This window comes from Staurois parvus, unplaced genomic scaffold (genome assembly GCF_062004578.1).
Source record: "Staurois parvus isolate SC_StPar_1 unplaced genomic scaffold, SC_StPar_1.0 ptg000287l, whole genome shotgun sequence".
NCBI lineage: Eukaryota > Metazoa > Chordata > Amphibia > Anura > Ranidae > Staurois > Staurois parvus.
Genome location: NW_028318083.1, coordinates 9088391 through 9195583, shown reverse-complemented (window position 1 = coordinate 9195583; position 107193 = coordinate 9088391). Strand labels below are relative to the sequence as shown.

The following is a 107193-nucleotide window of genomic DNA, read 5'->3' as shown; positions in this document are numbered from 1 at the left end:
AAGGCATGTTGTGGCTTCATAAATTAGTGCTCTATTCATTTTCAATTTTATGACCACCATGGCTCCAAGATAGAGTATATGATCTTACCATGGCTTAGGCCTCCCCACTGTGAGAATGATAAGATTCAAGTCTTGTCTGATGTTGGCACCATTTTCAGGTATGACCATATTCAATACATGACATAATTTCACACCCTGACCTCAAAACCATTTTGGAGTCATGAGGCCATTACCACTACCTTTTGGGAAGGGTTATTAGGATGCATAAAGGTTGAATTAGGCAAAAGATCCATTCCTACTACCCTGGATCATTTGATTGCTCTTTGCATCCAGATTGTCGTTCACTTCCAGGGAAAAGCTCCTGAAAGATCTACTTTATATCATCCTCCTGCTGGCTGATTATCCCCATTTCCAAAAAGATCTTGAACCTCCTTTATCTTGATCCACCAAAGCATCGGTAGAACCTATGTAACTAGGGCAAACTTGGTTTATTCCAGAGTTATGCACTTGTTGCCTCAATAAAGGTTTATTTCTGTATTGTGGGGTCAAGGACCACCTGTTGAAGACTTGCCCAGTCTGCAAGGGAGACTTCTGGGTCTAATCCACCCGGAGGGAGATGATCAGTTTCTCTTGTTCACCTTCTATCTTCTAGGCTCTGAATGCTTATCAACTTTCTGCATACAGTATGTGGACTCCAGTGCAGCCCAAATTCCATCTAGCAATCCCTGGTTTCCAATTTGGGCATCTCATTTGTCTTTCTGCCAATTCCCCTTTTAGTGCCCACAGTTGATGGCTTCACCTTGCCTATAGGTCCTTTACGGTTCCAAACCTCCTCTATAGCTTTGCACATCACAGTTTCGTATCTAGAGGAAATCTCTTTTCTTGTTCTTCCTAAATCCACCAGCCCATCATTCTAATTGCAAACATTTTTACTCAACTGCAACTCTGATGCTTTCCCCACATTATCAGTCTTTCTGTGATGTTTATTTTTGCAAAGAAGTCTTAGACTGCCTTTCTCCTAAATGTGCCTCTGACTGCCCCATTACCCTCCTGTCAGAAGCTACTCCACCTTACAACCATGTCTACTCACTTTCCATCTCCAAAACACAGGCCATGTTGAAGTATATCCAGAAAAACCTGTATAAATCCAATTCATCCACTGAGGCTGGGTTTTTCTTGAAAAGAAGGCTGGATTGCTACAACACTGCATTGACTAGAGAAGCCTTAATGTATCTTCTCTAAATTAGATCTCTGAGGGGCTTACAAGTTTATCAGGATTTGAGAAGGCAACGAGTGGAAAATAGTATTAAATATCAAGCACTCATCCCACCAGACTTGTGTACCCATTGTCCTTATGTGAAAATTGTTTTACTGTGGCTTCAGAACTGCCTGTACAAGTTGGAGAAGTTCCTGTTTGCGCATACTCAGGTTCCATTCCTTGGCTACATTGTCACATATAAGGGTTTAATCATGAATTTGGCCAGACTTTCAGGTTATTTTTAAATGAAATGGCTTAAGCCCTGAGGATAAAGAGCGACTCAACACTTTTTGGAGTTCACTGTTTGATGCCAGTCTATCCATGATTTTCCCACCCTCATTGTCCCTATTGTCTCTTATCTGAAAGGGCACTAACATGGGAATATGCCCCCCCCCCCAAAGTCACCAATGCCTTGGAGCTGCCGGCAAGAATCAATTGATTCTGTCTGTCAGCCACCCCTGCCCGCTGCTGTGAGGCCATGTGAAAGTAATTTGTAAAGTTCTTCAGTAAAGCTTAACTCCAGACAAACAGCTATACCTGTACAACTAGCTATATCTAGTTGAAAAAACACATATGGGAATTGTATTATCTGTAAAAGGAGTTATGTTTCTGTATATCCAGTCTGAATATTTACAAAGACCTGACTTTTTGCTGCTGCAGTTAAGAATCATACACTATATTGCCAAATATATTGGGAAACCCCTTCAAATCATTGGATTCGGGTGTTCCAACCACCTCTATGGCCACAGACATATAAAATCAAGCACCTAGGCATGCAGACTGCTTCTACAAACATTTATAAAAGAATGGGTCGCTCTCAGGAGCTCAGTGATCTCAAGCATGGTACCGTGATAGGTTGCCACCTGTGCAATAAGTCCATCCATGAAAATTCCTTGCTACTAAATATTCCACAGTCAATTGTTAGTGGTATTTTAAAAAAGTGGAAGCAATTTGGAATGACAGAGTGGGGTCAGTGCATGCTGAAGCGCACAGTGCACAAAAGGCACCTACTGTTTGCAGAGTCAATAGCTAAAGACCTCCAAACTTCATGTGGCCTTCAGATTAGCACAACAACTGTGCGTAGAGAGCTGGAATGGGTTTCTATGGCTGAGCAGCTGCATCCAAGCCTTACACCACCAAGTGCAATGCAAAACATCGGATGCAGTGGTGTAAAGCACACTGCCCCTGTACTCTAGAGCAGTGGTGATGTGTTCTCTGGAGTGTCAAATCACGCTTCTCTGTCTGGCAATCCGATGGACGTGTCTGGGTTTGGTGGTTGCCAGAAGAACGGTACTTTCCTGACTGCACTGTGCCAAGTGTAAAGTTTGGTGGAGGAAGGATTATGGTGTGGGGTTGTTTTTCAGGGGTTGGGCTTGGCCCTTTAGTTCCAGTGAAGGGAACTCTTAAGGTGTCAGCATACCAAGACATTTTGGACAATTTCATGCTCCCAACATTGTGGGAACAGTTTGGGGATGGCTCCTTCCTGTTCCAACATGACTGTGCACCAGTGCCCAAAGCAAGATCCATAAAGACATAGATGAGCAAGTTTGAGGAGTCCTGACCTCAACCCAATAGAACACCTTTGGGATGAATTAGAGCGGATACTGCGAACCAGGCCTTCTCGTCTGACATCAGTGCCTGACCTCACAAATGCGCTACTGGAAGAATAGTCAAACATTCCCATAGACACACTCCTAAACCTTGTGGACAGCCTTCCCAGAAGAGTTAAAGCTGGTATAGCTGCAAAGGGTGGGCCAACTCAATATTGTACTCTACGGACTAAGACTGGGATACCATTAAAGTGTGTGTAAAGTTAGGGTCCCAATACTTTTGGCAATATAGTGCTTCATCAACACCAAGTAATTCTTCTTCTCATGGTCGCTGATGCCAAGGCATTCTTTCATCCACGGACACCAATGGCAGGGCATTCTTTCTCCCCTGGATAATAATACCAGGATATACTTTTACCCTTGAAGCACAAATACAGGGATTTATTCTTCTCATGAACACTGATATCAGGACATTCTTCCTTCTAAATACATGAGCTTTTGGGCAATCTTTATCTCACAGACCATAGACAGTGGGACATTTTTTCTCCCATAGACAGTAGCTCCAGAGCATTCTTCCTCTTATGGTTATGAATTGTGGGGCATTCTTTATCACATGGAGTGATCAAAAATAGAGCATTCTTCCTTAGACAAACAACACCATTAGAGCATTTTTCCTCCCACCAACACTGACATTGGGGCATTCTTCCCACATTGTTGCCAGAGTATTTTTTTTATGCCATGCACACCAAAGCGTGGACATTTTTTCTTCCGCTGATCATCAATACCAAAGCATGCTATCTTCCACAAACATCTATTGACATAAAGGTTAGGCATTCTTCCTACCTTGGACAAAATGCTTGGGCATTCTTTATCCCACTGAAGATGGAGTATTTGTCCTCTAACAGTCACTGGCACTGGAACATTTTTCCCTCCCACTGACTTAGACATTGGGGCATTCTTCCTGTTATTGACACCAATGTCAGGGAATTCTTCCTCCAGCTAACAGCTGACTCTGGAGCATTCTTCTGCCTGCTGACTACTGACACCAGGGGATTCTTCCTCCTGCTGACCACTGATGCCTTGGCATTCATCCTTCTACTGACCACTAATGCCAGTGTATTCTTTCTCCCCTGACAATGACAATCAAGAATTTTTCCTCCTAATCATCACCAATGTCAGGCCATTTTTCTCCCACTGACCACTGATGCAAGGATATTTAGGAAGAGGTTGAATGTAGGAAAGTGATCATTCATCTAGCATTTCATGCTTGTTTGTGAGACATTTGCTTGTGGTGCTGTAATTGTTGGGTTCAAAAGCCTATGGTAGATGTGTGAAGTGTATACTGTAAGTAGGCTCAGTCTCTAACTAAACCTTTCTAAACCACGCCTGGAAACATGGATACTGAGGAGTAAGCTGTATGTTCTGGAGCAGAGATCTCACTGGTAGCACAGATGCCTAAACTTGAGCAGTGTGTCCTTAGGAGCAGATCTCACTGGTGATTTGCATACTAGAAAATTAGATGCGTGTGGATCTTACTGCTGACATGGATGATGGGAAGTGTGTTTTGTGAGTGCAGATGTCATTGGTAACATGAGAGTTCAGATATCATTGGGGAGAGATCAAAGTGTGTGGTGTACTGAAGACAAACGGTGTGTGTACTGGAGAGGATGCCTTACTGGTGGAGCATGTCCTTTTTGGCTAAATTCTTTACCGAAGGCAGATTCCTGAATCTCTTTTAATGCAGGATGTACATTTTTTTTTTACTCAAAAAAATTTGCCAGCTACTTTTGACTTTTAGTAAAAAACCTGTGGTGTCTGCTCTGAAGCAGACCTTTTATTGAGGGTAACTTTGTTACTAGGTGACTGACTTCCCTGATTTTGCTGTGCACCATCAACTCCTATTTCCTTGTCCATTGAGAGTGCACTAATTTGTCACTGAGGTGCTCTGATTGGACAAGAAAATTGCAGTAATTGGGGCTTATTCCAGAAGTCATTTAAGTCAGACCCCAGTGACAAAAAATAACTTAATTTAAAAGTAGCACAAAAAAGAGGGTATACCCGCTAACAAAAAAAGGAGCAGGCATATTGCTGAGATCTGCTATTAGGTAGTATTTGTCAGGGATCCCAGGTATGACCAGAGGTGTGTGACTGAAGCAGGGAAACGCAGACCTCAGATATGTTATAAACAATATAATTTATTAACACTAACAGTACAAACATAAACGCAGTGCAATACTAAAACATAATACAGTGCAAACAAACCAAACCAAACCACCCACAGATAACAGTATATACAAGCAAGCGTCGTCAGGCAGGCCAGGTCAATATCAATTGGGCAGGTAGGTACAGGGGGAGCAAGCGGAGAATGGTCGGGGTCACAGGCCAGGTTCAGCAGGTAGCAAGCAGCATAGTACAGAGGGTCAGACAGAGGGATGGTCCGGGTCACAAGCCAGGGATCAGAACAGGTAGCAAGCAGCGTAGTACAGAGGGTCAGACAGAGGAATGGTCAGGGTCACAAGCCAGGATCAGAGCAGGAGAAGTCAGCAAAGGAACAGAAACAGGATGCAGGACAGATACAGGGCCCAGGACAAACACAACACCAAGGCCAAGTCTGCAAGTCTGGCCATCCCTTAAATACCCCAGCATCATCAGTTCCAGGTGTTAGCTGGCTGAAAGGTTGAGTCTCTGATTGCTGGGAGCACCCGCTGGCCAGCCCTGGTACTGCAGATCAAAAGGCAGGTGAGTCCCACCATTGCTGGCCAGTCCATTCCTAACAGTACCCCCCCCTCAAGGAGCGGCCTCAGGACGCTCCAAACAGTCCTAGCTGGGCAAAATGTTCCACCGCCCGGGTCTGGCAACTGGCGGGATATCAAAGACTGGCACACCGGGCAGGACTCCGGGCAGCGGCACACCGGGCTGGACTCCGGGCAGCGGCACATCGAGCAGAGGCACATCGAGCAGAGGCACACCGGGCAGAGGCACATCGGGCAGGACTCCGGGCAGAGGCACATCGGGCAGGACTCCGGGCAGAGGCACATCGGGCAGGACTCCGGGCAGAGGCACATCGGGCAGGACTCCGGGCAGAGGCACATCGGGCAGGACTCCGGGCAGAGGCACATCGGGCAGGACTCCGGGCAGAGGCACATTGGATTACCAGGCGAAGCAGCAGGCAGCGGGCCACCAGGCGGAGCGGCAGGCACCGGGCCCCCGGGCGGGGCGGCAGGCACCGGGCCCCCGGGCGGGGCGGCAGGCACCGGGCCCCCGGGCGGGGCGGCCGGCACCGGGCCCCCGGGCGGGGCGGCCGGCACCGGGCCCCCGGGCGGGGAGGCAGGCACCGGGCCCCCGGGCGGGGCGGCAGGCACCGGGCCCCCCGGCGGGGCGACAGGCACCGGGCCCCCAGGCGGGGCGACAGGCACCGGGCCCCCAGGCGGGGCGACAGGCCTCGGGCCCCCAGGCGGGGCGACAGGCCTCGGGCCCCCAGGCGGGGCGACAGGCATCGGGCCCCCAGGCGGGGCGACAGGCATCGGGCCCCCAGGCGGAGCGGCGGGCGCCGGACCCCCAGGCGGAGCGACAGGTCTCGGGCCCTCAGGCGGAGCGGCGGGTGCCGGACCTCCAGATGGAGCGATAGGTCTCGGGCCCTCAGGCGGAGCGGCGGGCGCCGGACCCCCAGCTGGAGCGACAGGTCTCGGGCCCTCAGGCGGAGCGGCGGGCGCCGGACCCCCAGGTGGAGCGACAGGTCTCGGGCCCTCAGGCGGAGCGGCAGGCGCCGGACCCCCAGGAGGAGCGACAGGTCTCGGGCCCTCAGGCGGAGCGGCGGGCGCCGGACCCCCAGATGGAGCGACAGGTCTCGGGCCCTCAGGCGGAGCGGCGGGCGCCGGACCCCCAGATGGAGCGACAGGTCTCGGGCCCTCAGACGGAGCGGCGGGCGCCGGACCCCCAGATGGAGCGACAGGTCTCGGGCCCTTAGGCGGAACGACAGGTCTCGGGCCCCCAGGCGGGGCGGCGGGCACCGAGTCACCAGGCACAACAGTGGGCTCCGAGTCAACTGGGATGACCGCTGGCACTGGGTCAGACATTGTATGGTCTGGCTGGACAGCGGGCATCGGGTCACCAGGCATCAGGTCATTTGGCTCGACAGCGGGCACCGCGTCATCTGGCAAGGCAGTGGGCTCCGAGTCAACTGGTATGACCGCGGGCACTGGGTCAGACATTGGATCGTCTGACCGGACAGCGGGCATCGGGTCACCAGGCATCAGGTCATTTGGCTCGACCGCGGGCACCGCGTCATCTGGCAAGGCAGTGGGCTCCGAGTCAACTGGTATGACCGCAGGCACTGGGTCAGACATTGTATGGTCTGGCTGGACAGTGGGCATCGGGTCACCAGGCATCAGGTCATTTGGCTCGACAGCGGGCACCGCGTCATCTGGCAAGGCAGTGGGCTCCAAGTCAACTGGTATGACCGCGGGCACTGGGTCAGACATTGGATCGTCTGACTGGACAGCGGGCACTGGGTCACCAGGCATCAGGTCATTTGGCTCGACAGCGGGCACCGCGTCATCTGGCAAGGCAGTGGGCTCCGAGTCAACAGGCACGACAGTGAGCACCGGGGCATCAGGTACCGGATTGTCTGGCTCGACAGCGGGCATCGGGTCACCAGGTATGACAGCGGGCACTGGGTCACCAGGCATCAGGTCATTTGGCTCGACAGCGGGCACCGGATCAGGTACCGGATCATCTGGATCAACAGCGGGCATCGAGTCAACTGGCCTAATAGGATCGTCAGGCTGGATCAGTTCATCATGCTGGGTAGAGGCATCAGGCCAAGTAGAGGCTTCAGGCCGAGTAGAGGCTTCAGGCCGAGTAGAGGCATCAGGCCGAGTAGAGGCATCAGGCCGAGTAGAGGCATCAGGCCGAGTAGAGGCTTCAGGCCGAGTAGAGGCTTCAGGCCGAGTAGAGGCTTCAGGCCGAGTAGAGGCTTCAGGCCGAGTAGAGGCATCAGGCCGAGTAGAGGCTTCAGGCCGAGTAGAGGCATCAGGCCGAGTAGAGGCATCAGGCCGAGTAGAGGCTTCAGGCCGAGTAGAGGCTTCAGGCCGAGTAGAGGCTTCAGGCTGAAGAGAGGCATCAGGCTGCGTACCGGCATCAGGCTGAAGAGAGGCTTCAGGCTGAACCACGGAAGGCAGGCTCACCGGTTTGGATACTGGCAGGATGGTATTGGTTGGAAAGAATTTTCGCTTTTTTCTGGTTTTAACTACTGGAGCACTGCAAGTAAACGCAGGTCTGCAAACGAATGGAGCAGCTGGAGACAGAGAAGAACTGGAGAATGGAACAGGAGAGGGAGCGGTTGCTACAGAGGGCTCTTTTACAGGGTTAAAGGCAGGATAGGTGCAGCGAGTGGGAACAGGGTACTGACATGCGGTAGATAGCAGGGCAGGAGGAGGTGTTGGGAATGCAGGAGTAGAGTTTTGAGGAAATAGATTAGAAGCAGGACTGGGTCTTTGTAAGCTGACTGAGGCTGGGTGCAACAAATCTGTCCATGTCTGCAGTATGGGTTGAACAAAGCTGAGCTTACACAAAGCCTGTCTGGTCAATGACTGTACTGCGTTTATACAATCTCTCAGTGTCTGTGGTGAACATGTGGAATAACGCTCCAGAAAGTAACCCACATCATCCTCTAATAACCACACCAGGGACTCTACCTGGTCTGCACTAAATGGTGGCAAAAATTCATCCCTGCATTCGGGGGAACCAGTTGAAACCAACTCTGCACAAACCTCAATCAATGGCTGCACCTCAGAGAACACTGTGCCCTGATCTACTAGAACATGAGCGAGCCGTATACATTCTAGCAATTCATCCCGGGTATACTCCTTCAGAGTTTGATAAGCATACTCCCTGTCATCAAACACTAGCAGATATAAATACTCAACCTCATCAAGATCCATCCTTCCCATCAACAAGCCAAGATGGCTTCCCTGTGCAGCCACTTCTGGTCAGGATTGGCCTTGGTGTAATGTCAGGGATCCCAGGTATGACCAGAGGTGTGTGACTGAAGCAGGGAAACGCAGACCTCAGATATGTTATAAACAATATAATTTATTAACACTAACAGTACAAACATAAACGCAGTGCAATACTAAAACATAATACAGTGCAAACAAACCAAACCAAACCACCCACAGATAACAGTATATACAAGCAAGCGTCGTCAGGCAGGCCAGGTCAATATCAATTGGGCAGGTAGGTACAGGGGGAGCAAGCGGAGAATGGTCGGGGTCACAGGCCAGGTTCAGCAGGTAGCAAGCAGCATAGTACAGAGGGTCAGACAGAGGGATGGTCCGGGTCACAAGCCAGGGATCAGAACAGGTAGCAAGCAGCGTAGTACAGAGGGTCAGACAGAGGAATGGTCAGGGTCACAAGCCAGGATCAGAGCAGGAGAAGTCAGCAAAGGAACAGAAACAGGATGCAGGACAGATACAGGGCCCAGGACAAACACAACACCAAGGCCAAGTCTGCAAGTCTGGCCATCCCTTAAATACCCCAGCATCATCAGTTCCAGGTGTTAGCTGGCTGAAAGGTTGAGTCTCTGATTGCTGGGAGCACCCGCTGGCCAGCCCTGGTACTGCAGATCAAAAGGCAGGTGAGTCCCACCATTGCTGGCCAGTCCATTCCTAACAGTATTTGTACTTGTAAAAATGTAAAATGAATGACATTTATGTAGCTTTACTTTACTTGTCTGATAATCACTTTTGGAGCTAATTGCTAGAAGTGAGAGGCCTCCTTAGGTATGACTGTTGCTGTTCATAAAACTACTTGAATCAGTGACCTCAAATAACCAAAGAAAAATCCAACACAGAATTCTGTAGGTATTCACATTTCTGTTAATATATGTGATACTATCACACAAACATATGGGATTCAGAAATTATGGCAAATAGCAATCTAAATAGCTAAGTAAATTGAGCTTACCATGTGTTATTAGCAGGAGGTTGGGCAGTTTGGACAGCAGCAACTTTCAGATGTCAAATGACCTCTATTCTGTAACGTATTGTGAATGACAGTAACAGGACCGTGGCACTCTAGTGATCTTGTTGCTGGTGGGAACTCACCAGCAACAGGATTGCTAAGAGAGCACTCACCCACCCATACCTTCTTCAGCGCTGTGTATATAAAGGAGCATGGGGGAGCTCTTGTCCATAATGGGCATGATATTGACACAGCCCCAGATTATCCACATTGGCTCACAACTGATATGATCCAGAAATATATAGAAAGAATAAAGGTGAATAAAGCACCTGGACCGGATGGCATACACTCACAGATCCTTAAAGACTTGAGCTCTGTCATTTCAAAGCCATTGTTTCTAATTTTAAGTACTCTTTAATGACTAGCATAGTACTACTGGATTGGCATAAGGCCAATGTGGTGCCTATATTTAAAAAGGTGTCAAAATCTTTACCAAGTAATGATAGACCTGTTAGTTTAACATCTATAGTTGGAAGATAATAAAAGGCCACATAGATGAGTTCTTGCTGAAAAAAAATATTTTAACAGACAGCATGGATTCATGAAAGACAGGAGTAGTCAAACAAATTTTATTTCTTTTTATGAGGAGGTGAGCAAAACTTTGGGCAGAGGGGTGGCGGTGGACGTGGTATACTTGGATTTTGCAAAAGTGTTTGACACAGTTCCCCACATGTGGCTAATGTGAAAGGTAAAGTTTACAGGCTTGTAAAAATCCGTATGTAAATGGGAGAAAAACTGTCTAAAAGATCGTATTCAGAGAGTAGTGGTTAATGATTCATACTCTGATTGGTCTAGGGTTGTTAGTCGTATACCCCAAGGTTCAGTGTTCGGACCCTTACTTTTTAATATAGTTATAAATGATATAGGGTCTGGGATTACAAATACTGTTTCAGTCTTTGCAGATGACACCAAGCTTCGTAGTGGAATAACGTCCTTACAGGATGTCTCCAATTTACAAGCCGACCTCAATGCACTGTTTAATTGGGCAACTATTTGGCAAATGAGGTTTAATGTTGATACATGTAAGGTTATGCACTTGGTGGCTAAGAATATGCATGCATCATACATACTAGGGGGGGTACAGCTGGGGGAATCAATGGTGGAGAAGGATCTGGGAGTTCTGGTAGATCATAAGATGAATGATAGCATGTCAAGCTGCAGTTTCCAAAGCGAGCAAAATCCTTTCTTGTATTGGCTACCATGCACACCTGCACCAGATTTTCAGTGCACCAGTTTTAGCAAATATCTCCTACTGCATTTTGCAGCACACCAAACCACATGGTGCTGCAGCACCATGTTCTTTGGTGCAGTATATTTTAAGAAAAGAGCCTGGGACTTCTTTTCTGAATTTTTTAGGCGTAGGTCAGCCCATTGAAAAAAAATGGGTTGCTTTACTCCCGACGCACGGGAGTGCACCAAGCCTAAAAACCAGTAATCATTTGCAAGTGTGCACCAGCATGTTCAATATTCAGTAAATGTTTGAATGTTTTTTAGATCTGAACTGCACTGGTGGAATGTGTATTGATCGACTTGTGCACAACCAGTCTGTTGAAAAATGTTCTCCTAATCTGCACTTTCGGCTATAGCCAGTGGTACTGATTAGTATATTCTCAGGGTGGAGAAGTATCCCTGCTGTAAGAATACAATAGCTCAGTGGGAGAGGATTCCCCCATCCACATCGAGCATGTGGATGGGGAATCAAGTCATTTTCTTTCGTTTAACCTACTGGTTGAACAAAAAAAAAAGACTCATGCATGGTCAGCCTTACTCCTCTCTTCTCATGCTTCCTCCACACTATGCAACCGATATTTTGAAGCCTCTTTTCTAAGGCACTCTGGCCAGCCGTTGCATGGTGATAATGTCACATACACTGCAAGGGTAATAGCCCTGCACTGTACGTGAAACGGGTGAGGACCCATCCATAGCTTGGAGCTTCAGAGAGATAGGTGAGTGCCTAAACCTTACTGGAGCAAGGAATAAGGTAAGTATTACAGTGTATTCCTCTACCCCTAAAGTAATTCCCAACGTTCAGATTTTTAAACAATAAGTAAATTTAGTTCATTTTAACTGTGGTTAAAATAAGGTTGTGTACGGGCAGAGCGATGCACTGTTACAGCATTCTTTTTTTTTTACTTTATTGAAGTGTCACAAAATTAAATTGAAGTTCACTAAAGCTTATGCACCATAGCACGTGGTAATTAAAAATTCATATATGCAGTGCACCACACATCACCTCAGAGCTGTAGTGTGAACAGAGCACATAGAAAACAATTGTTCTCTATGCACGCCCTGGCACTGAGCCTGTGTTGATTGGTACAAATCAATGCAGTTTAACTAAGTAGGTGTAAACTAACCCTAAAAGTTTGTTTTTGCATTTTTATTTTTTTATGTTTTCATGCAATACAGGCAGGAAACTGAATTTGCTATAGTACATTGCGCTTGTAGGAGTAGTCCTTTGGATGTATGCTACAAGCATGTACAGACCTTACAGACTGATACCAACTATCACTTCCATATCTGAAACATCAATGTGAAGTTTAGAAGCTTAGGGACTCGTAATTACATACCTGCTACATTTAAACTTGCAATGCTAGTATTAAAATGGGGTTAATTTTCCAGAGAGCCTGCAAATGGAAACAGCTACAGCAGTAGTCACATGACAGTTTGGCTGAGTAGGCAGAATGCCAGAGAACAGCGTCCATTTGCTGCTCTGCTTATGTAAGGCTGGGGGAGGGGAGAAGCCTCTGTTCAGCAGACCAGTCAGGAAGATGATGAATTATTGTCCTTACTCAGTATGGATGAGTTGAAAGGTGGGGACAATAAAAAGTGGGAGAAAAATTGTGTTCACTATTAAATGCATGAGCTTGGTAAAATAAAAAAAAATGACCTTGGATTGACTAGGGATAATGACCCCAGGGAACTTCACAAAAATAGAACAGTGAAGAAAGACAACCCTGAATCTTGCACTACCAGCTAGCAATGGCTGCTTCCATATTTGTATCCTTGTAGATTTGCTTTAAAGTGAAAGACAAGTTTAGGGATTTTTCATCAAGTAAAGTATGTTCCCTAGGTACTCCAGGCCATATGGGACTCAACATTGGAGCCTAAGAACAGAGGTCCATCTGATGAAGTATATTTATCTGCATTATAATGGCTTGGTGCTGTCCTGGGTCTCCAGATGTTTTCATCAGCCAGTAAATATTCTGCTTACATAAGTAATGCTGTAGTGTATTATTTTTGTCTCAATGCTTTTTTAAGTAGAAAGTGCTTAATTTAATTATTGTAATTATTGTTTATCATCAGCCTGCCTTACCTCTTTCTGTGTTTTGTGGTCAACTGCCACTCCTCTCATCTCCCCTCCTTGTCTTCAGCATCTTACACAATGGCCCACTGGACTACAACCAGTAGTCATTCTTGCCCCTTTACCATCTCCCCCTTTACCCTTTCAAGTCTATGTTCAGCTACCATTCAGTCTTCTCTTTCTTCACTTGTGGTGCATCATCAGCTACCACACTCCATCTGCTGTTATGATCTATGGGAAGGCAAAACAAAAAAGCCTTCGCACAATTTTACCACTCATAAGAAGAAAAAATTCCACAAGGGTAATCAAATTAATTCCCTGGATTAAAATATTCATACACTTCTCAAAAAAGGAATACTTTTTAATCAGAGTATAGCATCAAGTCAATTAAACTCCTGGGATATTGATCTGGTCAGTTAAGTAGCAGAGGGGGTTGTTAATCAGTTTCAGCTGCTTTGGTGTTAATGAAATTAACAACAGGTGCAATAGATGGACCACAATGAGACAACCCCCAAAACATGAATGGTTTTACAGGTGGAGGCCACTGACATATTTTTCCCTACTGTTTTTCACTAGTTTTGCATTTGGCTAGGGTCACTGTCACTACTGGTAGCATGAGGCGATACCTGCATCCTACAGAGGTTGCACAGGCAGTCCAACTCCTCCAGGATGGCACAAATGTGCTATTGCCAGAAGGTTTGCTGTATCTCCCAGCACAGTCTCAAGAGAATGGAGGAGATTTCAGGGGACAGGCAGTTACTCTAGGAGAGCTGGACAGGGCCGTAGAAGGTCCTTAACCTATCAGCAGGATTGGTATCTGCTCCTTTGTGCAAAGAGGAACAGGATGAGCACTGTCAGAGCACTACACAATGACCTCCAGCAGGCCACTGGTGTGAATGTCTTTGACCAAACAATCAGAAATAGACTTCATGAGGGTGGCCTAAGAGCCCGATGTCCTCCAGTGGGCCCTGTGCTCACTTCCTGGCACCATAGAGCTCGATTGGCATTTGTCATTGAACAGCAGAATTGGCAGGTCCACCACTGGTGCCCTGTGTTTTTCACAGATAAGAGCAGGTTCACCCTGGGCACATGGCAGACGTGAAAGGTTTTGGAGAAGCCATGGAGAACCTTATGCTGCCTGTAACATCGTTCAGCATGACTGTTTTGGTGGCGGGTCAGTGATGATCTAGGGAGGCATATCCATGGAGGGACACACAGACCTCTACAGGATAGACAATGGTACCCCGGCTGCCATTAGATATCAGGATGAAATCCTTGGACCCATTGTCAGACCCTATGCTGGTGCAGTGGGTCGTGAATTCCACCTGGTGCATGACAATGCCCGGGCCTCATGTGGCGAGAGTATGCAGGCAGTTCCTGGACATGAAGGAATTGATACCATTGAATGTCCCCTTGCTCGCCTGACCTAAATACAGTAGAACACCTCTAGGATATTATGTTTCGACCCATCCAATGCCGTCAGGTTGCACCTCAGACTGTCCAGGAGCTCAGTGATGCCCTGGTCCAGATCTGGGAGAAAATACCCCAGGACACTATTCGTTGTCTCATTAGGAGCATGCCCCGATGTTGTCAGGTATGCATACAAGCACACGGGGGTCATACAAACAACTGAGTACTATTCTGAGTTGCTGCAATTAAATTTCAGCAAAATAGACTAGCCTGCTGCATAATTTTTTCACTGATTTTTGGGATATCTTTGAATTCATTCCTCTGTAGGTTGATCATTTAATTTCCATCCAAAGATGGGGCATCCTTATGTTCCTAACACATTTCCCAGTCCATATCAGTATAGATATCCAGCATGAGATTTTCCCCATTGAGATCTGATGTGTTTTCAAAGTGTTCCTTTAATTTTTTTTGAGCAATGAAAATTAGTAGTTGATTTGTAGCTGTAAGAAAACCATTTGAATACTCTTTTATTGATTTTATCACAACTACCTCATGTAGTAAAGCAACTGCCTTCTGGGAAAGAAATACTGGCAAACAAGAGCAGTAGGGACATCCCAGTATATCCCTTACTGCTCCCAGCATGCCTCAGTTTTTTACCAAGCAATGATAAGAGTGGATCATGTGAAACAGAGGGGAGGTGCACGTGTCCTGTAATGTACTCCAAGAAGAAATTCCAGTAATTAAAAAATGATATTTTCTTAATTGTACATCATTGCAGAAGCAGCCAGGTACATAGGTACTTCCAACAGCAGTCCAACTGAGGTGTGGGCAACAAAGCAAATGAAGGCTAACAGGCCCACAAAAACATACAGATTAGCTTGGCATTAGCGGAGGCCTGGATATCCACTTGTTAAATGTTAACAAACATGTGAACAAAAGAACAGGTAGCAGCCTTGCAAATCCATGAAACAGACACCTGATGCTGAAAAGCCCAATAGGCACTAACCAACCTATTGGAGTTTACACTATTGGGAAAAGGAAGAACATTGTCTCAAAAAGAATAGGCTTGAATGATATGTTGTCAAATCCACCTAGCAATTGTGAAATGAGAAGCAGATTGCCCCTTATGGAAAAAAAAAACCATTGCTGTAAGGAAACTAGCTGAGAGATAAATTTGAACAGTGAGTTCCACATCCAGACACTGGAGAACATCTCCTTGGTTGTTTCGGAGAAGGTGGGAGGGAGAGATCATCTTGAAAAGAAAATGCCACAGAGAAGTGAGCATTAGGGAATGAAACTTGCAGACATTTTCATTACACTCGTCAGGATTTTGTCCCTCAGATTTCTTTAGGAGTCCAAAAATACAGATATTATTCCATCTCAGACTGTTTTAAAGAGCTTTAGCCTTTTGGCGCAAAAAAAATATACTTTCTTTTCAATTGCCTACGATCTTAAGGAATTAGGGAAGAAGGGTTTTCCAGGGGGGGAAATAGCATTTTTGTAATAACTGTAATATCCATTTTTTAAGGTCATTGAAGGGCACAGCTGAGTTCTTTATTTCTGACCACTGGGTTATAGTGTCACCATCAGGAGTTGGATACTAGACAAAAAACAAAAGTATAGCCTAGGAGTGGTCCCTGGCAGTGGCCAACACTGCCATCTGTTAAAGGCAGCTCCATTAGTCACAAAGCAGTACATCAAGAACTTGCTGTCCATGTGCAATGGTAGACCCCATGGGAAGTAGACTAGCTAATGTTCTTCACCTAGGGACCACTGATTCTGAAAAACCCCTGTCTCCCAGGACTGGGGCTCTGACGAAGTGTTTAAAAAATGTTTTTATTAAAAAAATAGAATAAAGTTAATTTTAGGGCACACAAATGCTATATATTACTATTTTTTTCTGGGTAAATAATAAAAGATGAGGTTGCACGAATTAAAAAGATATTATTTATTTATTTCAGGTACTTATATAGCACCGTCAATTTACACAGCGCTTTACATATATATTGTACATTCACATCTGTCCCTAATCCTCAAGGGGCGTACAATCTAAGGTCCCTAACTCATGTGCATACATACACATACTAGGGCCAATTTAGACAGGAGCCAATTAACCTACCAGCATGTCTTTGGAGTGTGGGAGGAAACCAGAGTACCCGGAGGAATCCCACGCAGGCACAGGGAGAACATGCAAACTCCAGGCAGGTGGTGCTGTGGTTGGGATTCGAACCAACGAACCTAGTACTGCCAGGTGGGAGTGCTAACCATTTAGCCACTGTGCTGCCCTACATGTTAAGGTTTAAAACTACACACACTCACAAAATTACAACAAACTTTGGTACCCTACATTTTTTATAGACAACTCTTTAAATGCCCCTACAGGTCATCACTTTAGAGATAACTGTGAATATTGGCCCTAGAGTTATTGCTCTCACTACAGAGTGCACAGTGATATAGAACATTTGTAAGCAACTTTTTCATACGTAGCATAGAAGTTGGAGCGTATCTGATAACAGAAATGCCTCAAGAAAGGGTACTGTCAAGCCCTGGTTTCCCTGCACAGAATAAGCTGCTCCTCAACTTCAGAGGAACCCTGACTTGGACAAGTTTCAGATACTCAAAGCGATGAGTCTGGTCCAGCGTTGATATCACTGTTCAACAGGTAAAAAGTTTTGGGCATAAAATTAGCTAATCTTACATAATTTTGGGGTGCTGAAAACGAAAATGACCCTAAAAAATGTTGATTGGCTCTAGTTTCCATGATATATTCACCCATCTAATGACGTAAGCCATTCAAAATTATGATGCAACTTCAGCTGCATATTGCGCAATTGATACTGGTGACCAATAGAAAATTGCATGTATACTGAGATGATGCAATATTAGCCTTTAATTGCATCACTTCACTGCATAAAAGCTGCAGTATCTGTAGCTGATTGTAGTTCGACAGCGTCTTTACATTTCGTTTTATGCTTATATAGGCTACTCAGTAATGCCTCGAACTTGTGTGAATAAAGCAGATAATTTCTGCTATATCTGCGGTAAAATACCTTTTATCTCACAAAAAAGGAGGATAACAGGAATGATTAAGAAAGCCTACAACTTGTATTTTGGCTGCAAGATAGGAGACCAGGACAAGAGCTGGGCACCACATATATGCTGCAATTCTTGTGGGACGGCACTGGAGCAATGGTTGAATGGAAAAAAGGCATCTATGTCTTTCGCTGTGCCAATGATTTGGAGAGAGCCAACAGATCATGTTAGTAATTGTTACTTTTGTATGGTGCCTCCAATTGTAAAAGGGCTAAATAAGAAGAAAAAGTTATCTGTGCACTATCCAAATATTCCATCGGCAATACGTCCAGTTCCTCATGGAGAGGGGCTACCAATTCCTAAAGCACCAGAATCCTTCGTGGTTGAGTCAAGTGAGGAAGAACCTGAAGCGTGTAGTCATCAACCGTCAACCTCACATGACCCAGACTTTCTTCCATCCACACCCACTGAACCACACCTCATTACACAAGTGGAATTGAGCGATCTTATCAGAGACCTGGATCTTCCGAAGAACAAGGCAGAGCTTTTGGGGTCAAGACTACAACAGTGGAATCTCCTGTAGTCAATATCACTTGCTTTATATTTGTGGAAAGACATCTATCTATATAATTATTGTGCATTATGTAGTCATTACGCCTATAGTAGAAAACTTTCCGTTTACAGAAAAACTAGAGCCAATTGACAAATTTCATTGTTATATTTGAACTCAGAATGTGAAATTCATTAAGAAATGGATCCTTTTGTTTCCAAAACTGTCAAAAAATAAAAGTTTGTTGAACAGTGTATCAGAAGGTTCAGTATTTAGCTACCCTTTTCAAAGTCTATACTGTTTGCACTGTGTGGATCAGAACCTGACCAGACTTTTCCTCTACAGAAAGTCGTCCAGATATCCCCATGTAATGTAATGAGAATCCAGCTAGGCTATTATAGAAATCAGTACTCTGGACAATAAGAGGGGTGCAGAAGATAAGAAAAAAGACAGGTCCCCATAGTGCTGGATGCCCATAATGGGTGAAGGAAGAGATGATGTCTTGGTAACTGGGGACCAGAACATATGTGTCCCTGAAATCCACAAGAGTCAAGAAACTGTCCCCTGAGGATGGAGGGGGCTGCAACAGACCTGGCAAAGTATTTGAGTTCAAATGAAGACATTTAGGGCCATCTGCTCCAAGCTATGGCTGACAAACCCTTTGGTGTGAGGATGGAAAAACATTCTGGAAAAAACCACAGAAGAAATTCTAATGTAAAGACGGGCAGAATCCCTAAAGCCAAGGCTCTGTAATAGCTCTATGGGGATCAGTTTGTTCATGCAAAGACACAGAGAGATTAAAGGACAAAATTCAGGGCGGGCATAAGAAGAACAGCAAGCAACCCCCCAGTAACCACATCCTGTTTCCTGACATCTGAGATGCATCCCTACCTTAGCTGGATGTGAGACGTCCCTGCACGTCAAAGAAGACTTTTCCACAGGCTTGGGTTGTGTTGAAGTGTACCCTTGGCTTGGGCTGGCATTAAGAGTATAATTTGTGGGAATAATGAAGGGATCGTGAATTGGCTGCAAATATGAGATAGGAGGTCTTCACAGCTATAGACCCAGGCTTTGTTTTGCTGGGGTAGAGAGATACTCTTACCCCAGATACATACTAAATGATGGTATCCAAGGCAGCTATGAAGAGACACTGTCCCTTGAAGAACATACTCAGCAATGTTTTTATATGCCTGCTCTGCTGTCCAATCCCTAACTAAGCAGTACTCCACAGAGCAATGGATAAAAGAACTGTGCAAGAAATGACAAGAAATTTCCACCAAAGAGGCATTGAAAACAGAGGCGGGATCCTCTCAAGTCTAGTCCATTCTCACACATTAGAAAAACCTGCAAAACAAACATAGCAGGTTGGAAGACAGGGCCTGCAAAAGATAACAAGGTCCTGGTAGAAATCCCCCACAATGAACATTGGATCCTTACAGTTGTATTAAACACAAAAGCAAACATTATATTGCAGCTTATTGTTTCTTAGATGTGATGGCTATTTCTTGTTCTCTGTTTTTTTTCAAAAGAACATGCTCTCCAGCAGAATGTATCAGCTATACAGATGAGACAAACCATTTAACACTAGCAAAGGGTGATTACAATGATCAGCTTTTATGTAAAACGTTTATCTCAAAAGAAAAAAAATCTGTTTGCGGTAACTGCGTTTAAAGCATTAGCTGGAGTTTGGCTTCAATTTGTTAGTGCATTTAAATCTGCTTGTCCGTCTAACACTCGCCTCCCCCCAGACTGACAGACAATGCTGTGTGTTACTGACCAGAACAGCGGGAGAAAACAGAGAGAAAATAAGCCAAAGACAGGAAAAACTGATGCAGCCACCACATCTAATGATCAGTAAGCTGCAATACATTGCATGTTTGGTTTGGAGTTTAATATTACTTGAAACACTGTTGCATCCTCACAGGAATCATCAACGTTGTTGTTTTAAGACAAGACAGCTGGCAAAAACTGTAGGAATAGTCCAATTGTGAAAGAGGACTTGTCAATGGGTATAGAACTTCAAAACATTCAGACAGAAAAGTTAGGACAGAGTCTCCCAGATCCCATACAGGATGGCTGGGAGAAGCATGGCAAACTGAAAGGTTATAGCAGTCTTAAGGCAGTCTTAGGGCTCGTTCACACTTGGCTGTTTTACCAACGCTTGCCAAACGCCCCTATAGCGTTTGGCAAGCGTTGGTCCGGCGTTTGCGGAGTGTTTTTTAACGCTCGGCAAACGCTCCGCAAACGCCGCATGCGCGGTTTAGTGGCGGTTGCTAGGCGTTTGCCGAGCGTTAATAACGCCCCACAAACGCCTATAATACAGTTTGAGTGGTGTTACAGCTCTGCAAACGCCCCGCAACCGCGTCACAACCGCACCGCAAACGCCGGCCGGGCGTTTGCGGAGCAGCACCATAGACGAGAATAGGAGGCTTCAAAGCCTCCTGACTCGACCAGAGGCGTCCGTTTTGCCGCGATGCAACGCGACGCAAACGCTCCCGTTAGAACAGCACCATGTGCTGTAATGTGCAGAATTGGCAGAGGCGTTTGGGAAGCGGTAAAAACGCTTCCCAAACGCCTCTCTGCCGCCTGCACACAAGGCTAGTGTGAACGTAGCCTTTGACAGGTAGCAGTACTAGCAGAAGCTAATGGTTGCTCAGTCAATACAAAATGGTATGCACCGCAAGAAATAAGACAAGAAAATTCCACCAACCTGTTACTCCTTCTAAGCCTGAGAGCTATTGCAGCTGTGAGTCTCCACAGCCATAGGCACCGAGGCAACTAGGGCATTAGTAGGCAGAGAATCCGTCTGAAGCTCTGATGTGCCTGTAATGTCTGCTACACATTGGTCACCAGTACAGAGTATTCCTTCAAGAGAAGGTCATCCTGATATCCAGTAATGTGGAGGTACTGAGGTAACAGCAGTACCAGCATCAGGGCAGGCACCTTGGTGAAGATCCAAGGGGCCATGGACAGACCAAAGGGAGGATCGGCAAACTGTAAATGTTACTCACCTACCACAAGTTCTCAGGAACCATTGATGTGGGAGAAAAAAAATAGGAATATGTAAACAGCGCATCCTTAATGTCTATCAATACTAGAAAATCCCCTTGTTGCAGAGATGTAGTCACAGACCAGTCCAAACCATTCTGGAACTTTTTAACTCGCAAGAAGGTGTTGAGGACCTTCAAGTCTAGGATGGGGTGAACACCACGGACAGGCTTTGGAACGAAGTTTGAATAAAAGCCCAGAAACCATTCCTCAGAGGCAACTGGAACAATTACTTCAGTACAGTAAAGTTGGTGCAAGGCGATCTCATTGAAGAGGTGGGCAAAATTGAGGGTATAAAGAGGGGAGGCAGTAGAGAGCAGTACTCCAACCCCTGGACACCACTTCCCAGACCCATAGATCCAGACAGCTGAAACGGCCAATAATTGTCCCCCACCTGCAAAACCGGAGGTGTACCTTCATTGTTGGGAGGAGTTGGCAGTAGATTTGGCTGGCTTGGATGTCCAAGACCTAAAATGGAACTGAATGGGAGACTTGGCTTTTGAAGCAGAGGTATTGAAGGGATGGAGGGAACTTTCGTAAACCCAGAAGCGGGAGATTTTTCCATGGGCACCTTAGCTTTCTTTGTACCAGATAATAGTGAGCTTTATGCCCGTGACTAGGGATGCACTGATATACCAGTGGCCAACTTGATGCGGTTTTAGAATTGGTTTTTTTTTTTGGCCAACTTGTTCCTGGGCAGATTAAAAATGCATCAAAAACACAATTTTTATGCATTTTCAATGCATTTCAGGCCAGGTTCACACCAATGAAATTTGCGTTTTGTCAGTTTTGCAATAAGAAACCATGTTAAATTCTGCAATAAGCCCTAATAAAAACATTGGTGTGAACAAAGCCTGTGAAGGTGCGTTTTTGGTGCATTGTTTTTTTTGTTAACTTGCCTAATATGCACCAAAAATGTGGAAAACAGAATTTTTTTTTTTTTTTAACACCACAAGGGACGCACAATGGACCAATGTAAATACATAGATTGAATTTTAAAGGGATGCATTTTTCTTGAGCTTTTCTTGTGCCTTTTTTTTCTAACACAAAAGCTGCTCAGTGTGAAAGCAGCCTATTGGCCGAAAGAATGCTGAAAATAAATGCATATTCATTTAAATTCATAATATTAATTAAAAAGTCTAAAATAATACAATTATGTATTAAAAAATATATTTTTTTTAACCATTTGACTACTGGGTACTTTTACCCCCTTCCTGCCCAGGCCAATTTTCAGCACTGTCACACTTTGAATGACAAAAATTTATCCAAACAACATTTTTATAATTTTTTTGAGACAGAGCTTTTTTTGGTGGTTTTTAATCACCACTGAGGTTTTTTATTTTTTGCTAAACAAACTAAAAAAAAGACTGAAAAATTTGAAAAAAAAAGTATTTTCCTAGTTTGTTATACAATTTTGTAAATAGGTAATATTTTATTTTTACTTCCCTCCACCTAAAAGACTTCAGTTTGTTGTTCAACTGAGTTGTACAGTTTATAGGTTACATTAAAAGGTGGAAAAAGTTCTGAAATTATTTATCTTTGTCTCATTTGTTTACATCACAGAAACCTGAAATTTTAACAGGGGTGTGTAGACTTTTTATGTCTACTGTATATGGCACTGATTGGAATGGTTAGGTGGCACTGATAGGTGGTACTGACTGGCACTGATAGTTGGCACTGAAAGGCAGCTCTGGTGGGCACTGATATGTGACATTGATGTGCACTGGTGCACACTGACAGGTGGCACTGATGGGGCTACACTGATCATCAGTGTAGATGTCCCCTCTGAGGAATGCTGCTTACCAGCTGGACACAGCTGATCACGACAGAGCCTGTGTCATGGGCTCTTTACTGTGATCGGTGATCCTCTATGTCCCAGGGACACAGCGCACCTGGGGGCTCGCATGTGTAGTTAGAGTGGGAGGACGTCATATGACATCATCCCAGAACGTCATATGACTGCCTCCTGCCTGCCATATAAAGGAAATGGAAGGGTGGCGGTTAAAAAAACTATCAATTTCGGTTTTCAGCCAAATGTATACTGAATTTTCATTTTCGGTCCAAGAATTTTCTTTTTGGTGCACCACTACTAGTGACTTCCTCAATTTTGGTGTTTTTGTAAGAAATGTTTAGAAAGCATTCCTTTTCAAAGACTTTCTGATGGAGCCTATACCTTGTGCGTCCCACAGTCTATTAGAGCAGAGACTTTCCCCATCAGGTCTGTCAGAGACAGAAAATTCCTCTCCAGTTAAAAAAGCAGTAATGAGAGGTACCCATAGAGATCAGGGGAGACTCCAATCGAAAGACCCAGATGTTAAGTTTTGAGAAGAAATCCAAACAACCTCATTATGACCCTGTGCTGAGTGTTTGCTGGCCTGCCCCCTTGTCTAATTTTTTTTTTTCATCTGACATCCACTATAAAGGTGAGGGGATCCCTTAAGGGGTTCTCACAACATTAATCAGTGCACACACTGCTTCCAGAATAAGGTACTCTGCCACCCACCCCTCAATGCCCAAATAAGGGGGCTGTGTCAAGGGATTACCCCACAGGCTGGGTTGGAGGGTTGCGTTGTGAGCCGTTGGGGAGAGACCCTTCTTGGAAAGACACAACACATCAAAGTACTGGCTGCTCTGCGGGGTAGAACCCACCAGATGGGGACTCCCTGTTTCGCCCATTTCAGGAAGGCATGCCCTCTCCTCTATGGTGAGGGTCTTCAGGAACTGGAACTAACAGAATTGGGATTGCCATAGCAATGGGCCTGTAGAGCACTCTGCAGCTAACTGCACCACTGATGTTTGAGAGAGAGAGTACCAGACACAGAGGTCAGTGATAAAGGCAAGTATACAGTTTAGTTACACGTCCTCCAATATAAATCGGAATTACAGGCCAGAAAGCTACTCTCAGTAGAGAAGGGTCTGCCATCCCCTTGTCAGTATCCATGGTCAGTTCTTAAAAGTAGCCTATGTCCTGTACAGAATGCGATGAATAAGAAATCCTTTTTTTTTCTGTCTTTTTATTTAGCTTAGCAGTCTGTCTCTTCACTTCCCTCCTTAACTCCTCGCCTCAGGCCACAATCCCAGACAATCAATTCCAATACTATGACCTTGCTACCTATCAGTGTCATGGTAGAAAAAGGTAAGATGAGCAAGTTTACAAAAGAACCAAGGAGTGCTTCATAAATGTTAAAAAGCCAGCATGCATCTTTCTGGGGTTTTCCTAGATAACATAACATGTAGTACCAGGTGATCTTAAAATTACCTTTATCACAGTTTACATATATCACAAACCGTCAAAGAGAAATCCCCATATACAAACCAACTTTATTACAACATTTTAATTAGCAAGCCTTAACATTAAAATTTATAGACTTTTCATGCCATATTGAAAGATTTGCAAAAATACAAATAATTAAAGAAAACAATTCCAATGCAGCAGTTTCTAAGTTATAATGATGGTTAAAAAAATGGGTTTCCTCTTGGCAGATAAAGCCACTATTAAATGCTTATTTTTGAGAGACATCACTATTTGGTTTCTCTTCTTCATGACACTCCACTAATTCTTCACTTAGTTCAAAGTCCATTTCCTCTTGTTCCTCAGAGTCCATAGCACTGAGCAACTGATAATCCTGTGGGCTGAGGTCATTAGAAGCCCTCTTCTGCTTTTTCATTTTTTTCTTTTGTAAATTCTGTTTCCTAATCTCCGCAAGTTGTTCTTGCTGTCGCTGAGAATGTTCATTGCTGTCAGTTTCAATCACCTTGGTTTTCATTTTTTTCTTGTAAGCAAAAATTTGTTGGTTAATTTTTGCATGGTCAATACCAAAGATACTGGGTAGCTGAATCGTAGAAGTTTCTTTGGGGGATTCTGTATCCAGTTCCCTTAAACAAAACAGATATTCATTAAACATAATATAAATGCATACAATTTAAAATTCAGCTCCCAAAAAGTCATTTAATTTTTGCATGGTTTCTAGCAGGTTAGATCACGTGCTGTTCTTTGTCTTTCCATAAAAAAATTCCAGTTACCCCTAGCTGCTGTGGCCATTAAAAAGCAAAATATTGGTTTAATGTAATGGAAAAAAAGTAAATCCAGCAGTGCAGGAGTAACAGTGTCCTGATGATCTAGAATCTCCATTATATACACAAGTATCCAAAAGGTGATTCAACCCACTTTTACTAAATCATTTTAGAAATAGTTCACGCAAATTAGATTTTGTGGAAGATCAACTTACTGCAAATCATGTGTGCTTATATTTGAGGGCTCATTCACATGGACACGCAGCCCCAGAGAGTATGAAAAGGCATTTGTTTACTTTTTGTACTAGCAGCGAGCTGCTTGCAGGCGGCCCATATAAAATTAATGGATATGCATTGGCTGTAAAAACTCACCCAAACAGCTGGGTTTGATGCACGGGTTTTGCGTTTGTGCGCCCTTTTGTTCGTACCTTTAATACTCAGCTGTGTGGACATACATATTCATTCCTTTTAAATAAGCTGCCTACATGCAGCTGAGTGCTATTAAAAAATTAAAACAAACATCTCTTCATGCTTTACAGGGTTGTGTGAGCAAAGGATCCGCTCCAGGTGAGTGCCGAATCTGCATAACCCCTCCACAGACACGTAGGTGCTGGCCCGAGCCGTGATCACAGATGCACTGGAAAAACAGAATGGTTGGCCACACAAACAGCAATGTGCTGGATGAAATCCTTTATTGGAATCCTTTACATGCAATATAATAACATGACAGCGCCAAGACAGGACAGAGGAGCATTAGATGCGTTTCACATGAACACGTGTTTAGTCATTACTATAATTCTGTTTTTCCAATACAGGGCTGTGTGCTCACGTCACAACAGAATCTTGCTTGGCAAAAACTGCTAGCAAAATCCTGCATATATATGTGCTTTATACACATGTAACATTTGAGCAATGTTGACATGCGTACACTCTTACAGCATAAATGGCTTTTTTTGAACACCACAGCTTCTGCCACCCGTATCCTAGCAACCAAGGATGCCATTCCTGCCGCCAACTACAATACACAGGCAGTCCGATCCCCATCAGGTCTGCTCTGAAAGCTAGTGGGAGGAGCAGTTTTTGCCTATTAAGAATTTGGTTGGCTTGGCCCTTCATCAAAGGGGAGCTGATGGAGAACTACAACACTCTAAGGTGTCCGTTTATGAAACTGAGATCAGCTGATCTCAGTACATTAGTGGTTTATGAAACAGATGATCAGTGGAGAACATGTTCTCCGCTGATCATCTCAGCACACAGAGAATTTGTCATTGAGAGAAACAGAAACGGACAGTTTATGAAGGCGTGTGATGTCAGCCCTTCACTGGTGATCTGTGTGAATATTCTCCCTCCCAGGTTCTCCATCCCAGAGATGAAGAAACGGGGAGAGAAGAGTGAATCCCAGGAGAATGGAGGAGGAAGGAAGAAGATTATGGACTTCCTTCTTCCTCAATCACAGCGCCAAAGACAGTGGATAAGCCCCCTGCCATTCACAACCCCCGATCGGGTAGAGTAGTGTTTCTCAACCTTTTTTCAGTCAAAGCACCTTTTAAAATTATGGACAGTCCCGAGGCACCCTTTAAAATTAAGGACAGTCTTGAGTCACCCCATTGTGAAATAGGGTGCCTCAAGACTGTCCATAATTTTAAAAGGGCACCCCATTCTAAATTATGGAAAACTATTCTAACAGTTTTATATAACGCAGCAACATCCACACATGTAGGACACCCAACATTGGAGGTGATTTATTCTTCCAAAGCATATACACTTTATCACACTGGTACAGAGTAGTATCCCAGGGTTTCTCTTCTCCCTCAGTTTTTCTCCATCACTGAGCTAATGTGACCCCAGCACTGATAAAGAGGGGCAGGGGAGGGTCAAACTAGGATGAAGTGCAGACAGCTGACATCCTCCTTATCAACTGATGACGTCATTGGTTGTCAGGATGCCAGCAGATAAAAGGTTGTAATGGTTCACAATGAAAACCTGCTGTGGCTTTGTGTAACTAAAAGGCAGGCTTGTTCCACCCGCTGGCTTGTAAACAACTTTTGGGAAATTTTGCCAAGGCACCCCTGACGAAACCTCAAGGCACCCTGGTTGAGAAAGGCTGGTGCGTGTGTGTGGCCAACTAAGCAGCAGTAACTTACTGCTGCCTAATAAACTGTGTGTTTGACTGATCTCTTAACAGCAGCCGTTTTCTAGCATTCAAAGCATTTGTAGGTCACTTCATTACTCTTTGGGACCGCTTGATAAACAGGAATTCAGAGGAGAGCTGTGTCCTCTGAGAATGCCATAGAACTGAGCAGCGGTAATTTACCACTGCGTGATAAATGGACACCTTAATCCATTCTGTCTCATCAGGTGTGCTGGCCAGTGGGAGAAGTCTTTTCTGAGTGTATAAAATATGACTGGCTGAGTTGCCGCCATGAACCTGAAGAACAGAGGCCCATATGTCATACACAGGAGAACTAGTTCTTCTCCCAGCATGACCAATGACTCTCCAATTCGGCCGCCATGTAAAATCAACAGTGTGTAATCAGCTTCAACACAATGTTCATGTTTACACTTCGGCCAATAGAGCCATTGTATGCCGGTATGAATGTACACAGTGCCACAATTACATGCATACGTTATAACTTAAGGTAAAATAAAGGGGTCCGGAAGCAGCTGTGTCATATTTTTTGAACACTGCTAAATGCAGTGTAAATATATGCTACCAGCCATAGACCAGTGTATGGGCCCAAAGACTTCCTTGATGCTACGTAAAGATGTGCACAAAACTATACGCTGTACACATCTGAATGCAACGTTTTCTAATGTCCATGTGAATGACACCTACAAAAAAAAAATAATAAAGCCCGACACCCTCAGAGGAAGTTGTGTGACAAAACGCGTAAGGGCGTGATCAGCAGTGACGTCACCACGTACGCCGCGACCACGTGGCTGGACCATGTGACCGCTATTGCGAGATTTGTAATCTACAGAGCGGGTGGTGAGACACACATTGAAATAGCTAGCGGTTTCACTGCAGCTACACCTATCATTGAATGCTTTTTGTACTTTTATACAATGTGAGTTTTAGTCTAAGGGGGGTATTTGTTGGCAATAAACTTCTAAACGGTATTATGCAATGGTGAGTGTTCTTTATTTACCTACATATGGAATTTGAATAATACTTACCTTGATGGAGTTTGAGCTGGATTAACCATCTGATGAGTGACCATTATTAAATCTGAGCCAATCTGGTTTAATGAATCTCCACATCTATTGATATCTGATTTAATGCTGATTAAATCACCAGCATCTGGTGAGTTTGCACTTTGATGGGGTGTTGAGCACATCAGAGATCACGATTGTGGTGGATACTTTTTGAAAGAAAGATTTGGACTTTACTTATATTATGAACTGATATTTTTTCACTTTTGCACTGTTTGGTGGAAGTGTTGTTTATTATTTATTTTTATTGTTTATGTATTATTTATATTTATTAATTTTCTATTGTTTTACATTTCACACAATTTTGGGGATTGAATTGCATCTCATTAGTGAGCGCTGTTTATGGTGGTCTTCACTTATTTATGTTCCTTTAACCTCCTTAGCGGTTTACCGGAGTGTAGCTCGGGGTAAAATTTGAGTACAAAGAGCGGTAACCCCGAGCTACACTCGGGCTTACCATGCGGCATTGCTCAGGGGGTCCCTGCAGCACTTACCTTGTCCTTCGCCCCCACAGTGTGTCCCCTGCAGCGTCCCCGGCCATCTCCTCTGGCCGATGCCGGCATCCGGCTTCTGTGTTCCGTCGGGACGTACGGGAGCCGGATCCGGCGGCAAATTTGGAATTTTTAAAAAATGTCATTTTTGCTGTCATTGCTGTTTTCAATGCATTTCACATATATTTTGTCCCTACTGCTTTGTCCTGTGCCCTGCCTGCATTTTGACTGTTCTTTCTGCCTGGAAACTTAGAAAAGTCCATGGCATCCAAAAAGCGTCCCTTTACGTCAAAAGCGGTTTTAGAACAGCGATAGTAAATCAGAACCACTTGCAGAATTGAGTGATAATGATTCGTGGGGAAATTCGTCATCAGACACTGAAACCGTTTTTGCGACTTTGCTCAGCGATGTGTGAATTTGCCTCTGTATTTCAAATTTCAGTGTTTTTGGTTTGATTATATTATTGAATTAAATTTATTATTATATTATGATTTTTTATGATTATTTATTAAATTATAATTTATGATTTCGTGTTTCCCGGAATGTTTAATAGACTCTTGTTCGTACAGATTTCAGTGAGTTATTCCTAAAAATTAAAGCCTACAATAAAAAACTACATATTTTCATGCAAAAAAATGGTACCGCTTTCAGCACAAAAAAATCGGAAAGAATCATACCACCAAGGAGGTTAATAACAGTAACAGTTGTATTTATTTATATTTTCTTATAGTATTACAAATATTACAGCTAGTGGGTGTGATCCTCAATGAGGTACGCATTGCAGAGGCTGTGTAGTATCATAATGCTCTCAATGGTGAATGGGCATTGGTCAGCGCTGGCACGTGACCAGGGGTGGACTGACAACTCATGGGGCCCCCGGGCAATAGGGGATCATAGGGCCCCTTGTGTCCTTGCCCAAACTCAAAAAAGCCTATGAAAAAGGTACCAGGGGCATCTCATGGGGCCCCCTACTGACCCCGGGCCCTCGGGCAGTGCCCGAGTTTCCAAATGGTCAGTCCGCCCCTGCACGTGACCTTGCTGCTAACCAATGAAAGCATCTATGAGCCCTCTATCTTCCAGGAAGGTGTCCCGAAAGAGAGGAAAGTGCAAAAGAGCATGGATTTCAAATGCCTGGACCACTACACTGGCAGGCATGGGCAGCAAAAGATAATCATCCAAGGAGATAACTGCAGTGGGGTCCGGGGGTGTGGGGAAGGTGTTGTGAATTATGTTTTGTGAAAAGGTTAAACATTTAAAAATAATTTTTAAAAAATACCCAACAAATCTACTTATGAAAGGACACAAAAGAAATGCATAAGCACATTATCATTGTTATTATTATTATTCAGGATTTATATAGCACCAAGGGTTTCTGAGCAGTCAATTTAGAGAGGGGCTCCAGCCTTTTCATCCATTTGATTTTCACCACTTGACCTGCAGAAGATTTACTTCCTTTCATGGCCAGGCCATTTTTTTGCTATTCGGCACAGTGCTACCTTAACCAGTTGCAGACTCTGGGTTTGTTAGACATGCCCAAAAACATGACATCATTGTACACAGGGCGTGTGCAACACATTCAGTCCCTGCCCTGCTTCCAGGACCTTCCCTGCCCCAGTGCTCGGTAACTCAGCTCCAATTATTCAAAGAGGCATTGCCGAGTACAGGAAGAAAGTTCTGAGAGCTGGAGTTGTCAAAAAGAAAAAAATAAATCTGGCAATGTTTATCAGCAACATTGCTCAACTTTGAGTACAGAAAAATACAAAGAAACAATGTTTCCTTTGTGTATCTGTTTATTCATCTACAGTTCAAAGGGAAGAACTTTGATCTGCTGATGAAGACAGTTAAAGCAACCCAAGTAAAAAAAGGAATTAAATGTTCCTCTGTTTAACCCCTTATTAACCCTTAGTTTATGCCAATCAGCCCTAATTAACCCCTTATTCTCCTTCTCCATTCAATTATTTTCCTGCTGATTTTTTTGGTTCATTTCTATTTTATTAACTACTAATATTTTAACTTTTTATGTTTGGTTTGTTCGTTAATATTTTTACACCTTTAAAACATATTTACAAAATTTCACATTTAAAAAAGCGCAAAATTGAAAAATACCCACTTTAACTCATTTGTAAATAACTTTGTAATGCTTTGCACCAGAATCATAATTTTAGTGTCATTTTGAACAGGACAAATTACAGAATAAAAATCTGCACTTTTTATGTGCAGTAACACTATTTTTAAACTAACACTGCTCAAAAAAAAGAATGAGCGTTTTCTTTTATTTACTTGTTTAAGAAATGCAGAAAAAAAAAAAAAATCTTTGTTGCAAGACAATATTCACGAAACGAAAGCCTTGTTTGTTCTTAAGATAAAAACGTAATACATATATTGTTTTTATCTTAAGTAATGACAAAGTTATCACTGAATAAACAGGTCCATAGCAGAAATGTAAAAGTTGCTCTGGTCCATAGGGGGTGAACAGGTGGTTAACTGACAATTGCAGTGTCACGCACCATTCTACCCAAATGCAATTTATATAATTTTTTCACACAAATTGAGCTTTCTTTTGGTGGTATTTGATCACATCTGGGGGTTTTATTTTCTATGATATAAAAAGAAAAAGACCTCAAATTTTGAAAAAAATAAATAAATTTTACTTTCTGCTACAAAACATAGCCAGCAAAATATTCTAAAAATCAAAATATCTTCATACATTTACAGTGCCTTGAAAAAGCATTCATACCTCTTGAAATTTTCCACATTTTGTCATGTTACAACCAAAAACAAATGTATTTTATTGGGATTTTATGTGATAGACCAACACAAAGTGGCACATCATTGTGAAGTGGAAGGAAAATTATAAATGGTTTTAAAATTTTTTTTACAAATAAATATCTGAAAAGCATGGCAAGCATTTGCATTCAGCCCCTGTACTCTTATACCCCTAACTAAAATCTAGTGGAACCAATTACTTTCAGAAGTCACATAATTAGTAAATAGAGTCCACCTGTGTGTGAGGTAATCTCAGTATAAAGACAGCTGTTCTGTGAAGCCCTCAGAGGTTTGTTAGAGAACATTAGTGAACAAACAGCATCATGAAGGCCAAGGAGCACACCAGACAGGTCAGGGATAAAGTTGTGGAGAAGTTTAAAGCACGATTAGATTATAAAAAAATATCCCATAGCTTTAAACATCTCACAGAGTACTGTCCAATCCATCATCCAAAAATGGAAAGAGTATGGCACAACTGCAAATCTACCAAGACATGGCCGTCCACCTAAACTGATAGGCCGGGCAACCATGATAACTCTGGAAGAGCTGCAGAGATCCACAGCTCAAGTGGGAGAATATGTCCGCAGGAAAATTATTAGTCGTGCACTCCACAAACCTTTATGGAAGAGTGGCAAGAAGAAAGCCATTGTTGAAAAAGTCATAAGAAGTCCCATTTGCAGTTTGTGAGAAGCCATGTGGGGGACACCGCAAAGGAGGTGCTCTGGTCAGATGAGTCCAAAATTAAACTTTTTAGCCTAAAAGCAAAATGCTATGTGTGGCAGAAAACGAACACTGCATATTACCCTGAACACACCATCCCCACTGTGAAACATGATGGTGGCAGCATTGTGTTGTGGGGATGCTTTTCTTCAGCAGGGATAGGGAAGCTGGTCAGAATTGATTGGAAAATAGATGGAGCCAAATACAGGGTAATCTTAGAAGAAACCTGTTAGAGTCTGCAAAAGACTTAAGACTGGAGCGGAGGTTCACCTTCCAGCAGGACAACGACCCTAAACATACAGCCAGAGCTACAATGGAATGGTTTAGATCAAAGTATATTCAGGTGTTAGAATGGCTCAGTCAAAGTCCAAACCTAAATCCAATTGAGAATCTGTGGCAAGCCTTGCCAATTCCTGTTCACAAACACTCTACATCCAATCTGACAGAGCTTGAGCTATTTTGCAAAGAATCGGCAAAAATGTCACTCTTTAGATGTGCAAAGCTGGTAAAGACATCCCCAAAAAGACTTGCAGCTGTAATTGTAGAACCACCTTTCGCTGCAAAGTATTGACTCAGGGGGGCTGCATACAAATGCACACCACACTTTTCAATTTTTTTTTACAAATGTCTGAAAACTATATCATTTTCCTTCCACTTCACAATTATTGCCACTTTGTGTTGGTCTATCACATAAAATCCCAATAAAATATAATACATTTATGTTTTTGGTTGTAACATAGCAAAATGTGGAAAATGTCAAGGGGTATGAATACTTTTTCAGGGTACTATAGGTCAAAATATATTCCGCTACATGTCTTAGGTGAAAAAAAACAAATCCCAATAAGCCTATATTAATTGGTTTGTGTGAACGTTGTAGCATATATAAGCGATAGTGTATACACACTGTAATTTTTATTTATTTTTTTATACTAGTAATGACAGCAACTTTTATTGGTACTGTGATAGTGCAGCAGAAAAACTGACACTGATACTGGGTGGGGGTGTACTCTAACGGACACTGACATCAGCAGAGACACTAATACAGTGGTCAGTGCTAATACTTTATTCTGTCACTGTACTGACACTGGCTGGGAAGGGGTTAAAATCTAAGGGCGATCAAGGGATTAACTGTGTGCCTAACAAGTGTTAATGTGTGTAATATGTGGTGATTTTACTAAGGGATCTTGTGGAGTTTTTTCCCTGCTTAGCAGGGAATTAAAAACAAAAAAAAAAAAACAGTAAAATTGCTTGTCACGGTACAGAGCTGTGTGTTTACAATCACTTAGCTGTGCTCTGTCAGTCACTGTGCCGATCAGCAGGTCCCAGCGATCAGTCATTGGCTGGAACCCGCTGATCGGCTTGTGCTGTAATGAATCATAGCACAGTCGGGTCGACAGACGCACATGCGAAATCGCTGATTGTGCATCAGATACGTGATCCAGCACAGCTGTCCTGCAACAGTATATCTGCGTGGGGCAGTCAGGAAATGATTAAAATTGGTCCCCACTTCAGCAAAGCATTTTGTTCATATAACATCCTCTCTCTTTCATCTACTATCATGTAAGGTAGGAAAAGAGAAAATCTTTCAACAAGCCCATGGTATAACAGACAAAAGCACAGTAACATATGCAATATTTACCTGGATATATCAGTTTCCACCGATGAGACTTCATCCTTTTCAGACTGTAAAATTGCGAATAGGTCCTCAACCTGTAAAGTATTTTTATATATATTAATGTCCATTAAAAACACATTGTACAGTAGCACAGGCTGTAGACACGTGCATGGAAAGTACTGAATATATTTTATTTTACTTTTTTTTCTCTGTAAAGTGTATGCATAGCCAACTATTTTTTTCATTTATTCTTAGATGGTGTGGGGAAGGTTAAAACCCATCAGTCCTGCTGTCTGTGTCCCAGTGGGGAGCTATCCCTTCTCCTCCCATCTTTGAGACACATCAGGAAATGAGAAAATCACCTAAAAAGGGGATTTCTATCTTAGCTGTCAACACATTTGTCCTTATTGGATGATTTACCCTCACCTTTCACTCTGGAGTAACTTGCATCACTTACATTTAAAAAAAAAAATGCAGTATTGTTTTTCAAAGGGCAGAATTTCCCTTAATGGGTCCGCATCCAATATCACACCAAAACAAGAGCATCCAAACACCAAAAAGGTAGACATCATTAAATTAACTTCTTGAAGTTTTAACAAAGCACTGCACTAAGTTTGTACTTTTATATCTGCTTATACTTCATCTTTAAAGTGACTGTAAAGCTTAGTTTAATTAAAATAACAAACATCTTATACTTACCTGCTCTGTTCAATGGTTTTGCACAAAGCAACTCCGATTCTCTTCTTCTCTAGTGCCCTGCTGGCCCTCCTGGCTCCTCCTCTTTAGCCACTATCCCCATAGAAAGCAGCTTCCTATGGGGGCACTCGTATGGGCTCGCTCCTGAGCCCTACTGCCTGTGTCCATAGACACAGTGGGGCACAGCCCCACCCCGTCACAGGGTTTGATTGACTGAAGTGGGAGCCAATGGCCCTGTGAGGAGGGACAGAGCAGAAATAGCCGCTGCTCACATGCACAGCACTGGATCATGATGGGGCTCAGGTAAGTATAAGAGGAGGGGGGGCTGAGAGAAATCCCAGGCACAGGTGTTTTTTTTAATGCAATCTACCTTAAAGTGTTAATAAACCCACTACAGTAAAATCAGTCTGTATATGCATTAAAGCATGCTTGATATAGTCACTGTGGAACCTAAAGGGTTAATCCTCTGCATTGTGTAAAAATGCTGTTTGATCCTGACTTTTCTGAGCCTCCCCTTTTTCCAGTGCCTCCTCTTATCTTCTGATAAGATATATCGCGTGGAGACACTCTGCACTCCGTATGGTGTGTATTGATGGAGAAGGGTTTTTTTCTTGGGAGAGTGCATGTGATCAGCACAAGGCCAATCAGCACTGTCCAGACAGAGGGTCAGGGTTCCCTGCATCCTCCTAGAGCAGAAAGAAAACTCCTCCTACAAGCTTTAACATGTCCTCTGCTGAACACTGATAAAAGTCACAAGACTGCTATAACTGCTGATGAGAAAGGGTATTTAGCAGTTTATATTTACTAAAATAATTGTTCTTCCATGTTCTGTGTACTGTGGGAGACCAGATATAGTGAATAAAGTGTCCTGGATTTAGTAACACTTTAAGGCTTTAGAACCATTTCAAAGTGGAACTTGAACGTTTGTGAACAGGCAAGCTTTTTTAATACAGAAGAGACATATAATGTCTCCTCTACATTAAAATATTCATATCTGCGTTTACATTGTGCACTGAGCTATGTATGTGCAATTCAATGTACAACGTTGGAAACTGCAGGAGTGACGTCATCTCAGCTGGAGTAGAGTCGAGTATATAGTGGGGAAAATAATTGTTTGATCCACTGAAGATTTTGTAAATTTGTCCACTTACAAAGAAATACTGCTACAGGGTGGTACAGGTGCGAACAATCACATATATATAAGTGATTTTTCAGTTCTAGGTAGAGGGCGTGTGAGCAGCGCGCTCCCTACCATGCCGCCATGGCTGTCAATCACCGGGTTCCAGGACGGCGATTACTCCCTGGCACTCGGTGATAGAACTGTATGTAAACAATACAGTTCTCTCCCGTCCGCTCCTGCACACTGCATTGTATGGCTCTGTATAGCAGAGCCATACAAAGCAGTGTGCTTACAGTTTAAAGCACACACACAGCACATGTGAGACAGCACAGAGTTAACCCTTTGATCACCCACATGTTAACCCCTTCCTGCCCAGTGCCAATAATATAGTGTCAGTGCTTTTTATTAGCACTGATCACTGTATTGGTGTCACTGGGGATGTTAGTGACACCAATACAGTTCCGCCCAGTGTCAGAATGCCCGCCGCAGTCCCGCTAGAAGTCGCAGTCCCTTACTAGTAAAAAAGAAAAAAAAATAATAATTCCAGTATATATACCGCCATTTGTAAACACTATAAAACTTTCACGTAAACCAATTAATTTACACGTAGTAACATTTTTTTTTAGCAAAGACGTAGCAGAATACATTTAAATTTGACAAAATTTGATTTTTAAAATTTTTTTATTGGACATGTTTAATAGCAAAAAGTCAAAAATATTGTTTATTTCTCAAAATTGTCGGGTTTTTTTTTTGTTTATAGCGCAAAAAGTAAAAAAAAAAAAAAAAGCATAGGTGATCAAATACCACCAAAAGAAAGCTCTATTCATGGGAAGAAAAAAAAAAAAAGGCGTAAATTTCATTTGGGAGCAGCGTTGCATGACCACGCAATTGTCAGTTAAAGTAACGCAGTGCTGTAATGCAGAAAATTACCTGGTCAGGAAGGGGGCGTAAATCCTCTGGAGGGCAAGTGGTTAAATTATAGAGACAGAATATCAACCAAGAATCTAGAAAAAAACACGATACAAATGTTATAAATTGAGTTGCAGTTCAGTGGTTAAAATAAGTATTTGATCCCCTACCAACCAACAAAAATTCTGGCTCCCACAGACTGGCTGTGTGCTCATGTGGTACACAGATTAATATTGTCAATTTAGGAAGGTGCTCCTAACGAAAACTTGTTATGTGTATAAAAGACACCTGCCCACAGAATCTCTTTCTTTCATTCAAACCTCATCTTGTCTTTGGCAGGCCAAAGAGCTGTCAAAGGATATCAGGGACAAGATTGTAGACCTGCACAAGGCTGGAATGGGCTAAAAGACCATCAGCAAGAAGCTTGGTGAGATGGAGACAACTGTTGGAGCGATTTTTCGCAAATGGAAGAAATACAAAATAACCATCAATCGCCATCGGTCTGGAGCTCCATGCAAGATTTCACTTCATGGGGTAAGGATGATCATGAGAAAAGTGAGGGATCAGCCCAGAACTACACGGGAGGAGCTTGTGAATGATCTCAAGGCAGTTGGGACCACAGTCACCAAACAAACCATTGGTAACACAAGTCAGCTCCATGGATTGAAATCCTGCAGCGCCCGCAAGGTTCCCCTCCTTAAGAAGGCACATGTACAGACCTGTCTGAAGTTTGCAGATGAACATCTAAATGATTCAGAGAAGGATTGAGAGAAAGTGCTGTGGTCAGAGGAAAACAAAATTGAGCTCTATGGCAATAACTCGACTCGCAGTGTTTGAAGGAAGACAAATGCTGACTATGACCCTAAGAATACCATCCCTACAGTCAAGCAGGGAGGCGGAAACATTATGCTTTGGGGCTGTTTCTCTGCTAAAGGTAAAGGCTGACTTTGCCGCACTGAGAGGCCAATGGAAGGGGCTAAGTATTGTAAAATCTTGGATGAGAACCGTCGTTCCTCAGCCAGAACACTGAAGATGGGTCGTGGATGGGTCTTCCAGCAGGACAATGACCCAAAACATACCTCCAAGGCAACAAAGGAGTGGCTCAAGAAGAAGCACATTAAGGTCATGGAGTGGCTTAGTCTCCAGACCTTAATCCTATAGAAAATTTATGGAGGGAGCTAAAAGTTTGAGTTGCCAAGGGACAGCCAAGAAGCCTTAAGAATTTAGAGATTTGTAAAGAAGAGTGGACCAAAATCCCTCCTGAGATGTGTGCAAACCTGGTAACCAACTACAAGAAATGTCTTACCTCTGTGCTTGCCAACAAGGGTTTTTCTACCAAGTACTAAGTCATGTTTTGTTGGGGTTCAAATACTTATTTTACTCACTGAACTGCAACTCAATATATATATATATATATATATATATATATATATATATATATATACACACATATATATATATGAACAGGAGCCAGGCGCTGTGTAGTTTTGTGATAGAAATAATACACCTTATATGGAGGTGTGCCTTTAATAAGTCATATGGTAAAACAATAATAAATAACCAGCCTGTGGCTTTAGGAAGCCAGGTTCCAAGATGGACGGCCCGTCCGCTCAGAGGGAAGCAGTGGAGTAGAATGCCTGTCAGTGCAGGGACCACGTTTACCCGACGTCCCAGCGTCCTGGATGACGTCACCACGATGTGGAGAGACAGAGGGGGGGAACTCTTGCTGGAGCCGCAGCTTTAGAAGGAAGAGGCCGGTTGCTGGGACAACATGTTTCGCGCGCATGCGCTTTGTCAAGTCTCAGAGACTTGACAAAGCGCATGCGCGCGAAACATGTTGTCCCAGCAACCGGCCTCTTCCTTCTAAAGCTGCGGCTCCAGCAAGAGTTCCCCCCCTCTGTCTCTCCACATCGTGGTGACGTCATCCAGGACGCTGGGACGTCGGGTAAACGTGGTCCCTGCACTGACAGGCATTCTACTCCACTGCTTCCCTCTGAGCGGACGGGCCGTCCATCTTGGAACCTGGCTTCCTAAAGCCACAGGCTGGTTATTTATTATTGTTTTACCATATGACTTATTAAAGGCACACCTCCATATAAGGTGTATTATTTCTATCACAAAACTACACAGCGCCTGGCTCCTGTTCATACCTCCCACAAACCGATGTGTTTTTACCATGGCAGCAGTGAGTTTTTTCCCCACCAATCATAGTTGACATATACCATTCACTTATTTCCTTTGGGACACATCTGTGCGCTTTTATCCAGACCGTTCACACATATATATATACATATATACACATATACATATATATATACACATATACATATATATATATACACATACACATATATACACACATATACATACACACACATATACATACACACACATATACACACTATTTATATCACAATTTTTTTCTGGATTTTTGGTTGATATTCCATCTCTATCATTTAAAATACACCTATGATAAAAATTATAGACCCTCCATTTCTTTGTAAGTGGGAAAAGTTACAAAATCTGCAGGGGATAAAATAATTATTTTTCCCACTGCAGTTCCGCTTTAACTGATGTGGTTTATTTCACATACCTCTTGCCTCTTGGCATCTTCTTTGTCTCTCAGAAACACAACTGGTGGAACTTTGCCAAGAACATGATGGCTTATCATGAGATGCCTTTAAAAAAAAAACCCATGAAATTACAATGTATTGAAAACCAAAACAATTAAACTTAATGCTATAGCGAATAGTACAACGCTCTATTCCAAAGACAATATGTACCTGTATGTCCTTTTCTCATGCCAATCACAAAAAAGTTATACTTTCGGTATTATTATAGGTAATTATATAGCGCTGTCAATTTACGCAGCACTTTACATATATATTGTACATTCACATAAGTCCCTGCCCTCCAGAAGCTTAAAAACTAAGGTCCCTAACTCATATTCATACATACACATACTAGGGCCAATTTAGACAGGAGCAAATTAACCTACAAGCATGTCTTTTGAGTGTGGAAGAAAACTGGAATACCCGGAGGAAACCCACGCAGGCACAGAGAAAACATGCAAACTCCGTGCAGGTAGTGCCGTGGTTGGAATTTGTACTGATGACCTTAGTGCTGCTTAAAATGAGTTTGTAAACCCACAAATACACTTGCTTTAAATATATATTTTGTATATGGATATCTGGTTTTGTTATGGCTTCCCGGATCCATAAGCTGACAGTAAAGGGCCAATGTAAGTTTTCAGAATGAACTGCAGACTTATTGCTGGAAAATGGTTTTCTCTATATTGAATAGGCATAGCTGCGTGAACTGCCCTAATGCTAGTTCTTGCTTCTTATACTCAAGCCAGTGCTCATACTTTATTATACCTCTTCAAGTTGTCCTCGGCTCTGTAAATTCATTAAAAAATACTGCATGCTATATGTAGCAGCAAGAGCACTTCTCATCGCCCAAGCTGGCTGGCAGTGCACTGGGTGACCTGCCTCCCTAGAGCTTCCTCGCTAGTTCTGCAAGATTTGTCTATCGATGTAGCTCTGCAGTCTCCTTTTCCTTGTGTAGCTGGAGCAGGAAGATCTTCAGGCCTTGGGATGCGGAGGGGTGATTTCACTTAGACCTGAACAAAGCTTTACAGGTAAGGCTAGTATAAAAATAAAACAGGGTTTTCTTATGGTATAGTGGGGATTGGGAACAACTTCTTGTCTGCAGATTGGCTTAAGGTGTAATTCAGACTTTTGTACACTTCTATTGTGCAGTCATAAGATCAGGGCCGATGCAAGGATTTTTGACTACACAAGTGAAGGTGCATTTTGGTGCCCCCCCACCACCGTCCTCCTGCCAGCCCCCTCCCCTCTCCTCCACAGTACAACCCCCCATCCCCACTGTCTACATCCTCGCTGGTACCTCCCTAACATTGCAGATAATGTAATACGGCGCAGCGTGAAGAATGTCAACCAGAACTGAAAATTTGAGCTGTGCTGAACTGGTACTAAATTTCCCCTCTCCTAAATACCCCAGCACAAATCCTCTCCCCCCCAATCCACCTTCTAGTACAAATATTTCTCCTAGTGTAAATCTTTTCCCACTTCTAGCACAAATCCATATTCCCTGCCACCCCCATCACAGCAAAAAAACCCTCTCTTTCTCCCCCATCCCAACACAAACCCTTCTTTCCCCTCTTCAAATCTCTCCCAGGCTCCCTTAACTTGCCTGGTAGGGGGGCACTAATGTACTAGTGTGGGGACCTAGGGTTGCCCCACATCTCTAGAAGGGTGCCCAGATGCCATGACGGTCCCGTGTAGCAGGCAGCATCTCTTTGATTTGGGCGTGGGGCAGGGTGGGTAAGAAGGGGATACTATATGTGCTAGGGGGCACTTTAGGAGGAAAGAGGACTTGTGCTAGAAGAGGTGTTAGATATGAAACCTGACCCAACCCTCCCCCAGCACAAGTCCTCCTTTCCTTACAAAGCGCCCCCTAGCATATACAGTATTGTCTTACCCACCCACCCTCCCCACGAACAAATCACTGCAAGTACTTTTGTCAGCTTACCTCCTTCCTTGTGTTTCTCCTCCACTCTTTTTTGTTACATGTAGCAGAGTAGGTATACTTTCATTATTATTATTATTGTTGTTATTAAACACCATATATTTCATTAGCAAGTGGGTGTCTGAAAGGAACACAGTTATGATGGTTGGAAGGCCACATGAACATTACAAATTTCAATCCATTCACTAACTTCACTAAAGTTAATGCTGAACTCTAGCCCGTTTGGCACAGTTGTACCAGTGCCTTCACTTTACTGAAATTGCTTAGTCCAATTTCACTGCACACTGTGAGCTTCAGATGTAGTCATCCTCATTTCCTGTATGGAGGACATCCAGCAACGTCTCTCCTATTCATTCACTAGATTCTTGTTATTTCAATAATGGAGGCTCAACATCACATGTGGGTATTACTTGCTTGAACACCCACTCTTCCAGACTGACATCCAGCCATCAAGGTAGTTTGATCTTTGCAGAATACTTCCCTAAGAGTCAGCCCACTGATTGCCCTTCCCACCAGCCATAACCTGCCTGCATGGCATAAAGAAGCCTAGAAACCCAAAATTGACATCACTGGATCTAAAATAAAGTATGCAATGCACACTGAAAGGTTTTAGTTGAAAAAAAAAATGGCATTAGCATGTTAACAAGGGGCAAGGGGTAAACCAGGGGTGACAAGACATAAGCATTTTAAGCTTCAGCTGTAGGATATGAAAGTAATGTCCACATTACCAAGAGCCATTCTTATAAACATCTGTTACTAATTACTCCCACTTTAGCTCAGTCTTTCTATTATGGGCATTAGTATTCCCAATTTACTTAAAGCTGAATTCCAGGTATTTTTTTTTTGCATAGTTACATTGGTCTATTTTGGACCAATATACATATAAATGTTCCATACCTGGCAGATCCATGTGGAAAAGGACAATCAATGCAGCAGCCACCACTACAGTGATCACCCTCTGTCTTCTGGATCCTGTGCTGAGAGGCTTCTCCACAGCTTAGTAACCAAAAGGTGGTCACTTGCTGGGCACAGGTGCCATTCAGAGGAATGCCTTGTATTTTTTTCAATGAACGCAAAGAATTTTCTGACTGGAAAAGGTGGAGAGGTAGAGCGGTGACATCACAACCTCCGCAGGACCTACAAGAAACTGCGAAGATCCCTGTAGTAGCAGAGCGATCACAGTAATTCTTTACTTCCACAGGGATCTTCCAGGTATGAAATTTGTACACTTACTCTGGTTCAAGCTGGACCAAAGTAGCTATGCAAAAAAGCCCATACCTAGAATTCAGTTTTAATACAGTATTCTACCAACGTGGTCAATGTAATGGAGGTGGTCATGAAACAATCTTAACCTGTGAGGTCATACTCAAGGGAATCTAATTTTTGTCCAAAAGTAAGAAAAACAAACCTATGTTCTGGATCTCTATAGCTCAGATTTCTTCCGAACACATGACATATAGAGGATGCTACTAGTAGGAACTACAATTGAATAGAAATTTTGGCTAAATGGCATTTTTGAATGACAAGATTTTATTATCTAGTGAAGAGGCTGCGTAAAGGAAATAGCAAATACCTAAATCGTGGAGCATGCTTCTGAAGTACTGTGTCAATTTCAGCATCAGTGTCTTTGTTGCCACTGCTCAACCAATACGCTCGACAGACAGAAAAGTCTGAAGATACAGATACCTACAACATAAAACACACAAAATCTAGCTCCATTCAAAGATTACAAAAGGACACGAAATAAAAAGAAAAGTGATGCACACCGATAAGCAATATGAGATTCATTTACAATACCTTTGATAGTTCAATACACAATTCATTAACCTCCTCACTGACTTCTGATGTTCCCAACAGGCCAGTTAACGCATGATACAGGATCACATTTAGAGTCTTAATACGAACATTATTTTCTCTCTTTTCTGTCTTCTGCTGTTTCATCAAGGCCAGTAAACCAGGTGGCTTGTTTTCCTACAAGTGAACACAAAATAGGCACTGAAGCCAACTAAACATATGCAGAAATCTAGCTAATAAAAAGCAAAAGAAAAAAAACTTTCCATTGCTGGTCAACAGAGTAAAGATATTTTTCTGTTTGTATAATAAAAAAAAACAGTGCTTTCCAAGTAATAAAACCTCCAACCAAAATCTTTTTCATTTTGGATAAAGTGAAGAAGAGTTAGTGTACCAACAGTGGTGTCAGATCTGACTTCTGCTACCCAGGAAAGTTCAGTAAAAGGGACCTGAGTTTTGGCTCTCCAGAAATAAAACTCAACAGATGTTCTCCTTTTCAATGGTAAAAAGTGCCAGACTGCTGATGCCTGGACCTTCAGGAGGATGATGATAGAAACGACTTGACCAAACAAGAGGTCTGAGGATTGGGTGAGGGGATACCTAATAAACGGTGCACAATTAGGAGATATTAATTTTACCTACAGGTAAGCTTTATTATAAGCATACCTGTAGGTAAAAGTATAAAAAAAAAGTTAAATACCGCTTTAACCTAATTTAATCCCAAAAGAAGATATGAATTATGTATAGATTTTTAGCTCAGCCAAGACATATTGATTCTGCATTCCACTACTTGCTTAAAACTCCGTTCAAATGTGTGTGCGATTGCGCATGCACATCGCAGGCAGAGAAAACGTGGGGAAAGAGGTTCCTGACCCTTTCTTTAACCACCTGCCGACCGCAGATAGCCGAATGATGGCTACACTGCAGCTGGCCAGTTCTGGGAGGGCATCATATGACGTCCTCCCAGAACACGCTCTCCTACAGACACAGCTGATCATGTAACGTGGTAAAAGGCCAATTACAGCGGCCTTTTACCAAGTGATCAGCCGTGTCCAATGACATGCTGATCACTGGAAAATGCAATTGCCGGTACGCTGTCAAAGCGTGAGGAAAGTGCTGCCGAGAACCGGCAGTTGTCAGAGCAGGGATCGGCACTGATCATCTGGGCACTGATGATCAGTGCCCAGCAGTGCCACCCACCAGTTCCGCCCACCTGTGCCACCCAGCAATGCCGCCCACCTGTGCCACCCAGCAATGCCACCTACCTGTGCCCAGAAGTGCCACCCACCTGTGCCCACCAGTGCCACCCACCTGTGCCCACCAGTGCAGCCCAGCAGTGCTACCAGTCAGTGCCCAGTGGTTGTGCCAGTCAGTGCCCAGCGGTTGTCCCAGTCAGTGCCCAGCGGTGCCGCCATTCAGTGATGCCAGTCAGTGCCACCTATCAGTGTCGCCTATCCGTGCCACCTCATTAGTGCTGCCTATCAGTGTCGCCTATCCGTGCCACCTCATTAGTGCTGCCTATCAGTGTCGCCTATCCGTGCCACCTCATTAGTGCTGCCTATCAGTGTTGCCTATCCGTGCCACCTCATTAGTGCTGCCTATCAGTTCCCATCAGTGCTGCCTATCAGTGCCCATTAGTGCCGCCTATTAGTGCCCATCAGTGCTGCCTCATCAACGCACATCAGTGAAGGAGAAAAATTACCTGTTTGAAAAATTTAATAGAAATAAACTTTTTTTTTGCATTTTTTTGTTTATAGCGCAAAAAGTAAAGTGCCCAGCGGCGATTAAATACCACCAAAAGAAAGCTCTATTTGTGAGAAAAAAATGATATAAATTTCATATGGGTACAATCTTGCATGACCGTGCAATTGTCATTCAAAGTGTGACACCGCTGAAAGCTGAAAATTGGCCTGGTAAAGAAGGCGGTATAAGTGCCCGGTAGGCAAGTGGTTAAATAACACTGCACTGAATTGCATGGTGCTGTAGCACACCCAAGCATCTGCTAAAGTGCAGCACATTTTTCTGTAGGTGGGGAACACAAATGATTTTGCATACATTCCTCACTCACAGATGTGAACCTACACTAAAACATTTACAATATGTGGTAAACTCCTCTTTCTGTGAGGAGAAAAAGATGCATATTATCTAAAGCCAAGCTATTTATGACATATCAGGTCGAGATGGGGTATATGATAGGCTTCATTAGCAGATCCCTGTTCATTAGTAGTCTGTTAAGTAACATTATGGAAGAATTGTCAAAGGCATTGTTTGAGTTTATAGGCATACTCTGGGGGGAAAGGGGGGGGGGTGTCACTGTTAGCTGTGGAGATTAAATATATTCAATGAACTGTTTTTTTTAAATATATTTATAAGGTCTATAAATAAATAGGCACCATATTGTTTGGTTTTAAGAGCTGCAGTGCTCAGCATAAATGAGTACACCCCTTACACCCTTTTGAAAGTAAGATTTTATTCAATATATCAATGAACACAAGAACAATTTCTAAATTTTTTTAGAGCATTTGTTTAGCTCATTACATGAAAGTAAGGTTAAGAATATAACTTACATCACAAAATCTTCAGTTTTACTCAAATTAGTTGATACAGAAATGAATACACCCCACAACAAAAACATTGGTATTTTGTATGATCTTCATGATTTGTAAGGACAGCAACAAGTCTAGGCATGGAATGAAGAAGTTGGTGATGTATTGCAACATCTATCTTTTTCCATTCTTCAAGAACGATCTTTCAGAGTCTGGATGCTGGATGGAGAGTGATGCTCAACTTGGCTCTTCAGAATTCCCCTTAGGTGTTTCGATTGAATTCAGATCAGGAGACATACTTGGCCACTGAATCACTTTCACCCTGTTCTTCTTCAGAAATTCAACAGTGGCCTTAGATGTGTTTTTGGATAATTGTCATGTTGGAAAAGTGCATGATGACCAAGGACACAGAGTGATGGTAGCATCTCCTCTTTCAATATAGAGCAGTAAATCTGTGAATTCATGATACCATCAATGAAATGCAGCTCCATGGCACCAGCAGCACTCATGCAGCCCCACAGCAGGACAGTTTTGAAGCCATCAGTTCCAAAAACATTTATCTTGGTCTCATCACTCCAGAGTGCAGAATCCCAGTAATCTTCTTTTTTTTCAGCCTGGGCCCTGGCAAATTCTAGGCAGGATTTTTTGTTCATGGGCTTTAGGAGAGGCTTCCTTCGTGGATGACACCCATGCTTGCCTTTCCTCAGCAGTGTATGCCATATTATGTCATGAAAACAAACACCCGTTTGGCTTTCTACTTCTCTAGCTAACTGCAGTGAACTTGCATGGTGATTTTCTTCAATCTCTCTCATCGGAAGACACTCCTGTCAAGGTGTTAACTTCTATGGATGGCCTGGATGTCTCTGAGTTGGCTGCAGTTCCATCTTTGTTAAATTTTTGTATCACTTTTGCTACAGTATTCTGACTGATAAGTAAAGCTTTGCTGATCTTCTTGTAGCCATCACCTTTCTTGTGTAAAGAAATTATTTTCTTTTGCAGACCTTGTGACATTTCTCTTCCATGTGGTTCCATTGCTGACAGCATGAAATGGGAAGGGGTTTTCTTTGTTAAGTAACGCCCTTTTATAATCAACTGTCTGCTGGACACCTGTTTATTGAATAATTTTATATCGTAAAGTGCTGAGCAAACTGTTGGTGCTATATAAATCCTGTATAATAATAAGACTCACTTGTAGTTGAATTCTTGTAAGGCTAGGTTCACATCTGTGCGGGTGGTGCCGCTGTGGATCTGCACGAAAATCTGTGCAGCCGCACCACCCGCACAGAGGAATGCGGACCCTGTGTGAAGAAGAAGAGGATAGAAGAGATGCAGCCATGCACAGTGCTGTATTTCTTCTCCCTTCTGTGTATTTTTTACCTTAATGCCAGCCATTGTGGTAAAAAAACATTTTGGCTTTAAAACCACTTTAAAGACCAACCCAGGGAAAATGTTTAATTATTGGGCGAAGCTGCCAGGGTTAGATACTAGCTTTGTCTAATGGAGAGGAGGAACATTTTTACTTACCTTATCCTCTCTCTCTCTGACAGATGGTGCTCCCCCAATCTTCAGTGGTAGACTGCCACTCAATGTCAACATTTCCAGTGCAGGTCTATAGACCATGCTTTGGTCTTGATCATGCCAGGATCCTAGACCACTAGAGCATGGGGAAGAAGGCGCTGTGGGGACCAGTCTAGCTGCTTCTATAGATGGAGGATCGGGTAAGTAAATTTTATTGTTTCTGTTCCCCTAGACTTAAAAATGAGCAATTAACATTTTGGGGGCACAGCCCCACTGTAAGAGATATTTTTTAGTGCTGATTTAAGATTTAAAATCCCTGCAATGTACATTGATCACCCAAAGGGGTTTGTTTCTTTCCTCAACAAAAGTGGAGTCACTCTTTTAGGGCAGAGCTTTGATTCACTGGGCATTCCCCCAAAGTTATCAGGCATGAACAATGTAACAATGATGTTGTGCATACGAACACAAGTGACACAACTGTACGTCATTTTATATGTACCACACCATAAATGCGCAATAAATCTGCACAGCTGTATAAATGAGCTGTAAAAATAAAAGTGCAAAATAAGGCCTCAACATAATACGTACCACGGGAAGATGCCAAGTGCCTTCATGCCAAAGTCTTTTTCTGTTTAAGAAAAACAAATCCTTTAATACTTAATAAAAACACACACATTTCAGATTTGTCAAGCATCAAACATCTGGACCCCAGGCCTAATTCTCACACCAAAGGAAAAAAAAAAAAAAAATCACACAAGGACCACGATTTCACATACTCTACAATAAGTGTAAATATGATGGTACTTTCATGGATCACTTCCTACTGAGGTGTACAAAGGAGTACAGGACATAAAAGAAGCTGCTGTTTGACGTTCTGTGTTGAGCTGAATGTGGAACTCATCTTCTGTTAGACTTGTCAGGGTACAAACTCAGAGCCAGAGGGCTGCACACCATACCACTGGAAACAGAATTTACAGTGCCTTGATAAAGTATTCATAACCCTTGAAATTTTCCACATTTTGTCATGTCACAACCAAAAACGTAAATGTATTTTATTGGAATTTTATGTGATCGACCAACACAAAGTGACACATAATTGTGAAGTGTTAGGAAAATGATAAATGGTTTTCAAAATTTTTTACAGATAAATATCTGAAAAGTATGGCATGCATTTGTATTCTGCCCCCTTTACTCTGATACCCCTAACTAAAATCTAGTGGAACCAATTGCCTTCAGAAATCACCTAATTTAATCTCAGTATAAATACAGCTGTTCTGTGAAGCCCTCAGGGGTTTGTTAGAGAACATTAATGAACAAACAGCATCATGATGGCCAAGGAACACTCCAGATAGGTCAAGCATACAGTTGTAAAGTTTAAAGCAGGGTTAGGTTTTAAAAAAATATCAGAAGCTTTGACCATCTCACGGAGCACTGTTCAATCCATCATTCGAAAATGGAAAGAGTATGGCAAAACTGCAAACTTACCAAGACATGGCAGTCCAGCAAAACTGACATAGATCCATAGGTGCAGAGATCCACAGCTCCGGTGGGATAATCTGTACACCGGACAACTATTAGTTGTGCACTCCACAAATCTGGCCTTTATGGAAGAGTGGCAATAAGCCATTGTTGAAAGAAAGCCATAAGAAGTCCTGTTTGCAGTTTGCAAGAAGCCATGTGGAGGACACAGAAAACATGTAGAAGAAGGTGCTCTGGTCAGATGAGACCAAAATTGAACCTTTTGGCCTAAAAGCAAAATACTATGTGTAGCGGAAAACTAACACTGCACATCACCCTGAATACACCATTCCCACCATGAAACATGGTGATGGCAGCATCATGTTGTGGGGATACTTTTCTTCAGCAGGGACAGGAAAGCTGGTCAGAGTTGATGGAAGATGGATGGAGCCAAATACAGGGTAACCTTAGAAGAAAATCTCTTAAGTGTCTGCAAAAGACTTAAGACTGGGGTGGAGGTTCACCTTCCAGCAGGACAACGACCCTAAACATACAGCCAGAGCTACAATGGAATGGTTTAGATCAAAGCATATTCATGTGTTAGAATGGCCCAGTCAAAGTCCAGATCTAAAGTCAATTTAGAATCTGTGGCAAGACTTGAAAATTGCTGTTCACAGATGCTCTCCATCCAATCTGACAGAGTTTGAGCTATTTTGCAAAGAAGAATGGGCAAAAATGTCACTCTCTAGATGTGCAAAGCTGGTAGAGACATCCCCAAAAAGACTTGCAGCTGGAATTGCAGCAAAAGGTGCTTCTATAAAGTATTGACTCAGGGGGGCTGAATACAAATGCACGCCACACTTTCCACATATTTATTTGTAAAACTTTTTAAAAACCATCTATCATTTTCCTTCCACTTCACAATTATGTGTCACTTTGTGTTGGTCTATCACATAAAATCCCAATAAAATACATTTACGTTTTTGGTTGTAACATGACAAAATGTGGAAAATTTCAAAGGGTATGACTACTTTTTCAAGGCACTCTATCTACCTCATTTCTCTGGGCTGGTGGAACTGCTAGGATCTCATGCTCTACTCTTCACCTTCCCATTAATTGTGGAGGCCTGGTGCTCACAAATTTTCTGTGGTACTACTGGGCCGCAGTTCTTGTCACTGTCAGGTGGTGGTACTCTCAGCCCCAAGATAATGCTGCTGTCATACTGGAGGCAGTCTTGTTGGGCTCCTATGCCAAGCTTAGCAATTTGGCTTTCAAGGGCCCTTCCTCTAATCCTGATGTTACAGTATCGATGAAAATGACACTTCAGGTATGGGCACAGGCTAGGGTTCAATATTTTTCCCCTGGGGTCGACTCACCCCACATTCTGTTGTGGGGTAATCTGACCCTTCCACATTTTTTCTCCATACCAGACCCAGCTCTATGAGCTAGAAGTGGAATTAAAACTCTCAGACATATTATGCCCAGAGGCACCCCTCTACCATTCAATGACCTTAAAACGTCTTTATGATCTGCTGAACTACCTTGTTCCACTACCTCCACCTATGCAATGCTGCCATGGCCCAATTTCCCCATCCTATTGCCCTTCAGATGGACCCTCTCGAAAACATGCTCCTATGTGAGGACCTTCCTAAACCATCGTCAGCTCTCTATGCTCAACTGTCCCCTCTTTCTACTCCTTGACTGGGAGGACTGCCTTTTACATTTTGTTTCTACCATGATATTGGCAAGAGATCTGTGTATGGTTTATAAATGTGACTGCTGTGTACTGATTCTACATGGATTGTCCATCATCTGTGTATTACTGTGTTTTCTTTTTTTAAAACACTACTGCTGCATATCGAAATGTATTTTTGTTTATTACAATATGCACATCTGTTTTATATAGCATTTACAAAATTCATACATTATGTTGTAAAACGCTGTGTAAACTGTTGGTGCTATATAAATCCTGTACAATAAGAATAGTACATGCACACAGGAACTTGGGACCACACAAAGTAAAATTTGGGTGCTTTTCCTCACCTGAAAGCCACAGGTGCTGTGTACTGACGACATAGAAATCAATGGCTTGAATAAACAAGTTTTCACCATTTCTGAATAAACACGTGCTTCCAATATGGTTGTACAGCCCTGGATACTTTATCCAGAGACGTACATTCACACTCATATGTATGGGCAAATATAGGCGTATACCTGCATATTGATTTTTATAGGCAACTGTATGCAGCACCTGTAGCTCCACGGTAGGGAAGTACACCTGGATTTTACTCTGCACAGCCCCAGTTGTCTGTATGGTTCCCTCCTCATCCCTTTAAAACTGAACACAGATTAATTACACAGGTTCTGTGGCTGATTAAGGTGGTAATGTAACTTACTTATGCCGGCCATAGACGGGTCGAAAATTGGCCGGTTTTTCAGTCGGGGAAAAAAAAAAAATAAAAAAATCGGCTGATTTTCACACCGTTAGTGAGTTAATTGGTTTCCCATTTTTTGGGTTTTTTGCACATTTTTTTGCATGGTGCATGTTGGAACATTTGCAGCCAATTTTGACAATAGGATGATTTTCCTGGCAATGACAGACAAATCGGCCGATCGTTTTACCGATAAAAAATCTGCGCATGAGCAGTGACCTGGACGAAGAAGAAGGAAGTAGAAGGAAGAAGGAAGAAGAAGGAAGGAGAAGGAAGAAGGAAGAAGAAAGAAGAAGGAAGGAGAAGAAGAAGGAAGGAGAAGAAGAAGGAAGCAGGAGAAGAAGAAGGAAGAAAGAAGAAGAATTCTAGTCCGCTATTATATTTTATATGAAAAAGCCTTGCAGTTGCAACAAATGTATCCATTTGTATCCAACTAATGTATTACAATGTTTTAAAAACATTGTAATACATTATTTGGATACAAATGTTTTTATTTGGATACAAATGGATACATTTGTTGCAAACACAAGACTTTTTCATATAAAATATAATAGCGGACTGGAATTCTTCTTATTTTTATTCTAATTCTTCTTCTTATGTATTGCTGTCACATATGGTGTGCTCCCGTCTCTGCAAGGGACAGAAGTTATGGAGTCAATGCTGCCCATAATGCTGGCCATAGATGGGACAAAAATCGGCCAATTTTTTTACCGTTGGTGGTAACGTCGGCTGATTGAACGCCCAATTTTTTTTTTTTTTTTTTAAATTGGCCAATTTTCGACCCATCTATGGCCTGCATAAGTGTCTTATTTGTAATAAATTAGCCTCAGAACCGTGCAATTAACCACTTCCCTGCCGCTCTATAGTAGAACTACTGCTACAAGAAGGCCGGGCTGTGCAAAATCACTATATATATATATATATATATATGTGTGTGTGTGTGATGTGCATTTCTGGGTAGGGGGGCATGCGCGTGCCGCCATTGGCAGCTAGACACGTCAATCACCTGGTCCCAGAGATCGCCAAGTAACACTGACAGGGGATAGACCTGTGTGTAAACAACACAGGTCTCTCTTCTGCCAGCAAGCACATGCTGCTGTGTATTTCTCTACACACAGTACATAATGTAAAACACACACAGCACACACAGTAAAACAGCACACAGTTAACCCTTTGATCACCCCAGATGTTAACCCCTTCCTGCCCAGTGTCATTAGTACAGTGTCATTGCTTTTTATTAGCACTGATCACTGTATAAATGTCACTGGGGATGTCAGTGGCAGTTAGTCAATTCCCACCCAGTGTCAGAATGCCTGCCGCAGTCCAGCAGTCCCGCAATAAGTTGCTGATCGCCGCCATTACTAGTATAAAAAAAAAAAGAAATCTCAGTATATATATACCGCCATTTGTAGACGCTATAACTTTCAAGTAAACCAATTAATTTACATGTATTGGGATTTTTTTTTCGCAAAGACGTGTAGCAGAAGAATGGTTGAACTGGATGGACTTTTGTCTTTTTTTCAGCCAGACTAACTATGTAAGAATACATTTTGGCCTAAACTTATGAAGAAATTAGATTTTTTAATTTTTTTTCCTGGATGTTTTATAGCAAAAAGTCAAAAATATTGGGGGGGGGGGGTAGGTTCAAAATGATCAGTCTTTTTCTGTTTATAGCGCAAAAAAAATAAAAACCGCAGAGGTGATGAAATAGCACCAAAAAAAAAAAAAGCTCTATTTGTGGGGAAAAGGACAAATTTAATTTATGTACAGCGTTGCATGACCACACAATTGTCAGTTAAAGTAACGCAGCGTGGTGTCACAAAAAATAGCCTGGTCAGGAAGGGGGGTAAATCCTCTGGAGGGCAAGTGGTTAATATGTGTTCGGGTTTAAACGGATGAGGTGGCAACCCTAGGTGTCTGTGGGTATAAGGCCTAAAGGACAAAGTCCTTTGTTGACTTGTTGGGAAGCAATGAGGCTAATTTAATGCACATAAGGCACTAAGTGAGTTTAACTACCACCTTAATCAGCCACAGAACCTGTGTAAATAATATGTGTTCGGTTTTAAAGGGATGAGGTGGCAACCCTAGTCCCAAGTCATATCGTTGTACATGTAATATACTAGCTCAGTGGTCTCCAAACTGTGGCCCTTTGTTTGCTTTTATCTGGCTCCTGGGGCACTTTTCCTCCCACTGACACCAACAATGGGGCATAATTCCTGCTAGTGACAACAACCGGGCACTATTCCTCTCATTGACACCAACGATGAGGCACCTTTCCTCACACTGACACCAACGATGAGGCACCTTTCCTCACACTGACACCAACGATGAGGCACCTTTCCTCACACTGACACCAACGATGAGGCACCTTTCCTCCCACTGACATCAACGATGGGGCACCAGTCCTCCCACTGACATCAACGATGGGGCACCAGTCCTCCCACTGACATCAACGATGGGGCACCAGTCCTCCCACTGACACCAATGATGGGGCACCATTCCTCCCACTGACACCAATCATGGGGCACTATTCCTCCCACTGACACCAATCATGGGGCACTATTCCTCCCACTGACACCAATCATGGGGCACTATTCCTCCCACTGACACCAATCATGGGGCACTATTCCTCCCACTGACACCAATCATAGGGCACTTTTCCTCCCACTGACACCAATCATGTGGCACTATTCCTCTCACTGACACCAATCATGGGGCACTATTCCTCCCACTGACACCAATCATGGGGCACTATTTCTCCCGCTGACACCAATGACAAGGTACTATTCCTCCATGTGACACCAACAATGGGGCGCTGATAACAATGATGGAGCACTATCTCCTCCCACTGATACCAATGACAGGAGACTATTCCTTCCACTGACGCCAATGATGGGACACTATTCCTTCCACTGACACCAATGATGGGACACTATTCCTTCCACTGACACCAATGATGGGGCACTATTCCTTTCACTGACACCAATGATGCGGCACTATTCCTTCTACTGGCACCAATGATGGGACACTATTCCTCTCACTGACACCAATCATGGGGCACTATTCCTCTCACTGACACCAATGACAGGGTACTATTCCTTCAAGTGACACCGACAATGGGATGCTATTCCTCCCCCTAATCCCACTCATGCCAGGACAATTTCTGACCCTGATGACCACAGACCAGCCCCCCAAACATCTGTAGGACAGTAAACTGGCCTTTTGTTTAGAAAGTCTGGAGACCCCTGGCCTAGCTGATCACTGCACACAGCACACAGCACTCTTCCCTCCACACTGCAGTGCCCGGAGTGACCTGTAGGTGTCGCTGTGCTCACTTGTTTTTAGAAGAGAACTTGTGCAGATAGTTCTTCGCGGAACACTCGGGCGATGAGTGGACGTATCTGCAATGACTGAGAGACGTTGCCGGAGCAAGGATGCCAAATACACGGAGGCCATGGCACAGCACCGTCACACAACACTGAAATTTCCTGCGGACCACAATCCCATGCAGCCGCGGAAAAATCCCACCGAACGTCGCCATGTAGCTGCCACTGCCGTTGTCTCCTGTAACAGCGGTGTCCTGGGTATACAGACAGATAAATGAGGTGCCTGTAGGGGGCAGTGATTAGTAATCAGAGGTTGTATTATACAGGAAGTCTGTCAGGTTAGTAGAGGGAGGAGGGGACAGCGGCTACAACAACATGGCTGTGTCCTGTACGCTCCGTTCTACTAAGCAGCTTCTGCGCTGTGTTCTAAGGATTGCACTACCCAGGAAAGCTGCACCTTTCTGGTAAAGACATTGCACCTCTTCATAACAAATGGCAAACCAGGACTATTGTGTAATCTGCCCAGTAACAGAAGGCAGCTGCACTGGAAGCATGCCTAGTAACAGAAGGCAGCTGCACTGGAAGCATGCCTAGTAACAGAAGGCAGCTGCACTGGAAGCATGCCTAGTAACAGAAGGCAGCTGCACTGGAAGCATGCCTAGTAACAGAAGGCAGCTGCACTGGAAGCATGCCTAGTAACAGAAGGTAGCTGCACTGGAAGCATGCCTAGTAACAGAAGGTAGCTGCACTGGAAGCATGCCTAGTAACAGAAGGTAGCTGCACTGGAAGCATGCCTAGTAACAGAAGGTAGCTGCACTGGAAGGCATGGCTTCTACAGGCTGACAGAGACTTGTTCCAACTTAGTGTACTATAAAAGGGATGTTACGTTTATAGCTGTTCATCAAGGTCTGCTATGATTTGGGGTTGTGGAGGATTCTTGCACTGGGTCACATTCCCTGAAATGAACTGATTTGTAGAGCCCTGCAGAGTGTAGTGTATATAACACCCAAACGTTTGTTTTCTAGATGTGGGCAGAATGGGAAGGGTAGAAAATGATGTGTTTGAATAGGACTTTGCACACACATGTAGAAACAAAACAAAAAAAGCACCTTTCAGATCCATTTTTTTTTCTGTGCATCTGAATAGAGCTGTATTGCAGCCAATGTATCCATGTACATTGTGGTATTTGGATCCACATTCAGAGAGGAGCATATTAGTGTAACTCTATGTGTGAATGTTAACATTTGTGAAACCGCAGATAGTGTAAATGAACACTAATAATGTACACTAACAAAGCTGTCTGGATGCTAACAATAGTAGCTTCCTACTTCCTACACCCTAGCAACAGAAGGCACTATGTCGATAGGTGGTTTCCTTCAGAAGCCACCTGCACCCTAGCAACAAAAGACACTAGGTGGGTTACTTCAGAAGCCACATGCACCCTAGCAACCAAAGACAGTATGTGGTTTCCTTCAGGAGCCACCTGCACCCTACTAACAAAAGACACTAGATGGGTTCCTTTAGAAGCCATCTGCACCCTAGCAACAAGACACTAGGTGGCTTCTTTTAGATGCCACCTGCACCCTAGCAACCAAAGACACTATATGGTTTCCTTCAGGAGCCACTGTACCTTAGCACCTTAGCAACAAAAAACACTAGGTGGGTTCCTCCTGAAGCCATCTGCATCCTAGCAACAACAGACACAAGGTGGTTTTCTTTAGAAGCCACCTGCACCCTAGCAACAAAAGACACTAGGTGATTTCCTTCAGATGCCACTTGCACCCTAGCAACAAAAGACACTAGGTGGTTTCCTTCAGACGCCACCTGCACCCTAGCAACAAAAGACACTAGGTGGGTTCCTTTAGAAGCCACCTGCACCCTAGCAACAAATGTCACTACGCGAGTTTCTTCAGAAGCCACCTGCACCCTAGCAACAAAAGTCACTAGGTGAGTTCCTTCAGAATCCACCTGCACGCTAGCAATGACAGAAGCTGCCCGTGTCCTAGCAACAGAGGATGCTTGGTGGCTTCCTTGAAAAGCCATCTGTGTTCTAGTAACGGGATACTGGGCAACTCTTCAACAGCCACCTGTGTCCTAGCAACCAGTAGATCCAATGTGCGCTATATGCTGTGTGCAGGTAAACGTTTGCAAAAATGTTACATGCATTCAGTGTATGGACAAGATTTTATGCAGAATTGTTCTGCTAGCAAGATTCTATGTAAAGTGCACTTATGTGCATGAGCCCTGAAGGTGCAGAAACCACTAACCACAAACAAATATGCTTAAAATAAATATCTTGTACCAAAAAGTGTTTTAAAAACAGAAACATTACAAATTGAGCAGATGCAGCAGAATGTCATTAACCACTTGTCTGCAGGGCACGTATACCCCCTTCCTGTCCAGGCCAATTTTCATCTTGTCACACTTTGAATGCAACACTGTACCCATATGAAATTTTGTAGTTTTCTTTTGAGACAGATAGAGCTTTCTTTTGGTGGTATTTAATCACCTCTGGGTATTTTATTTTTTGCTAAACAAACCAAAATCAATTGAAATTTTTGGAAAAACAAAACATGGTTTTTTAGTTTTTGTTATAAAATGTTGTAAATAAGTGATTTTTCTCCTTCACTGATGTGCTCTAATGAGGCTGCACTGATGGGCACTGATAAGGAGGCACTGGTAGGTGGCACTGATGGGCATTGACAGGCATCACTGATGGGCACTGAAAGGCAGCACTCATATATGGCACTGTTAGGTGGCACTGACTGGCACTGTTAGGTGGCACTGACGGGCATGATAGGTGACACTGAAAGGCAGCTCAGATGTGCACTGATGTGGCATTGATGTGCATTGGTAGGCACTGATGGGCACTGACAGCTGGCATTGATGGATACTGACAGGTGGCACTGGGGCTACACTGATCATCAGGGCACACTGATCATCAGTGCCCTGATGATCAGTGTACATGTCCCCTCTGAGGGATGCCAATTACAGACTCTCCTCTCAAGCTGTCAGTGTGAGAGCTCGTGAGGAAAGAAATGCCGATAACCGGCATTCCCCTATTTACATGTGATCAGCTGTGATTGGACACAGCTGATCACATGACTTAACTGACGTCTTCTGCTCTTTCCGTTGATCGGTGATCTGCTGTGTCTGAGGGACACAGCGCACCACCGATCGCAGCGCTGCGTGTCCCTGGAGCCGTGCATGCGCGGTTAGACTGGGAGGACATCATATGACGTCCTCCCAGAACGAGAGAACCAATTTGCACCTGTTATTTCCTTACATGGCGGGCGGGAGGCGGTTAAAAGGGCTTATTCAGATGGGCAAGTAAGCTTGTCCTCTGTGCAGAGCTGCTGTCTTATGTGTGTGCGTTCACCTCAGGGCTTCATGCTAACAGCCTATAGAAGTGGATGCACACACACAGACACAATTGAATATCAAAGTTTGATATGCAGGCAGAGGTTCTGTATTCAGATCCATGCTCTCACTCCTGCCTTCATTTTACAAACTTTGACATGCAGTTGTGTCTGTGCAGCTGCAGCGTGTGCATCCACTTCTATGGGCTGCCTGCATGCAGTTCCAAGGTGGACACACACACGTCTGCCAATGGATCTGCAAGGAGGACAGGCTGTATCGCCCATCTGAATGAGCCCTAAGGCTTTAGAGTTTTATCAGTATCTTTGATAGCCATGGAATATGTGTGTATACACACATATATATATATATATATATATATACACACACACAATTGTTTATATTTATTTTTTTAGCAGAGAGTATTAGGAGCAGCTATCAGGGGTATTGACAGAACTCTGAAGCCTTATAATGACATTTTGGTGCGGCTAATGGATTTAATGTTGCTATGTGTTTTTAACACTTGAGCATCAGAACTGGACCAGTGAACAATGGAAGAAGGTGGACTGGTCTAACAAATTCAAGAATGGTTTGAGGAACATAACATTGAGTTTGACAAGTTGACCTGGCCTTCTAATTCTCCATGTCAGATCCATGGAGGTCCCACCTTGCAACTTACAGGACTTAACCTCCCTGGCGGTGTTCCCGAGTGTAGCTCGGGTAAACTTTCAGTACCAAAAGCAGTAACCCCGAGCTACACTCGGGATTACACAGCAGCGTTGCTTCGGGATCCCTCCTGCACTTACCTTGTCCTTCGCTCCCACGATGTCCCCTCTGCAGCGTCCCTGGCCATCTCCTCCATCCGATGCCGGCATCTGTCTTCCGGGTTCCGTTCCCTGCGAACGTCGGGATGTACGGAGCACGGAACCGGTGGGAAATTCAAAAATTTTAAAAGTGACATTCACTAAATACACTAAAATCACATAGTAAAACATTACTGTATCAAACCATTTCACATACATTTTGTCCCTAGTGCTCTGTCCTGTGCCCTGCCTGCATTTTTACCATTCTTTCTGCCTGGAAACTGAGAAACGTCCATGGTGTCCAAAAAGCATCCCTTTAGGTCAAAAGCAGTTTTAGATCAGCTAGAGAACAGCGATATAAATTAGAACCACTTGCAGAATTGAGTGATGATTCGTGGGGAAATTCATCATCGGACACTGAAAACGATTTTGCTACTAAGCTCAGCGATGTGCGAACTTAGCACTGTATTTCAAATTTCTGTGTTTTTGGTTTGATTACATTATTGAATTAAATGTACAGTGAGGAACAGAAGTATTTGAACACCCTGTGATTTTGCAAGTTCCCCCACTTAGAAAGCATGGAGGGGTCTGAAATTCACACTGTAGGTGCATTCCCACTCTGAGAGACAGAATTAAAAAAAAAAAAAATATTCGGAGAATCACATTGTATGATTTTTAAAGAATTTATTTGCACTGCTGAACATAAGTATTTGAACACCTAAGAAACAGCAAGAATTATAGCTCTCAAAGACCTGTTACTGTGCCTTTAAAAAGTCCACCTCTACTCCACTCATTAATCTAACTTAGTAGCACCTGTCTGAGCTCTTTAAAGACACCTGTCCACCCCACAGTCAGTCAGATGCCAACCACTACCATGGGCAAGACAAAGAGCTGTCAAAAGACACCAGAGACAAAATTGTGGACCTCCACAAGGCTGGTAAGGGCTACGGGGCAATTGCCAAGCAGCTTGGTGAAAATAGATCAACTGTTGGAGCAATTGTTAGAAAATAGAAGAGGCTAAAGATGACTGTCAGTCTCCCTCGGACTGGGGCTCCACGCAAGATCTCACCTCGTGGGGTATCACTGATGATAAGAAAGGTGAGGAATCAGCCCAGAACTACAAGGGAGGAGCTGGTCAATGATATGAAGAGAGCTGGGACCACAGTTTCACTGTCAGTAGAACACTATGCTGTCATGGTTTCAAATCATGCATTGCACGGAAGGTTCCCCTGCTCAAGTCATCACATGTCCAGGCCCGCCTGAAGTTTGCCAGTGACCATCTGGATGATCCAGAGGAGGCATGGGAGAAAGTCGTGTGGTCAGATGAGACCAAAATAGAACTTTTTGGTCTAAACTTCACTAGTCGTGTTTGGAGGAAAAAGATGAGTTGCATCCCAAGAACACCATCCCTACTGTGAAGCATGGGGGTGGTAACATCATGCTTTGGGGGTGCTTTTCTGTGAAGGGGACAGGACAACTGCACTGTATGAAGGAGAGGATGAATGGGGCCATTTATTGTGAGATTTTGAGCAACAACCTCCTTCCCTCAGTCAGAGCATTGAAGATGGGTCGTGGCTGGGTCTTCCAACATGACAACGACCCAAAGCACACAGCCAGGATAACCAAGGAGTGGCTCCGTAAGAAGCATATCAAGGTTCTGGAGTGGCCTAGCCAGTCTCCAGACCTAAATCCAATAGAACATCTTTGGAGGGAGCTGAAACTCCGTGTTGCTCAGCGACAGCCCCGAAACCTGACAGATCTAGAGGAGATCTGTGTGGAGGAGTGGGCCAAAATCCCTGTTGCAGTGTTTGAAAACCTGGTCAAGAACTACAGGAAACGTTTGACCTCTGTAATTGCAAACAAAGGCTTCTGTACCAAATATTAACACTGATTTTCTCAGGTGTTCAAATACTTATGTTCAGCAGTGCAAGACAACTAAATTCTTTAAAAATCATACAATGTGATTTCCTGAATTTTTTTTTTAAATTCTGTCTCTCAGAGTGGGAATGCACCTACAATGTGAATTTCAGACCCCTCCATGATTTCTAAGTGGGAGAACTTGCAAAATCGCAGGGTGTTCAAATACTTCTGTTCCTCACTGTATTATTATATTATTTTTTATGATTTATTATATTATAATTTATGATTTTGTGTTTCAAGTTTTTTCATACCCGAGATGTTTACTAGACTCTGACAGATTTCAGGTGAGTTATTCCTAAAAATGACAGGCCTACAATAAAAAAACAACATATTTCGACGCAAAAAAAATGTACTGCTTTGAGCACAGAAATATTGACATAATCAGACCGCTAGGGAGGTTAAAGGAGCTGCTACTCACTGCTACTGTTGTCAGATATCACTGCGTACCTTCCGAGGTCTAGTGACATCCATGCCTCAAAAGGTTATAATGTTTTGGCTGATCTGTGTATGGACATGGGGCCTGCGGTATTGTGCACTTTGAGATCTCGGTGAGGGCTTCTGATCAGCAGGATGGGCTCTTGATTTTGTGATTGGTGAGAGAGCCAGTCATAGTAGTCACAATAAAAAGGCCACGCTGCCTCCTGACTATTATTAAAGCCCACCTTAAGGGCCACCAAAAGGCAATGCTATATTATTTGAATATAACTAAACTTGTTTATTTTTGGACAGAGTGGAGATGGATTAAAACACTTGTTAGGTTAATATTGCTGTCTGTGCCCCCTTTAGGGAGATGCATTCTCATTATTTGTCCTGCGTACCATTATAAGTGAAAGTAAAGGAAAATCCCAAACTTTGAGTTGGCCCCATAAAAATAATAGAGGGAAAATCCTTTCTAATTGAGACACTAGTTCTGGTGACCTGGAGGGTCTCGGGGTATTCCATTCATTTGCAAGGGTTTCCTCTCGCCTCCTGTTTGGCTATGGGATAGGAAATGAAGGGAAATCTCCCAAATGGGACATAACTGGCCAACTGACTGGGGTTATAACCTACTTTATCCAAAATGAAAAAAAAAGTTTTACTTGAACTATATCTTAAGTGCTTGGTAGCCCGCTCTTATTTGAAAGAAAGCAAAAGTTCACAAACTAATGGCTTCCCACGTAGGGTATCTTCTCCAGCTTCAGCAAAAAGACACACTGAAAAATGCCAAGCCACTTGGCTCATAAACTCACTCAGCTTCAATGCAGTATCACGCTGCCCCTCTAGTAGTCTCTGACTGTGTTGTCTGGCTCTCCTAGATACTTGGCTCTTTAGCCTTTAGTCACAGGACCCTTCTGCTCCTCTGGCCTATGAATTGTGGTTTCCCTGATTCGAGCTTGCCTGACTCCTGGAACTGAGACCTCTGTTTCTTGGTTTCCAGCTAGGTCCTCTGACTCCTCAGAGACCTCCTGTTACTCCCACGGGGAGCGGTCTCCAAACTGGAAGCCCTGAGCTCTTCTCAGACCTGAGTATAAAACGACATCCCACACTTGTGTACTCCAGATTGCAGGTATTTTGCAAAACACGGACACAGGATTAATTGTTCCAATCCAGAGCTGCAGAATCCAGAGAACGCCAAATCCACAGGAACACTAGCGTGGAATGTCATAATCGCCTTAAATGAGAATCCTGTGTCACATTTTCCTATCTTCTTACAGTGACAAAGTCTCATCCTGTCACTATTTATAAAGTGGTGAGGGGTTCGAATTCCTGTTGGTTTTAACACATTCACTCTCACTGTTAATCTAGGTGACCAGGGTCTCCAGTACAGAAAGTGATAGGAATTGTAACATTTTTGTGTTTGACCTAGGCGAGGATAAATCTTCCAATAGGGAAAGTTGTTCTGCAGCACAATAGTCCTGAAGGAGATTTCCCCTTGCTTTGGAGCGATCCTTACTTCCTGTAGTGTCTCTGGAACACGAAGTAAAGGGAAATCCCACAGATGGGACACAAAGAGAAGAAATAGAGTTCACAGGCCCTTACCATACTCTTTTCTGTTCAAAACTTTGGCTTTACATTATTTATTATTATTACAGGTACTTATATAGCGCAATCAAATTACGCAGCGCTTTACATATATATTGTACATTCACATCAGTCCCTAACCTTCAAGGGGCGTACAATCTAAGACGAACCATCCTCATTATAAAACCCCTAAAAGTAGACAGTACACGATATTCACTATTACCTTTATAGTAGACCGTAGCCATGCACAGGATAAAAACAAGCACATTTGGTTTTTGAGGTTACAAAAGTATTTAACTGCCATACAACTCAGTTCTGTTGACTGTATCACTCCATATTACTGAAAGAATAATCAATAAAATGTCTTATTTTTTTAATAAAAAATGTTTTCTGATTTGTGTCTTCCATCTGCTTTTCTCTGTTCTTCTCTGACAGCTTACACTGTGTTTTGTGATTTATTGCAAAAGTGAGTAGAGGATATACCATATTAACTGTGTTTTGCCAAAAATATGTCTCCCTACAGTACCTCAGTCACTTCGGAGAGAGTGCAAGTTAATGGTGTCAATCTACATTACCAGCGGACAGGTGGTGGTGATCATGCAGTCCTGTTACTGCCTGGAGTACTAGGTATGGTGCTCAAATTTACCACACAATTCTTAAAGTGAATGGACAATATGAAAGGGAGAATATATTCAGTACATCTCTGCAATACATGCACATTTTCCTATGTTTTGTGTTTTATAAAACTCTGCAAGTATAGAAAACGAAAGACCTGTTGATCCTGTAAGAAAATCCAAAAACTCTTAACTTCCTGTTTAATCCAACAACTCTGCCTCTGCTGCACTAAAATCCCAAGCAGTGTATTAACTACTTCCTGTCCAGCCTATAGTAAAATGACAGCTGGGCGAACCTCTCGTCCCTCCGGTAGGGTGTCATATGACGTCCTTCCCGGATCGCACTTTACGCTTGCCCGCAGGGCTGCGCTGTGGCAAGATCTGTCATCGGCTGTGTAGCTCGGACACGGCCGATGACAGATCTGTGTACCGGCCCCGTTGCCAGTACCTTGTGACCTGCTGTGACCAATGACAGCAGGTCACATGACAGTTGTACACAATGGATGGCTTCCTTTCATGCCATCCATTGTATACAACTGTGTCTAGCAGTGAATGGTCACAGTGATCACATGCACAGACTGGGCCAATCACAGCCCTTCTCTGTCATGTGATTAACCGTGGCCAATCACAGCTAATAAAAACCTGAATGAATCGATTTCATTCAGTTAAATGCTTGCTGATAGCAAAAAATTCTTTGCTATAAGCAATCAAATTGTGTAAGAAAAAAAAAAAATACTGAGCACTTCCCCAAAGTAGTACAATTTTACTATGGTAACATTATACTACTTTGGTCATAGTGTAATATGAAAAACAAATCTTAAAGAAAAAAATGTAATAAAAATGATAAATTTTCGTTATGTCATCAGTCAGTGTCCCTGATCACCGCCACACCAGTTATATGATGTCGCTGTACTGCACTGGTGACAGTATGTAAAAAAAAAAAAAAATTGTGAAAATAATATTTTTCATTTCTTCATTTTCTGAAAAATTATGACAAAAAAATGACAACTTCAAAAAACTCCCCATGCCTCTTATGAAATACGTCAGACTGTCTACTTTGCAAAAAAGGGTCATTTTGGGGGATATCTGTACTGTTCTGATATTTTTGGGCCACAAGAAATTAGATTGGCTGTCAGTACTTCAGGATTGATCAATTTTCAGATAAATCCCGTAGTTTGTGAACTCTATAACTTTCCTACAGACTAAATAATAAATACTGATTTGGGTTATTTTAACCAAAGAAATGTAGCAGAATACATCTTTATATGAAGAACAAATATTTATATGCAAACTTTTATAACAGAAACAAAGAAACGTGTTTTATTTTGTTTTTTTTAATTTTCTATCTTTTTTTTGTGCTTGAACAAAATGATAAAAATGTATTTTTGGTCCGGTGTTGTATGACCGCGCAATTGTCATTCAAAGTGTAAGAACATTGAAACCTGAAAATTGGCCTGGGCATGAAGGGGGTAAAAGTGCCCGGTATTGAAGTGGTTAACCTTGCCTCAGTTCTCCCTCACTGGACTACTGAACACCTTCTCCAATGTTATAGAGATGAGGAGAGGTTGGAGAAATTCTGCCAAGTAAATAGAACTTGGTATGGTTGACAACACTACTTTAAATTTTGATGTACTATGTTGTCAGCACAAACAGGAAGTTAGGTGCATGCTGGATTTCTGTTCGATCAACAGATACTTTTCTGTACCTGCAGGATTTGGGAAGGGATAAAGCATAGGGAATGTGCATGCATTTCAGAGGTGAAGTGAATGGGGATTAGTTGCTAAAACTGCCTGGTGCAAAATCTAGTGCAGCTCTGCTTAGAAACCAATCAGCTTCTGGGTTTTATTGTCAAAGCTTATTTGAACAGGCTACAGTTAGATGCTGATTGGCCACCATGCACATCTGCACCAGATTGTGATTGCACTAGCTTTAGTATATCTCCCCCATTGTGTTTTTTAATCTTAAGATGAATTGATAAAACACATGGCGGCATTACCAAGTTACATTACTATTCTGAGTAAAAGTTCCTAAAAGAGATTAGGTTTCCAATTATAAAAAATCTTATCAAATCATATAATGTTCTTAGTATATTTGTAAGTACATTTTATAACTAACGAAGAAAAAAATCCTCCTGCGCTGCCAGGTAACTATATCATCGCCAAGTGGCCGCAGACACCTGACTATATTTCCAATAGTGACAGAAATATATACAATGGATTGGTGCTGCACTACTCAGTGAACAAATAAATAAACCCCGCACCCAAGTGTAGGAGTATAGGAACTAAAAACAACGGTGAAAAATCGTGATCAAAGCAATGGACAAAAATATATAAGCATCTGCATAATTAAAGTACCAGTGATGAACAAGTGTATAAGTGACCATAAATAATAAATAAACTTGATTGTAGAAAAACGTGCACAATATATGTCCCAAACCAAATCAATGTAGTGTACAGTCCCAAAAAAACAGTGAATCTTCAGCACAAGCCGTGAATCATTCGGTGATCACTGCAATGAATCAATCCTCCACCAGTTAGCGTGCGCGCTCACCTTCAAACTGGGACCAGCAAGGGGTCATAAGGCGTTGAATACACTCAACCGATGATCTCACTGTGTATTTCCCTCGATAGTACTCGGAGCACTCCTCTATGGTGGAGATGGTGAGCACTAACAGCAATAACCACTCAGGTGTCTGTACATGGATATGGCCATAAGACTATTTAAACAAAACAGCTTCCCATGGTGTAGTAAGTCAAATATTTATTGTAAAAAGATACACAAAGTGACTACTCACATTTAAAAATGGATCTGCAGACCCATACAGGCAAGAAACACTGCAATCTAATGCAGAAAGAGGTATAAGCTTGGGAGTACCAAGATGGCAGCTGCCGTCCGTACCAGAAATGACGTCACCACACTTCTGTCCTACGCATTGCGTCACGAGTCACGTGACTTCCTCAGGGCTTTTGTCCATGGCTTTGGTCACGATTTTTCACCCGTTGTTTTTAGTAGTTCCTATACTCCTACACTTGGATGCGTGGTTTATTTATTTAAATGGTAAATGGTGTGGTATGATCACTATTCTTAAATAAGACAGATTTTGTCATGAAAACCTTCATATTTTCAATATCCGTGTCAAAATCTCATGATTTCTTCCAGGGTATGCAAACTTTTTAGTACCTGTATGTAATGATACATTTGATTATTTGATCCAAAGAATGTATGGTCTTCTCTATCTGCCTGGAATTCAGCTATAAAGATTTCACTGTAAATTTTTATTAGTAACGCTATAATGAGAACTGTAATATTTTGTTTAATGTTCTTGTTTTTTTGTGTTTTTTTTTTTTTTTTTTTTTTGTACAGGAAGCAGTCTGACAGACTTTGGACCTCAGCTCAAACAACTTAATAAAAATGCTTTTACGCTAATTGCATGGGACCCCCGAGGATATGGACTCTCCATTCCACCACATCGAGAATATCCTATGGACTTTTTTGAAAGAGATGCAAAAGATGCCGTAGACTTGATGCAGGTAATATATCTTTGAGTCAGACATGCTTTAGATAGTAGAAACCCAATTAAATGAGAAGGTTTCCATCTTTTGCTTTAACAATAGACACTTTGGGCTTGTAAGTTTCCACTAATTCACTATATAGCAGGTTTATGGACATCTGTATGAGCTTGTGTGTACTTCTCCAAAACGTAGGCGTTGATGTGAAGATGACTCCCTCTTTGTGATTATAACTGCCTCAAATCTTCTAAGAATGCTTTCCACAAGATTTTGGGCTATGTGGGTGGGAATTTGTGCCCATTTAGCCCTCATGCACACTGGATGTTTTGATAACGCTGGTAACGTTAGCTGTGTAAAGTCACGTCAAAAATGTGAGGTTTTTAGCTTTTTTTTGCATTAGCGTTTAGTGAAATTTTGCCGCGATTAGCAGCGTTTTTTTGTGTTTGCATTTGTAACGATTTATTAGCATTTTATTTTACCAAAAAAATTTTTTTTTTTTATCAAAAAAAGTTCAAAAATGCAGGTTTGCGGTGTTTTACTACATTTTGCCGCGTTTTTCAGGGTTACAGCTTTTTACAGCTAAAAAAGCTCCTGTAGAAACCCACTAGTCCTGGGTGTTAGGCATGTAGTTCTTTTTCTACTTGTCACCACCACATGACCCCATGGGGTTTATTTACTAAAGCTGGAGAGTCCAAAATCAGACTCCCTTCTGCATAGAAACCAATCGGCTTCTAACCTCAGCTTGTTCAATGAAGCTTTGGCAATGAAACCTGGAAGCTGATTGGTTTCTATGCAGAAGGGAGTCTGATTTTGCACTCTCCAGCTTTAGTAAATAAACCCCCATGTGTCAGGGATGTTATTTCTTTGTATTCTATCAAGAGAGTGGGAGCCAGGCATGGCACCAGTGTGTCCTCTGCCAGGTGGCACAACTATCTAGGACAATGTCTTCTTAAATGGGTTATAAATCTTCAGTGTGCTAATAGCATCAGGTTACCAGTAATCATATTCATGTTTGAATATACATTTTTGTCACTTATATCAGCTATATTGCAGGATAAAAGTCCCCACCCCTGTTACAATTTTTAAGTTTTAGGTATGGCAATTTTTACAAAGTTTTATTTGTCCAACTTGAACGTATGGATGTATGTGCGTGCCATACCTGTGGGATTCCTGTGGAAGCTGAAAATCACTGTAAGTGGCACCACTACAATAGAGATCTCCACTAGCTTCCTAGTCCCATGCCAAGCAGCTGTCCTGCGTACTAAAAGCAGGAGGATGGTTGCTCGGCACGGACACGATTTAGGGAACACTTTGCATTTTCTCAATGAATGCAAAGCTTTCTCTGGTTGAACGAGTTGGAAAAGCGGGCAATGACATCACAATCTCCACTATGTCTAATCAGAGAATGCTTTGCATTCATTAAAAAAATGCAAATTGTTCTCTGAATGCTAATAGAATGCAGCAGGCAGTTTCTTAGCACAGGACCTGGAAGCTTGTGTGGATCAATGTAGTAGCGGTGACTACCACAGTAATTCCAGTTTCCACAGGCATCCCTCAGGAATCACCATAGTCCAAGATGAACCAATATAATTATGTAAAAATTGCTATACTGTACCTAAACTACTTGCTGACCAGTCATGTACCTGGTACATCACTGGTCTTCAAGTGGTTGTACCACTTGGCAGCTGCAGGCATCACCCAGGTACTGTTTCTCTTTTTAGAACTGGCGGTTAGTTCTCTTGCAATAGCAATTGGAACAGCTAACTAGCCACTCGATCGCTATTAAAAGCAGCTGGAGGGGATGTCCAACCAACCCCTCCCCCCCCCCCCAATCCCCAAAGCTAGCTTGGGATCTCCCGTCCCACCTGCGCATCTACTGGCTAGTTAGAGAGCAAAACAAAGCCAGAATTGGCTTTGATCATCTCTGCGCTATGGTAACCCGAAAGCAATGGCCTGTCATCACTTCCGCTTTTACCCGGATGTCAACAGCGCCATTTTCAAAAACTCGAGCATTCCAAAACACCCATATTGGTGTTTTTGAATGCTTTTAGGTGCAGAGTACCTGTCACTTGCCTATTGCTGTCACAGGCATGTTTCACACACCAGTTCTGTACGTGTTCAGACAGCTAGAGTCCTGCACAGTGAGGTATCGCCACAAACGTCAGATCATGGGCAGTAATTCTAGCAGCAGTCCTCCCCTGTAAATCTAAAGTGGTAGCCTGTAAAGGCTTTTAAAGTGTTTGCCTATGGATAGTAAAATTTACATTGATTGTCGTTGTTGCACAGACGTGCACAATTTTAAAGCATGACGTGTTTGGTATCTAGTATCTATGTACTCAGAATAGCATCATCTTTTATATTTAAAAAAAAAATGGGTTATATATTGTGTGTTGCATTAAAATTCAAACCCGTATATTTTTTCCCAACAAATTGCATTTGAAAAACCACTGTGCAAGTACCATATGACATAAAAAAATTGAAAACCTACCATTTTATTCTCTAGGGTCTCTGCTTTAAAAAAAATATATAATTTTTGGGGGTTCTAAGTAATTTTCTAGCAAAAGAAAACTGATTGTTACATGTAGACAGAAGTGCCAGAAAAAGACTGGTCCTTAAGTGGTTGCATTGCTCATTAATATTAATGACCCTTACATACTAAATATTGGGCTCTCTATTGCAAATAACGTATTTGAACATAAGGATGTTGTGATGATAGCACCTTTCTGCAGGAATTTTTTACATTTTGGGATAAACCACAATACTGTGTTATTCACTAATTTAGTGAAACTCGAAAAATTAGAATATCGTGCAAAAGTTCCTTTATTCCAGTAATGCAACTTAAAAGGTGAAACTAATATATGAGACTCATTACATGCAAAGCAAGATAGTTCAAGCCGTAATTTGTCATAATTGTGATGATTATGGCTTACAGCTCATGAAAACCCCAAATCCACAACCTCCGAAAATTAGAATATTGTGAAACGGTGCAATATTCTAGGCTCAAAGTGTCCCACTCTAATCAGATAATTAAGCCATAACACCTGCAAAGGGTTCCTGAGCCTTTAAATGGTCTCTCAGTCTGGTTCAGTAGGAATCACAATCATGAGAAAGACTGCTGACCTGACAGTTGTTCAGAAAACCATCATTGACAACCTCCATAAGGAGGGAAAGCCTCAAAAGGTAATTGCAAAAGAGGTTGGATGTTCCCAAAGTGCTGTATCAAAGCACATTATTAGAAAGTTATGTGGAAGGGAAAAGTGTGGAAGAAAAAGGTGCACAAGCAGCAGGGATGACAGCAGCCTGGAGAGTATTGTCAGGAAAAGGCTATTCAAAAGTGTTGGGGACTTTCACAAGGAGTGGACTGAGGCTGGAGTCAGTGCATCAAGAGCCACCACACACAGACGGATCCTGGACATGGGCTTCAAATGTCGTATTCCTCTTGTCAAGCCGCTCCTGAACAACAAACAACGTCAGAAGCGTCTTACCTGAGCTAAAGAAAAACGGACCTAATCTGTTACTTAGTGGTCCAAAGTCCTCTTTTCTGATGAGAGCAACGTTTGCATCTCATTTGGAAACCAAGGACCCAGAGTATGGAGGAAGAATGGAGAGGCACACAGTGCAAGATGCTTGAAGTCCAGTGTGAAGTTTCCACAGTCCGTGTTGATTTGGGGATCCATGTCATCTGCTGGTGTTGGTCCACTGTGCTTCATTAAGTCCAGGGTCAACGCAGCCGTCTACCAGGAGATTTTGGAGCACTTCGTGCTTCCTTCAGCAGACGAGCTTTATGGGGATGCTGACTTCATTTTCCAGCTGGACTTGGCACCTGTCCACACTGCCAAAAGCACCAAAACCTGGTTCAATGACCGTGGGATTACTGTGCTTGATTGGCCAGCAAACTCGCCTGACCTGAACCCCATAGAGAATCTATGGGGCATTGCCAAGAGAAAGATGAGAGACATGAGACCGAACAATGCAGAAGAGCTGAAGGCCGCTATTGAAGCATCCTGGTCTTCCATAACACCTCAGCAGTGCCACAGGCTGATAGCTTCCATGGCACGCCGCATTGAGGCAGTAATTGCTACAAAAGGGGCCTAAACCAAGTACTGAGTACATATGCATACTTATACTTTTCAGAGGTCCGATATTGTTCTATGTACAATCCTTGTTTTATTCATTGCATGTAATATTCTAATTTTCTGAGATTGTGGATTTGGGGTTTTCATGAGCTGTAAGCCATAATCATCACAATTATGACACATCACGGCTTGAACTATCTTGCTTTGCATGAAATGAGTCTTTCTCGTATATTAGTTTCACCTTTTAAGTTGCATTACTGGAATAAATGAACTTTTCCACGATATTCTAATTTTTCGAGTTTCACCTGTACATACAGGTAAGTATCATTATAAATTTACCTGTAGTTGCAAGTCACCAAGCGATGTTTACTACCACTTTAAAACTAGCATTATAAAGTGTTTGGAAGGTAAACAGTTCACATGTATGGTGTATATATTATACTTCTGTAATAAAATTGTGAACACATTTTTGTTGTAGGCTCTACAATTCAAGAAATTTTCATTGCTAGGGTGGAGTGATGGAGGCATAACTGCACTGATTGCTGCGGGAACTTACCCATCTCTTATCAATAAACTTGTTATATGGGGAGCCAATGCCTATGTGACTGAAGAAGATCTGCAAATTTATAATGGTAAAGTTAATAAACAATAATATGTCCATTATCTTGTTTTTTAAATCCTAGTCATCACGTGCAGTACGGCTGTTAATATAGTTCCTTGTTGCAGTGGTATTGTGGCTAAAATTGCCTTGAGCTCTAATGCAAACTTAACATGAAGCAGGTAAAAGCATAATACAGTCATGTTTTGTAAATGCTTACTAACAAGGTTTTCCATTAATTATTTCCTTTCCATAAAGTATTTTTATTCCCTTACATTATGCCTCTGAAGTTGATACCACATTTGACTGCTTCTGAAGAGTCAAATCCCTGGATACAGGAGCTGAATGTGATTCAAAAATGGTTGTTTCTTTCCCTTTCATTGCACCGATTTGTCACCATGAATTTTTTATTAATTAGAAAAAAGGCTGTCATGCACACTACCATGTCAAAGGGTGTAGGGCATTTGTTTAAATTGAGTTCTGTCCTCACACATGATCCCCTGTGCTTTGTGTGTACATGCAGCTAAAACCTCTTATTGTACAGTATGCAAGAATGGAAGTGTGGAGAATGAATTAAAAATAGAGTGGGGAAAATGAGGAGGAAAATTAGAAAAGCACACCATAAGCATGCTGAATTGCAGAAATTACAATATAACACAGTATACTGCAAGACTGATGTAAACACAAGGATGTTCAAACAACAGTCTGGGAATTTGTGTCTGGCAGGTTCCATGTGTATAATAGGAAAATGCATGTGGCTGATGACACAGAAGTGAAACAGTTGCTGTGCTGCTGGCTTTTTAGTAGAATATTGGTGCAAGCAGATTTACTTGAGCTTACAAAACAGAAAATAAAGGATGCGGTTTCATTTCACAACAGAGTCTAAACATAGTTTCTCTTGTCTCAGTTTCTTCTTTTTTCACTTCTTTAAATGAAAATGCTAGATTACATGGAAATAGAGGGTCAAGGTACTGCTTGTGCAACGGCGACTAATAAACTGGCATCTAATATTTTGGCAGGTTAAAATATATGTCTGGTCAAAACTTTAAATTACCAGTTGGTGTATAACTAATTTCTTAAACAGTGTAGTGCATGACGTAGTGTATTGCAGTGTATTTTATTTCTGTTTATTCTGTAAAAGTACCTGTTGATCCTGGCAGTGAAGTTCATTCAAACCTTCTCCCTGTTGCAGGGCGGCTACACTCTTGTATCTTAATATTCTTCCAGTGTAGCCACCTGGGAAAATGTTAATTTCCACATAGACTATAAGTGGGATTGTCAGCGTCGTCATGCCACCACTATGCCCTGCTTTAGCTCTCTTACACCATTATGTGGGACAGCCCCACCACCCATCATGTTTTCAGCTCCACCTCTCAATTCCAGAGATTGTCCCTGCTGTCAGAGTGCTGAAGGGTTCAGTGCCAGCATTCTTTCAGTAAAAGCCCTGGACTCTGACAGATAACCCAATGCCCTTTTGGATATGTTGTTTTGGACTGTGCACAATGCACAAACGAGATGGCTTAGAAGCAATGTTACTGCATGCATATACAGTACATTGGAAGTGTGGGGAAAGTGATGGTAATTGGACGACTAATAAAGCATAATTACTGAGTTATTTGTTTTTTTTTCAATCCAAAATGAATGAGTTATTTTAATTTTATAAAGATTATAACTTTATCAGTTCACTATTGCTATTTTATAAGCTGTATTACAGGATGAAGAATTTCAAAAAGATATATTATACATGCCTTGGTCATAAGAACGTGTCCAGTGACAAATGAGGATTCAAAATTGGTGATCCGTGTGGAAACGGCTGAAAAACGCACTCACCAGAAGCAAGACACATAAACACAGTGTGCATCTAGAGCTCATGGATCCTCAATCCAGAAGGGAATAAAGCTGGTCCAGTTACAGGAATGGTGGATCCCTCCTCTGTGGATGCAGCAACAGAACGTCCTCTTCCCAATTAGGTGTAGGATTCCAAGATCAGGATTCTGCAAGCAAAAGCTCCTCAGGGGAGTTTTAAGGAAGGACACCCATAGTGTAGTAGGTTATAAAAAGCAGCTTTATTAAAAATTATAGTATCCAATTCAAAGTAGGCAGGTATCATAAAGATGTGTCAGCAAGACAAACTAACCCTGACACTCTGAATAATGGCCGCCGGGCCTCCTCGTGGCTCCGGCGGCGTAGCGTCTCGACGTCCAGGCTCTTCCTTACGCGTTACGTGCGCACGCACATCTTCAGAGGTATGGAACCATTGGCGTGATGACGCGAATAGGCGCATATAAATAAGCATAATGACGCATGCGCGGTTTCGTATGCGCCAGTGTGCAATAACTAAGGCGCATGTGCGTGGCTCCGTCTTCCATTTTGATGGAGCTCAAAGACACAGGATAGAAGGGCAAGAATGCCCTATATTTGACAAATGAATGTCAATGAAGACAAGTTCAACAACGGTGTGAAATACACCTATTTGAAAGACAATCTGATTCAAATCTATATAAAGTATATAAAATAAGCGCGATAGCGCCAATGTGTTGAACTTATTCCAATTATGTAGTATAATTTGAGTATGTGTATATACATGCGTCATTATTTCTTTGCAAGTTAAAATTTACCAACATTCAAAAAGACATCATATACATAAAAGTTATATGCCAGAAAAAAAATTCTCAGAGAATAAAACTAAAATAAAATAAAACGACTACAGAACTAAATCTGCACTAACCTCAAAACTAATGACACATGTGAAAATCATTACGAAACCGAGCATGCGTCATTATGCTTATTTATATGCGCCTATTCGCGTCATCACGCCAATGGTTCCATACCTCTGAAGATGTGCGTGCGCACGTAACGCGTAAGGAGGAGCCTGGACGTCGAGACGCTACGCCGCCGGAGCCACGTGGAGGCCCGGCGGCCATTATTCAGAGTGTCAGGGTTAGTTTGTCTTGCTGACACATCTTTATGATACCTGCCTACTTTGAATTGGATACTATAATTTTTAATAAAGCTGCTTTTTATAACCTACTACACTATGGGTGTCCTTCCCTAAAACTCCCCTGAGGAGCTTTTGCTTGCAGAATCCTGATCTTGGAATCCTACACCTAATTGGGAAGAGGACGATCTGTTGCTGCATCCACAGAGGAGGGATCCACCATTCCTGTAACTGGACCAGCTTTATTCCCTTCTGGATTGAGGATCCATGAGCTCTAGATGCACACTGCGTTTATGTGTCTTGCTTCTGGTGAGTGCGTTTTTCAGCCGTTTCCACACGGATCACCAATTTTTGAATCCTCATTTGTCACTGGACACGTTCTTATGACCAAGACTTTTAGTGGACTTATATCTGTCTTATTATCACTACCTTTTGCGCTGCACTATTTTTATGTCATTCCATTTTAAGTACATATTGGTTGCTTAGAGCGCTTAGCCGCTTTCAGGACTAGCGCTCACTGCTGTTCTCCCTATTCGATATATTATACATGACTTTGGGAATCCTTTAAGTAATGTTTTATATGTCAGCTTAGCAGTCCGTAGATCAGGTGGCTACATTTTTTCATACTTATTTCTTTTTGTTTTCACCCAGTAATCCTGCATATAACACAATTCCCTCCATGGGTGGCTACATTCACTCTCCCACTGTATCTATGGAGGGAACCATGGTTGCCCCCCAGGCTGGACATCAAACACATTTCCCTTCATCTCTATTACAAATGAAGTGACAAGAACACTGCATTTCTGGTAGAATTAAGAGATCTTATCTATACTTGCTAAAAATGTTGTTATGCAGCCATCACATCTAAGGACTGGTAAGCTTTTCGTTCTTGCGTTTTAGTTATCTTTTAAGATTTTGCTTAAATGTTTACAGACTTTTATTAAAATCAGACAAGTGTATTTAGTAATAGTAAATACTCTTTCAGTGGTACTGTAATATGACTAGCTACCTGGTTTATGTTTCTACATGGTGGCAGCAAGATCACTAAATTCCCATGGAGTACAGTAATTAGAGTCCTGCCTCCTTGAAAACCTAGATATCTGGTGAGACAAAAAAGAATGGAAGAGGCAGAGCAAGTAGTTTATTTACCTACATTGCAGAAAAAATAAATGCATGTCTGTTGTATAATTATCTTCTTACAGCTTCATTTCTGTAACAGCATATACATTACACAAGATAGCTTCTTCATTGTGCATCCATTGTTAATAATATGATGTGAAGGTGCAGTTAATTAACAGATGTGTACCATAACAAACATTGACTCCTGGAAAGCATCTGTGTATAAATTACCAAATATACATACAGCTAAGTCATATACATGTTTGTTACAAATTGGTTTGTGCAGTATATCTACAGTCCCCAGAAGATAGTTCTATAACTTGTAATAAAACAAGTGACCAACAATAGCGGCATAGACAGAGAGGTGTACATAACTGCACATTCCATATATAAACGATATAGTATGCATTGTACATAACTTGGTAGTGTGTATTTTTCATATTTTAAATGGGTTATTATCCACAATATAACAGGTGTTAAATTTTTGTTCCTATAGTAGCTCCATTATTAAATATCACCATTTCCCTGTCATTTTCATTCTTGCTAATGTGGTGTGCAATATGTATTGTAAAGATTAAGCTTCCTTTAAAATATCACCCTAATTGCAGTTGTCAGTGTGAATATAGACATGTGGTGCATGATCTGTGTGACAGTCAAGTCAGCAATACTCATTCTAACCTGTCTTGCAACCTATTTAGCTGTAAAGGATGTGTCAAACTGGAGTCAAAAGATGAGACAGCCCATGGAGGAGCTGTATGGAAAGGAATATTTTGCAAAAACGTTTTCTGCTTGGGTGGAAGTTATCGGTCGGTTTCTCAATGTATCTAATGGTAAGTTTATTCCCTAAAGACAAGTGTTTAAAGAAATAGCTTGTCAGATTGCCATCTATTGTCTATATCTGTTACTGGTGAATCATAAAAGTACAAGAGCTGATGTATTTCTCTCAATCTTTTTTATTAAAGAGGAGCTCCAGGCTCCCCCCAAAAAATTTAAAGTTAGCAGCTACAAATTCTGTAGCTGCTGACTTTAAGTACAAGGACACTTAGCTGTCCTGGGGTCCAGCGCCATCCTCACCCAGGCTAGCTCTTCACTAGCCTCATGGTTCCTAGCACCGGCATAGCAAGCAAGGGAAACCAGAAGTGAAGCCTTGCGCTATCACAGCCGGTTTCCTTCTGCGCATGCACAAGTCGTGTTGCCCCTTGTGAATGGTCCCGTTCTCTTCTTGAACCTGTGAAGTGTCCCAGAAGTCTGCAGGGGTAAGGAAGTGGGAGCTGGTACCTGTCAAAAGCAAGTACCCGCTTCCCCCTCCCCCTTAAAAGTGCCAAGTGTGGAATTGGAGGGGAGGAGGGTGCAAACAAGCGGAGCTTCCCCTTTTGGATCACGCTCTACTTTAAGGCATTTGCAGAAGGGGACTGTGGATGCATCTGTATTGCATTTCCCTTTGCTTCCAGATAAGCACTCCAATGTTAATCAGGGCCACAGTAGGGGTTCAGGGGTACTGGGTAGCTACTCAGGGTCCTCATTCCCTAATCTGGCTGCAGTGCAGTTGGTCTTCCACTGCAACTCTACCGAATGTTAAAAATTAAAATGATCAGCATTCCAGCAAGTAGCAACATGATACTGCATTAAGCTGCTGTAAAAGCATGGACAACAGCTACATGGTTTGGACAGACATGGACAAAGTCTGTCGTAAATTGAGGATTCTGGCACTTGGTGAAGGGATGGAGATGTAGTGAGTCAGTGAGCTGTTGCCAACTCTATAGCATAGTAGCAGGTGCCAGGATTGGAGTTGGTGTTTGTGGTGTGTATAGGGGTGCATGGTGCTGTGTGTAATGGGGTGTGGTGCTGTAAATATTGGAGTGTACATATTGAAGTACATGGTGCATATTATATTACGTGATGGGTGTGAAAGCAGAAAATTGCAGTCTTTCTTTACATTATATGCATGTAAAAGAATGTGTGGGCATGTACCTTGAAAGTAATTCAGTCATTTTCAGTGGTGGTAAAAATGTGCATAGGACCAATCTTGTACAGATGTAATAGAAACAATAGTACGGGGTTACTTTAATTTGTGCGTGTGCAGAAATTGTTAACGAATATGTGCCACTTCTAAGAATAGCACTGTTATTCTTTAGCTGTATGATTCTGGTTTTCATGTATGCATTATCCAGACAAAAAAATAGGAGCGGCATGCACTACAGTCAGTAAGGTTTATGGTTACCATTTAGGAAATGTACAATGAAAGGCCAAGGGTTGGTGCAAGACGGCAAGTGTCAGTCACACTTCAGATGGGTGAGAGTGGCGTAAATTAGAGTGGATTTGGATTTTCAATGTGTGAGTTTAGCAATTATGGTAAAGTCCATGAAAACTATATATTAAACTGATAATACTTCAGTTACAACCTGATTGTACAAACTGCTGAGTTTAAAGTTGTATTAAACCCAAAATCAAACATTTATTATACTGCAGCTTGCTAGTTCTTGGATGTAATGGCTGCATTCATTTTCTTTTTTTAGGCTTTTTTTTTCTTCTATTTTTACCTGGTGATCCAGCAAGTAAGTCTGTTGTTTTTCAAAAGAACAAGCTCTTTAGCTGATTAAGTTACATTGATGAGGCAAACCATTTACCACTCACAGGGGTTCTTACAATGATTTTATTTATTTTACTAAAACCTTTATCTCAGAAGTAAAAAAGCAGTTTGCTTTAACTGCTTATATAGTGTTAACTTGAGTTTGGTTTCAGTTTGTTAGTCTATTTAAATCTGCTAGTACATCCAACATTACCCTCCCCCTAGATTGGCAATGCTGCTGTTCAAAGGTGCCCCTGTGCTCTTTAATCCAGAGTGTAAGCACTCTAATACAGGAGGTGTATTACTGTCCAGATCACCAGGTGAAAACATAGGGAAAATGCAAAAACAAATGCAGCCAACACATCTAATGGTTGGTAAGCTGCAATATTATTACTCTATTGGTTGTAGGTTTAATACCTCTTAAAATATAATTGTAAGAATATATAAAAGTTTAAACTTTTTTTTGTTAGAGCTAATTAGATTGTAAAATTGTACTTTGGCAGAGAGATATTTTTTATTTTTGAGTCATTCAATCTAATGTTAGTGGATTGTGCAATGAAAAAGTAATGTGCGTTGCTCCACTCCCTATGCATATCAAGCCTTCCTATTGGCACTGGTGCTGCTCCACAAATGAAAGGACTGAAAAAAGGACTATCTTTCTGGATCCTTTTTGATCATTCTACTATGCAATCTGAAATGTACCTAATGTATGTGTGTGTATTGTGCTGATTATTTAATAAACTGCTCACGGGTTTTTATGGGTACTCTTTCAGCTCTTTGTGACAGCAGAAGATGCATTGGGGTCGATGCAAAATTTGATGCAGCTGTGCATGGTAGCCAATCAGCTAACACCTCGGTCACATCAAGCCGACTTTGAAATCGTGCGACTTACAGTGAAGTTGCACGATTTTAAAGTCGGGGGACATGCCGATTTCAGGCGCAATTTGCAAGACATCGGATAAGGATGTCTATGCAAATCACACTAAAAGTAGTGAATGTACTACTTCTGAAATCGGTGCGGCTCCAACCAAGTCGGGACCGCACCGATATGACCGCTCCAATTGCGGACAATAGGGTGTGACTTGGCATATGATTTGCAAGTCTCAGGGCATGCACATTGCATGCCAAGTCGCACCCGATGTGACCGGGGTGTTAAACCTTCAGCTTGTTCAATTAAGCTTTGACGAAAAAACAACTGGAAGCTGCACCTAATTTTGCATCTCTACAGTTTTAGTAAATCAACCCCATTGTTTTCAGGTGAGAATGAACTCCAAGAGATGATTATGTTCTCCAAACACTACTAGAAAAATTTTGTTTGTTTACAAAGCATTCTTTCCTGACTTATGTGCCACCTGTCACATAATGTTTGGTTTTTTTTTAGCAGACCTTAAGGCTAGGTTCACACCTTTTGTGTTTTTGACACGTTTTTGATGCATTTTGTGGGTTTTTTTTTTCTTGTTGCTAGGAAGATTTAAAATGTAAAACGTGGCAGAAAAACGATACATGCTTTTCTGCAGTGTTTCCATTGAAGTCTATAGTACCAAAAATGCAACTTTTTGCGTTCAAAAATGTCCCTGACCTTTCCAAAGAACGCATAGGGTGAAAATGCGCATATGTGAACATGTCTAATAGGAAATGATGTTAAATGGACTGTACTGCGTTTCTGCAAAACGCTGCAGAAAACACTTAGGTGTGAACCTAGGGTAAAGGAGCCTCCTGTACCATTCCTAAGACTAAATGCAGTTTATGTTTCTTGTAGGTAATATATGTCAGCACTTGGTGCCCTTAATTGATTGTCCAACATTAATTATTCATGGTGCTAAAGACCCAATGGTTCCATCATTTCATCCAGAATATCTTCACCAGCACATTAAAAACTCAAGGTAAGACATAAGCTAAGGTTCTGTCATCTTACATACAGTATATTCATGCGCGTTAGCACACACGCGTCATGGGTACAGCAGTCCATTTATTCGAATCAGCTGCTGCACTCGTGAGAGATATGGGGAAAGAAGTCCCCAACCCTTTTTTTAAAAGCACACTACAATGGCATCACTGTGCATCTACTAGATAGTATTTTTATACAGGTCGGGAATGCAATCGATTGTGCATGAGTTCCTTACCTGTATATATATGAAACTAGCCTTAATGATATAGTCATTTTAATTTACTGTATGTTCTCAGCTTGTCCAAAACAACTGCTAGTAGTTCACTGTATATTACTGACTTAGAGAGTCACTTTCAAGAGGAGTATTAGGAGCTTGGAGATGAATACTGAATAAATGTAGTAGGCTACATAATTCCTCCTATGGTTTGGAGTCCTGTTGGTGCGACAAATAACTCAACTAAATAATGTGGCCCCTTTCACATGGTTGGTCTGATCAGGTCCACCTGTCAGGTGGACCTGATCGGATGGTCCATTTACTCCTATGAGCAAACAGGTGTCAACCGGACTTCATTTACATCTGCCTACTTCCAGTACTGATCCAATCCGCTAAAAAAACGGAGATCTTCCGTTTTAGGCAGATCGGATTGGAGGGTAGCCAGCTTTAAATTGACAGGCAGAGTCCATTTTGCTCCTGGCAGCCCATAGAGCAGAGCGGGTCCTCTCCGTGTCCGCTCTGCAGAAATTGAACAGACACGGATGTGTCACCGACCCACTCTGTTCCAATGAGCAGGGGATCTGGATGCTGAATGGATGGATTCCACATGGAATCTGCACTGTGTGAAAGGGGTCTTAAACCACCCTCCTCTCACTGCTACAAGTCTCTGTAGGCCATAACAAAATTTCACTTCAGTGTTCAAGTTAAAATGGTTGTAAAGGCAGAAGGTTTTTATGTTCATACATCCTATGAAGTTAAAAAAAAAAAAAAACTTCTTCATGCAGCTCCCCCATTATACGTACCTGAGCCTGATCCCGATCCAGCGATGTGCACAAGAGCAGAGGCTCTCTCAGTTCTCTCCCTCCTGATTGGCTCCCGCTACTCTCAGTCAGTGAAGATCAGGTGGGGCCAAGACGCGCTTTGTGTGCCTTATAGACACTCAGAGCTCAGGATTAAGCACACACAACTGCCCCCCCCAGAGCAAGTAGCTTGCTATGGGGGCATTTGGCAGGGGGGAGGAGCCAGCAGCACCGGTGGAGGACCCCAGAAGAGGAAGCCATTGCACAGGGCAAGTAAGTATAACATGTATTTTATTCTTAAAAAAAAAAAATTTTAAATCTGCCTTTACAATTACTGTAAACCTTTCATTACTAGTACTGCATATGAACCTACATCACCGCTTCCAGCTGGTCAGGCCATGTGACATTCTTCCTTCAGTGACCACGAACTTTATAGCAGAACTGTGTAGCAGACTCTGCTGAACAAACCATTGTCTCTGATTACTGGCTAACAAGCCACTGATCAGAGCTACTAACCTAAAATTTGCCCCCTCCTACCAAAACCTGATTCTGCTCCTGTGCCTCTCACCCTATGCTTCTTACCCCTCCACTTCCCTGCCACTAGTTGCTAAAATGCACCACCACCTCTTGCTGCCCCTTTTCTGCACAGCAGCTATGTCCTCCAGCATCGTTTTCTCCCCCCAACCCCCGCCTTCACCAATCCGCTGTGGCTCCCATGCAATTACCAGATTCCCTCCTCTGCCTCTCCCATTGGCAATTACAAATAACCCACTGCCTAAAGGGTTAAATATTTCCTCCCCCTGCTGATGCGACCCCCTCCCTTCAGTGCCTCACCACCACCAAGTATTATCCTGCAGGGGAGCATTTTTGGAGGGTTTTTTTTTTTTTTTTTTACTACTGGTTAAAAGGAGGAGGGGGGCAGTTGGCAGAAATCTCAATCACGCATTTTTGCTGCCACCAAACCGTGATGTAAACAAAGCATGAGGCCTCGTTCACGCATGGCATACTACAAGGAGGCCGTGTTTAGGTGCTCAGGTGTTCCGTTCATCCCCATGGAGGCAATCCCACTGATGTCATTTGGGACACAGGAATGCACAGGATGTAAAGTGTACGTCCATAGAGGGCTGTGTTTACCCACACAGGGATGCACAGGTGCTCTGTGCATCCCTGTGCAGGCAGTCCCATCCATGTCAGTTGGAGCACAGCGGCTGCATGGACACTGTTCCCAAATTGACAGCCATGTTGGTGCATGTCCCTGAACTCACATTGTCTGTTTGCGGTCATACATCTATACACTCACAGATGTCACACCTGTCCTCGCAGCCACTGCATCCCAACTGACATGAATAGGACTGCCTGCACAGGGATGCACAGAGCACCTGGGCATCCCTGTGTGGGTATGGATGGATGTACAATTTAGTACACCCCATGTGCACGAGACCTTAATAAGCTTTCAGCAGGACTATTGTGTTTGTGTGCAAATAAGGACTTTTAGTGTTGTGGTTTTTTTTGGGAAAAATGTGATGCAAATATCGCAGGGCCTTTAAAATCAGTAGCACTTTCTTTTTATTGTATTGGTCATGTGCTTTCAAAAAATATATGGTTTGGGGAATATTTTACAAACTGAAAGTTGTAAATGAAAAATGAAAACCTCCAGATTTTTAGAGAAATTTGGTTATTTACAGTTTGTGTACGTTTGTTAGATTTTCACCATTTCGCAAAAAGGTGCAATTTTACAAATATTATTCACTCAATACAGGTTAAGCTTTTATATTTATTAGGAAATTAAAGTGGTTTTAAAGGCTCAAGGTGTTTTACCTTCATGCATATTATGCATGAAGGTAAAAAACCTTCTGTGTGCAGCAGTGCTCCCTGTCCCCTCAACACTTACCGGAGCCCCATCACAATCCAGCGATGTGCATGACAGCCTTGGTTGTCCCAGGTCTATGCCTCCTCACTGGATGAGACTGCAAGCGGGTGCCATTTGCTCCCTCTGCTGTCAATCACAGCCAGTCAGCCAATGATAGGAGAGAGGGGGTGGGGCCATGTCACAGCTCTGTGTGTGAATGGACACACTGAGCAGCGGGTGCCCCCATAGCAAGGTGCTTGCTGTGGGGGCACCCGACAGGAGGGAGGGGCCAGGAGTGCAGGCGGTGGACCCGAGAGGAGGCTGCTCTGTGCAAAACCACTGCACACAGCAGGTAAGTATAACATGCTTGTTATTTTACCAAAAAAAAAAATGAACCTTTTTAGCATAGTTTTAACTGGAAGTTGAAAAGTTGAAACGTGCTTTGTTTGCATCTTTTTATATATATATATATATATATATATATATATATATATATATATATGAATTAAATGTAAAATAAAAATATTTTTTTGATAAACATTTGCACATATATCACAAGCTATCAGTACCGCCTTTTTTTTTTTTTTTCTCACTAGAAATGTGCTTTCAGGAAATGAATGATTTAGGGGGTCTTTTACAAACTCTCAAAGCTGTAAGGGAAAAATAAAAAATGGAAAAATTGCAAAAATGGTCTTGCCACTGGAGTTTAAAAGTGGAGTGGAGGGCCTGACAGTGAAAGCAACTTATTTATATTACAATGTAATATTTTTTATCCCTGCTAAAGTAAAAAATTTAAAACCACATAGGTATTGCATGTGCACCCTGTTAAGTGTATTTCACAGATTAAAAGAGAAGTAGGGCTTTTTGTTCCCCTCCCATTTATACTTACCTAGCTGTCTCCTGTCTGCTCTAAATGTGAGAACTCAGCGATCACATGACTGCTGATCACTGAGTATGTGATCACTGAGTTCTCTCAGCTGCTCTGTGCAGAGAGGGGTGATTCTTAGTCACCGCTGTCTACTTTGCCCCCCCAGCACTCAGTGGAATGCTGGGCTGTGGAGGGGGCTGCTGTCTCAGGCTCTCAGCGCTTCACTGAGAGGCTGAGCCAGGTGCCACTCCAGACACTGAGGTGGATCCCGACTGTAAAGTTGGGATCTTTTCCCAGCCTGGACCGGCTGAGTGACGTCAGCCAACAGTGGACTTCAGTCCACTGTCAGCTGAACATGGGTCACATGTGATCCACAGAAGTACAACTAAAAGAGCTTTGGCTGTACTTCTTGTTTTAAACATATGTAAAAGCAAAGTTATACTAATAATGCAGTCCTTCAAAGTAGAATACTGAAGAAGCTCTGTAACTAATGCTGATCTGATATGCCAATCACAGAAATCGTCTTCAATTAAAAGTGCACTCTTCTTAATGGATAGATGAATAGATAACTTTGCTGTATTTTGATGATAATGCAATCTCCTTTGTTTAGCATGCACTCTTCTCCTTATTGAGTCATTATTGAAAAAATAAAGTTCTTATTGTTTGTAAGTTACAATATGCTCCTTTTTCATGCAGCAATCATCCTCATCCTAGCGATCCAAGAAGAATAGCATAAAATACAGCAGGTAAAATAAGTATTGAACACATCACCATTTTTCTAGGTAAATATATTTCTAAAGGTGCTATTGACATGAAATTTCCACCACATGTCAGTAACAACCCATGCAATCCATACATACAAAGAAACCAAAACAAATAGGTTCAGAAGTTAAGTTATGTGTAATAAAATGGAATGACACAGGGAAAAAATATTGAACCGGATAACTGACATTTATTTAATACTTCGTACAATATCCTTTGTTGGTAATGAAAGCTTCAAGACGCTTCCTGTATGGAGAAACTAGTCACATGCATTGCTCAGGTGTGATTTTGACCTATTCTTCCACACAAATAGTCTTCAAATCTTGAAGGTTCTGTGGGCCTCTTCTATGAAATATGATCTTTAGTTCTTTCCATAGATATTCTATTGGATTCAAGTCAGGTGATTGGCTGGGCCATTCTAGCAGCTGTATTTTCTTTGAAACCAGTGGAGATTTTCTTGGGCTTTGTGTTTGGGGTCATTATCTTGCTGAAATGTCCTACTTTCATAGATGGCAGCAGATTTTTATTAAGAATGTCTTGGTACATTTTTTCGTTCATCCTTCCTTCAGTGATATGAAGTTTGCCAGTACCGTATGCTGAAAAACAGGCCCACGCCATAATGTTCCCACCTCCAAACTTCACTGTTGATATTGTGTTTTTGTGATGATGTGCAGTGCCATTTGACCTCCAAGCATGATGTGTATTATGCTATCGAAAGACTTTCACAGGCTTTTCTAAATGTTGTACAGCAAACGTCAAATGCTTTTTCTTCAGCAATGGAGTACTACGTGGTGACATGCATACAGGTCATGGTGGTTGTGTGCATTACTTATTGTTTTCTTTAAAACAATTGTACCTGTTAATTCCAGGTCTTTCTGAAGCTCTCCACAATGGTCCTTGGCTCTTGGACAACTATTCTGATAATTCTTCTCTCTGTCAGAAATCTTGCGAGGAGCACCTGGTCGTGGCTGGTTTATGGTGAAATGATATTCTTTCCACTTCCTGATTATGGCCCCAACAGTGCTCACTGGGACATTCAGAAGCTTAGAAATCCTTTTGTAGCCAATGCCATCAGTATGTTTTGCAACAGTAAGGTTGCGAAAGTCTTGAGAGAGTTCTTTGCTTTTACCCATCATGAGATGTTTCTTGTGTGACACCTTGGTAATGAGACACCTTTTTATAGGCCATCAGTTGAGACTGAATCAGCTGATATTAATTTGCACTGACAAGGGGTAGGATTGCTTTCTAATTACTGACAGATTTCAGCTGGTGTCTTGGCTTTCCATGCCTTTTTGCACCTCCCTTTTTCATTCCCTCCTAGATTGTAAGCTCCAAGGAGCAGGGCCCTCCTATCCCTCTTGTATTGAACTGTATTGTTGCCGTATTGTCTTCCGTTATATTGTAAAGCGCTGAGCAAACTGTTGGCGCTATATAAATCCTGTATTATAATAATAATAATGTGTTCAATACTTTTTCCCTGTGTCATTACATTTTACTACACATAACTTAATTTCTGAACTTATTTGTTCTGGTTTCTTTGTGTGTATGGATTGTTACTGATATGTGAAAATTTTCCTTTCAATAGCACCTTTAGAAATATATTTACAGAGAAAAATGGTGATGTCTTCAATACCTTTTTCACCTGCTGAGGATAGAAGGAATGCTTTTCAAGTGAGAATCGATTTACTAGACTAAATACTATTGTGAAATAACATGTACAGTTGTGTTCAAAATAATAGTGTGTTGAAAAAAGTGAATAAAGCTCAAAATCCTTCTAATAGCTTTTATTTCCATACACACAAATGCATTGGGAACACTACACATTCTATTCCAAATCAAAACATGAAGAAAAATATATCAAATTTCTGTTGTTCCTCTAAAAGAAAAGTGAATATTAGACTGTTCAAAAAAAAAAATAGCAGTGTTTGTATTCTTCTTTACAAACTCAAACATTCAATATATAAACTGAAATATGTTTGAAGATTTTGCTTTCCTTTGAATCACTTAATTAATATTTAGTTGTATAAGCACTGTTTCTGAGAACTGCTGTACATCTGTGTTGCATGAAGTCAACCAAGTTCTGGCACCTGTGAACAGGTATTCCAGCCCAGGATGATTGGACTACATTCCACAGTTCTTCCCTATTTCTTGGTTTTGCCTTAGAAACTGCATTTTTGATGTCACCCCACAAGTTTTCTATTGGATTAAGATCCGGGGATTGGGCTGGCCACTCCATAACGTCAATCTTGTTGGTCTGGAACCAAGATGTTGCACGTTTACTGGTGTGTTTGGGGTCGTTGTCTTGTTGGAACACCTATTTCAAGGGCATTTCCTCTTCAGCATAAGGCAGCATGACCTCTTCAAGTATTCTGATGTATTCAAACTGATCCATGATCCCTGGTATGCGATAAATAGGCCCAACACTGTAGTATGAGAAACATCCCCATATCATGATGCTTGCGCAACCATGCTTCACTGTCTTCACAGTGTACTGTGGTTTGAATTCAGTGTTTGGAGGTCGTCTGACAAACTGTCTCCGGCCATTAGACCCAAAAAGAACAATCTTACTTTCATCAGTCCACAAAATGTTGCGCCATTTCTCTTTAGGCCAGTCAATGTGCTCTTTGGCAAATTGTAACCTCTTCAGCACGTCTTTTTTTTCAACAGTGGGACTTTGCGGGAGCTTCTTGCAGATAGCTTGGCTTCACATAGGCGTCTACTAATTGTAACAGTGCTCACAGGGAACTTTAGACCTTCTTTGATCTTCCTGGAGCTGATTGTTGGCTGAGTCCTTGCCATTTTGGCTATTCTTCTATCCATTCGAATGGTAGTTTTTCGCTTTCTTCTACGTCTTTCAGGTTTTGGTTGCCATTTTAAAGCATTTGCGATCATTGTAGCTGAGTCTGGAACGACCCATTTTTCTCAGAATTTCAGAGAGAAATGCACTGTAACCAGCATGTACAACATTTGCTGCCTTCCTTCCTTAACCTCCCTAGTGGTATGATTATTTCATATTTTTGGTGCTGAAAGCGGTACCATGATTTTGCATGGAAATATGTAGTTTTTTTATTGTAGGCTGTAATTTTTAGGAATAACTCACTGAAATCTGTCTGAACAAGATTCTAAATCATACATTTAATTCAATAATATAATCAAACCAAAAACACTGAAATTTGAAATAGAGCGCCAAGTTCGCACATCACTGAGCAAAGTCGCAGAATCATTTTCAGTGTCTGATGACAAATTTCTCCACGAATCATTATCACTCAATTCTGCAAGTGGTTCTGATTTACTATCGCTGTTCTATAGCTGATCTAAACCCGCTTTTGACCTAAAGGGACGCTTTTTGGACGCCATGGACTTTTCTACGTTTCCAGGCAGAAAGAACAATCAAAATGCAGACAGGGGACAGGACAAAGCACTAGGGACAAAATGTATGTGAAATGGGTTGAAACAGCAATGTTTTACTATGTAGAATCGTTTTGAAAAAAATGACATTTTTTTTAAATTTTCAAATTTCCCGCCGCTGCCCGTACGTCCCGACGTCACAGGGACCGGAATACAGGAGCCGGATGCCGGCATCAGACGGAGGAGATGGCTGGGGACGCTGCAGGGGACATCGCGGGAGCGAAGGACAAGGTAAGTGCAGGAGGGATCCCGGAGCAACGCTGCTGTGTAATCCCGAGTGTAGCTCGGGGTTACCGCTTTTGGTACTGAAAGTTTACCCAAGCTACACTCAGGAACACCGCCATGGAGGTTAAGTCCTGTAAGTTGCAAGGTGGGACCTCCATGGATCGGACATGGAGAATTTGAAAGCCCGAGTGTAGCTCGGGGTTACCGCTTTTGGTATAGAAATTTTACCCCGAGCTACACTCGGGAATACCGTTAGGGAGGTTAAATAAGGGCAATAATTGCCACCTGTTTTTCAAAGAATGAATGACCTCACTAATAGAACTCCACACTGCTATTATTTTGAACATGCCCCTTTCAATTAGTGATTCAATTACACAGAATCAGCAGCATGCATGTCATGACTGTTGGGTCTGTTAGATTTCTATTACTCTACTACACCTGCTAGTAAATTATTTGCCATGTAGAAATACCAAAAACAGTGATTGATCAGGTTAGTGATGTCTGACTGCTATTATTTTGAACACAACTGTATATTGCACGTTTTGTATTGAATATTAGGTAAAAAAAAAGTGTTGCTAAGCTTTGTTTGTAATGGTTGCGTGCAATAAGTACATTGAAGCTGTATGAGACAGCCATCTTGTCATATATTTTTTTTTTTCATGAGCCAAGTGCTCTTACCTCCTCCCTCCTCCTGCAAACTATGGAGTTTATGGAACTTTTAACACACTATGGAACTTTTAACACACTTCAAAAGACCTGTTATCTCAATTTAGGGATAGCAGGCACCAGCACACATGCCTTTGTCAGAGCTGTGAACTGCTAATTGAGTCTGGCATGATGCCTGTTTCTACGGACCATAGAAAACTCTACAAATTAACACTTCCCTCTCACTTTATTGTAAAACAATGACAAAATACACTTCTGTCAAACATGATGTGTAGGGTAGTTAAAGCTCTAGGAATGCATAGCATGCCATAAAACGTGTACCCAGAAAGTACCAGTTGTGGATAACCTCTATGAGACCTCTGCCCAATTCACAACTTAACAAAATCCGCACACAATTCATAAAATCCAACAGGACCAAAACACATTAAAGTGCTACTAAACCCAGAACCCTGCATTCACTATATCTGGTCTCCCACAGTACACAGAACATGGAAGTGCAATTATTTTAATATATATAAACTGCTAATTACCTTTTATCATCAGCAGTTAGAGCAGTTTTGTGACTTCAGCAGAGCACTGGTTAAAGCTTGTAGGAGGAGTTTTCTTTCTGCTCTAGGAGGATGCAAAACCCCTGACCTCTGTCTGGACAGTGCTGATCATATGCACTCTCCGAAGAAAAAAAAACCTCTCTAGCAATACACACTAAACTGAGCATGAGCATGTGGCTCCGGGTTCAGTCTGTCTTAGGTGGACATTTGAACAAGAGGAGGGGCAGAGAAAACAGGATCACACGGCTTTTTTACACCGTGCAGAGGATTAACCCCTTAGGTTCCACAGTGAGTATAACAAGCATGCTTTACTGCATATACAGACTGATTTTACTGTTGTGGGTTTAGCAACACTTTTTAATATTGCGTATATGTTTCACTGGTGAATATCATAAAGAACAAATCAAGGTCATACATGACTAAGCTAGCACATACGAAAGGAAAGATACCAATCTCTTATCTCCTGGATAACCGACCCATCCACAGTGCTCTGTGTTTGTTATCCCTGGACACGAAATATAATGCTGAACAATAATCTACCAGTTTCCACAATGCAACTGGTACATAGTGGAAGATCTTAATATTAGTATAAAACTCTGTGTAAAGGGAGGGCCCGATACAGTCAGAAACCTGGTAACCTCCCAGTCACCAATCCTTAAACTGGGTATTTGGTCAGATGGCCTCTGTCAACACCCCCTTTGATGTCAGATAAAAAAAGACCAAAGAACACTTAACCGGACTTGAGAAAGCCACTGCAATGTTTTTGCTTGGACAATTAGACTTTGCTAAAACCAAGGACTTTTTCTGTTAGTTTATGGTTTTTCAATTTTTTTTGTAACACCTTTTTTTCTGTAATGTTTTATTTGCACCATTTTTTACTTTTTTCATTATTAATCCCTATTTGGAAAAGTGTTTAAATTGTCTCTAAGGGGTCAATTCACTATGAGATAAATACCACGTTCATTTCTGAGTTAAAATAACTTGTGCAGTGTTTATTTCAAAAGTCGTCAGTTCACTAAAAACCATGCATTATTTACCGAATGCATTAAATATTTGTTTTGCGATATTTAGCACTTACTTTTTTGCGTTATTTTTGGTGTTTGTTTTTTCACTATTTTTTTTTTTTGCAGACTAATATTGCACCAGAATGCAAACCGCAATATTGTGAAACTATGAAAACATTGTAGTGCACTTTAATTCACAACATGATCTCTCTCTAATCAAATGTTAGTTTTTTTCATTCCTGAGCTCAGAGGAGAACATTTCCACATTGATACATTGTATACTTTTCACTTTCTGGCCAGGGCAGAGTTCCTCTAATTGTTACTTTGTACATTTCTAAAATACCACCAGCAAACACCTGGTGATAAAAAATGAATGTATGTGGGTTTTTTTTATCTCACTATATTAACAAATGTGCAGTATTTACATCACATTCGATATTTTATTTTAATTGACTCCCTTATCTTATGCAATAATTTATGCAAATGAGTCATGTGACCTTCATATCGCATGCGGTAACCTTTAGTGAATTGACCCCTAAAGCTTTTAATGCAAACTAAAAGAATCGCTGTCTCTTGAAGAGTGCTACTGTATATGATGAATCTCTGAACATACCTGTCTTTGGTGACAGTGCATGTTGCAGATGTTAACTTTTCATAATTGTTCTTGCTAAAATTGTGAAGGTTTAATAGGCCCAAAATTATCTGCTGGCAGTTTGGAGCTTAGAATGAATTGCTTAGGTAACTTGACACATTGACAATCGCTCTTATGCTGCTGACATCTAGATTGTGATCCCGCAAGCTGGAAAATCTTTTTGTGTAGGGTGCAGCTGAGAAGTGGCATTGTTACGTAATTGACAGCATGGTGTGACATTGGCTGATCCTCTTGTCATGAGTTGGTGAGAAGGGCAGGGGTCGGTCACCGCGTTCATCACACTGTTGGTATCCTATCTACTAAAAGTTAAGTATTACTAAAAAATAATTCTTTTATATATTTCAGGTTACATCTGATGCCAAAAGGCAAACATAATCTTCACCTGAGATATGCTGAAGAATTTAACAGTTTAGTTGAACAATTCCTGCTCTCATCATAATATTTTCGGAAGGACAGGTTTTCCATGAACAATGATTCCATATTTATGATGAACTTAATTTGTAATTTAACACGATGATCCACAAATTGATGTAATTCAAGACAAGAAAAAAATCAAGTTGTTTCAATAGTCCTCAAAATATCTCTGCCTCCATAAGGGTGTATATGCATAGTCTTTTCTAAGACTTTAAGGCATACCTGTGTTTTTTTTTTTTTTCTTAATTCAAGGTAAAGCATCAGGTTTACTTTAATCACCATCCACGGTAGCAATATACACTATATTGCCAAAAGTATTGGGATACCCCTCAAAATCATTGGATTCAGGTGTTCCAATTACCTCCATGGCCACAGATGTATAAAAGCAAGCACCTAGGCTTGAAGACTGCTTCTTCTGACATTTGTGAAAGAATGGGTCGCTCTCATAAGCTCTAATTCATGCGTGGTACCGTGATAAGTTGCCACCTGTGCATCCGTGAAATCTTGCTACTAAATATTCCACGGTCAACTTATAGTGGTATTGTAACAAAATGGAAGCAACTGGGAACAACAGCAACTCAGCCACGAAGTGACAGGCCACGTAAAATGAAAGAGCGTGGTCAGTGCATGCTGAAGTGCATGGTGCGCAGAAGTCGCCAACTCCCTGCAGAGTCAATAGCTAAAGACTTCCAAACTTTTTGTGGCCTTCAGATTATCACAACAGTTCATAGAGCTCTTCATTGAATGGGTTTCCATGGCCAAGCAGCTGCATCCAAGCCTTACACCACCAACTGCAATGCAAAGTGTCGGATGCAGTGGTGTAAAGCACGCCACCACTGGACTCTAGAACAATGGAGGTGTGTTCTTTGGAGTGACAAATCACCCTTCTCTGTCTGGCAATCCGATGGACGTGTCTGGATTTGGCAGTTGCCAGGAAAACGGTATTTGCATGACTGCATTGTGCCAAGTGTAAAGTTTGGTGGAGGGGGAATTATGGTGTGGGGTTGTTTTTCAAGGGTTGGGCTTTGGCTCGTTAGTTCCAGTGAAAGGAACTCTTAAGGCATCGGCATACCAAGACATTTTGGACAATTTTATGCTCCCAACTTTGTGGGAACAGTTTGGGGATGGCCCCTTCCTGTTCCAACATGATTGCACACCAGTGCATAAAGCAGAAGACATAGATGAGCAAGTTTGGGGTGGAGGAACTTGACTGGCCTGCACAGAGTCCTGACCTCAACCCAATAGAACACCTTTGGGATGAATTAGAGCGGAGACTGCGAGCCAGGCCTTCTCGTCCGACATTCGTGCCTGGCCTCACAAATGCACTTGTGGAAGAATGGTCAAACATTTCCATAGACACACTCCTAAACCTTGTGGACAGCCTTCCCAGAAGAGTTGAAGCTGTTATAGGTGCAAAGGGCGGGCCAACTCAATATTGAACTCTACGGACTAAGACTGGGATGCCATTAAAATTCATGTGCGTGTAAAGGTAGGCATCCCAATACTTTTGGCAATATAGTGTACTTTCACACCCTCTGTTTCACCTGCTGTTGTGTGTAGTGCTGACAGCCAAAGAAAACACAGGGTATCTATTAGGTGGAATTAAACTCTGTGATACTTAGCTTCATTTCAGTCTTGTGATGTTTGGGATCTCCTTTTGTCCGCTCTATTGGTCGGAAATCTTCATCCATCTTGATTGGGAGGCCAGGCTTGTGATACCAAGCTCCATTCCAGCAACGTGAGGTCTGTAAGCTCTTTTTGTCTACTCTATTGGTTATACATCTTCATCCATCTTGAGTGTCTAGCCTTGCACTTTCTGCAAGTAGTAGCACAGCATGTTTTTTTTTTAATCACCTGTCATAATGGGCTTAAATAAAACTAAAATTAGCCATGTACAGTACAATAACAGCAGATATTTACTACTATAAGGGGTTAATTTATACTGTGAAAATATCTGTATATCTTATAATATATATATATATATATATATATATTCAGAAGTACAACTCCTGGCAAAAAAGTATGGAATCACCACTCTTGGAAAATGTTCATTCAATAGTTTAATTGTGTAGAAAAAAAACTAATCAGTCATGCCTCAAAATTATTTTAATTTAGCATTCCATCCTTCTGGCTTTAAGAAACACTTAAAAAAAAATTAAACAGAAAACTATTCAGTTGCAACTGTTTTTGCAAATCAAGCAGACGAAAAAAATATGGAATCACTCAATTCTGAGGAAAATATTATTGAATCATGAAAAAAAAACCACTACATTACACCACGATTACTTTGTTGCACCACCTCTGGCTTTTATAACAGCTTGAGTTCTCTGAGGCATGGATTTAACTATCGACAAACAGTAGTCTTCATCAATCCAGCTCCAACTTTCTCTTAGTGCAGTTGCCAGATCAGCTTTGCAGATTGGAGCTTTGTCATGGACCATTTTCTTTTATTTCCACCATAGATTTTCAATTGGATTGAGGCCCAGACTTTTTGCAGGCCATGCCTTTCACATTATATGTCTTTCCTGAAGGAAAGTTTTCACAGCTTTTGCCCTATGACAAGATGCATTATCATCCTGAAAGCAATCTGGTCTAGCTGCCACATCTTTTATCAAACATTACAGGCTGAATCTTTTGGCAAATTGGGACTTGTTCTTTGGGAAAAAAGTTTTGACAGGCTTGGTACAACACTTAAGAACTTCTCATCATGTCTGGGTTGTCTGCTGTGGAGGAGGAGAGGGAAATTCAAGATTAGTTTTATCAGGAATGTGGTTTTCAGGACTCCTCCATGACAGCCCAGTAGTGCATCCTTGTAAGTAGGTAAAATTCAAACCAATAAGGATATAAAGGTGAAAGGGGCCTTTTAAGCCAGTCATACATGGATCGAAATTTGGCCAGTTCAGCAGAGACCTGCTGAGATTCGATCCATGAATGGGCAGGCTGGTACAACCGGCGATCTTCACACATGTGAGGTATCACCACGAACATCAGATCATGGGCAGTAATTCTAGCACTGGACCTCCTCTGTAAATATACAGTGTTAACCTGTAAGGGCTTTTAAAGCGTCACATATGGATAGTAAAATTTATGTTGTTTGCCTCCTTTGCACGGGTGTGCCCAATTTTAAAGCATTACATGTTTGGTATCTATTTACTTGGTGAAACATCATATTTTATATTTTACCAAAAAATTGGGTTATGTATTGTGGGTTTTTTTAATTATAATTCAAAAAAGTGTATTTTTAACAAAAAAATTGCGTTTGAAAATCCGCAGCGCAAATACTGTGTAACATAAATTAATTGCAATACCTACCAATTTATTCTCTAGGACCTCTGCTTTGAAAAATATATTTTTGGGGGTTCTGAGTAATTTTGTAGCAAAAAAAAAAGATTGTTACATGTGAACAAAAATTGCCAGAAAAGCCTGCTTCTTAAGTGGTTAAAATTAGGACAGAAAACTGCACAGCAGGTATTGTGGCATTTTTAAAAGTATGATTGATTGCTTCAAACTGGAGTTAAGATTTAAACTGCACTTCTACAACCCTTTTCATCGCTTCCCAATTTTTACAGCTGCCAGTGTAAGAATGGATCCTTTTGATGTTTTAAATTTATCAAGAGTTTACCATCCTTTATAGCTTGACTCACAATTTCACAGTAGATTTATGTTAAATTGCCTTGTGGATTGTGGTATGTATGAATACTTCTGAAGTATGTCTGCTTTATAAATCTAGCAAGAGAAAGTTCTATGCATGTGGTTCAATTGAGCCCCCTGGCACAGAGAACCCAACAGGAAGCTTCCAGATATATATTCAATGGGCACTTTATTATGTACACCTGTACACCTGTTCAATTGCTTGTTAACACAAATTTCTAATCAGCCAATCACATGGCATTAACTCAATACATGTAGACATGGTGAAGACAACTTGCTGAAGTTCAAACTGAGCTTCAGAATGGAGAAGAAAGGGGATTAGTGACTTTGGACATGGAATGGTTGTCGATGCCATACAGGCTGGTCTGGTCTGAGTATTTCAAAAATTGCTGATCTGGGATTTTCACACACATCCATCTCTATCACCTTGTTGAATCTTTGCCACAAAGAATTAAGGCAGTTCTGAAGGCAAAAGGGGGTCCAGCCCGGTACTATCAAGGGGCTGGTGAGTGTATGTGGATGCTTTCTGTGTGCTTGTGTTTTCGGTTGAATGCTACTTACCATAGTCTTGTGGAATTTACTGAGCAGTTCAAAGTCAGTGCCAAGCAGGAGGCCAAAGGACAATTCCTGTTCCCTTCATTTCAGTGTAGATTCCTAGCACTCCATGCACTGCCTAGTATACTCTGGGTATGAGTTCAGTGAGCCCTACTAGCAAATCTCCTTTCTCTTTGCATTGAATAGGGCAAGGGCACATATTACATTGTAAACAAGTGTTAACTACTACCTACATGTTGAATAAATGTACACATAACGTGCACTAATTGTCACTATTATAAACATCCCTACCTCAGCACATATAATGTACAATGAAGCTGGTATCTGTCTTCTGAAATAATCAGACAGTAATAAAGTTCCATTTATATTTTTTTTAAACAGGAAAAACTGCCATTGGCATGTCAGAACTGTCATTAATTGCTTTGGTCAATTGTCACACCTCCAGCTAATGACATATTATCTGAATGTCACAGATAAGGACATGTATTGCCTGTAGTAAGTGCATGTAATGTGTCTTGTGACACTGTGTCCTTTTATACGTACCTGCAAATGTGCTTGAGCATAATCATGTTAACGTGAAACCTTGCCTTGCAAAACAACTCATTCATTTTAAAATATAAATTAAAGGCAAAACATTTGTGTATAGATACAGTATATAACATTATAATATTTTTTTCTCTTTTTAAGTGATCAGATAACCTCTGTTCTCAGCAGCATAAGGGGCTTGGAGAGGTGGGGTGGAGAAACAGCAATATACTGGCTTCCCTGTGACTGGCTATGCAGGGGTGGGGGGGAATTGTCAGCACAGGTCTTGACCATTGGAGGACAGGCAGACTGTTCTCCCAGTACAGCCAGAAAACTGACCTGAGATGGATGTGCTTCTATGCCTAGCATGGGTAGCCTGAAATAGAAAAGCAGAGGGACTAGCAGGATCACGAGGTATTTCACACAAAGGAAGAAATACAAAGAGAACATTGTACTTTGTAACCACTTGCCCTCCACCATATAGCACAGCAGAGAGATATAAAGCAGCCTGCCTCCCAAGTAAAACAGTACACATAGTAAAACAGCACACAGTTAACCCTTTGATCATCCCACATGTTAACCCCTTTCTGCCCAGTGTCAGTACTCTTTATTAGCACTGATCACTGTATTAGTGTCACTGGGGATTTCAGCGGCAGTTAAGTCAGTTTCCAGTGTCAGAATGCCCGACACATTCCCGCTATAAGTTGCTGATCGCCGCCATTACTAGAATAAAACAAATAGAATTCCAGTATATAAACCGCCATTTGTAGACACTATAACTTTCACGTAAACCAATTCATATACACTTATTGGGATTTATTTTAGCAAAGACGTAGCAGAATACATTTGACCTAAATTTATAAAGAAATTAGATTTTTTTTTTTGGACGTTTTATAGCAAAAAGTCAAAAATATATATTTTTTGCAAAATTGTCAGTCTTTTTTTTGTTTATAGCACAAAAAATAAAAAAACGCAGAGGTGACCAATTACCACCGAAAGAAATCTCTAGTTGTGGTTAAAAAATTACATAAATTTCATTTATGTACAGTGTTGCATGACTGCACAATTGTCAAAGTAACGCAACACCATATCGCACAAAATGGCCTGGTTAGGGGGTAAATCCTCTAGAGGGCAAGTGGTTAACATAGTACAACAGACAAATATTAGGAATAAGAAATGTTAGTGTAACATGTTCTTTAAAAGTGTGTTTAAGAAATTAGCCATTAAGAAACCTTTTGTTGAAAGTGTAGATGTCTCATTTTAGCTTGCATCCAAACCTGGGCAGAGCGTATTATTGGTGATGTTGAAGCATTCTCAGACATTTTACAAGCTTTGTGCAAGCGTTTTGGCATGTGTATCAAGCTTCGGGAATTTGTTTTCAGGGCTGGGAAGGGGAAGGAGAACAGTTTTAGAGGAGGAAAGAGGTTCCTCATGCACAAAAAAAGTATTTTGCAAGCTTACAGGCTGCAATTAAGGATTCTGGGGCCAAAAACACCTGAATACGCTGAATAGGGACTATTAGAAAGAATGGGATTCTGCGTGTTGAATGTAGTCAGGCTTACAAGTTGAAAAAAAGCTCAAGTTTGAATGAAGGCTTTACTTACTAGGGACCGCAGACCAACCTGTGAAACTTATTTGAAAACGCTCATGATAGAAAGTGCTTTAATATCAGGATTTCAATTTCCATCTTTCATTAACTGCAAAGTTGAATTCCAGGCAAACTGCTAAATATACTGATGAAATATATATAAATAAGAGATCTATCAATAACACTTACAGATCTCTTGCACACCCCCACCATGTAACTGTACGGTGAAATGAGATACAGCATGATCATGAATACATGCTTGCTGTCACTATGCTCTATCCTCCTGTCAGTTTGCTCCTTGTACTTCAACATACCTGACTGGACCCTTGTGCTGCTTCTCCCAGTCTGAGCGCTGCCATACAAGGACTGCAAAAGGCTGATAAATTCAGGTACTTAAGGTGCTTAAATTAAAAAAAAAAATAGATTTGGAATGTATTAATACAGAGCTGAATTAATTTTCTCTAGAGTTCAGCTTTAACTTCACCTCAGTCTTTCCAAAAATAGACAGAACCATGTCGACTTTCTCTAAACTCTGCCCCTTTTCTGACCCTACAACTGTAACCATTCCAAAAATTTTAGGTGGAATGAGACATGTATTTATATGTTCCTAATCACCCGATTTGCAGAATTCTGGCTCAAATAAACTATGTGTAAACCAAAGCTATTGGCTTTGCAAATCAGCATTGTACATGTCTGTGAAATGTATTATATTGATTTTTTTATAGTTAAATTATTAGTAAACCCAGGGAATATAATAAACACTTATAGCAGCAACTAGACAAATAAAACCAGGCAACACAGAGCAGACAGATTCTTTTTATGTTCCCATCAGTGCACAACAATATCTAAGAGCGCTCAAAATCACTTCTACATCCTTCTAAACATAGTTTCGGCTTTCTTATGAATTAGAAGAGTCTAGAAGAACAATTGTTATTTTTTGACATTGTTAAAGGTAAAAAAAAACTGATCCCAACATTTTCATCATAGGAAATAGGCATGCTTGGACAAAAATGGGGGTAGACAGACTGGCGATCTCAAAAACTCTGCCGGTATTTTCTAAAAAGATAAGAACTTGTTTTCATCAGGCTTCATCCTCTCCTTCTTCCTCTTCAAATTCTCCTTGTTCATCAGCTGTGGCATCTTGGTACTGTTGGTACTCGGACACCAGGTCATTCATGTTGCTTTCAGCTTCAGTGAATTCCATTTCATCCATTCCTTCACCAGTGTACCAATGCAAGAAGGCTTTGCGGCGGAACATAGCTGTGAACTGCTCGGAAATTCTCTTGAACAGCTCTTGAATGGCAGTGCTGTTGCCAATAAATGTGGCAGACATTTTGAGGCCTCGCGGTGGAATGTCACAAACTGCGGTCTTCACATTGTTGGGAATCCATTCAACAAAGTAGCTACTGTTTTTATTTTGGACATTAAGCATCTGCTCATCAACCTCCTTCATGGACATTCTTCCACGGAAAATAGCGGCCACGGTGAGGTAGCGTCCAAGCCGGGGATCACAGGCTGCCATCATGTTCTTGGAATCGAACATTTGTTGGGTTAGTTCTGGCACTGTCAGGGCACGGTATTGCTGACTGCCACGGCTAGTTAATGGAGCAAATCCGGGCATAAAAAAGTGCAGTCGTGGGAAAGGCACCATGTTAACAGCCAGTTTTCGTAAATCTGCATTCAGCTGGCCTGGGAAACGAAGGCAGGTTGTTACCCCACTCATTGTAGCAGATACCAGATGATTGAGGTCACCGTAGGTTGGTGTTGTTAGTTTTAAAGTGCGGAAGCAGATATCATAGAGGGCTTCATTGTCTATGCAATAGGTTTCATCTGTGTTTTCCACCAATTGGTGTACAGAGAGAGTGGCATTATATGGTTCAACTACAGTGTCTGAAACTTTGGGTGAAGGCATCACGCTAAAGGTATTCATGATTCTGTCAGGGTACTCTTCCCTAATTTTGCTGATAAGTAGTGTACCCATGCCAGAGCCAGTCCCACCACCCAGGGAGTGGGTCAGCTGAAAACCCTGTAGGCAGTCGCAGCTTTCAGCCTCTTTCCTCACCACATCTAGAACAGAATCCACCAACTCAGCACCTTCTGTGTAATGACCTTTGGCCCAGTTGTTTCCAGCACCACTCTGTCCTGGGAAGAAAATATTCAATGTTATGTGTCAAGTCCGTTGGTTCACAAAGTAATTTTTGTACCTAAGGATTTGAAAAGTCAGTTTGAAAATCAAATGCCAGAATTTAACATGCAGTAGATATGCATTAATTATACATAGGCAGGGATTTTCTTCAACATGATTGAATAACTGAAGTGAATCTTCACACATTTTATTGTGTGAACATTCTCACACCCCTTATTAAATCAGCCTCTTTGATTTTGAGTTTCTCCACTTCTGGGTCTCTGCCCAATTTAATAAAATAATTTGCAATACCTGGAATTCAACTTTAGTTACATTGATCCAGCTTGGATCAATGTAAGCATGCATATGCGATTCCTGGCACCCTACTACAGTGATTGCTGCTAGCTTCTGGGTCCCATACCGAGGGCTGCACTGCTGCTTACTGAACACAAGGGGTCACATGCTCAGCAATCACAACCCTGACTCTCCACCTAGTCCAGTCAGAGAACTCTTTGTATTCATTGAGAAAATGCAAAGTGTTCCCTGAATGGCACCTGTGGTGAGCAATCAATCTTCTGTGTTCAGAATGCTGCAGGGCAGCCACTTGGCACAAGACCTAGAAGCTAGTGAAGATCACTAGAGCAGTGTAGCCTACTACAGTGATTTCCAGCGTCCAGAGGGATCCCACAGGTGTGCTATATGCATAATTACATTGGTCCAAGCTGGACCAGTGTAAGTATGTAAAAATGCCATACCCAGAATTCTTTAAAGTTCATGTTGCCATTCTTGGGTAATGGGTGGAAAAAGAAAAATGTAACCCAAATTAGTGTCTGAATTTTCTGTAACATTTTACAGAGCTTGCAGAGAAGGCCCTACACTCATTTCACTGACAACCAATGCCAGGGCATTTCTTCCTCCCATTGACCGCTGATAGTCATTTTTTTTAACTTCCACTCACCACCAGGACATTGTTTTTCTAATTACACTGATCACCGACTCGGGGCAATTTTTGTTTTTGCCTAATTTTGTGGCTTTTTTTTTTCTACCGCTAACCACTTGGCCATACTTCTCTTGTGGGTAACAGGAGTGCACTCCAGATCCTGGAAGGATCTCTACCATATTGTCGGGATCCACCCAGATGCCTGATTAGCAGCTGGCTCAGCCTTTCAGTGTGCGGCTGAGAGCTAGATCCAGCTATTCCTGCTCCTCCCTAGCCCAGCTTTCACTAAGCACTAGAGGAGCAAAGCAGAGAGCAGTGACTGAGTCGCTGATCTGTGCTCAGAGCTGACCGAGAGTGATCAGCAGTCATGTAATAGCTCAGTTCCCAGGCTTCGAATTGGCAGGGGACAGCTGCAGCATCAGACCACTGCTGCAATATGGAAGCGAGTATGTATGTTTTTATTTGTATCCACCCCAAACCTCTCCTTAAAACAAATATTTTTTTTTGTATATCTGTTACAATGTTTTTTATCTGGGGATTTTGCCAGTAACAGCAGTCCCTGGTGCAGGATGACAATGTTAAGCTGCTGCTTCACTATTAGTAGCAGAGCTTGCCATGCATGCTTCTACAGCTGGCCATTGTGCCACCCAGTTCTGTGCATGCCTCATGCAGGCCAAATATGGTAGCCCAAAGGCCAGCTGAAACAGGCTGACAACGCTGCTGCTAATTAGGAGGCAGGGGCTTAGCTTTGCCAGCTTGCATCAGGGAGTGTTGTTACTGGCAGAATCATCAAATAAGAAACCTTGCAACAGATTAACAAAAAGTGAATTTAAAGGAAAAATATGGCCAAAGTTCTTTTGGCTCTACTTTTCGTGTGGGTCACAGGCGTGCACTTAGTTCTGCACTCCTGTGACCCGTTTTCAGATGACTGCGAGCTAAAGCATGCCGTCGGCTGACGTCACTCAGGCGGTTCAACCTCAGGAAACATCCCAAGTTTACAGTCAGGATCCACCCAGATGCCTGGACCAGCAGATAGCTTAGCCTCTCAGTGAGTCGCTTGCAGCCTGAGCTAGTTTCTCCCTCCCCCTCTACAGACCAGCACTCTAGTGAGCACTGGAGGGGCAGAGCAGAGAGCCGGTCATTGACAGTCCCCAGCTCTCTGCTCACTGAAGAGGAAAAGGGGAGCGATCAGTGGTGTTTGATCGATAACTTCTCAGTCTAAAATCAGTCTCAGTCGAAAATCAGTCAGTACTACTGACCCACATTCAGCCTGTGTGTACAGTTCCTTATATGACAAAAGTCAACCTTTCAGCAGCCTTCTGTTGAACAAGCTTGCTGGAAAACCAGCAGCCAATCGGCATCCGATCAGCACTCTCAAATCTGCTGTGAACGCTGACTGGTGTGTTATGGCGGGGGTAGGCAGCTCCCTTGTCAGAACCAGGGGCGGACTGACAACTCATGGGGCCCCGGGCAATAGGGGATCATGGGGCCCCTGTGTCCTTGCCCAAACTCAAAAAAGCCTATGAAAAAAGGTACCAGGGGCATCTCATGGGGCCCCCTACTGACCCCAGGGGATCATGGGGCCCCTGTCCTTGCCCAAACTTAAAAAAGCCTATGAAAAAGGTACCAGGGGCATCTCATGGGGCCCCCTACTGACCCCAGGGGATCATGGGGCCCCTGTCCTTGCCAAAACTCAAAAAAGCCTATGAAAAAGGTACCAGGGGCATCTCATGGTGCCCCCTACTGACTCCAGGCCCTCAGCAGTGCCCGAGTTTCCAAATGGTCAGTCCGCCCCTGGTCAGAACACAATAGCTCAGCGGGGAGATTGTTGTACTAAAATCGCATCATTAGTACATTGATCTCCTGGTGAGCTTCTCAATTTTTTTTTGTCCAGCCTGAAAAAAATGTACCATGTGTACCAAGCTTTAAAGCCGGCGGGGGACAGATGCTGCTTGGATCGATGCTGCATCCACCTACTGTAGGTGAGTATGATTATTTTTGTTTTTTTTCCCCAAACTTTTCTTTTAATAAAACTGTATACAGTGAAGCATGATGCCAAACATACAGATGGGTTTACATACACTCTAAAAGGCTATATGAATAATGTCATAAATGAATTTCAAAGTTTCTATATGTCATACAGCCACTTTCATAAAGAGGAATGAGTGATGATGTTTTAGGCTGACCAAGAAGTAGGATTAAACAATTACATTTATGATTTTTTTTTTTGTTTTTAATGAATGCTAACTGAACAAATATGTTGGGCAGATTATCTGAATGTATTTGGAACTATAAATAAAAATCCAGTATTGGCGTATGATCTTTACATGATCCTTTTGTTTATTAATGAAGTTGGTTCCCACATAACCGGTTTGAGAACATGTGTTGAATTTGCTTACTGTTAAATACCTACCGAATACAAAGTTGTCAGGTCTAAATATCTGTCCAAATGGTCCTGATCTTACAGAGTCCATTGTTCCGGGTTCCAAATCCACAAGGATTGCGCGTGGTACGTATTTATTTCCTGAATGAAGGAAATATAATTATATTACTAATGTAACAAAACTATCCTAACATTTTGCAGGCACATGCTGCCTAATAATATCAAACATAATTGTATCTCTCTATTACTTGCTAATCATCAATATAAATGAGAGAATGAAGATTACCAGTGGCTTCATTGTAATATACATTGATTCTTTCCAGTTGCAGGTCACTGTCACCATGGTAACTGCCGGTGGGATCAATACCATGTTCATCACTGATAACTTCCCAGAACTAAAAAAAAAAATAGTAATTTTACTATAAAATTTGCAGCTCTAAAAATGAATGTAGAAATAAGAGTGTATATATTATGTGGATTATAATATAATATAAAACATTTAATTGGTAAACTGCAGACAAAAGTTCTCAAACGATCAGGAAAATAATATGTATTATGTTAGCTGATTTATTTTTTTTTTTTTGGAGAAATAGCCAATGCACGCATAATTGAAATGGAAAAAAAAAAAATTAAATATGTAAAAGCAAATAATAGAAATGGTGTATATTTTTTTTAAATAAGAACAAATAAATGAATGATTTAATTTGTAAATATGGCTCTGCGTTCACCACACCCAAAGTAGTTGTGTGCAGCTAGCAGAGCCACCTAGCTGCACATAGTACATATACTATGCATCTTAGAAATTGATGTACACTGCACAGATTTTTCTCGGATCTTTTACCATCAGCTATTTTTATATACATTTCAGATACATCAGTTATTAATTTTACCATTCAACATTTAAAGTAAATTTTAGTCTACGTTTTGATCATCTAAAAATCACTTTCAGAGCAAAAAGCCACATAACAGTATTAGGCTACTTAGCAGCCACAATTCATGAATTCGGTTGGCAAGACGACTTTGTGTGAAAAGACTCATTTCCATGCCTTGCACAAAAGGCGATCCATGGAAGCACACAAAGACCTGACACACCTCCCCCATAGCAAGTGATGACGGTGGCTGGCAAAGGGGGACCCCACCCAGCGTCTCGCCGCCCCCAATCCCCCATTACAACCCTAATGTCTGAATATTGGGTTTTCATCCAATACTTAAAGTCATAGAAAATCTACAGATCAGACTGCATTTATCAATAATATTTTACAATACAAAACCAGACAGAAAATTGACAGAGCCATCCATCTTGAAAAATCATAAACATAAAACATGATCTATAAATATAATATAAAGTATAATGTTTTACAGGCTATGCATTAAATATAGAATCACCCAATAAAGTAGCCATTCAATGAGACCTATTCTGCAAGACATTTACCCTCTTAAGCTGGCCATACACTATTAGAATTACAAATGAACATTTGTACGAAAATTTTCTGTACATTCGATGACTTGACTCGTGTTGTTAGAAAATACTTCATTTCATTTGCGCTTAAAAATCCATTTTGGATTGAATGGACTTTTCTGAATGAAACTACATTCGCTGTTAGAAATGTGTAAACAATTTTCCATCCTGCCCTTTCAAATTTTCTTGTCAGTGGAAAATGAACGTCGATTTGACCCCACCAACGACAAATCAAAGGAATGTTCTTAGAATTAATATTTTCCCAACATAAATAGTTTATAACTAGTTAATGGCCAGCTTGTAGGCAAGCTTACTACAGAAATAGTCTGGATGAATATGACCACCTACTACAAGCAAGTAGGTTATTTTGTAGGGGTGTCATCTTGTTCCCTTTACACCCCAACACAACCAGCTCCAGAATCGGCTTCACTGGTCCAGTATGGAGAGCAAACGGGATCTGTGTGATCAGGGCTGCATTAGAGAGCCATTTATTGTAATCCAATTTATTAGATGTACAGTGCCCAGTATGTATTAAATACAAGGGATCAGTGTGATCATTAGAATCAGATAGTCGTGTCATATAATCCAATGTATCAGAGATGAAGGGGAACCCTATTGTATACAGTGCCCAGTATGTATTAAATACAGGGGATCAATGTGATCAGGGGTTCATAGAGAGCCATATATTGTAATCCAATGTATCAGAGATGAAGGGGGAAGCCTATGGTACACAGGGAGATCAGTGTGATCATTAGAATCAGTCATGTCATGCAATCCAATGTATCAGAGATGAAGGGGGAAGCCTATGGTACACAGGGAGATCAGTGTGATCATTAGAATCAGACAGTCATGTCATGCAATCCAATGTATCAGAGATGAAGGGGGAAGCCTATGGTACACAGGGAGATCAGTGTGATCATTAGAATCAGACAGTCATGTCATGCAATCCAATGTATCAGGAATGAAAAGGGAAGCCTATTGTATACAGTGCCCAGTATGTATTCTATACAGAGATAGGTGTGATCAGGGGTTCATTAAAATCAGAGAGCCATATATTGTAATCCTGTGTATCAGAGATAAAGGGTTGAGCCTATTGTACATAGTGCCCACCCAGTATGTATTTTTTAAGGGGATTGGTCTGATCATTAGAATCAATCAGACATGTCATGTAATCCAGTATATCAGAGATGAAGGGGAGAGCCTACAGTATACAGTGCCCAGTATCTATTATATACAGGGGATTAGTGTGATCAGGTCAGGGGTTCATAGAGAGCCATATCAGAGATGAAGGGGAGAGCCTACAGTATACAGTGCTCAGTATATATTATATATAGGGAGATCAGTGTGATCATTAGAATCAGACATGTCATGTAATCCAATGTATCAGGGATGAATGGGGGAACCTACAGTATACAGTACTCAGCAGGGGCGGACTGACCATTTGGGAACTCGGGCACTTCCCGAGGGCCCGAGGTCAGTAAGGGGCACCATGAGATGCCCCTGGTACCTTTCATAGGCTTTTTTTGGGTGTGGTTTGAGTCTTGTCGAGGACACAGGGGCACCATGATCCCCTATTGCCCGGAGGCCCCATGAGTTGTCAGTCCACCCCTGGTACTCAGTATATATTACATACAGGGGATCAGTGTGATCGTTTAAATCAGTCATGTCTGTATCAGAGATGGAGGGGGGAAGCCTACAGTATGCAGTGCCCACTATATATTACATACAGGGGATCAGTGTGATCGTTAGAATCAGACATGTATTCCAATGTATCAGAGATGGAGGGGGAGCCTAATGTACATAGGGAGGAGTAGATTGTTCTTAGTACATGGCACTCAGGAGTTCCCCCTGCATTCTACAAGGAAACAACCCTTTCTGAATACAATGAATCATTGATGGGAGATCGGCTGTGTGTAGAACGAATCAATGATGGGAGATCGGCTGTGTGTAGAACGAATCATTGATGGGAGATCGGCTGTGTGTAGAACGAATCATTGATGAGAGATCGGCTGTGTGTAGAACGAATCATTGATGGGAGATCGGCTGTGTGTAGAAGGAATCATTGATGGGAGATCGGCTGTGTGTAGAACGAATCATTGATGACAGATCGGCTGTGTGTAGAACGAATCATTGATCAGAGATCGGCTGTGTGTAGAACGAATCATTGATGGCAGACAGATGTTCCTGTCATGGCGAGCTATGAGGGCGGAGGACACGTGTGGATGTTATAGGAGATGACAGGTCGTGCCCATTCACAGTCTATTACCTTGGCCCCGATCTGGTTGCCACACTGGCCAGCCTGGATGTGTACGATCTCCCTCATGGTTGTAGTGTGTGTGGGTGTCGGTAGTATAGGGAAGATCGGACGATGTGATGATGGATCCCTCTCCCCTGATCCTCTCCTGTGCACTGCTGTGATGGTGTCTGGCTGCCGGCTCCCCCCTCCCCAGACTTCCATATATATATGGGGGGTGCTCAGCCCTCCCTCCCTCTGCAACTCTCTTAGGATCAGCCAGCCTCAGCCCATTCACTGACACTCTGCTGGATGATGTAATGGGGATGAGGCAAGGGGAGGGGCTGGAGCTGGGTTGGAGCCAATGAGAGATGATTAAAAGGGTGGTATGGGGGTCTGCATTGTCTTCCCATCATAGGGCAGAGGGGATGTAGAGTAAGGGGGGGATCATAGCACAAGGAATGGGGGGGGGATTATGCAAGGATGACCACTGATTCCATTTAAAGACAACCACCCCCAACCTTCTGCCTTCATCATCAGGGATCATCTAACAGCAGGAGGTTGCAAGTTGCTGCTGAAAAAAGAGCAGCCAA

At 42.1% G+C, this 107193-nt stretch overlaps 3 protein-coding genes across 4 annotated transcripts; 1 reads left to right on the top strand and 2 right to left on the bottom strand.

Annotated features, from left to right (window-relative positions):
• Positions 1–24474: 24474 nt before the first annotated feature.
• Positions 24475–54624, bottom strand: LOC149458368 (putative ribosome-binding factor A, mitochondrial). Its single transcript, XM_089682219.1, has 7 exons — positions 54349–54624; positions 47712–47751; positions 43066–43239; positions 42842–42954; positions 39311–39395; positions 34017–34087; positions 24475–25049 (listed from the first exon to the last, which is right to left on the bottom strand). Exons 1-7 carry the CDS (start codon positions 54552–54554, stop codon positions 24677–24679), a joined length of 1062 nt encoding a protein of 353 aa, XP_089538345.1. The 5' UTR covers positions 54555–54624; the 3' UTR covers positions 24475–24676.
• Positions 54348–93036, top strand: BPHL (biphenyl hydrolase like). 2 transcript variants are annotated; one of them, XM_089682221.1, is made up of 7 exons: positions 54348–54618; positions 62944–63047; positions 66398–66564; positions 71098–71251; positions 75973–76104; positions 79603–79726; positions 91073–93036. In XM_089682221.1, the coding sequence occupies exons 1-7, from the start codon at positions 54614–54616 to the stop codon at positions 91164–91166; spliced, it is 780 nt and encodes a 259-aa protein (XP_089538347.1). In that variant the 5' UTR covers positions 54348–54613; the 3' UTR covers positions 91167–93036. The 2 variants fall into 2 exon arrangements, with proteins under 2 accessions (XP_089538347.1, XP_089538346.1); XM_089682220.1 differs by lacking the exon at positions 54348–54618 and adding an exon at positions 54640–54803.
• Positions 93037–98258: 5222 nt separating this feature from the next.
• Positions 98259–106820, bottom strand: LOC149458366 (tubulin beta-2B chain). Its single transcript, XM_089682218.1, has 4 exons — positions 106634–106820; positions 103195–103303; positions 102939–103049; positions 98259–99602 (listed from the first exon to the last, which is right to left on the bottom strand). Exons 1-4 carry the CDS (start codon positions 106688–106690, stop codon positions 98542–98544), a joined length of 1338 nt encoding a protein of 445 aa, XP_089538344.1. The 5' UTR covers positions 106691–106820; the 3' UTR covers positions 98259–98541.
• Positions 106821–107193: the final 373 nt, after the last annotated feature.

Bases quoted from the DNA above. Each gene is read 5' to 3' on its own strand.
- LOC149458368 (XM_089682219.1), bottom strand. From the start codon at position 54,554: ATGGCGACGTTCGGTGGGATTTTTCCGCGGCTGCATGGGATTGTGGTC. The intron at 39,396-42,841 runs GTATTTGCTATT...TTTTTTTTAAAG, and splicing joins AAGCATGCTCCACGATTTAG to GCATCTCATGATAAGCCATC. The intron at 34,088-39,310 runs GTATGTGAAATA...AATACTTTACAG, and splicing joins AAGATGCCAAGAGGCAAGAG to GTTGAGGACCTATTCGCAAT.
- BPHL (XM_089682220.1), top strand. From the start codon at position 54,715: ATGGCTGTGTCCTGTACGCTCCGTTCTACTAAGCAGCTTCTGCGCTGT. The intron at 71,252-75,972 runs GTAAAGTTAATA...CAACCTATTTAG, and splicing joins AGATCTGCAAATTTATAATG to CTGTAAAGGATGTGTCAAAC. The intron at 76,105-79,602 runs GTAAGTTTATTC...TGTTTCTTGTAG, and splicing joins GTTTCTCAATGTATCTAATG to GTAATATATGTCAGCACTTG.
- LOC149458366 (XM_089682218.1), bottom strand. From the start codon at position 106,690: ATGAGGGAGATCGTACACATCCAGGCTGGCCAGTGTGGCAACCAGATC. The intron at 103,304-106,633 runs GTAATAGACTGT...TTTTTTTTTTAG, and splicing joins GCAACCAGATCGGGGCCAAG to TTCTGGGAAGTTATCAGTGA. The intron at 103,050-103,194 runs GTAATCTTCATT...TCCTTCATTCAG, and splicing joins ATATTACAATGAAGCCACTG to GAAATAAATACGTACCACGC.